The 144,179-nt window shown below is 44.8% G+C and overlaps 1 protein-coding gene and 1 long non-coding RNA gene across 3 annotated transcripts; both read right to left on the bottom strand.

The window, feature by feature from the left end:
* Positions 1 to 37,644: 37,644 nt before the first annotated feature.
* LOC123094855 (uncharacterized) lies at positions 37,645 to 41,490 on the bottom strand. 2 transcript variants are annotated; one of them, XR_006446010.1, is made up of 11 exons: positions 41,300 to 41,490; positions 41,054 to 41,177; positions 40,588 to 40,841; positions 40,297 to 40,497; positions 40,116 to 40,200; positions 39,939 to 40,023; positions 39,471 to 39,830; positions 39,181 to 39,387; positions 38,860 to 39,109; positions 38,735 to 38,780; positions 37,645 to 37,924 (listed from the first exon to the last, which is right to left on the bottom strand). It is a non-coding gene; the product is annotated as an uncharacterized lncRNA (long non-coding RNA). The 2 variants fall into 2 exon arrangements; XR_006446009.1 differs by having other exon boundaries at positions 39,181 to 39,830.
* Positions 41,491 to 41,594: 104 nt separating this feature from the next.
* On the bottom strand, positions 41,595 to 115,591 carry LOC123090113 (uncharacterized). The gene is made up of 4 exons (XM_044511564.1): positions 115,435 to 115,591; positions 42,907 to 42,961; positions 42,516 to 42,821; positions 41,595 to 42,441 (listed from the first exon to the last, which is right to left on the bottom strand). The coding sequence occupies exons 1-4, from the start codon at positions 115,589 to 115,591 to the stop codon at positions 41,595 to 41,597; spliced, it is 1,365 nt and encodes a 454-aa protein (XP_044367499.1).
* Between the last annotated feature and the right edge of the window lie 28,588 nt (positions 115,592 to 144,179).

Genomic DNA, 144,179 nt, shown 5'->3' with positions numbered 1-144,179 from the left:
GCCTTGCGGGAAGACGCCACGCCTGTCCCCGCTCCCGCTCCTGTTCCGGCTCCCATCTCCCCAACTGCGCCAGCGCCCATCCCTGTGCCATTGATGGGCTAGGAGCCGCAGATTGTTGCCGAGCTTGATGCCACGGGGTTCCACGAGGTCCTCGCCAACTTTCACGCGCCCGTGCACCTGCCAGTGCATGCGCCTGCACGTGCACTGACGTGTGCGCCCATGACGGCGCCCGTGCACATGAATGTCTCCGCCGTGCCGTTGCCAGCGTCTATCCCCGCGAGGGTGCCAGTGCCCCCCCTCAACGGCATGGATGGCCGCCGTCGATCTCTTCCTTGCACCAATGCCAGTCGCATCCTCTCTCCAGTTGACTCGCTCCTAGAGACCGAAGTCCAGAACATTGTGGCCTTCCTTAAAGCTAGGGCGAACGTCCAGGAGTACGCCAACAACGGCGCAAAACGCCGCTGTCGCCATCGCCTTCGTCGTCGGTCAATGGCCCGACGACACACAGAGCACGACAGAGGAGCTGCTTCCCACCGCAAGACGCCCCCACCGCCGCCGCGTAATCTAAATTTGGCATGAAAAACGTTCGGATTGCCATGCTTAAAATCCGAACGTTTATCATTTCCATTTATTTTAGATCGATTGTCGTATGAATGTAAAGTCGGAGTCAGACTGAATGAAATCTATGGTTTGATCGATTGAATGTTCTTCTAGAGCCGTATCAAATTAAATATAAAACGTCATCAAGCCACATGTATTCCTTCTCAACCAACGACCTAGACTGCTTCAATGTCGAGTGCTCAGCACATTTAGCATGCAGTTAATTACATGTCAAAAATAGTGCTAATCACATAATAACACGCAAATAATATCCTACTGAATATCCGCATGCACTTAATATGCTTCCAAATTAACGTGCATTGCACGTACACATTGACTCGTGCTACTAGTATGTGAAACTGGTGCCGTAACTTGTGAACGTGTCCAGATATGGTCAACGGCAACATCGCACGCGAGTTCTTCGTGTTTGCCCGTGCGTCTAAACACATAAGGGGAGGAGAGAGAGAGAGCACACATGGAACCCACCAGTAAGTGAAGGCGAATAGTACGTGCTAACGAGCTGGTCCCACTAATGTACTAAAAATAATATTACATGTTATCCATTAAATAGGCTGTGGTAATATGAAAACATTATATGAACAAAGGGGGTACAACAAACATTGTTGTTCTACGTATGTTGCCTATTGACATGCGGCTTGAAGGCCTTGGTCGTATGTTCGATCCTCGTCCTTTATTTTTTAATTTGTATATGGGTCCAAATTTGTTTCATGACAGGTGGGCCTCTTAGTGTGTACTTTGTAGCACTTTAATTTGTGGGTCGAAATTTGTTCCATTGCAAGTGGACTATCGCTGTGTAGTTTTGTAGCTTATTTGTAATAATTAAAGAGAACAACAGAGTTTTTTGCAATAATACCATGGTGCGATGTTGAAGGCGAGAAAGGACGTGCGAGAGAGCGATGACCGAGCCAGAGGGAAATCAACTGGGGGAGGTGCAGGGGTTGCAATGGTGTTTGGAGTAGTTGTGGGCCGAATGCTATGAAAATATAATCTAAACCCACTGGAATAAATGCCTACACAAATTAATCCAAGGTTGGAGTCCCTCCAGCTTTGCGAGGGGTGGAGAGGTAGCTTCAATGTGTGGAATATTCGGCGTGAGAAAGCGAGGTCAATCGAGAGACATATAGATAGAGAGACAAAGTGAGTGTGGTCCTACATTCATTGAAAAGATATATATGCTCTGGAGAGATATTGTCCGATTGAGCTTTTGGGAAGGGTGAGGGTTGTAAGATAGATCTTGAGAGATGATTCAGTGACAGACATGTAGATATATTTTGTGTGTGGGAGAAAGAAAGGTCAATCGATTACATATATAAAGGGTGAGAGATTGAGTGAGTGTGGGTCGTCGTGTGATCGAAAGAGTGAGACGGGTTGGAGAGAGTGACCTAGAGAGACAATGTGCGTGAGTATAGAATATGAATATGTCGAATTGAGCTCAAACATGGAGATATATCGTTTGTGTCCAAGAAAGAGCGAGGTCAATCGATACATACATAGAGAGAGAGAGAGAGATTGAGTGAGTGTGGCCCTCCATGAGGTCGAAAAAGTGGGGGCACCTTGGATGGACTGACCTAGATAGACAATTTGCGTGAGAGAGTATAGAGTGTGTCGATCGAGGCCCGAACAGGGAGATATATCATTTGTGTGTGAAAGAAAACAAGGTTAATTGAGACTCAGATAAAGAGAGCGGGATTGAGCGAGTGTGGCCCGCCATGCGGAAGAAAGAGTGAGACAGTCTCGAGGGAGTGACCTAGATAGACAACGTGCGTGCATGCGCATGAGAGGTTGGGGAGCTAGATAGGCAATGCATGTATCTAGCATGAGAGGGTGGGGGAGAGAGAGAGAGAGAGCTCGGCATGGGGTGCAATGGCGGGTGTGTGAGGTAAATACATTTGGTAACAGAGTGGAAAAAGGGGGTTTTGTAGTTGAGAGAGTTAGAGATCGAAACATGGAGAGAAAATATGAACGTGTGTCAGAAACTGATAGCTTCCTAAGGCGGTTAGGAGAGGAGGATTGACTGATACAGGAAGTATGTTGCGTGTGTGCCGAGGGGGTGGGGCTAAAAACAACATTTGAATGTAGATAGTACGAAACTTGATATCGATGTTTCAATTCGGTGTACATTGTAAGATTTGAACTGAGGACCATGCATATGGGTAACTTTTTCGAATTCGTGCCATACTAGGTTTGGAAAAGTTGACATTGACTCGATTGTTGTGCTCTTTTGTAGGTCATATGTTTGAATCCATCCAAAAGTTTTTTCACTACCATGGTGTTCATCATATACATATGAATTTGCATTAAAAAAGTAGCGTGGATACAGTGAAATGCGAAATCCACGTTAGAATTGGAGATCATTATGTGACACACACTCTAATTCAAATAACTACTTATGTGACACACACTCTAATCCACGTTAGCGTGGATACCATTTCAAATTTTTTTTTGAAATAACTCCTCATTAATTAATTTATAGTTCTCATTTTGAATGACTAATTATTTGCAAGGAAAACACGGGTATGGTAGTACATATAGATTCATTTGCAAATGAAAGAAGATTCGTTTGCATTCTCAAATGTAGGCGCACTAGGCAGACCAGGGTCGTGTCGTGGTGGTCGCGTGCATTGGACGGACGCTTAGCACCCAGCCACCCACCCCCATCCCCCCCCCCAAAAAAAAGGACGGCGACAAAGTAAGTTCGCGCTTCCAAGTTTCGGATTGAAATATCGGGCAGCCCCAATTCTAGCCCTGCAAAATCTCCCTTCTCCATCGTCTCCTTCCGCGCCAGATTGCTCAAATCCCTAATTCGCTGCCAACCCAAGCAAAGTTCTAATCGCCCCTCATCTCATCTCTTTCCCCACCTCTGTGCCGGATGACGAAGACGACGGTCGCGCTTCACCACCGCACCGGAGATACCTTATCAGGTGCGTTTCACCGATGCGGTGGTGGTGGTGTGCCTCACAGACACCAATTGATGTGCCTCATAGACACCAACTTCCACCGCATCAGGTGCGTTTCACCAATGCCGTCTCCCACCTCACCGGGGCTACTTCATCGAGCACATCATTGCACCTCCGCCCCCCGAGGCTGTTGGGGCTTCACCAATGGTCTCGTCCACCGCATCATAGTGCTCTGCTGCCACCCAAGATCTGCATCCGAGCGCGGCCAGCCAACGCCAGCGCATCACCCTCAACGGCTCTGAAGTGACCCACACTCTAGCTAGGCGAGCATGCCCAAACACCAAATCCAGTTGCCAAATCCCTTTTCGAACTAGAGAGAGCCTCAATTGCAGCAAATAGGACCCATGTTCCATTTCTTCCCAGTTTAGAAGACGAAGCTTATATTGTTGTGAGGAACTTTGTGCGCATCTTTCCTTCATGGAAAGATTATACCGCAGACACAGAACAATTTCCAGTCTTCCTCCGCAACTTACGCGTAAGTAATGTACTAATGTTATTCATGGTAATTACTGCATATGTTTCTACTGATAGAAGACACAAGATTTCATTCTTTTAAATAGGCGAGGACCAAACTGGATTGTGAAGACGAGCAAGGGTTGGTTGCGCTTTTCAAGCACTCGTTGATGAAGTATCGTTCCTACCTGAGGCAAGCGCACTTCGATGGCAAGCCTCTAAATGAAATTTCTGTAAAGTCTCCGGTGCTACATTTATCCGATGGTGACTGGAATAATCTTGTTACACATTGGTCTCGTCTGCAGCGTAAGGTATTGTCTATGATATCACATCACAATGTGAACTACATTTCTGCATTGCCTTAATGTCTCACTTGTACGAAAACTGTTAGCAGAAGAACATTCATTCTCAAGGGACCACAAAATCTCGCAACTATACTGCACACTGCATTGCTCTTGTGAGTACCTCTTGCCCTGTATGACCATACTTACTTTCATAGCTATTTGATTATGTAGCATCACTGCACATGTTAGCCTCGTTATCGTCCATTTGGTGGACATTATAAGATCCGTATGGACTCTTACATAAATTTAGAATCGACCCAATGCTTTTGAAGAGGTTTAGCTCTGCAGTCCTCTTGTAAGGACTGAACATCATATAAGAACGTTTTGTACAGTACTTACATTAACATCTACCCCCTCCGTCCCATCATATAAGAACGTTTTGTACAGTACACTAGTGTTCAAAACACTCTTGTATTATGGGAAGAGGTATTGGTTCATTATGTAGCATTCTGCATCTTATCTCCCTCGCCCACTATTTACTAAAAATGACCAAATCTATATTTAATCTTACCAAAAAGTAGAATACACACACAATTCGAGTGCAGAAGTGTAGCCCATTGCTCTTGTCAGTACATTTTGTCCTGTAACACTTGTACTTCCAGGGATTGGTAGTTGATTATGTAGCATCAATCTGCATCTTATCTTCATTATCCTCTATCCCTTCCAGTATTATCATATCTATAATTACTCTCTACAAGATTCTGTGCTAAAATTCCTGAGTTATCCTTCCCTTGACATGGAGAAGGGCATTATAAAGCCGGTGTTAACTGTTAATGTAAGTCAGTCCTTCTAAAGCCTTTATCCTCAACTTCTGTTTAATTTGCTCATATTCCCTATCGTTTACTGTTGTTTAGTTTACTGTTTCTATCAAAATTTATGTTTGCAAGAACCACAAGTTCTAAGTTTTACTTGTAAAACCAAATTCCTTATTCATACCATGCACATTACTCAATACTCCCTATATGTATGCTTGTTTTTGTGGATCTATAATCCAGTGTGTGGTGAAGCAGCCCACGTTTGCACCTTGTCATCTCCTGTTTTATCTTACCGATCTGGCTGATGATATGGACAACATGCCATGAACATTAACCAAAATAGATACAATGATTGTCTTTGCCCTTCATCTATGCTTGTTATGTTGACATGGTAATCTAGTGGTGTGGTGAAGCTCCCCGCATTATGAACAATGCCAAATTGTGCTATTGATATTTTGAACTTACTCTTTATTTTCTAATTTGAAATTGGATGGAATTGACAGCACAGCTATCATCTTTGTTTATACACGTGCAAAACCTGTCATCTCTCCGCTTGTTTTAGGGTGATATGCCTGATGGCATGCACAAGTTTGTTGAAGGCTATGAGACAAACCCAACATATATTGCAGCAAAGAAGGCAAAACATCTTGAAGATAGCGAGACAACCCCAAAGTCTTGTCTTGATGTAGTATTCAAGTTACTTGAGACTAGCAGTCAGACAAGCTCACAGAATTCGATGTCTGAATCAGTTCGACTTCTTCAGTCCCAAGTTATACAGAAAGGCATTCCGCAACTCAACTTCGACTTGAAGTCCTATCTCTAAGAAAGATTGTGGAGAAGACCAATGAGAACCTCATTGCTAAAAAGCTACACCTGGAAGCTATGACCGAGATGCTAGGCTGGCCTCACAGCCTTGCTCAGCAGCTTGCGCAACAGTTCCCGCGCAAGGCTAACCTTTCTTGAACTGTCTTGGGAGTAAGGATGGCAATGGGTATGGTATGGGGCGGGTAGAGCAATACCATACCCATACCCGTGTAGTCAATGGGTACAAAATTCTACCCATACCCGTATCCATGGGTATGATACTTTACCCATACCCATACCTGACGGTTACCCATACCCATTGGGTACCCAATGGTAGATCAAACAGTACACATGTAATTCGCAATTTTACATTCATCTATAGCACATTTAACAAAAAATATTTATCTCAATTCAATAACAGATAGCTGAGTACATGACAATTATCTCAATTCAAATTCACAATTGGTAACAACTTTAACATAGGTTCTTAAGCTCATGAAACAACTTTAACATAGGTACACTTGTGATTGTGAATCACAGGTAAGATTCACATGTCAGTATAAAACGAGTAGGGTATGGGTATATCCATGGGTAAAAGGTTATACCCGTACCCTACCCATGACTTAACGAGTAGGGTATGAGTACTACCCGTGGGTATGAAATTGTTCCCATACCCTGCCCATGCGGATACGGTATCTGCGGGTACCCGTACCCATGGGTAAAATTGTCATCCTTACTTGGAAGTGGTCTCAGTTCAGTATTATTTTGTTACGCTGCAATAGTGCCCAGTTTTTGCAATCTGCTTCTTCGTTGCGCTTTATGATCACCGGTGGCGAACTTCGATGCCCAGTGGATGTAATATACCATAAATCCTTTATTGTATAGTGTAGGTTTATTCTTAGTTACTATGTCGTAATTTCTTTATTGTATAGAGTAGGTTTGTTCTTAATTCCTACTAGTTACTGCCATTATTTGCTATCTTAAAAAATCTGATGTAGTCGATCGGGCCGAAACATTCGCCTCTAACGGGCCTGTTTTTAGCGGGCCACAATTGGGTCGGCCTGCATCTTTCTTGGGCCCAAATGATTGTGGCCTTCACACTTTGCGCCAGGCCCACAACTTACTCCGGCCTATATTCGGCCCAAGTTTTAGTTGGGCCTTTTGTGGACTCAGCGCTTAGTTTGGCCCAGGTAGCATTGGACCATTAACAGGCTGAATATTCTACTGGCCTGTTATGGCCCAGATGAAACCATAGGCCTTTAGCAGGCCGAAATGCATGTTGGGCCTCAATTTTCACTAGTCGTCGACGGGCCTTCAGCAGGCTGAAATGTAGACCGGGCCTTTTTGGGCCTAGTTATATGATGGGCCGTTACCAGGCCGAAACATATCTCGGGAGTTAGTTTGCCCACTGATATCATGGGCCTTTAAGAGTCTGAAAGCTTAGTACATATATCAACATGCTGAATTATATGATGGGCCTTTAACAGGACCAAAGTCACGTTGGGCTGAACTGTTGCCACCTTTATCACGTGTCGTTAGTGGGCCGGATGTCGCGACGGACCATATATGGCCCATGGGCAGCACGGACCATTCCCAGGCCGAAAGACACACCGGGCTGAAATGGGCCCATGTCTACATCGGGCCTCTAATAGGCCGAAAATCACTGGGCTGTAATTGGGCCCAAATATTCGGCGAACAATTAACGGGCCAGATTTGGCTTTGGGCCATAAATGGGCCTTTATTAAACAGGCCGTTATTGGGATGGCCCACTAGTACCTAAGTAAGTACTACGGGCCTTTGACTGGGCCGGCCTTTTTAACCTATATGGGCTTCTGTTCGGCCCTGCCATGTGTCGATGTATCATAGGCATGTCTCCTCCAATGGACGGGCGAAATCTGGCCCACTGACGAGCTGACACGTGTTTCTCTGGCCAATCAGAATTTTACACATGGAAATTTCCCATTGGTCCGGGCTGTTAACAGGTTATCAGATCCAAAACCGGACCCGATAGCTTAACGACGTTCCGTTACGGTGGATGCCATGTGCCGGTCACCCTTGACGAAAGCACTTCTGTGGCGCGTGATTTATCGTCATGGAAGTGGACACTTCCGTGATGATAATTTTGGTATTGTCATGGAACACTTCTACGATAGCACAGGTATGACTATCTTGATTCTATCATAAAATCGTCATGGATGTACATGCATGACAAAAAACATGACCTACTGTGACAAACACGTATCATCATGGAAGTGTATTTTTTTAGTGATAGTTGTGCTAGTTGTGTTCTCAGGGAATAGACTATTGAACAAGCTGAAGAATTATTGAATAATATTTTGAAGAATTATGATGATTGGACTCTTCCCGAACCACTGCCTAAACCCCCTTCGAAGAAGAGGGGTATCTTATTTCTTAGTCCTGAAGATATGCAAGAGGCAAAGAAATCTATGAAGCTGAAGATGTTAAAAATTTACCTCCTATTGAAGAAATACATGGACTTGACACACCACCACCATAGGTGGTAGAGGTAAATTCTTTATTAAAGTTTGATGAAGGTGACATCCCTTACAATAAACATCTTAGTCAATGCCCTTTATGAATTTGATAATTACATTAGAAAACACGAATACTTCAATGCAAATGTTATGAAACAATTGAAATACAATTTTGATATGATTGCTCGCTTAAGTAACTTGTTATTTAGAATCACTAATGATGTTAGAGGTGTAGGGAAACATGCCTCCATGGTTCAAACCCAGTTAGAATAAGTTGCTCAATCTCAAAGAGAATTGCTTAGTGAAATGGATAATAATATAAATGATTTTGCTATTAGAGTAGAAACTAGAGGAGGCAAGATGACTCAGGAACCACTCTATCCTAAGGGACGCCCTAAAAGAATTGAACAAGACTCCCAAAGAATTATACCTAATGTACCTAGTCCTTCTAAAAAGAAAAATGATAGGACTTTGCATACCTCTAGTGAATCTAAAATAGAAAAACCTCCTGAAGATAATAATGATGTCTCTGTCTCAGATGCTAAAACTCAATCTGGTAATAAACATTCACCTAGTGATAATGAAAAACATAATGATGATGTTCATGAAGACACCCAACCAAACAATGATAAAGAACCAGATAATGATGTTGAGATAGAAACTGTTGTTGATGTTGATAACCCACAACCTAAAATAAAAGATATGATAAAAGAGACTTCGTTACTAGAAAACATGGAAAAGAAAGAGGACCATGGGTTAAAAAACCCATGCCTTTTCAACCTAAACCAACTAAGAAAAAGATGATGGAGAATTTGAATGCTTTGCTGAAATGCTTAGGCCAGTCTTTTTGCATACCCGCTTGACTGATCTTTTAAAGATGGCCCCTTATGCAAAATACATGAAAGACATCATCACTAATAAAAGAAAGATACCTGAAGCTGAAATCTCCACCATGCTTGCTTATTATTCTTTAAAGGATGGAGTACCTAAAAAACTTGGAGATCCAGGAATACTAACTTTACCTTGCTCCACCAAAAGAAATTATGTTAAAACAGCTTTATGTGATTTAGGAGGTGGTGTTAGTGTTATGCCTTTCTCTTTATATAAAAGACTTGATTTGACTAAAATCACACCTACTGAAATATCTCTGCAAATGGCTGATAAATCAACTGCCATACCTATCGGTATTCATGAGGATGTGACCGTAGTTGTTGCAAATGTTACTATCTTGACATACTTTGTTATACTTGAGATGCCCGAGGACGACACATGTTGATTATCCTTGGTAGACCCTTCTTGAATACTGTAGGGATTGTTATTGATTGCAATAAAAGAAAGATCACTTTTGATATCAATGGTAATGAGCATACGGTGCACTTCCCGAAGAAACAATTCCAAGTGAATGTCATTAATGTTATTGAAAGATCTCCTACAATCACTATTGGAAGTTTTCAACTACCTTTACCTACTGCCAAAAAGAAATATCAAATACTTAATGTTGGGGACATGCATATCCCCATTGAGGTAACTTAAGGTTTTACAAAAGTTCTTCAGTTTCATGCTAATCGAAGGTGGTTGTTAATAAGACTTGATCAACCTTATTAATGGATAATTTTTTAGAGGTATGAAGTTGATGAATTTAGTAAGCACAACCTTCTGCTCCCACCTTTTGTTTTCTATTTTTCCTAGATAAATAAAATAAAATGCCATGTTTAGTCTGTTTTTTGAATTTTCCGTGCAATAAAAATGGCCAAAAATAAAAGTGTTCAGAATGTCCTAAAATTTTAACATGATTTTTACCGAATATTTCTGAATTTTTGGTATGAATAACATCACAGGGGGGTGCCCCTGGTGACCACAATACACCAAGTCGTGCCAGCAACCCCAGGCGCGCCCTGGTAGGTTGTGGCCCCCACACGGCCCCCCTCACTTATATCTTTTGCCCATGTCATCTCCTAACTCCAGAAAAAATTAACATAGCTCTCTCTCTCTCTCTCTCTCTCTCTCTCTCTCGTGTTCTTGCTCTCAAACCCGCGGATTTCGATCTCTTAGCTCGATGCTCCGATTCCGTAACTGTTTTCGGGGATTGCTACTTGGTATGTGACTCCTCCATTGCTCCAATTAGTTTTTTCTTTAGTGGTTTATATTTTGAATAATTAGCTACTCTTGGTGCTGATGTAGATGGGCTTGCATGTTGAATTCTTAGATTTCTGAGTAGTTTGAATGCTTAATATGGCCTCTATGCTTCCTTATGAGTATTTGCTATCAATCTTGTGAAGTTTTGTTGACAAAAATTTTGTGTCCCAATTTTTTTTCAGAAATTGTTCGCAAATAAAAATGCAGTTCTTTAGGACTTCTTCGAGGAGGAGGTCTACGGAGGCATCGTCGAGTAGTGGCTCGATACATCGGTCCTATGTTGAGCCAAGTGCAAGCTCAATGCAGGATGCTGATGACCCACAAGTGTAGGGGATCTATCGTAGTCCTTTAGATAAGTAAGAGTGTCGAACCCAACAAGGAGCAGAAGGAAATGATAAGCGGTTTTCAGTAAGGTTTTCTCTGCAAGCACTGAAATTGTAGGTAATAGATAGTTTTGTGATAAGATAAATTGTAACGAGTAACAAGTATTGAAAGTAAATAAAGTGCAACAAGGTGGCCCAATCCTTTTTGTAGCAAAGGATAAGCCTGGAAAATTTCTTATAATGAGAAAAGAGCTCTTGAGGACACATGGGAATTATCATCAAGCTAGTTTTCATCATGCTCATATGATTCGTGTTTGGTACTTTGATAATTTGATATGTGGGTGGACCGGTGCTTGGGTACTGCCCTTACTTGGACAAGCATCCCACTTATGATTAACCCCTATTGCAAGCATCCATTAAGGTAAACCTAACCACAACATTAGACATATGGATCCAAATCAGCCCCTAACGAAGCAATGCATAAACTAGGGTTTAAGCTTCTGTCACTCTAGCAACCCATCATCTACTTATGACTTCCCTATGCCTTCCTCTAGGCCCAAATAATGGTGAAGTGTCATGTAGTCGACATTCACATAACACCACTAGAGGAAAAGACAACATACATCTCATCAAAATATCGAACGAATACCAAATTCACATGACTACTAATAGCAAGACTTCACCCATGTCCTCAGGAACAAACGTAACTACTCACAAAGCATATTCATGTTCATAATCAGAGGAGTAATAATATGCATTAAGGATCTGAACATATGATCTTCCACCAAGTAAACCAATTAGCATCAACTACAAGGAGTAATCAACACTACTAGCAAGCCACAGGCACCAATTTGTGGTTTGGATACAAGATTAGATACAAGAGATGAACTAGGGTTTTGAGAGGAGATGGTGCTGGAGAAGATGTTGATGGAGATTGACTCCCTCCCGATGAGAGGATCGTTGGTGATGACGATGGTGATGATTTCCCCCTCCCGGAGGGAAGTGTCCCCGGCAGAACAGCTCCGCCGGAGCCCTAGATTGGTTTCGCCAAGGTTCCGCCTCGTGGCGGCGGAGTTTCATCCCGTAAGCTTGCCCATGATTTTTTCCAGGGTAAAAGCCTTCATATAGCATAAGATGGACACCGGAGGGCCACCAGGGGGCCCAGGAGATAGGGGGCGCGCCCCCCACCCTCCTGGCCAAGGTGTGGGCGTCCTGAGGTGTTTCTTATGCTCAATAATTCTTATTAATTCCAAAAATAAGTTTCATGGAGTTTCAGGATTTTTGGAGCAGTGCAAAATAGGTTTCCAATGTTTGCTCCTTTTCCAGCGAGAATTCCAGCTGCCGGCATTCCCCCTCTTCATGGTAAACCTTGTAAAATAAAAGAGAATAGCCATAAGTATTGAGATATAATGTGTAATAACAGCCCAAAATGCAATAAATATTGATATAAAAGCATGATGCAAAATGGACATATCAACTCCCCCAACCTTAGACCTTGCTTGTCCTCAAGCGGAAGCCGATATCGAAAAATATGTCCACATGTATAGAGATAGAGGTGTAGATAAAAATAAAATACGGACTTGAGGGCATCATGATCATTCTTATAACAGCAACATAAATAGATTTTATCATAAGATTTCTTATGCTCAAGTAACGATCAATTCACAATGTCAAGTATGGTTCAGAAACTTCATTGGGAACTAACAAACTATAATCTCAGTCATTGAAGCAATTGCAACTTATCATAACATCAGAAAGATTCAAGAATAGAGCTTTTCAGCAAGTCCACATACTCAACTGTCATGTAGTCTTCTACAATTGCTAACACTCACGCAATACTTGTGGTTATGGAGTTTCAGCCGGACACTGAGAAAGATAGGGGCTTATTGTGTTGCCTCCCAACGTATTCACCTTTAGGTGATGTTAACAATAATAGCCCATGCTAACTTACATCCAATTGGATATATATATCATGATCTTTCAAACACGAAGAGCTTGCCATAGGATAAAATGAAAAAGGGAAAGGTGAAGATCACCTTGACTCAAGCATAAAGTAAAAACATAAAGTAAAAGATAAGCCCTTCGCAGAGGGAGCAGAGGTTGTCATGCGCGTTTAGGGTTGGATGCACAAAATCTTAATGCAAAAGAACGTCACTTTATATTGCCCCTTGTATGTGGACCTTTATTATGCAGTCCGTCGCTTTTATTGCTTCCACAAGAAGATCGTATAAAGCTTATTTTCTCTGCACTAATAAGTCATACATATTTAGATAGCAATTTTTATTGCCTGCAACATGACAACTTACTTGAAGGATCTTACTCAATCCATAGGTAGGTATGGTGGACTCTCATGGCAAAACTGGGTTTAAGGATATTTGGAAGCACAAGTAGTATCTCTACTTGGTGCAAGGAATTTGGCTAGCATGAGGGGGAAAGGCAAGCTCAACATGTTTGGAAGGTCAATGACAATATACTTTAACTGAGATGTGCGAAAACATAAACCATTACGTTGTCTTCCTTGTCCAACGTCAACTCTTTTAGCATGTCATACTTAATGAGTGCTTCACAATCATAAAAGATGTCCAAGATAATATATTTGTATGTGAACCTCTCTTTCCTTATTACTTCCTATTAATTGCAACGATGAACAAAACTACGTTTATCAACTCTCAACAACTTTTATGCCTCATACTTTATATGTGTGAAGTCATCACTAACCATAAGATCAATATGAACTCTTTTATTCTTTCTACTTTCTCAAGATCATAGCCACATAGCAAAGCCCTTGACTCAACACTAATCTTTATTATAGATAGCTCACAGACTCGATTACATAAAGAGATCATAAAGCAAAACTCAAAACTACTTGATATCAAAACTTCAATCTACTAGATCAAGATACTACTAAAAGGATCAAACTAAATAAAACGGTAAAGATAGGAGTGTGATGGTGATACAATATCGGGGCACCTCCCCCAAGCTTGGCAGTTGCCAAGGGGAGTGCCCATACCCATGTGATTATGTCCTTGGAGGCGATGGAGGTGGTGATGATGATGGTGGATAATCGCACAGCAAGCGTAAAAGCTCCTCCAACTTGCGGATAATGCCCTTGAGTTCGGCAATATGATCCTTCAACAAAATATTCTCCTGCGTGAGATACTTATTCTGAATGCGAGCCAATTCAATCATCCTGAAAGCTTCAATCTCTGTTGGAGTAAAGAGGTTAGGTAAGGGTTGAGGGATGTCTTCTTCTTCCACCGCCGGAGCTTGGACCTCCGTGGCCTTCTTGATCCCTTCCTCCTTGTTGATCTCTTCCGGTTCTTCTCTTTTCAGCTCTATCTTCAATAGCCAAGCATCCTTGTCTTCATTGTTGAAGAAGGGCAACGTCATGGTGCTCTAGATCTGCAACAGAAACAGCTCGAAACAAAAACAGAGGATATTTGTGTGATACGGTGGTCAAAACCTTCGGGAGTTTATATAATGAATTTTTACCGACCAAAATACGTAACGTGCAAGAAAACGGAGTCTGGGAGGCACACAAGGTGTCCACGAGACAGGGGGCGCGCCTAGTAAGGGTGGGCGCGCCCTCCACCCTCGTGGAGGCATCGTGTCCTTCCCAGATGACTTCTGTCTTCCTAAAATTCTTAAATATTCCAAAACTGATAAAAATTGCCATTGGAGTTGTTTTGGAGTCGGTTTACTTACCGTACCACATACCTATTCCTTTTCGGAGTCTGGAACGTTCTGGAAAGTGTCCCTTATGTATTCCTCCGGGGTTACAGTTTCAATAATATTAGTTTCAACATTGATAGGATTACCTGAAATATAATGTTTCATCCTTTGACCGTTCACCACCCTCGGACTTGTGCCTTCAAAGTTGTTGATTTTTATGGCACTAGAACGATAGACCTCCTCGATAACATAAGGACATTCCCATTTAGAGAGAAGTTTTCCTGCAAAAAATCTTAAATGAGAGTTGAATAATAACACATAATCACCTACGTTAAACTCACGCTTTTGTATCCTTTTATCATGCCAGCGTTTGACTTTTTCTTTGAATAGCTTGGCATTCTCATAGGCTTGGGTTCTCCATTCATCAAGTGAGCTAATATCAAATAACCTCTTCTCACCAGCAAGTTTGAAGTCATAGTTGAGCTCTTTAATAGCCTAATATGCTTTATGTTCAAGTTCAAGAGGTAAATGACAAGCTTTTCCATAAACCATCTTATAAGGAGACATACCCATAGGATTTTTGTATGTAGTTCTATAGGCCCACAATGCATCATCAAGTTTTTTGAACCAATTCTTTCTAGATCTATTGACAGTCTTTTGCAAAGTTAATTTGAGCTCTCTATTGCTCAACTCTACTTGAGCACTAGACTGCAGATGATAAGGACATGCGATTCTATGATTAACATCATACTTAGCAAGCATCTTACGGAAAGCACCATGAATAAAATGTGAACCACCATCAGTCATAAGATATCTAGGGACTCCAAACCTCGGAAAAATAACTTCCTTAAGCATTTTAATAGAAGTGTTATGATCAACACTACTAGTTGGAATAGCTTCTACCCACTTAGTAACGTAATCAACATCAACTAGAATATGTGTATTGATGACCCACAAGTATAGGGGATCTATCGTAGTCCTTTCGATAAGTAAGAGTGTCGAACCCAACGAGGAGCAGAAGGAAATGATAAGCGGTTTTCAGAAAGGTATTCTCTGCAAGTACTGAAATAAGTGGTAACAGATAGTTTTGTGATAAGATAAATTGTAACGAGCAACAAGTAACAAAAGTAAATAAAGTGTAGCAAAGTGGACCAATCCTTTTTGTAGCAAAGGACAAGCCTGGACGAACTCTTATAATAGGAAAAGCACTCCCGAGGACACATGGGAATATCGTCAAGCTAGTTTTCATCACGCTCATATGATTCGCGTTCGGTACTTTGATAATTTGATATGTGGGTGGACCGGTGCTTGGGTGCTGTTCTTACTTGAACAAGCATCCCACTTATGATTAACCTCTATTGCAAGCATCCGCAACTATGACAAAAGTATTAAGGTAAACCTAACCATAGCATAAAACATATGGATCCAAATCAGCCCCTTATGAAGCAACGCATAAACTAGGGTTTAAGCTTCTGTCACTCTAGCAACCCATCATCTGCTTATTACTTCCCAATGCCTTCCTCTAGGCCCAAATAATGCTGAAGTGTTATGTAGTCGACGTTCACATAACACCACTAGAGGTTAGACAACATACATCTTATCAAAATATCGAACGAATACCAAATTCACATGACTACTAATAGCAAGACTTCTCCCTTGTCCTCAGGAACAAACGTAATTACTCACAAAGCATATTCATGTTCATAATCAGAGGGGTAATAATATGCATAAAGGATCTGAACATATGATCTTCCACCAAGTAAACCAACTAGCATCAACTACAAGGAGTAATCAACACTACTAGCAACCTACTAGCACCAATCCCGGACTTGGAGACAAGAATTGGATACAAGAGATGAACTAGGGTTTGGAGATGAGATGGTGCTGGTGAAGATGTTGATGGAGATTGCCCTCTCCCGATGAGAGGAGCGTTGGTGATGACGATGGTGATGATTTCCCCCTCCCGGAGGGAAGTGTCCCCGGCAAAACAGCTCTGCCCGAGCCCTAGATTGGTTCCGCCAAGGTTCCACCTCGTGGCGGCGGAGTCTCGTCCCGGAAGGTTCTCTTCTATTTTTTTTCTCATAGAAAGACTTCATATAGGAGAAGATGGGCGTCGGAGAGCCACCAGGGGGCCCACGAGGTAGGGGGCGCGCCCAGGGGGGAGGGCGCGCCCCACCCTCGTGAGCAGGGTGTGGGCCCCCTGGCCTTCATCTTTGGCGACGATTTTTCTTTATTTATTTTATGGTATTCCGTGGAGTTTCAGGACTTTTGGAGTTGTGCAGAATAGTCATCCAATATTTGCTCCTTTTCCAGCCCAGAAATCCAACTGCCGGCATTCTCCCTCTTCATGTAAACCTTGTAAAATAAGAGAGAATAGCCATAAGTATTGTGACATAACGTGAAATAACAGCCCATAATGCAATAAATATTGACATAAAAGCATGATGCAAAATGGACGTATCATGTATAACCATTAGAGGCAGAAAAAGGTCCCATATAATCAAAGCCCCAAACATCAAACGGTTCAATAACAAGAGAATAATTCATAGGCAGTTCTTGACGTCTACTAATATTACCAATCCATTGACATTCATCACAAGATAAGACAAACTTACGAGCATCTTTGAAGAGTGTAGGCAAATAAAAACCAGATTGCAATACCTTGTGTGCAGTTCTATCTCCAGCGTGGTGTCCGTCATAGGATTCAGAGTGACACTTGCGTAGGATATGTTCCTGTTCATGCTCAGGTACATAACGTCTAATAACACCATCTACTCCTTCTTTATAAAGGTGTGGGTCATCCCAGAAGTAATGTCTTAAATCATAGAAGAACTTTTTCTTTTGCTGGTATGTGAAACTAGGTGGTATAAATTTAGCAACAATATAATTAGCATAATCAGCATACCAAGGAGCAGTACGAGAAGCATTAAGGATCGCTAATTGTTCATCAGGAAAGCTATCATCAATTGGCCATGGGTCATCAAGAACATTCTCTAACCTAGACAAGTTGTCTGTAATGGGGTTCTCAGCTCCCTTTCTATCAATAATATGCAAATCAAATTCTTGGAGCAAGAGAACCCACCTAATGAGTCTAGGCTTAGCATCTTTCTTTTCCATAAGATATTTAATAGTAGCATGACCAGTGTGAATAGTAACTTCAGAATCAACAATATACGGTCTAAACTTATCACATGCAAACACAACTGCTAACAATTCTTTTTCAGTTGTAGCATATTTTCTCTGGGCAGTATCAAGAGTCTTACTAGCATACTGGATAACATTCAATTTCTTATCAACTCTTTGCCCTAGAACAACACATACAGCATAATCACTAGCATCACACATAATTTCAAAGGGTAAATTCCAATCAGGTGGCTGAACAATAGGTGCAGTGATCAAAGCTTTCTTAAGTATTTCAAATACTTCTACACAATCATCATCAAACACAAAAGGAATATCTTTTTGCAATAAATTAGTCAAAGGCCTAGAGATTTTAGAAAAGTCCTTAATGAACCTCCTATAAAAACCGGCATGACCAAGGAAACTTCTTATACCTTTTATGTCCTTGGGACATGGCATCTTTTCAATAGCATCTACTTTGGCTTTATCAACTTCAATACCTCTCTCGGAGATCTTGTGCCCCAAAACAATGGCTTCATTAACCAAAAAGTGGCACTTTTCCCAATTCAAGACGAGACTAGTGTCTTTGCATCTCTGCAAAACTTGATCAAGGTTGCTCAAGCAATCATCAAAAGATGATCCATAAACGGAGAAATCATCCATGAATACCTCGCAAATCTTTTCACAAAAGTCAGAGAATATAGCCATCATACTTCTTTGAAAGGTAGCAGGTGCATTACATAAACCAAAAGGCATACGTCTATAAGCAAAAGTACTGAAAGGGCAAGTAAAAGTAGTTTTAGATTGATCCCTCGCTGACACAGGTATTTGAGAGAAACCAGAATAACCATCTAGAAAGCAGAAATGTGTGTGCTTGGATAGTCTTTCTAGCATTTGATCAATAAAAGGTAAAGGGTAATGATCTTTCTTAGTAGCTTTATTTAATTTACGGAAATCAGTTACCATCCTATAACCTGTAATAATTCTTTGCGGGATCAATTCATCTTTATCATTAGGAAGAACGGTAATACCTCCCTTTTTAGGAACACAATGCACAGGGCTTACCCATTCACTATCAGCAACGGGATAAATTATACCTGCCTCAAGGAGCTTTAGTATCTCCTTTCTTACCACTTCTTTCATCTTGGGATTCAGTCATCATTGAGGATCTCTAACTGGTTTAGTATAGGCCTCCAAATTAATTTTGTGTTGGCATAACGTGGGACTAATGCCCTTAAGATCATCCAGAGTATATTCAATAGCAGCGCGGTGCTTCTTCAGAGTTTTCAATAATCTTTCTTCTTCTTGCTCTGAAAGGTTAGCACTAATAATAACAGGATAGATTTTCTTTTCATCAAGATAAGCATACTAAAGATTATTAAGTAATGGTTTGAGTTCAAACACGGGATCACCCTTGGGTGGGGGGGAGCCCCAAGAATTTCAACGGTAAGGTTGTGTTTCAGCATAGGTTCCTGTTTAAGGAACACTTCATCTATTTCCCTTCTTTCCTTCATAAACATATCATTTTCATGGTCAAGCAAATATTGTTCTAACGGATCAGTAGGAGGCACGGAAATAGAAGCAAGACCAATAATCTCATCCTTACTAGGTGATTCTCTATCACGAGGTTGTCTACGAAACTTAGCAAAATTAAACTCATGAGACATACCTTCTAAGCCAATTGTGACAGTATCCTTTTCACAATCAATCTTAGCATTAATAGTGTTTAAGAAGGGTCTACCAAAAATAATGGGAAAAAATCATCTTGTGGGGAACTAAGAACAAGAAAATCAGCAGGATATTTAACCTTCCCACACAAGATTTCAACATCTCTAACTATCCCAACTGGTTTAATGGTATCCCTATTAGCAAGCTTAATAGTAACATCAATACCGTCCAATTCAACGGGTGCAATGTCGTGCATAATTTCTTTATATAGGTCATAGGGTATTGCACTAGCACTAGCACCCATATCACATAAGCCATGATAATAATGATCTCCTATTTTAACAGAAATAACAGGCATGCCTACAATAGGTCTATGTATCTTAGTATCTGGTCTAGCAATATTAGTAGTCTCACCACAGAAATAAATAACATGCCCATCTAAATCATCATCCAAGAGATCTTTAACCATAGCAATACTAGGTTCAACTTTGATTTGCTCAGGAGGGGTATAAGTCCTAGTATTACTCTTACGAACAACAGTCGAAGTTTTAGCATGATCATTTATCCTAACAGGAAAAAGAGGTCTCTCAACATAAGTAGTAGGAATAATAGGATCACCATAGGCGACAGTATTTTCTTCAACTGTGATAGGTGAAACTACTCTTGCTTTAACGGGAGGATTATATTTAAACCACTTCTCTTTAGGGAGATCAACGTGAGTAGCAAAAGATTCACAGAAATAAGCTACTATCTCAGAGTCAAGTCCATATTTAGCGCTAAATCCACGGAAAGCATCGGTATCCATAAAAGATTTAACACAATCAAACTTACGTGTCATACCTGACTCCTTACCATCGTCGGAACCCCAATCTTCAGAGTTGCATTTAATTCTTTCCAATAAGTCCCATTTAAATTCAATAGTCTTCAGCATATAAGAACCAGCACAGGAAGTATCGAGCAGGTTGCGATCATTGAGAGAAAGCCAAGCATAATTTTTTTGAATAATCATTTCTCTAGAGAGCTCATGATTGGCGCATGAATATAACATTGACTTAAGCCTCCCCCAAGCTTGAGTGATGCTTTCTCCTTCGCGAGGCCAGAAATTATATATGTAATTATGATCACGATGAACAAGATGCATAGGATAGAACTTCTGGTGAAATTCCAACTTCAATCGTTTATAATTCCAAGATCTCGTATCATCACATAGCCTATACCATGTCAATGCATCTCCCTTCAAAGATAAAGGGAAGACCTTCCTTTTGACAACATCATCGGGAATACTTGCAGGCTTAAATAATCCACAAACTTCATCCACAAAGTTAAGGTGTAAGTCGGGATGCAATGTTCCATCTCCTTCAAATGGATTAGCTAGAAGTTTCTCTATCATACCCGAAGGAATCTCAAAGTAAATATTTTCAAAAAGTTCAGTAGGTTGAGGAGCAACTCTTTGCTCTTCTGGTCAGGGTGAAGATACCCCAAACAATCCCCTCAAAGGGTTAGTTTCCATAGTGACAAGTAACAGAAAATTTCAGCACACTATATAAATGTTTCCTTACCACGTTCCACTCACCAAAAGCGCTACACTCCCCGGCAACGGCGCCAGAAAAGAATCTTGATGACCCAAAAGTGTAGGGTATCTATTGTAGTCCTTTCGATAAGTAAGAGTGTCGAACCCAACTAGGAGCAGAAGGAAATGATAAGCGGTTTTCAGTAAGGTTTTCTCTGCAAGCACTGAAATTGTAGGTAATAGACAGTTTTGTGATAAGATAAATTGTAACGAGTAACAAGTAGTGAAAGTAAATAAAGTACAGCAAGGTGTCCCAATCCTTTTTGTACCAAAGGATAAGCCTGGACAATTTCTTATAATGAGAAATGAGCTCCCGAGGACATATGGGAATCATCGTCAAGCTAGTTTTCATCACGCTCATATGATTCGCATTCGGTACTTTGATAATTTCATATGTGGGTGGGCCGGTGCTTGGGTACTGCCCTTACTTGGACAATAATCCCACTTATGATTAACCCCTATTGCCAGCATCCGCAACTACAAAAGAAGTATTAAGGTAAACCTAACCACAACATTAAACATATGGATCCAAATCAGCCCCTAACGAAGCAACGCATAAACTAGGGTTTAAGCTTCTGTCACTCTAGCAACCCATCATCTACTTATTACTTCCCTATGCCTTCCTCTAGGCCAAATAATGGTGAAGTGTCATGTAGTCGACGTTCACATAACACCACTAGAGGAAAAGACAACATACATCTCATCAAAATATCGAACGAATACCAAATTCACATGACTACTAATAGCAAGACTTCACCCATGTCCTCAGGAACAAACGTAACTACTCACAAAGCATATTCATGTTCATAATCAGAGGAGTAATAATATGCATTAAGGAACTGAACATATGATCTTCCACCAAGTAAACCAATTAGCATCAACTACAAGGAGTAGTCAACACTACTAGCAACCCACGTGTACCAATTTATGGTTTGGATACAAGATTGGATACAAGAGATGAACTAGGGTTTTGAGAGGAGATGGTGCTGGTGAAGATGTTGATGGAGATTGACCCCCTCCTGATGAGAGGATCGTTGGTGATGATGATGGTGATGATTTCCCCCTCCCGGAGGGAAGTGTCCCTGGCAGAACAGCTCCGCCGAAGCCCTAGATTGGTTCCGCCGAGGTTCCACCTCGTGGCGGCGGAGTTTCGTCCCCTAAGCTTGCCCATGATTTTTCTAGGGTAAAAACCTCCATATAGCAGAAGATGGACACCAGAGGGCCACCAGGGGACCTAGGAGACAGGGGGGCGCGCCCAGTAGGGGTGGGCGCGCCCCCACCCTCTTGGCCACGGTGTGGGCCTCCTGAGGTGTTTCTTCCGCTCAGTAATTCTTATTAATTCCAAAAATAAGTTTCGTGGAGTTTTAGGATTTCTGGAGCAGTGCAGAATAGGTTTCCAATGTTTGCTCCTTTTCCAGCCAGAATTCCAGCTGCCGGCATTCCCCCTCTTAATGGTAAACCTTGTAAAATAAGAGAGAATAGCCATAAGTATTGAGATATAATGTGTAATAACAGCCTATAATGCAATAAATATTGATATAAAAGCATGATGCAAAATGGACGTATCAGATGCCGCTATCAAATCATGCCTATGGTCGTGTCACGACTTCATGGCGAGTGCAAGTATCAAAGAAGAATGTGAGCAATATGTTTACAACACCGAGCTCGCTCCATTCATTAAAGATAAGTGCAAACAACACATAAACCTCACTGAGACCTTCACTAAGAAATTTAAATATCATCCTCGTGAGTCTAGAGTTTCATTTAACCTTTACGATCACCCCTTTTCCATCGCTCTAGTTGTGTTTTGTAATGCCTACAAAATTCCATATTGGGGATCGGTCGATGAACCGCCAAAATTTGATTATGAGTCATTCTTGATTAACCTGATCAAGAGAGAACAATATCCATTTCAAAACATTTCTAATAGATTCCTTAGTTCGAATCTTTGCTTTGGAGAGGATAGGGGAGTGACACAAGGTAGAATAAAAAGTATTCATTTCCCATAAATTCACTACTTTGCACTCTTTTATGGAAAATGTGTCGTAGGCAAGCAAGATTGTAGCACACTATGTGCTTCTGACTTGAGCCTCACAAAGCTCTGACCAGAATTAAACATTATGACCTTGGAGCGATTGTTGCACATAGATTGCAACACAACACTTCAAGTGGTCACTTTTATGGACGGATTTATGCCTCTCGTTTAGCTAAGGAGGTTGGTGTGTCACCTCTACTTGATGATCCCATCCTACCCACTCAGTACCTAGACTTTGAGTCCATGAAGCGTCATAAGTTCCTAAAAGGAACACCCACTAATTATACTGATAACTTGAGGTTTAATAAGGAAACTGTTGTATCGGTTGTACTGCCTGCGCCTGCTCTTTTTGATTATCACAAAAAAATAAGATATTATGTCCAGGAGAACGAGGCTCGCACATACAATGCGGTGGTCGAGGCTGCTCGGTGAGCTAGGCTGGATGCACCAAGGGCCTCCATGTGGTATCACTCAGATTATTATCCAGGCCGCGGGTGGTGATTACCAAGCTAGGCCAAAAGCATAAGCTTGGGGAGTATGTATTTCCACCGACATTACATTCATGTTCACACATTTCATTCCAGTTGTCGGTGTTCACACTTTTTCATTGTATTATCCATGCTAGATTTATTTCTTGATTTCTTCTTGTGTTTGAAAAACTTTGAGAAAATTCAAACACATTTCTTGCTTATTTTTGGGTTTTCTTTCTAGTTCAATTAGTTGTAGTATTAAAAAGAAAATCCAAAAAGATTTCCCAATTCTTCTTTTGCTTGTTGGGAGTTTTCTCGCGTAAATAGTTTTTCTTGTTTTTGTTTTTCCTTCTTTAATTTGCTTTCTTTAAGAAAAACTAAAACTCCAAAAATATATTGAGTCATACCAAGGAGAAGACCACGATGGAAGTGTTGAGTGGTTGTTATATGCATTACTGTTGATCTAAAAAAGAGCCCATATTATGTTGTCTTCTCCTTTTGAATAAAATGTTTGTAGATTCTAGCTTAGTCTGCGGCACTCTTGCACTATTATTATTTTCATATCATTGGGCCGTGCAAGTGAAAGGCAATAATGACGATATTTGATGAGCTGGATGTGGCAGAGGGAAACGGGTATGAACTCAACTAGTTCTATTTTTGTAAATATGTTTAACATAGTATCCATGATTCAACATAATATGGTCAAACATGTTTGCAATGACAATTAGATATTATAGTTTCTCATGCCATGCTTAACTATCTAGGAGTAGATAATGATTTATCTTGGATGTCAACATCATTAAAATGTTTGTGATGTAGTATGATGATATGGTATCCTCCTCTGAATGTTTCAAGTGGCTTGACTTGGCGCATGTTCATGCATGTAAATGAATCAAAACCAACATAGCCTCTATGATATTTATGTCCATGATGTTCATATCCTATTAATGCTAGTATTCAATGTTAATTATGCATAACGCATGTTCATGACTGATTTTGCTCTCTAGCTGGTGGCTTCTCAACCCATTTCCTAGCCTTCGCTTGTACTAAGCGGGAATACTGCTTGTGCATCAAAATCCCAAAACCCAAGTTATTCCAGATGAGTCCACCATATCTACCTATATGTGGTATTACCATGCCGTTCCAAGTAAATTCGCATGTGCCACCTCTCAAAATTTCAAATGAATATCTTTTTTGTGTGACTGGACCACTCATGGAGCGACAGGGGGCGGTCATTATCTTCCATGGTAAGCGGGTTATTCTCATGATGAGTGTTTATTCATTTGTCCTTGCACGAGAGGGGCGGTAGGGATGCCCAGTCCTGAAATAAAAAATTGCAAATAATTAAATAGAACTCCCCTAGGATTGTTGTTGGTATGGGCGGTACCCATGGATTCGGCTAGCCTTGGAGTGTGTTTGTTGGTGGAGGGGAGTAAACCTTTACTTTTATCGCTTGGGAACCTCCGCTAATGTGTTTAGCATGGAAGATATTGATAACTCTTGGTCATAACGTTGACCGGAAGGGTGTACCTCCCAAAATTATATTTGTCTCTGTTTTAAGCTTTAGGCTCTGGCACCTCTGCAAATCCCTGCTTCCCTCCGCATAGGGACTATCTATTTAATTTCATGTTGAGTCATCACCTTCTCAAATAAGTGCCAAATATGATAGCACTATTGTCATCCTCATGCATTGTATATAGTTAATGTTGGATGCATCATGACTGGATCTTTTCTACCATGAATTACAATGTTTGGTCGTTTCTTGAACTTTGGAGGTGCTTTGCATTTATGTTTTGCGGTCTCAGAAAGGGCTAGCGAGATACCATTGTTGTCATATTATATCGTGATTGTTTTAACAAAGTGTTGGCATTTCATATATCTTATTATTGCTCTCTAATTGATTATGCCATTGATATGAGTTAATATAATTTCTAAGAGTTGTTGTTGACATGGTTAGTCATGATCTTTGCTGAAAACCTGGGTGCTACTTAAACTTATTTATGTAAATAAGAACAAAAGAGTTCGTAAAAGTTTTTCTTTTTCACTTTCAGTTTATCAACTGAATTGCTTGAGGACAAGAAAAGGTTTAAGCTTGGGAGAGTTGATATGTCTCCGTCGTATCTAATTTTCCTAACGCTTTTGCTATTGTTTTGGACTCTAATTTGCATGATTAGGATGAAACTAACCCAGACTGGCGTTGTTTTCAACAACACTACCATGGTGTTGTTTTTATGCAGAAAAAAAAATTCTCGAATTGGAACAAAACATCTTGGAGATTTATTTCAGAAAAAATAATTATTATTGGGACCAAGAACCACCGGAGGGGGTGCCCTGGGTGAGCATGATACACCAGGGTGCGCCACCCCCTCCAAGCACGCCCTGGTGGGTTGTGCCCACCAGTTGGCCCCCTAACCTTAATTCCAACTACATAAATACCTATTTTTGGAGAAAAAATAGGAGAGGAAGTTCCATCACATTTCATGATACGGAGCTGCCGCCACATCCTATCTTCATTGGAAGGCCAGATTTGGAGCCCGTTCGGGGTTCCATAGAGGGGAATCTTCAGTCTTCATCATCGCCAACCTTCCTTCATCACCAATTCCATGATGCTCCCCACTGGGAGTAAGTAATTCCTTCGTAGGCTCGCTAGTCGGTGAGTAGTTGGATGAGATTCATCATGTAATCGAGTTATATTTGTTAGGGCTTGATCCCTAGTATCCACTAGACTACAAAAAAGACACATTCGTGACATTTTGGGCCCAACGAATCTTTTTTCTGTCATACTTATGACACTTCTATGACGATAATTGTGACAAAACCCGGTATCATCATAGATGTGGTGGGCTCCTACTTCTATGACAAAAAATCATGACATAAAATGGGCTTTTCGTCCTGGGAGGGCCGGAGATGCAGCTGCATGACATTCTTTGGACCATCCATGACGGAAAAAACCGTGGTAGAAGCGAGGGCGAGGAAAATTTCGGGGAGTTCCCGATTACGGTGGGTGGTCGGGGGCCGAGCGATGCGCGTTTATCTCGTACCGTATGCGCGTGGGTGCGAGGCGTTGGGCTCTAACTGAACCCGAGTGAGGCGTTGGGCTCTAACTGAACCCGAGCGATTGCACTAGCTACGTTACTGAACCCGAGTGATTCCCTCGCTACTGCTGCTAACTGAAGCCGATTGAACCCTGCTGCCTCCTTCCCTTGATGAACAGTGAGCGTTGTTGGGGGGGTGGATGAATAGTTCCCGGTGGGGGTGGATGAACAGGACCCCGTGGTGTTTCCTCTGGATGAACTAGACCCCGATCGGGCCGGTTGGGGCTGGATGAACAGGACCCCATGGAGGGCTGGATGAATAGGACGACCCCATGGAGGGCTGGTTGAACAGTAGCCAGTGGAGGGTTGGATGAACAGTAGCCTGTGGAGGGGTGGTTGAACAGTAGCCCGTGGAGAGGGCTGGTTGAACAGTAGCCGGTGGATGAACAGTCGCAGGTGGAGGCTGGATGAACAGGAGCCCGTGGATGAACAGTCGCAGGTGGAGGCTGGAGGAGGTCGACGGTGGATGAACAATAGCCCGTGGAGACTGCAGGAGGTTGATGGTGGACATGAACAGTATCCCGTGGAGTCCCATTTTGTGGTACGCCACACCACTCCCGATGAACAGGACCCCCGTTTCGACCGTAGCGCTCCAACACAAGTCTATTACCTCCATTTTGCGGTACGCCACACCCCTCCCGATCAACAGGACCCCATTTTGACCGTAGGAGGTCCAACAGAAGGCAGTTTCCTCCATTTTGCGGTACGCCAGACCCCTCCCGATGAACAGGATACCGTTTTGACCATGACCGGTCAAACACAAGGGCGTTTCCTCTGTTCTGCGGTACGCCAGGCCTCGTTTCCATCGGCTATACCGTCCAAGCCCTCCCGATGAACACGAGGACGCATTCCGTTCCAACCCAGCCAGTTGGCTCCCCATGAACACGACGACGATGCAGTTTCTCCGTTCCGACCCAGCCATATACACGAGCCCTGGCTGTACGTATGCTCGAGTAGGCGTTCGAGACCCGCCCATATGTACGTACATGGCCGTATTTTCTTTCTTGCCCCCTGGCCACTGTACGTACATGTACATGCTACGTGCGCGCCTCTACTACGACATGTCCACGCCTCTACATTGACCAGTATGTACGTACATGTTCGTGAGCAGAATGGCAACGCTACGTATGCTTCGACCAGTTGGGTCCCGACTGTCAGGCACTTCCTTGCGTGCGAAGATGTAGCTGGTGGGTCCCAGCAGTCAGGAGGCGAATCAATTTTTTTTCTCGTAATATGGACGCACTTCCTTGCGTGCGAAGATGTAGCTGGTAGGTCCCAGCAGTCAGGGGGGAACTTTTTTTTCACAAAATACGGTTGCCCGTCCGGTGGGTCCCTGCTGTCAGGTGGAGGAATCATTATTTTCCACGTAATAAGGAGGCTCTTCCTTGCTGCGACCGTGGACCAAGCTGTCAGCCTCTCCACGTATAGTACTCTTTTGATGGAATTTGGTCGTTAACCACATTGACCACGTCGCGACGAGAGCACCAAGGCGGTGGACGACGGCGAGGCCTAGGAAGGGCACGATGCGGAGCCGGGGAAGACGCGGCAGTGGATGCCCATGCGGAGAGGAGTACGAGGGTTCACTGGTTCGATTGTAGTGTGAGGCTGCCATCACTGCAGAATAACAGGGGGTGTGGGTGAGTAGTGGGATGGCCTGGCCAGCGGTGGGAGTAGTAGGGGGCGGTGAGGCGTCCGCGGCATCACAGCCGACCATAGGAGGTAGGAGCACGTGGCACGACCGGCGCTAGTTTGGGCGGCCGGAGCAAGAAGACCAGAGGTTGAAGAAGCACTGCGGCCGTTGGATGAACATCGTACGGTAACTGGAGCTAGAATCATTCATATTTACTAAGTTGACAAAGCCCTCCATCCACGTGAACTTGGTAGGCCCACAAGTCAGCCTCCCACGATGCTGGGTTCCAGCTAGTAGGGGGAGTATTCATTTTTTTGTGCGTAATAAGGAGGCACTTCCTTGCATGCGAAGATATAGCTGGTGGGTCCGACCTCTCAACGGGGGGCATATTTTTTTGCGAAATACAGAGGCCCTTCCGGTGGGTCCCAGATGTGAGGTGGAGGAATCATTATTTTGCCCGTAATAAGGAGGCATTTCCTTGTGTGCGTCCGTGGACCCAGCTGTCAGCCTCTCCACGTACAATCCACGTCTGATGGATGTCGTTCGTTGACCATGTTGACCAGGACGCACCAAGAGCACCATGGCAGTGGGCAACGGCGAGGCCTAGGAAGGGAACAACACGGAGCCGGGGAAGATTCAGCATTGGTTGCCCACGCGGTGGGGAGTACGAGGGTTTACTGGTCCGGCCGCCGTCACCGGAAAATAACAGGAGGTGTGGGTGAGTAGAGGAATGGCTGGCCAGCAATGGAGTACGGTGGGGCGGTGCGGCCTGTGCGGCAGAACAGCCGGCCACGGGAGGCGAGAGCAGGTAGTCCCATCGGCGCTGGTTTGGGTGGCTGGAGCAAGAAGGTCAGATATTGAAGAAGCAGCACGGCCGTTGGATTAACATCCAACGGTCACTACTGCTAGAATCGTTTGTGGACTAAGTTGACAAAGCCTTTCGGACATGTCAACCTAGTAGACCCACAAGTCAGCCTCCAAATCTGTCCCAAATAGCATACAACCCGAAATTTCTAGCCAGATTCAAATTAATTTTAAAACTAAATATACCTTAATTTAAATTCAATGAAATTTTACCCGCACAAAAACAATGAAATTTAAAATATCAAAATCCAAAAGAAAAAAGTATTTTGGAACTAATTGCCTGTTTGTTGTATTTGTTTCATTTTACAACCCATTTATTATTACTTATAGCCCATTTCTTATTACTTATAGCCCATTTTCTGGGCAAAATGCATCCCTCCTCGTCTTGAAAGATTTTCGGCCCAGCAGGGCATAGAAAAGCAAGTAGGCCTACGTTGGTTATTCTGCAAAAAACAAAATAGCTGGCTAGCCATTTTCAGAAAGGAGAAAACAAACTGGGCTGGTCATGTGCTAAACATATGAAATAAAAGCTTGGGCTAGACGGGCCACAGCTCCCACACAACCCAGTTGATACCCTTCTCTGGCCCGAAAAAACAAAATTACTGCCCGCGCTGCTGGGTCCCTACTGTCATCCTCACTATGTACGGTCATCTCCTTATTCCTCTCGGTTCTTGACCATGTTGACAACACCGGAGGGCGGCGCCGCAGCGAGCGAACCAAGGCGGAGGACGATGGTGAGGCCTCGGACGGGAATGAACAGGAGAAGGGGAAGATGCGCAGAGTTTTAGGGTGCGATGTGGCCATGATGCATGCGCGGCAGCACAACTAGCCATGGGAGGCGGGAGCAGGCAGTCCCGCCGACGCTAGTTTGGCTTTGGCGGCTCGAGGAAGAAGAGACTGAAGAAACACGACAGACGTTGAATGTCAATCCAACGGTTAAGGTTGGCACAATCATTTGTTGATTAAGCCGACACCAAGTAGCATACTTTTTTATATATAGGAAGAAAAGAAAAACTGGGCTCGTTCGCCTGATAACATTCCCGAAACTGCGACCGTTCAATCTTGTGTCGCAACTAAAACTGCGTGGAAAATGCGTTTCTTTGTCGTCCTCCTCCCAGGGAACGTTCGCCACATAAGTGACCAGCACCCTTGGTTTTCAACCGGGAGGTCTTGGGTTCGAGTCCCAAGAACTCTCAATTTTGTCCTCCAAAAAAAGAAAGAAAATCAAAGACTTGAGAAGGCGTACAGAACAAGCTAGTGTGCCAGTAAAGAGACGTTACTGAGTTTTAGAAAAAAGAGAGACGTGGTCCTGTAGCTGGTTCGAATCCAAACCTAGACTATGACTATATATGGTGCTATGCTACTCTGCAAGTAATGAAACTGACATATCCAACGTTCGCTTCTCCTCTTCTCTACTTACTCTGCCTAGCATCAGAAGCTCTCGCCGCAGCAACCATGTCCGTTGGCTGCTTGTCCACCTACTCTTCAGCAGGCAACAACCAGATATGTGCTAAGTCGCCACCCATACCATTGCCTCTGGGTCTCATCACACCCCCACAGGCACACGCACCGCAGCCGGTTGCTCATCACAACCCACTGTCGTTGGTGTGGTGCCACTGCTGCAAATCACGCAGAGTCATCCGTCGCGTCTCAACCACAATCCTCAATCCTGGCCGAGTCTTCTACAAATGCCAGAATCATGGGGTGACAATATGTTTAAGTGTTGTTCTATTGCTTTTAGTTGCTGATTTTTTTAATAGTTTGGTTGATGATCTTCCAATTTGATTCGTGCAAAAAGGGAAGATTCATGTGATTTGTATTTTTGGGAAGTTGGTGATGTGGGGGAATGCAACTACGTTGATTATTTGGTTAGCCGAGGAATCCCAATACCAGCAGGTTGGGGTGTGGGACAAGTAACTGAAGGAACATCAGAAGAGGAAGATGCCGAGCAGAAGGTTAAAGATTCAGTTCCTCTGATCATGGCCAAGCAACAGCTGCTGAACGACCTTGACAGCAATGAGGAGATGAAAGAGCTTGTGAAGATAATGGGCAAAATCGATGTGCTCTGTAGGATGATTGTATCTTTATTTGCAGTGTATGTAGCACTCGTGATGTATTCAGTGGCTATGACATGAGCACTTTGCTGAAACTAGTAATGAATGAAACCTGTGTAGCAGGCTGGGCGTAGTGTTGTGAACATCTAATGATTTCTATTAACGGAAATCAGGGGGTATCCCCTTTTGCTCATAAATAAATAAATAGCAGATGCCCTTTTGGTGATAAATAAATAAAGTAGCAGAGGCCATGTCGGGTCAGCTTTGTTCTCATTCGAAGACGTCGAGCAAATTGCAGTGCAACAGCAAACTATGTCATCAAATTCAAGTTTCACAGCCAAATATGAGTACAACTAAACAACAATGGCATCATGTTTTAGTCATCATACAATCACCAAACACAAATCAGCATACATAACAAGTGACATTCTCACAGCAAAATACTAAACAACACGTTCATCAGGTTTCAGTTGTCATAGCAAACACAATTTCACATAGTAGATAAAAAACGTCTTCTGGCAGGCAAATACGACAAAAGCAATCTAATCATCATCCGCAGCAGCAGCATCAACATCTTCGCCATGTGTATCAGTCTGAATCGTAATTCCCCCCGGTGTCATCCTCTTCTTCTTACTCAACGTCCTCGGACATTGGCTTCTTCTTGATCAACTCTTGTATGTCCACAACACGACAGGCAATCTTTTCGCTGGCGTCGTTGACGTGATGGTTCTCAAAGATATTAGGAACATTTGTGTTATCTTGTACATCAGGAGCAGTGTAAGCATCATCTTTTTGCGCAACTTCATTAAACGAATTCCTCTGCTCAAACCTTTGCAATACTCTCTAGTCATCGCTACATGCAAATGTGTCTTCCAAGAAAAATATCTGTGTTGCTTGATTTGCCAAATAAAAAGGCTCGTTGGTCTGGTACGCCACCTTGACATTGATGGATTTGAAATAATCATCAGCTCTGGGTTTTGCAATCCTGGAAAACAGGTTATACCCACACCAATGATCCTCCAAACTGGAGATATACTGCAACTAAAGAATGTCTATTATGTTAGCATACATTTTAGTTGTCTCTTTGTCGTACGTATTCGTGCTCATGATGGCACTGTTTTCTGTCTTCCTGCCTTCGTCGCGTGCAAGGGTGTTGTACCGCACATCTCCAACAACGCAAGATTCATAATGTCTTACCCGAGTATCATGACCCATTGCTAGTGAGTAAATGGCATCATCAACTGTCTGCCCATCCCCCCGCATCTTCTTAACCTATGGTTAGAAAATAGACAAGCTGATCATCTTTACTCAATATATTAAAAAAACTGACAGTGCAATTCAAAAGCTTACATGGCTCTTGAACCATTTCGCAAATCCTTCCATAACCAGTTTGTCAATGTTTCTTGGATTTTGCGGCAGTAACTCCTTTTTGTAGATGCTGCAGAACATAGTGATCGCGTCAAACATCTAAATATATAAGAATGTGATGCAAGTTTAGTAGATTACGATGTATAAGCTGTAGTACTTAGCACTTACTTGATATAAGGTAGTATCTCAGGACAGTTATTCAACACATACCAAACCATTTTGTCCAAATCTTTAGGTTTGTCCTCTTGTCGACTCTTCCCTGTAACTCGAACAAAATAATCGAAAACATTGAGCCCGGGATTGTCTTCACCCACATCTTTGCTAAGCTGATCAACTGTTTCAATGTATTTTGAGCAGAATGTCAACGCTTCTATAGCAATGTAGGCCTCTGCAATGGAACCCTCGGGTCTAGCTCTATTCCTAACATAGCCCTTGAAAGTGCCTAGCCGCCTTTTAATAGGGTACATCCAGCCATACTGTACTGGTCCTCTAAGTAGTGCATCATCAGATAGATGAACAGCCAAATGCACCATCACATCAAAGAAGGCTAAAGGATATATCTTCTCAAGGTCGCATAGGATAGTTGGTATCTTGTCTCTAAGACACTCCAAAGCATCTATCCTGATATTTCTATTGCAGAGTTCCCTGAAGAATTGTCCCAACTCTGCAACTACTCTGTATAAGTCAGGGCGTCCCAACCCTCTAAGGATAACAGGTAAAACCCTTTGAAGTAGGACATGGCAGTCATGAATTTTCAACCCTTGTACCTTGTTTCCATCTGCACTGACCCTCCTTCCAGGGTTGGAAGAAAATCCATGTGGGAATCTCACACATGATACGACCTCGCAGAATTCTTTTCTTTTTACCTTGTCCAAGACGTACACAGCTAGTGCCATATCCCGTCGTTTACCTTCATCTTCCACCTGCAAATCCTGTCTGATACCCAAGTGTGTCAAACCAATCCTAGATTTTAAGGTATCTTTCGTCTTGCCTTCAGTATTAAGAAGTGTGCCGATAATGTTGTCACATATATTTTTCTCGATGTGCATCACATCAAGATTATGCCGCAGATCCAAATATTTCCAATACTCCAAGTCCCACAAAGTGGACCTGCGGGTAAACAATAATCTCTCTTCTGCCCGGCCATGCTTCATTTTCCCGCTACCATTACCAGGATGGTTTCCTTGTGTAATATGCCTGACCTTCCCTAATTCCACTTGCAACTCATCAGCGGTGAGCCTCTTTGGCACATCACGGTTTTCATGCTTTGCATTGAACACATGTCTTTGGTTTTTTCTAGGATGCAGCTTGTCCTTGGCAAGGAAACGGCGGTGTCCAATGTAACAGATCTTGCTAAGTATTACGTATGATAGCGGATTCCTGTCATAGCGAACACATGCATTGTAACCATGTGTCGTTCTCCCTGACATAGTGCCCAAAGACAGATAATCATGGATGCACCAAATTATAATAGCACGCAGAAAGAAATCTGCTGGTGGGCTGCTATATAGGTCTCGAGTGAGAACACCCCTCCATAGCTGTTGAAGTTCCTCCACAAGAGGCTCCATGAATAAATCAAAATCCTTTCCAGGACTTTTTGGACCTGGGATGAGCAAGGCCATCATGTAGTTTGATTCTTTGGTGCAGAAATTTGGAGGCATGTTGTAAGGGATAACAAGCACTAGCCACATGCTATATGTGGCGCTCTGGTGGCCAAATGGGTTAAATCCATCTAAAGCTAAGCCAAGTATAATGTTTCTCGAGTCAGAAGCAAACTTTTTGTGTTTATGATTGAAGCTTTTCCACTCACTACCATGAGATGGATGGCTCATTACATTCTGATCTCTGTACTCCTAGTTCCTAGAATGCCACAGTACATCCTCTCTTGTTTCAACATCATGAAACAACCTCTGCAATCTTGGTATAATTGAAAAATGTCTCAGAACATTATGAGGAATCCTCTTCATAGCATCGCCATCTTTCCATCTTGATGATTTGCATTTCAGGCATTCACTTAAGTTGGCATAATCCTTCCAGAACAGAACACAATTATTATTACAAACATGGATCATATCATATCCAATTCCAACTGCACAAAGGAAATTCTTCATTTTACTGTAGGTGTGTGGCAGCTCAAACACATCTGGGAAAGATTTGCAGAAAGTAGCCAACATCACATCAAATGATTTATTGGTCATCCGCTCAGATGTCTTCACCTGAAGAAAGGTGACCATAACTGAGAATACTGACAGCTTATTTCCTGGGGTGACAGCCATATTGCATTGTTCCAACATGCGGGCCCACCATTTTTCTTCTGCAGGTGAAAGTTCATGAAATGCACGAGTATTTCATAGCATTGTTTCAATGTTGGTCAAACTCACTGGCTTCGCCACCACCACCTCCTCCTATTACACCTGAGCATCAGGCAGATCAAGATGGTGATCTGCTGCTTCCACGTAGTCAATAACATTGACGTTCACAGCTTCACCATGATGAACCCACCTAGTATATGTGACCAACATCCCATACAAGTGTAGATGATTTTGCACAGTTGACTGGGGTCTCGTAACTGAACTCATACAACTACTACACAGGGAGAGCACATCTGATTTTGGACCGCCGTGCTCAGCTCTGATAAAGTTCATGAAGTTTTCAACCCCCTTGACATATACAACGGAGAATCTTCGAGCAGAAGTTATCCAAGTCATGTCCATCTGTTAGACATACAAATTAGTTCTTCTACTAGATATTACAGGAAAAACATATATGCTTTTTTATGAAGTTCAGAAAAAATATCTAGATCAATGTCTAAAGCTCTAGCCAGATATTTAGACGAGCAGATCTAAGTAACGAAATATATGTAAAGCTAATTCAGCAAACAGATTTGAGTGCTAAATTATGGCAGGCTATTTCAGCAGTTAATGAGGCTGAGCACACAGCCATCAAACTATCGAAGGCCATCACAGCAACAAAGATCGAGTATAAAACGGTGTAGAGCTATTTCACCTAACAGATTGGCTACTAGACCATGGTAATCTACGTCACAATAAATATATGGCAGGATATTTTAGCAACTAATCGGCCTTGGCATGCTATCTCAGCTAAGCAGATTGAGTGCAGAATAGGGCAAGGAAGCTTCTTAAGCAGAGCATATTGACTGTAAACTACTTTAGTAAACAGTGAGACTAACAGCGTCTATCAGCTAACATTCAGCACTACACCGACATGCACGGGGCCTTAGTCTAGAATGCGCGTACCGTGGGAGAATCTGACCGCTGTGCATCTCCACATGAACGTCGCCAGCGGTGGCAGCGCTGACGCCGTGCGCCTCCACAAGAACGTCGCCAGCGGTGGCGGCGCGGCTAGAGGACATCAGTCTATGAGAGCGTACTGTGGGAGCGAGAGGATCGTCGTGCGCCCCCTCGATGAACTGTGGTGCCGATGTATCAGCGCGGCGGGAAGGGAGGCTTTGGCGGAGCGAATGGAGTGGAGGGGGACGGGGGGAGGGTTTCCGGGAATATTATTGGCTAGTTGGCCGAAGGGCGTTTGAATTTAGGATTTGGGGGGAATTTTTCAGGGGGGAGGGGATTTTCGCACGATGGGCGGGGGAGTTTGGCGCATGGTTGGTTTTTCCAAGTGCAGACCCACGTGTCAGTTAAGAGGCAAGCCGAAGCGTGTTCCGTTTGCGTGAGCCGTGTGCAGGATTGAATGTGTGTGGGGTGCAATGCGCCCGCGACAGGGGTGCTGTGAGTGTACCGCCTTTTTTCCTTTAAACTAGGTGCTTCGCCCCCTAAAAAAAACATGGTGCTTCACGCGATCCATCAATACTACTACTAGTAATCCGGTAATCCAGACTAAAATGGCGCAGCCGGGTCTTTTCCCGCGCGATATGCTGGGAGGTTGGCTTAGTTGGGTTTTTTAGGACGAGTAATGCTACACCTACGTAATCCCAGTTACGTCATTAACGTAATGTTAAACGTGTGAGCTATTGATTGTAGATTGGTGGGAGGGAGGGGCCCACCAGCATGAAAATCATGGGAGGAGAGAGAGAGAGAGAGGCAATTTACGTTAACCCTTTCGTAGGTTCCCGTAGATGTAGAAAGATGTGAAATGCGTGAATGTGTAGTTGATGTACTATTGGAGTGCCTAAGATAAATTGTGTATGTATAGACCCTATGTGTTTATTTACTTCGCATGTTAGCTTTGTCTCGGTTCAATAAAAAGCAGAGTTGGTGATGATGGTGTGCCTGTCATCCTGCAATATAGGCCGTCCGATCTATATCTAACGGATAGGAAGGAAACTATGACAATTTACCCGCACTCCTCTCCACATTTGCAGATAAGGCCTTACCTCGTTTATCCTTTTCTCCCATAAGATCTTGATGTTCCGTGCAACGCACGGGCATCTTGCTAGTACTCCTACAATATACTATATTCTTGTGAAAGTTCATATACATCGGCCGAGATTAATGCAAACACGGCAGATTTTCATTACATTTCAAACTTTTATAGGACAGAAAAATAAAAGAAACCCGACCCTAAACCTATTTTATGGCGGCGACCGACGTCCTCCATCTGCGATCCCTACACTACACCACAACACTCAAATCAACGTCAGACAATCTGTCACCATAGGTCACCTAAGGCGACACATTTGGTGTCGGCACAAAATTTTGGCGACGGAAGAGAGCTGTCGCCTATAGTCCTGCCGGGAAAGGACATTGCCGACAGATAAATTTATGCCGACAGAAAGTATGCCAGTATTGGTGATATTTACGCCGACAGACATTTCTACAGCGACAGACAGCTTTATGCCGACAGTTTCTCTGTCACCACACTATGCCGACGGATTGTTCGATGCCATAGAAATGCCGACAGTCTTTCTGATACTACGTGTGCTGACAGATAGTGCATCACCCATTTCCATTCCGACAGTTTATCTGCCAATGTGTTATACCAACAGATAATCTGACATACAGCAACTCTACCGACACACTTGGTGCGAGGGTTATACATTTCAGCATAAATGCAAATGCACCTATTAACATGAAATTAAAATCATAATATTCAATTAATGTTCACTATGCAATACAATTGGACTCTTCTGTTCATCAGATTCATTCATCATATATAAATGATTCCAAATGCACTCTTCCATTCATCACAAGATAACAGCGGCGCATTCATCCAACATATATAGAAGATTCACTAGTTTTCTTCACTCAAGTTAGCTACAGCCATTAAGAAAATACGCAAGTCGACATTCAGGTCATGGCCTGTTACAAAATAAGATGAGCAAGTTCTCAAGAGATCAATAGTTCGATCACTTGACTACTACAAAATATTATGGAAGATACCCAGTATTTAATCAAGCGGACATCAACTTCCATATGTACAAAATGCGTCGACCATGTTACATGTTACGGACAAAAGCGGTCAGCGGAACATCCTAGATCAACTTCAGTACTTGCTACTTTCTCCCATTTGTCCCTGCAAAAGAACTTGTATCTTTGAGCAATCTTAGAAACGAAATGAAGTCAGGATGGAAGAGACATGATTTTCTGGACCATAATACTATACAAAATGCTATATATTTCAGTCCAAAAGAAATGATAAAAAATAGTATGCTGACTGCTGCTACAAGTTATGTACAACAAAAGAGATGTTCTATATTTTCAGCCTAAAAAAGATGGTATTTTCAGTCCAAAATGTGTTTTCTCTAATTGATTCGCTGTAGCTTTTTTTGAGAAACGAAATGAAGTCAGGATGGAAGAGACATGATTTTCTGGACCATAATACTATACAAAATGCTATATATTTCAGTCCAAAAGAAATGATAAAAAATAGTATGCTGACTGCTGCTACAAGTTATGTACAACAAAAGAGATGTTCTATATTTTCAGCCTAAAAAGATGATATTTTCAGTCCAAAATGTGGTTTCTCTAATTGATTCGCTGTAGCTTTTTTTGAGAATTGGTTCTATTGTACTAGCTGCTAGCCTGCTACATGCTGGACCATGGACAACCTTTCTCTCTTTCTTTTAGGATAAGGAAACACAGCCAGCACCAGTACATGTACTATAAAGAAGACAAAAGCACAAGTCAATTCATGTGCACACTAGCAAGCACAGCCAGCACCACTCCTTGATGAATGAAAATCAAATACTTTGGACAATAGAATTGCAAAAACATGTTGATCCACACTACTAGAGGTACTGGTAGTGGTATATAACTATATATATATTATTTGCTCTCAGTTATAAGTGTTAGATAGAGATGGCGATGTTGACAGGAATAATACCTGAATTGTGCGACGACGACAACTGTGACTTGCTGCAAGGTTTGATCTACAAAAATAAAATTTAGTTAGCATCTTGTGATAGTTTACACTAGCTAGGCAGGAAAATGTATATAATAAATTTTTACCCTATTTGATGGCCATGCAATGGACATGTGGTGAGCATCGCCCATTGTTTGCATCCCATCATATCCACGAGCAAGCTCGACCTCTCTTTTCAATACAACATTCACAAGAACTTCGTAATATTGCAGCCCAAGAACTTCACCTCCCACTATGGTGTCCTGGTTGGTTGAGATAACCATTGCCTTTGCCACAGGATCAGATCTCACCAAATGATATAATATGGCATCCCTACCAACCTAAGTCATGCATCGTCTATAGAAACATGAAGAATGGCAAACACAATACAACAAGATATATGTGTAGTGAAGAGATGAGATGATTACAAGGTCTTCTTGATCATGAGAGGCTTGAGAGGCTTGACGGGCGCTTGGAGTGGCCACATGGCTTCTAGGTGGTAAATGTGTGGCTGCAACATTATGGCTAGATGGTATACGCTTCTGGATGAACAAGCCTTTGTCTTCCTGGACTGTATCATGATGACCCTCATGTTCCTCTTCCTCATCGTCATCATCCTGTAAAATACGTGAGAACTATGGAGGGACACAAAAACAAAACGAATTAGTGTACCTATGATTCACGTATCTTAACAGAAGTTGATAACTAAGCACTCTACCACGGGTCGAGAGACAGAATTAGGAGGCGAAGGCGTGGCCGTTTCAACACTGCGACTTCCTTGTGAAAACATGGTGTGCTGCATCTCATTGAAGCGTCATTCCATTACTTGCATTCTCTCCTTTAGAGTTGAAACTTCTTGTTCAGCACGTCGACGAAGTTGTATTTGCATTGCAAGCTTTGTTGGCAATTTAGCTTTTGTTCCAGGCGCGCCCACACTTAGTGGAGTTGGCCCCGTACCCAACATACGGACACGTCCTCTTGGTTCCTTCTCTCCAAAAGTATGTGCATACAGATCCCCTTCTTCAATAGAATTTCCCTCCAATTCTGGGTGGAGTTTAGCTTCAGTTTGAAGTTTCTTCTACAAGAATAAAACAAAATGAGGCACCTCAAGTTATTTCCATGATGATGAAGCCACATGCACGATATTATTACAGAAAAGAGATGATGAATGGGACATGTGACTTACAATTAGTGGCACTGCTAGTGGGGTGGGAACTCCAGTCTTCAACAAATATTTGGTCTCTTCCTGGATAGTACCCAAGTTTCTGAGCCTGCAACCAATTTGTTTCACTAGTAACTAAAACAACCAAAACTGATCTAATACATCACTTTCAAAAAGAAGTGCTTGAGCAGTTGAGTTTACCATATCATGACCAACACGAGTAAAACTCTTGCTGCCAGCTACATGTAGCAATTTCAAATTGGAACGGTTTTGTTTGTTTCTAGCACTGCTAGCATAAAAGAGATGCAAACAGTGAGTTAAGCTAGGATATAACATGAAATAAGTTCAATTCCTATCCGAAGTAAAACAGTTTGTGCCTTACCTCAGATTCTGGTTTTCTCCACTGATCGATAAGTTGTATCCAATCGTACTTTTGAATTCTTTCATCACTTCTTTCCATAAGTTCCTCATCTGTCAATGTGGCATCAAACTTCTCCTTTAGGTCTAACTTAAATTCTCTCCATTTCTTTGCAACTGTGGTCATAAAGTAATCGAAAGCAACTTCATCCACCTCAAAATATGACTGGACACACATGAAAAAGAAGCCATTTAGTGAAAGCCAGCTAGCAAAAATAGAGACTATAGGAAAAAATATTTTGACAATCTGAACTACCTTTATGTCATCCCATAGCTTCAACTTTAACTCGGGATAAACATATCTCCAGTCCTCAATTAGCACCGACAATTGCTTCCTTACCAATGTTCCAATGAAATTAGCAAATGTTTTACCATTGCTACCAACAGGCTGACCAAACTCATTTAGTTCAACCTTTTGTTTTGGATGGTCTCTATCATATATCTTCCTTAATTCGGTGGGACCCCTTCCTCTCTTCTTTTTTTGGTGTATAGTCACAACTGAAGCATTTTCTTTACAATGCAAAAGGAATGAGTGAGAATCTGAAGTCATAAATCTAAATACATGGTCACACTCAAAAAAGTTGTAATGCAAATATAAAGACATAAATCTGAAGTGCAAATTGGCCCTCATAACTCTGATGTGTGCAGGAAATGAACAAGTTTAGTGCAGGAAATGAACAAGTTTAGTGAGAAATGAGAATGATGGAGAAGCACTAGAATACCTTGAATGTCATCTAAGCCATGTCCTATGGGTTCATTATTTGGATCTTCAGCATCATGGTTTAACCTTGACTGGGAACACAGATTACGCCCTCCATTTGCTACTTCACTTGTGCAGTTATTTGCCTAGGAAAAAAGCATAAATATGTGTGAAAGATATGGTACACAATGCTTCATCCAATGCTTGTGAACAATGAGAAGTACATTGAATGTAAACAATGAGAAGTGGGATTGTTGTTGTGATGTACCTTTTTCCTTTTCATGGGTTGTTGTGATGTACCTTTCTCAGTGGGATTCTTGTTTCCTCCTAATGCTTCATTCCTTTTAAGTTCTATAAGAGCTCTCACCTTTCTCTCATTTTCTGCAATATTTGCAAGCCTCGTAGTTTCATCAAGTAGAGGGACCTCGCTTCCTCCTCTTGTTCCTACCATCTTTTTTCCTGCAAGTGACAAATGTTAGAACAAGATGCTTAACAGACAATATTGGATAAATATGCATAGCAAGGAGATTAAAACACAAGGCAACAAAAAATGCAAATGCCCCTTACTTTCTAAATTTTTTAGCATACACAATTCTCCCATCTATGTCTGTTCTAGCACAATCATTACTTTGAAGATCATCATGGAAACATGAATAGATATGTGGATCAACCATTGGCATAGCGGTCTCTACATCCTCATCTTCAGCTTCATGCATGGCATATGAGCCCCATGGATTGTAGTGGCTAACAGTAACCCATTCATCATCAATTGGGTCTTCAACATAGAAAACTTGAGTTTCTTGTGATGCTAAAACAAAAGGCTCATCTGATATATTTTCACCAGTATTGACCAAATGTTTGAAATTCATAGAAGTTACCCCAAGGCGATCAACTTTTACCCACTTGTCTTTCCTGCGGTTGTCAACCCAATCACATTTGAAGAGAACTATTTTTCCTTTATTTTCATAGTTCAACTCAAGAATTTCCTTTATGATGCCATAAAATGTTTGGTTTCCTATTATCATATTATCAGCGTTTCCTTTTTCATAACGTGTAGTCTGTGCAACTAGAGCTACACCACTATTTTGCACTGGCCTACCATCATCATAGGACTGCGTATGAAAATGTAACCCATTTCTAGTATAGCTACTAAACTGTTGTGCAACTTTGAATGGCCCCTGAGCTAAAATACTTATCTCCTCTAACACTTTGTCACCCATTTCTTCCACCTGTGAATATAGTGTTTTTAAAATTGGATGGAACTCGCTACATATATATACATCACAAGAAAAGAGAGACGTGTGACCACTTACATGCTTCTTAAACCACTCATGGAAGGACTCATGCTGGACACGACTAATTTGTCGATTATTTTGAAGACCAATTGAGGAAAGATATTCCTTATGCTTGCTGCAAAGTATTCATCACTTCAACAACAAGCATAAATAAAATGCAAATTGCAAAACAAAAAATGGACAGCTTACTTCAAATAAGGTTCTATGTGGTCATAGTTGAACAAGACATATCTATGAGCTTGAATCCAAGTCTTATTGTCCAATAACACAGAATGCTTGCCAACTAATCCTCGACCAAGGTTGCTGAAGAAAGGTGTGGTACTACTAGTTTCCATACCCAAACCTTGATCATTTCTAATTTGTCGAGTAAACTGAGTTTCGCCCTTTATATGCCGAGAACAGTACGTAAGAGTCTCATCAAATAAATAGCTCTCGGCAATAGATCCCTCTGGATGACTTCTAGTATGAACAAAGCCCTTACACCGGCACAAATACCTACAACGAGATAAACAAATCAAATGACAATGTCTATTTGCAGAAGCATACTATTGCTGCTACAAAAGTGGTCAGTGACCATTACCTTTCTATAGGAAACATGTTGCAAAAATGCACTGGACCAGCTATTTTTGCTTGGGCTGGAAGATGCACCATCAAGTGTACCATGATATCAAAAAAGGATGGGGGAATATAGTCTCAAGAATGCTCAAGGTCTCAGCTATTTCAGCCTCTAGTTTTTCCATATCACTAACAGAAATAACATGTGAGTAAATCTGCTTGAAAAAATTGCTAGCACGAATCAGTGTTGCACTAACTTTTTTGGGCAATAGCCTTCTCACAGCAAGTGGTAGCAAATGTTGCATCAAGATGTGGTTGTCATGGCTCTTTAGCCCAATTATTTTTCTTTCCTTGACATGCACATTACCACGTATATCAGCTGCTAACCCGTAAGGGAACCTAGCTCCTTTAAATACTCCACAAAATAACCTCAGTTGGCCAACATTCATTTCATAAGGTGCTGGAGGTAAGTAAAATTTATCTTCTACTTCATGTTCAACAGGATGAAGGTCACTTCTAATGTTTAGAGCTTGAAGGTCCAAGCGAGAGTTCAGATTATCCTTAGATTTCCCATCAATGCACAACAATGTGTTGATTATGTTCTCACATACATTTTTTTCTATGTGCATGACGTCTAAGTTGTGACGCAGCAACAAGCTCTCCCAATATGGTAGCCTGAAAAAATAGACTTCCTTTTCCAAACTATTAACGGCTCATCATCATTGCGCTTTCTCTTGGTTTTCTTCTTCTCGGAAGGATCCTTCCCAAAAACTGTATGCATATCTTCCGTCTGAGTAACAATTTCTGATCCAGAGAGAGGAATTGGCACTGGCCTATGCTCAGCAATGCCATCAAAAGAATGGGTATTGGACCTAAAGGGATGGTCTTCATGTAAGAACCTGCGATGCCCCATGTAGCATGTCTTGCTACCATTATTCAGCCTAAGAGAACATGTGTTAGAATGACATTCAGGACAAGCTCCTTCACCAGAGGTGGTACAACCATTCTTTTGAAGCATCGTATGTTCTGACACCATGAAGAAACATATCTACCATATCATCAATTAATGGCTCTAGATAAACATCCATATCACTACCAGGAGCATGTTTACCAGGAATCAACAATGTGAGAAAAAAATTTGATTGCTTCATGCACATCCAAGGAGGGAAGTTATAAGGAATCAAGATAACAAGCTAAACACTATAATTCACATTATTGGATCTAAAAGGATTAAAACCATTTGCTCCATATCCAAGCCTAAAATGGCGGCTGTGCTTAGCAAAGTCCTCATGCAACTCATCAAATTACTTCCATTGAGCAGAATCAGCTGGATGCCTGCTCAAACCATCTTTTGTACGCTCTTCATCATGCCATCTAGCGGGAGCTGCTGTTTTGGAACACATAAACAACCTTTGCAGCCTTTTCTTTATTGGAAAATAACGGAGAACCTTCCTAGGTACCTTGTGGACACGTTTTCCATCTAGACTCTTCTTTTCAGATTTCCATCATGATGTGTTGCATATTGGACAAACATCAGCCTTAGCATGGTTTTTCCAGAAGAGGATGCAATCATGTTCACATGCATGAATACTAACATATCCAAGTCCTAGGCATTTCACCAATTTCTTAGCTTCATTATAGTTCTTGGCTAGTGAGGACCCTTCAGGAAAAGCATCATTAAGTAGATCTTGTAACAGGTTAAAACTTTTATCTGACCATCCACCAAGCAATTTGACATGAAGTAGTCTAATTATGAAACGTAGTTTTGAGAACTTCTTACACCCAGGATATAACTCTTGACTAGAGTCATTTTTCAACTTTTGAAGAGCTTCTACATATGCATCAGTCTGCTCAGAAACTGCATCATCTTCGAAATCCCCCTCCTTATCTAAACCGCCCCATAAGTCTCGAAGCAAATCAGAAATTTCATCCTCTTCAGGTGACTCCTCCTCAACCTCATTCTCATGAGCGTCAGGAACATTCAAGAAAGAAGAACTAGATTCTCCATGAAAAATCCAAGTTTTATACCCTCGGAGAAACCCATCACATACCAGATGCTCACGCCCTCTCTTTCTTCATGCCAAAATGAGTTTGAACAGTTCTTACAAGGACATAATATTTTGTTTCCGGATGAATTACTAAATGCAAAGCTTAAGAATTTTTCCACCCCTTCCAAATACACCTTTGTGTGCCTACATGTTATATAAATATGCATATGCATCAGATCAGATGTAGCTAAATAATTGCTTAGTACCCTATAACCGCTAAATTTTTTGTGTTGTACCTAGGTTCATCCATCCACCTTTTGTCCATGGTGGCTTCACCTTCACAAGTAATTCACAAACTACTAAGTGAAATATACACTCAGAGTATCGATGTTGCTGCAAAAATTGGCATTCCGTATGAACATACATATCAAATAGACATAAACTTAAAATAGGGGCATTGAGCTTCTAAAACAGGTTACATATGCACATAATCATGTTAATGCAAGAGAGATGTATCTGCAACTACTTGATCAAAATAGATCACACTAAGTAGGGTTCACACAACCAAATCTGCATCTACTTGAAATACAAAATGAACAACAAAAAACTGAAACTGAAAGAATATCAAGAAGGTCATCCAATCAGGTCTATCACACAAGCATTCTTCAATCAGGCCATTAGTGACAATGTGAACTACAGAAAGTACCTCTTTAATCTGTAGGCGGGGCGGAGGAAAGTAATCAGCCCGAACAGAGGTGACCCGTTGAGGAAGAACAACGGTGGATCCTCGCGTCTGAACCTTCTGCTTCTCCTTGCCAGTGGTAGGTGCTGCTTCTCCTCGCCGCAGCGGACGGTGCTGTAGCTCCTGGCCGGATGTGGGGGACGGCGCTACTGCTCCTCGGCGCGGCGGACGAAGCTGCAGCTCCTGGGCGGATGTGGGGGACAGCGCAGCTGCTCCTTAGAGCTGCCGCGGCGGACGACGCTGCTTCTCCTCGGCGCGGCAGACGGAGCTGTAGTTCCTGGGCGGATGTGGGGCGGGGGGGTCAGAGGACGGCCTGGGTGGTCAGAGGACGGGCGGATGTGGCGCGAGGGGGCGGGGGGTCAGAGGACGGGCGGATGTGGCGCGAGGGGGCGGGGAGTCAGAGGACGGGCAGGGGGGAAGGGGGCAGTCAGGGGACGGGCGGCGGCGTGTAGGTTGGGGACGGGCGGCGGCGTCCAGGTCGGGGAGGCGGCGGCGGCGCTAGGTTAGGTCGGGGGGAACGAGAGAAAGGGTAGGATTGGGGATCGATCGAGGGGATATTTGGTTATGTCTTTTTTCTTTTTTTTCTTCTCTAGTCTGGCTCGGATGTTTCACATGGCGCGCGCATGGCTCTCTTTCCGCGCCATATTTTTTGGTGCGGGCCGAAGCAAACAACGCCGACACTTACTGTGTCCCCATGAATCGGCGATAGACAAAGTATCACTAAAGTCCATATATTCCGACGGAAAATGCATCGGTGATCAGGTGGTGATTTGGCGACAGAAAATGTGTCATGAGGCTATATAACAGCAACATACTGTGTCTCGGCATAGTTTGTGACAAAAAAAGTGTCGGCCATTCTGACTTCTACCAACAGACGCATGCCGTCTTTGCAGTGTCGTGGTGTAGTGCTATGTACGGGGGCGGGGTTCAAGACCCGTGAAGTGAGGGTGCGGTCTCAGGCGAGGAAGAGTAGAACACGGGATACAGATCAGCCAGTTTGCACACCATGCCCTGCCGCCTCCCATGCCCTACTCATCCTTGGAGGAGTCCCCGACCTCGGCGGTGCTGGACGTTGGACGGTGGCAAGTAGGATGCGTGGCTGACGGTGCTCCCGTCGTCGGCCGCCAGCGCGGCCACCTCCTGTGCGGTTGCGTCCGCGTCTGGCTACGCTGCTATTGCATCGTGAGAGACGACTTGAGCGAGGGTGGTGACCTCGAGCTTCATCCCAGAAGACAAGCTCTCCCACAGAGCGTTCGCGCTTGCGGTCATGGCGGATGTGGTGCCAGGTAGGAGGACGATGCGCTATGGTGTGGAGGTTAGCTGGGCGTTGCCGCTTTAAGTAACGCATTCCGGTGAGGCCAAGCATCCAGGTGCATCATTAAGTCACCAGAGTTGGTTCCTAGGGCACCGAGCCTCTTAACGACGGCATACGGATGGAGGGCATGAATGCGGGAAGCTGGCGCCGGTTGGGAATGCACCGCACGACGGCACGAGGGACGAGGGTTTTCGTTGTGCCAGGGTAGTCAGCTGCGGTCATGGTAATGTTGGAGATGCCCTTTGCTCACATGCGATCCCCGCATGTCATTGAAAAAGAAAAATGACCCAGCATGGTCCCAGTTCCTGGGGATGCAGTTGGCCGCGCTACACCACTCCACGGAGGCGTCACTGCGCCCCGTGCATCCTCGACGAGCCGGGTGTTGGGGTGTGTTTGGATTGTGGCCAAAGTGCACCTTACAAAAATGTTGGTCATGACCCAAAGATTGGTCTTTGTTTGGATGGTTGCCATTTTTTGGCATGCCAATGAACTCTAGCCAACACTAGTTCATTTTTCTTGCCAATGTCAGCCAAATCATGGGCAACCAAATTTTTTCCTAGCCAATGCTTTGATGGGGAAACCTTGGGTGTCGGATTTCGGGTTCCGGCAGACCCTTGAGGTTCAAACTCTGGGGTGCGCACGAAGGTCTTTCCCCTACCAACTCGCGTCCCGAAGCTTCGCAAGGAATCTAGGCTAGAAAGAAGAACACACAAGGGACATGAGAGTTATACTAGTTCAGGCCACCATTGTGGTGTAATACCCTACTCCAGTGTGTGGTGTGGTGGATTGCCTCAGGGGCTGATGATGAACAATACAAGGGGAGAACAGCCTCGCGAGGGGCTGTTCTTGAGCTGGTGCGATGAACTGCTTGGGTGAGTTCAATCGCTTCTCTCTACTCTATGCGCAATCTGGATCCCCCTCCGACCGATCCATCCCTTTGCCCTGTGGTGGCTAGCTCTATTTATAGAGGGAGGCCCTGGGCCTCTTCCCCAATAATGAGCGGGAAGGGCGCCAACAATTGGCCATTTTGAAGGGGAACATCTAGTACACTTATCCTGACTAAAGTTGGTCTACAGCTGCCAAAGGCTCTGACGATGACGTCGTTCTGGGCTCCACGATGACCTCCATCCTGCCGCTCTGCTGGTCTTGGTCTTGTTGCACCGAAATAGCAACCTTTGTCTGATGCCTTGGTCTGTGCTTGCCCCCTTTGCACTAAAGGGGAAACAAGGACACTGCACAGGCCGGCGCCCGCCTGGTCTCGATCGTCATGGCTTGCGTCACGGGCTCCTCGCGAGGTGCCCTGCCTTGATCTCTCCGCCTCCTCGCGAGCCTGCCTGATGAGGCTCCTCCTAAGGAAGCTTCTTGTCATCCGCCCCACGAGGCTTGGCCCCTCGCGAGGGTCTTGAGCTTGAACTGATGAAGCTGGGCTGCACTGGGCCTTCGCTTGAGCCACGCTGCAGGCCGCAGGAAGGCAAGTCTGGGGACCCCCATTCCCAAAATGCCGACAGTAGCCCCCGGGCCCAAGGCACGCCCGGACTTGGCTTAGCAGAGAAGCGAAGGGGCAAGTGCGAAGCGCCGCGGGCCCCAATAGCCTGCGGCCTTGGGCGTCGCATGGTGTTTGATTGGACGTGGGCGTCTCCACTTCCCCACGATGCCTCGGCAACCGCATGACTTGACAAGTCCCTGAATGCAAAAATGGGTCATGATTACCTGCGATCGTGGTGGCCGACGGTTGGCCTTCTTCGGCTATAAGTACGGAACGACACGAGCCCTTTCAGTCCATTCCTTCCTGCTACTCCTTTTCTTCTTCTTCCTCGCCCTTGCTCCACCTTACGCCAATGGTGCCTATCCGCCGGTTTTCTACAGAAGAGAAGGGGAAGGCCCCCCGAGAGGGTCCCGACCCGCTTCCGCCGAAGAAGCGGCTAGTCCTCTGCCGCCGTGATGAGGATACTCGTCAGGAGGCGTCGAGGCCCTGGTACGAGCGGCCGCCGCCTGGGTTTCCGCTGCCCTTGTACGCCTGAATCGAGGGCCCTGGAGAAGAAGGCGTCGAGTGACACCGACGGTGCCGCCGCCGCCGGCGGCGAGTTACGGCGGTGCGTGTCGTTCCCCCTGGAGTCCATGCCGAGGGATCCTCTCGCGAGCTTGTGCTTCATGCCGCCATGCCTCCTTGATCTTGGATTCGCCTTCCTCCCTCCTTCGCCTTCGAGATCCCGCCGAGGGGGCCTTGGGAGCTCTGGCTGCAGCACGCCGACTACAACACCCTTGCGACCGGGGCGGAGGTCGAGGTTGTTGCCATGGGCAAGGTCTTCCTGACCCGCGGCTGGGGCGAGATCGCCCGGGTCTGCCGGACAGGGGGCTCCCTTGTAATCCATCTCGAATACTATGGCGCCTCCTTGTTGTTCTTCAAGGTCTTCGACGCGGAAGGACGTCGGCTGGAATGCTGCCCCAAGGAAGGCGGCCGGGGCACCAGAGTGGCGAGGACCAGGCCTGCCAACCGCTTCCCCAGCAGCTCCTCAGGTAGCAGCGGAGGAGCCGGAGGGTCCAGCGACTCCACCGAGCTTCGCGTGACTCCGGAGACGAGCAACGACAACTACGAGCCCCCGAGCTCGCGTCGCGCCCGGAGCAGGGCAGCTGCATCAGGCCGCCGACGCCAGTGATCTGGATGGGGTTGGCGCTGGCGCCTGACTGCCCACTGTTGATGATGGTGTCTCCTGTGGAGGCGCGCGTAGTTAGCATTCCTTAGGATTAGCTCCTTTTGTTCCCTGCGAGGAATCGAAGTGCCACCCTGCGGGGGTATGTAATGCGCTGGCCATGTCTTTTGTGAATATTATATCCTTATTATGAATCAATGTGAGATGCTTGTCATGTCCCGGCTCGGCTCCCCCTTTCTATCCTCACGAGGGCTTGGTGCTCTACGCTGACAGGTCCCGGTCCCCAGGCAGGCTTCAGCCATTGCTGGTATGCCAGGTCACGATGCCGTGGTCAAGGCCAGGAGGTGAGCGGCCCAAGGTCCAGTAAAAGCCCCTGAGTCGCGATGCTCAGGAGGTCCCCTTTAGCGCTCAAGCAGCCTCCGCTGGGCAAGAAAGGTAGGCAACATTGCCGTGACAGAGCTGCACTAGGCGAGGGTTTAGCGCTGAGTCGGTTCAGTTTTGCGTGACTTATCTTGTAGGTTTGGAGCGGTTTTTGGCGAAGTGTCGGGCCTGCATGGCGGCAGCTGAGGTGTTGCTGCGTTAGGTCCTCGTGAGCTTCTTCCCTCTTCCCCACACTTTCCTTCATGCTCTACGTCCTAAGGTCCCGGCCCTCGAGCGAGCCCAGCCGCCGCTGGTATGACAGGTCGCGATGTCGTGGGTCAAGGCCAGGGGGTGAGGGCTGGAGAGCCAGTAATAGCTCATGAGTCGCAATGCTCAGGCGCCCCCCTTTTAACGTGCAAGCGGATCATGCCGGAGAGAAGAAGAGAAAGCTCGCAACGTCCCCAGCGTTACTTCTGGAGTGGGTCCTGCATACCAATCACGAGGGGAAACAAGACCTGTCGTTACAGTTGCCAGCCAACCATTGTTCGCTCCGAGGGAGTGATTGGGGCACTAAGGGCCTGGTGAGGTGGCGCCTTGCGGGGCTGCCGCGGCCAGAGCTCGGCCACTCAGATTTAGCGGCGTTGCAGGGACGGACCCGTACGCAAGTGTCGTGCCAGAGCGAGCGGCACCAAAGGTAGGCGTCAATCGAGCAGGCGATTAGGTCAAGCATGTTAAGCATGAAGGAGCAAATCCATTTAGATAGATGCAGAAAAAGCAACTACCACTGGGTCAGACCCAAGCAGCTTGGGGATAATGCAGCCCGAGGGGCACCCCCAACAAGGTAAGCAGAGAACGTGAGCAAAACGGATACATGCCACAGGGACGGACCCACGCGACCTGGGAATGATGCAGCCCTGTGGGCGCTCCCAGCTAAAAATGGAACTTTGAAAGATGTCACCTGATACCGTTGAAGATGAAGGGATGCTGAAGTAGCGGCCGACGCGCGGTGAGGAAGCCGATCCTCACGAACTCCTGGGACCATGAGCCTCGGGAGGCTCCGGGGGCACAGGTGGATCTTCGAGGACCATCTCCATCTCTTCCAGGACTGCGCAACGCCTGACCTCCTGAGCCTCCAGAATGCTCCTCAGCAAGCGCTGGTGAGCGGCGGCCACATTCGGGAGGCCGAAAGGCATGCGAACGTAGATGTGAGGTGGACCCTTGCAACGCCCCATGCGTGAAGGCCAGAGGCGCTCCTGAGACGCGGCTCGGTTCAGCCCTGGCACATCGATGTAGATGCGCAGCCCGCCATCCTCGCCTGGATGGGGGGCTGCGGCGGGTAGGCGGCGGCTGCCGCGCATGACTCTTGACTCCTGTAGCTCCTGAGTGTTTCTCGCGATGAACTCCTGGGGGTTTGGCCCTCCTTGCCTCATACCTTCCTAAGGGAAATGCGCCTTGAAGCACGCCTCCAAGTGGTGCCCGAGCGCCTCCCTCGTGACCTTGGCAAAGTCGGTGGCTCTCCAAGAAAGAGCCTCCGAGCCCTGCCCGAGGAGGGCGCTGGGCGCTCCTTCCTATGCGACAGAGGGTGGCACCCCGTGAACGGGCGCGGATCCTGACGCAACACCTCCGGAGGTACCCGCCTCCCGATGGCTTGGGCCAGGTGAGGTTTTCTTCTTCTTAGGGACCAACTCGGGAATCCTTCCGCTCCTGTGATCTGGATCTTCGATTACCGCGGCTTGGAAGCCACGCTCAAGAGAGCACACTGCATCCCTTTCCTCACAAGGTACTGTGATGACTCCTCCGCTTCCTGGCATCTTGAGGACATTGTAGCCATGGTGAGTCACTGTCATGAACTTGGCCAGGGTTGGGTACCCGAGGATGGCATTGTTTGGCAGGTGAATGTGGGCGACGTCAAAGTCAATGAGCTCGGTGCGGTAGTTGTTGCGCTGCCCAAAGGTGACTGGAAGGCGAACCTGCCCTATTGGAACAGTGGAACCATCAGTGACTCCTGAGAAAGGCTTGGTCGGCTGAAGCTAATCACATGGCACTTGGAGATTGTTGAATGTTTTGACAGACAGGACGTTGAGTCCTGCTCCGCCATTGATGAGGGTCCTGGTGACTTGCACATTGCTGATGACTGGGGAACAAAGCATTGGGAGGACTCCGGTCGTTGCTGCACACTTGAGCTGATCCGTTGAGCTGAACGTGATAGCGCATGCAGACCAGCTGAGAGGGCGCGTGGCCTCAAGCTTGGGAAGGATTGCATTCACCTCGCGAGCAAACTGCTTGAAGATGCGCTATGAGGCTGGGGCCTGGGCGCCGCCCAGGATGCAAGCGATTGCACGCAGCTCCTGGAAACCCCCAGCCCCCTCGTCCTGATGATGGTCTTCATTCCTCATCGGTGGTGGTGGCAGAGGAGGGCGGCCTGCATTGCCTTGCGGGCGATACTCACGAGGCTGATCCCTCCAACCTCCCTTGCGAGGCTGGTCCTGCAAGCGGTCCTCGCGAGGTCGGTCACGCCATCCCTGGCGAGGGCCATGGTCTTCCCATCGTCCTCCACATCTTCCTCCTCCTCGTCCATAGCCCCGATCGTTACGCTCGAGGCGTCGGCCGATACGCCCATCTCGTACGGCCCTGAGCTCTTGGCATTCGTTGGTGTTGTGGGTGTGGAGGTCGTGGTAAACGCAGTACCGGCTACCCTTGGATGACTCAGGCTGATCCCTGCCTCGCTTGGTGTCTGGCTCTGCTGCGAGCACAGCAGCTCCCTTACGCTTCACGTCCTTGACCTTGGGCTTCTTCTCTTCTGGATCGGCAGCTGGAAGCTCGAGGAGGGAGAGGCGCCCTTCCTCAGCCCTGGCGCACTTGGTCGCCAAGTTGAACAGCTCCAGGTATGTGCACAGGTCTTCGTGGATTGCTAGCTCCTCTTTCATCTTGATGTCACGCACGCCATCGGAGAAGGCTCAGATGATGGCTTCCTCAGTCACCCTGGGGATCTTGAGGCGGGCGTTGTTGAAGCGCTAGATGTACTTCTGCAGGGTCTCTCCTGGTTGTTGCTTGATGCGGTGCAGGTCACTCATGGCCGGGGGCCGGTTGCGAGTGCCTTGGAAGTTGGCGATGAAGCGAGTGCGCATCTCGTCCCAGGAGCCAGGTTCAGGAGCCAGGTGCGGGCACCGTCCTTGAACACCATGGGAAACTAGTTCGCCATGACCTTTTTGTCCCCGTTGGCGGCTTCGATGCCCAGCTCGTAGAACTGTAGGAACTCCGCGGGGTCTGCAGTGCCGTTGTAGCGAGGGGGCAGGTCAGGCTTGAACTTGCCTGGCCATGCGACACTGCGTAGCTCGGGGTTGAAGGCGCGGCAGCCTGCGGTGGCCACCGGAGCCCTTTGCTGGTGCTGGACTTGCTCCTGGAAATTCCCACGCGCCGCCGCTTGGAGTAGCGCGGGGTCTTGACGTGGTGGCGCAGGGATGCAGTCATGGTGCACCGGTGCTGGGAGCACGCGGGCACCTTCTTGGGGGCGAGGGATTTCTTGGCAGCTCCTTTCTTGTCGCGCAGGCGCCGGACGCGGTGGGTCTCGTCCTGGGGCCGCGCGCCTTGGAGCCAAGGCGCCTTCTTGGGGAGGAGGTGGCGGAGGCACTTCTTGATCCACGCCTCCTGCGTAGGATGGAGGGCTAGGCAGCGAGAGAGATGGCATAGGAGAGCCCCCTGCGGCGCTGACAAGCTCGGTGATGCGGGCGAGCCAGTCCTCATAGAGGTCGTTGACGGGACGGTAGTGCAGGAGCTCACGCGCGAGGAGCAGCGTAGTGTGTGCGTCCGTGGGGGCGCGACGGGCGTGGGATGATGACCCGACTGGAGTCAATGACGGGGTGGCAGTGCGGCATTCCCGCCGCACCGAAGGATGCAGGGACGAGGCCTGCTGCTCGTTCCCCGCCGGGCCGGTGGCGGCGTTGGCGGCAGGCGACGGGGAACGACGGGGGCGTCCGCCGACGGGCGCCGTCTGGGCGATGCGGGTGGCGAGAGCAGCCCGACGCTCGGCGGGAGCCCGACGAGCGTCAGCCATGGATACAATGGAAGATCACACGCGAACAACGGAAGAAAGATTCCGGCGCACCCCTACCTGGCGCGCCAAATGTCGGATTTCGGGTTCCAGTAGACCCTTGAGGTTCGAACTCTGGGGTGCACACGAAGATCTTTCCCCTACCAACTCGCGTCTCAAAGCTTCGCAAGGAATCTTGGCTAGAAAGAAGAACACACAAGGGACACGAGATTTATACTGGTTCAGGCCACCATTGTGGTGTAATACCCTACTCCAGTGTGTGGTTTTGTGGATTGCCTCAGGGGCTGATGATGAACAATACAAGGGGAGAACAGCCTCGCGAGGGGCTGGTCTTGAGCTGGTGCGATGAACTGCTTGGGTGAGTTCAGTCGCTTCTCTCTAGTCTATGCGCAATCTGGATCCTCGTCCGATCGATCCGTCCCTTTGCCCTGTGGTGGCTAGCTCTATTTATAGAGGGAGGCCCTGGGCCTCTTCCCAAATAATGAGCGGGAAGGGCGCCAACAATTGGCCATTTTGAAGGGGAACATCTAGTACACTTATCCTGACTAAAGTTGGTCTACGGCTGCCAAAGGCTCTGACGATGATGTTGTCCTGGGCTCCACGATGATTACTAAAGTTTGAGAACACTTGATGTATGTCTTGGTGATCAACTTGCGTCCGCCCATGAACCTATGCATAGGGGTTGGCACAGGTTTTCGTCATGGCTCTCCGGTAGAAACTTTGGGGCACTCTTTAAAGTACTTTGTATTGGTTGAATAGATGAATCTGAGATTGTGTGATGCATATCGTATAATCATGCCCACGGGTACTTGAGGTGACAATGGAGTATCTAGGTGACATTAGGGTTTTGGTTGATTTGTGTCTTAAGGTGTTATTCCAGTACGAACTCTTGAATAGATTGATCCGAAAGAATAACTTTTAGGTGGTTTCGTACGCTACCATAATCTCTCCGTTTGTTCTCCGCTATTAGTGCCTTTGGAGTGACTCTTTGTTGCATGTTGAGGGACTGTTATATGATCTATCTATGTTATTATTGTTGAGAGAACTTGCACTAGTGAAAGTATGAACCCTAGGCCTTGTTTCCTACCATTTCAATACCGTTTACGCTCACTTTTATCATTAGTTACCTTGCTGTTTTTATATTTCCAGATTACAAAAACCTATATCTACTATCCATATTGCACTTGTATCACCATCTCTTCGCCGAACTAGTGCACCTATACAATTTACCATTGTATTGGGTGTGTTGGGGCCACAAGAGACTCTTTGTTATTTGGTTGCAGGGTTGTTTGAGAGAGACCATCTTCATCCTACGCCTCCTACGGATTGATAAACCTTAGGTCATTCACTTGAGGGAAATTTGCTACTATCCTACAAACCTGTGCACTTGCAGGCCCAACAATGTCTACAAGAAGAAGGTTGTGTAGTAGACATCAAGCTCTTTTCTAGCGCCGTTGCTGGGGAGGTGAGTGCTTGAAGGTATATCTTTAGATCTTGCAATAGAATCTTTTTGTTTCTTGTTTTATCACTAGTTTAGTTTATAAAAGAAAACTACAAAAAAATGGAGTTGAGTTTGTCTCATACGCTTCGTATTTTTAATATCTTTCGTGAGTATGATGAGAAGGAAAATTGTGCTCAAGTGCTAGAAGAAAAATGCATTAGAATGTTTGGTACTAGATCTTTGAATGATGAGCATGATTGCAATGTTGTTAGTATGAACTCCTTGAATATCCATAGTACTAATGATGATTGCACTAGTTATGATGAAAATGTCTCCTATAAGCATGTCAATTTTTGTGGAGAGCATTGGGTTTGCATAGATACACCAAATAGGGAAAATAGATATTGCAAGAGGCATAAGTATTAAGAAACTAAAGGTTTGCAAGAAAGTCTTGATGTTTGTGCTAAAAAAATTCAATATTTTCCGCGCTCCTTGTGAACTTTGCAATGAACGTGGTCATTTAAATCTCCAATGCAAATTGTTTCATGATCAAATCGTGGCCAAAAATTGTGATAGCTTGATTACCCTTGAGCATCATAAAGAGCTTAGTCTTCTTTTGGGGTCTGAAGAAATGAAACGTATAACTGAGGATATTCCAAAAGTTAGTCTTGATAGATTTATTGATTTTGATCTAGAAAAGATTTATTTGTATTGTGCGGTGAATTGCATTTAAAATCCTTATATTGCCAATTACATAAAGAAAAGAAAGCAAATAGAAGATGAAGAGAATACTAATGAAAGGGAAGAGACGTCCCAATATCCTCCTATTATTTCTTATGATGAATCAGGTCGAGGAGGAGCTTTCTATTCAACCAATCTCATTAATAAAGAGCTCAAAGAAGAAGGTTGAACCCACACATATTGTGAAGAATAAAAAGAAAAGAAGGAGCAACAAAGGTAAAAAGGTATCCCTCCCAAAAGATGTTGCTCCTACTACTCGTTGTGATGATGATAATTGCTATACTATTGGTGCTATCCATATTTTTAATGATGAGAGTGATTATGCTTATGATTTGAAAAGGCCCAAGCTTGGGGAAGCTATGTTTGTTTGTCATAAGCTTGGGGATGCTACGCTTAATGAAGATGATATTTTTAGCATCCCAAGTTTTGATATGCAAAGTTGTTATGATGATAGCATGCCTCTTACCTATGATGATTATATTGATGAAAGTGGGTTTGGAAGAGTGTCAACTTTAGGAAGTAGTGATCCCACTATTTTGGAGGATGTTGAATTTTACTGTGATGAATACGAAAGTGGATTTGGAAGAGTGTCAACTTTATTTAGTGATTCCACTATCTTGGGAGAGGTTTCAATTGATTATGATGAGAACGAAGTTGCTACTTATGATGATTATTGTGATGAAACTTATGCTATAAAAAGTAGTTATGATTATATTTATAAAACTTGTCATGATTATGATTACCCTTTTTCTGAACATTACTTTTTCAATGTGGAAACAATTTTTAGTGTTCAAGTCTCTTATGATACTCCCACTATTCCGAATGAGAAGAATTTTGATTATGTGGAGAGTAGTAAAATTTCTATGCAAGTAGATCATGAAAAGAATGCTTTAGGTGTTGGTTATATTGTTGAATTCATTCATGATGCTACTGAAAATTATTATGAGGGAGGAATATATGTTTGTAGGAATTACAATAATGTCAAGTTTCCTCTCTATGTGTTGAAAATCTTGAAGCTATGCTTGTTTTACCTTCCTATGCTAATTGATTATTGTTCCCATAAGTTGTTTGCTCACAAAATCCCTATGCATAGGAAGTGGGTTAGACTTAAATGTTCTAGTCATATGCTTCATGATGCTCCCGTTATGTTTCAATTCTTATCTTTTATGTGAGCATCATTGTCATCATCATGCCTAACTAGAAAGGCATTAAAGAAAAGCGCTTGTTGGGAGACAACCCAATATGTATCCTTAATGTTTTTGTGTGTCCACATGATTATGCTATAGTAGTAATCATGTTTTATAGCTTTTATTTCAATAAAGTGACAAGTAAGAAAATTAGGATAGCTTATGGTGATAGTTGTGTTGATCCTGCTGAGAATCAGAAACTTTTGCACCCAGTAAATTAGTTTTGTTAATTCACATAATCGTGCTTCTGATATGATTCATTTTTCTATGGATTGGTACGCAAATTTCTTAGGACTTCCTAATTTGGTAGAATTTTTGGAGTTCCATAAGTATACGTTTGATACAGATTCTACAGACTGTTCTGTTTTTGACAGATTCTGTTTTCTATGTGTTGTTTGCTTTTTTTGATGAACCTATGAGTAGTATCGGAGGGTATGAACCATAGATAAGTTGGAATACAGTAGATATTACACCAATATGAATTTAGAATGAGTTCATTACAGTACCTAAGTGGTGGTTTTATTTTCTTATACTAACGGAGCTTACGAGTTTTCTGTTGAGTTTTATGTTGTGGAGTTTTCAAGTTTTGGGTAAAGATTCGATGGACTATGGAATAAGGAGTGGCAAGAGCCTAAGCTTGGGGATGCCCAAGGCACCCCCAAGGCAATATTCCAGGACAACCAAGAGCCTAAGCTTGGGGATGCCCCGGATGGCATCCCCTCTTCTGTCTTCGTCCATCGGTAACTTTACTTGGAGCTATATTTTTATTCACCACATGATATGTGTTTTGCTTGGAGTGTCATTTTATTTTGTTAGTATTTGCTTGCTGTTATTTATAATAATGTTTTTCATTTATATTTTCAATAAAAATGTCAAGGATAGCCTTTACCATGCTTATTTTGCTAGTATACATGTTGCTGTTTGAAAACAGAAATTTTACCGCTGTTGCAAAAATTCCCTAGAAAAGTCAGAGAATGGTATAATGTTGAAACTTTTTGCATATTAAGCTCTGACAAATCTTCTGCAGTGGGAATTGTCTATCATAATTTTTGGATTTAGGGAAGTATGATGAATCTTGCATTCTTTGCAGACTATACTGTTTTGGCAGATTACTGTTATGTTTGCATATGTTTGCTTGTTTAATGATTCTATCTGAGGATAGGAGTATTAAATATGTAGAGGCGTTTAGTATGCAATGTTGAATAATGATTTTAGTGATTTGTTACAGTATAAAATGATAAGGTTTTGCATTGGTTTATACTAACCTATCTCACGAGTTCTTGTTGAGTTTGGTGTGGATGAAGCTTTTTGATAAAAAGAGAAACCGTGATAAGAGAGGAATTAAGGAGACATAGAAGTTCAAGCTTGGGGATGCCCAAGGCACCCCAAGATAATATTTCAAGAAGTCTCAAGCATCTAAGCTTGGGGATGCCCCGTTAGGCATCCCACCTTTCTTCTTCTACAACTATCGGTTAGTATCGGTTGAGCCTAAGTTTTTGCTTCTTCACATGAGTTGTGCTATCCTTGCAATGTCATTTTATTTTGTTTTGCTTGTTGTTTGAAAAGAATACCAAGATCTGAAATTCTTAAATGAGAGAGAGTCTTCATATAGTTACATAATTATTTAACTACTCATTGATCTTCACTTATATCTTTTTGGAGTAGTTTGTCATTACTCATGTGCTTCACTTATATCCTTTGAGTAAATGGTTGAATGAGTTGAATCTCGTAAATCTGAATTTTTATATGTTTCATTTTCTTATCCCATGGGGAGTAATGACTTCACATCTAAGAAGTAGAGGTTGTAAATTTATTGAAGGTTAGCAAACATTGTATTTGTCATTTGAACAATTCATGAAAGAATATTGAAGGAAGAGAGATTCGACATATAAATATACTATCTTAGACATCTTTTATAATTGTGAGCACTCATTAAGTATGACATGCTAAAGATTTGATGTTGGACAAGTAAGACAGTGTAATGGGTTATGTTTTCTCACATCTCAGTTAAAGTATATTGTCATGGATCATTCAAACATGTTGATCTTGCCTTTCCCCCTCATGCTAGCCAAATTCCTTGCACCAAGTAGAGATACTACTTGTGCTTCCAAATATCCTTAAATCCAGTTTTTGCCATGAGTGTCCACCATACCTACCTATATGCGGTATTTACCTGCCATTCCAAGTAAATTTGCATGTGCCAAACTCTAAACCTTCAAATTATAATCTGTTTTGTATGCCCGGATCGCTCATGTAGCGACTAGGGGCTGTTAGTATCTTCCATGCTATGTGGGTTAATTATTCTCAAGATGTGTGGACTCCGCTCATCATTCATGAGAAAAATGGCTGGTAACCGGGATGCCCGGTCCCATGATCAAAAGATCAAAATCAAATCAAAAATAATTGCAAAAAAAACTCCCCCAGGTTTGATGTTAGTTGGAGGCACCCGTTGTTTCGAGCAAGCCATGGATTGATGATTGTTGGTGGAGGGGGAGTAAAAAAAATTACCATTCTGTTTGGGAATCGCCTATAATGTATGTAGTATGGAAGATATTGGGAACTCTTGGTTGTTATGTTGACAATGAGATCATACCTCTCAAAATTATTTATCTCTATTTCAAAATTGAGCTCTGTCACCTCTGCAAATCCCTGCTTCCCTCTGCGAAGGGCCTATCTTTTACTTTTATGCAAGAGTCAAGGTGATCTTCACCTTTCCCTTTTTCATTTTATCCTTTGGCAAGCACCTCGTGTTGGAAAGATCCTGATATATATATCCAATTGGATGTAAGTTAGCATGAACTATTATTGTTGACATCACCCAAAGGTGAATACATTGGGAGGCAACACTATAAGCCCCTATCTTTCTCAGTGTTAAAACTCCATAACCATTAGTATTGCGTGAGTGTTAGCAATATTAGAAGACTATATGATAGTTGAGTATGTGGAGTTTGCTAAATCAAAGCTCTGACCTAGACCCTTCCTAAAACTAAGATGAAGTGTAATTGTTTGATGACTAAGAATGAAGTTTGCTAGTTTATGGTCTATGCTTTCAACTTGTAATTGCTTGTTACTTGTTCGTGAGAAGTTGTATGAGATGAACTACTGTTATGACATATAATCATGTTAGAAAAGGTGATTGAAATTATCATTGATCAAACTTGTGCACCTTCTAGCATTCACACTTCATAAATTCTTTCTTTTATTATTTACCTACTCGAGGACGAGCGGGAATTAAGCTTGGGGATGTTGATATGTCTCCAACGTATCTATAATTTATGAAGCATTCATGCTATTTTATTATCTGTTTTGAATGATTACGGGCTTTATTTATACACTTTTATATTACTTTTGGGACTAACCTACTAACCGGAGGCCCAGCACATATTGTTGTTTTATTGCCTGTTTCAGTATTTTAAAGAAAAGGAATATCAAACGGAGTCCAAACGGAATGAAACCTTCAGAAAAGTTATTTTTGGAAGAACCAATCCCAGGAACTTGGAGTGCAAGCCAGTGAAGCGTCGAGGAAGCCACGAGATAGGGGGGTGCGCCCACCCCCCTGGGCGCGCCCTCCACTCTCGTGGGCCCCTTGAGGATCCCCCGACCAACTTCTTTCGCCTATGTAAGCCTACGTACCATAAAAACATCGAAGATCAAGATAGATCGAGAGTTCCGCCGCCACAAGCCTCTGTAGCCACCAAAACCCTCTCGGGTCTCCGTTCCGGCACCCCGCCGGAGGGGGATCCCATCACCGGTGGCCATCTTCATCATCCCGGTGCTATCCATGACAAGGAGGGAGTAGTTCACCCTCGGGGCTGAGGGTATGTACCAGTAGCTATGTGTTTGATCTCTCTCTTGTGTTCTCTCTATGGCACGATCTTGATGTATCGCGAGTTTTGCTATTATAGTTGGATCTTATGATGTTTCTCCCCCTCTACTCTCTTGTAATGGATTGAGTTTTCCCTTTGAAGTTATCTTGTCGGATTGAGTCTTTAAGGATTTGAGAACACTTGATGTATGTCTTGGTGATCAACTTGCGGATTCCGCCCATGAACCTATGCATAGGGGTTGGCACACATTTTTGTCTTGACTCTCCGATAGAAACTTTGGGGCACTCTTTGAAGTACTTTGTGTTGGTTGAATAGATGAATCTGAGATTGTGTGATGCATATCGTATAATCATGCCCACGGATTCTTGAGGCGACAACGGAGTATCTAGGTGACATTAGGGTTTTGGTTGATTTGTGTCTTAAGGTGTTATTCTAGTACGAACTCTTGAATAGCTTGATCCTAAAGAATAACTTTGAGGTGGTTTCGTACCCTACCATAATCTCTTCATTTGTTCTCCGCTATTAGTGGCTTTAGAGTGACTCTTTGTTGCATGTTGAGGGATTGTTATGTGATCTATCTATGTTATTATTGTTGAGAGAACTTGCACTAGTGAAAGTATGAACCCTAGGCCTTGTTTCGTACCATTGCAATACCATTTACGCTCACTTTTATCATTAGTTACCTTGCTGTTTTTATATTTTCAGATTACAAAAACCTATATCTACTATCCATATTGCACTTGTATCACCATCTCTTCGCCGAACTAGTGCACCTATACAATTTACCATTGTATTGGGTGTGTTGGGGACACAAGAGACTCTTTGTTATTTGGTTGCAGGGTTGTTTGAGAGAGACCATCTTCATCCTACGCCTCCTACGGATTGATAAACCTTAGATCATCCACTTGAGGGAAATTTGCTACTGTGCTACAAACATGTGCACTTGCAGGCCCAACAACGTCTACAAGAAGAAGGTTGTGTAGTAGACATCATTAGCCTCAAAAAACGCATTAGGCCCTGTATAGTAAATGGAAGGAGGTAGTAGTAGTGGAAGTGGATCCTCTGACGTATGTATCCCTGCCTTACCCTCCCTTTCGGTCACTTACTGGCGGACCCCATGCTTGCTAGGACCCGCATGTCAGTTACTCAATGGGTTCGGCCACGTCAGGGGATCCTCATTCGTAGTATAGTCCCGCTGTTTTTATTTACTCCGCATAAAACGGAGGGAGTGGTAGTATAAATGATGCGGGCGGGGGAGGGGGATGGACGTTGGTTTTCTCTCAACTGCGGTCCAATAAGCGAGCGAAAATGCAAGACGAAGCGTGTTCCATTCGGTGAGCGACATGGAGGGTCCAGCGTGCCGGGGTGCAACGCGAATACGGCAAGAGTGATGTACAGTCAAAACCGATTGACCGGTCGTCACCAGAACCACTATTCACACTAGAACCTTCGCTGCTCGGCCTACGCCAGCCACTGCCCCAAAACCACACCTAATCTCCAGCCCATTCCCCCACCTTTTGATCCCCTAGCTCGCATCAAGCGTCCCCTAATTTGCCGGAAAGCCATGGTGCGCTGCAAGATCACGTATTACAAAATGATGACGCCGGAGCGCCGTGCAGAAGTCGCGGTGGCGGTCGGTGCCACAGACCTCCGTTCCGAAGCTTGCTTTGCGGCAGGCCAGTCCTCGAGTTCTCTAGGGCCAAGCTACAAGGAGGAGGAAGCCGATCCAATGTTCATGGCGGAGGTCGTGGCGCAGAAGGCCCTCGATGGGTATGAGACGATGGACGTCGACTTCGTGCCGGCGTTCCAGTCCTCCATGGTGCAGGCGGACCAGCGGTTCCACCTGGCGATACTAAAGGAGGACTGGGAGGCAGAGGCTCAACTTGACGCGGAGCGTGCGCATGCCGCTGCCATCGAGGCTCTCCTGCAGGCGGAACCGGATGTTGTGGATGTGAACCGGGCGGCGGAGGCTCAACTTGAGGCAGAGCGTGCGGATGCCGCTGCCATCGAGGCCCTCCTGCAGGCAGAACCGGTCGTCCTGGACTTTAACCGTGCGGCAGAGGCTCAACTCGACGCGGAGCACGCGGATGCCGCTGTCGTCGAGGCCCTCCTGCAGGCAGAATCGGATGTCCTGGACTTGAACCAGGCGGCGGAGGCTCAACTCGACGCAGAGCACGCGGATGCCAGTGCCATCGAGGCCCTCCTGCAGGCGGAACCGGACGTCCTCGACTTGAACCGAGCGACGCTCTCGTCCGTGCAGAGTGCCCGCACGCTCCGCGTGAACGAGTAGCTGGAGGCCGAGGACAACCACGGTGCGGAGACACACATCGGCAGCTACGGCTGGTTCGCGCCGACAGCCAAAGACGACAAGGTCATCTCGTTTTGCGAGCAGTGATAGTTTTTCTTTATGTTGTTGTTTTTATGTATCTTTTGTTGTGTAAAAACATATATTGTTATGCAACTCGCCTGACTTTCATCATTTGGGTCAGTCTACCATTTCAGGCGGTTGGATGAATATCCTACGTCTCCTAGCCCTTCTTCCTCACCTCTTCTTCTTCCCCAATAGACCACCGCACAGGTTGTACGGATCCTCCCCAACATGCGGTTGGATAAACATACTCTATGAATGAAAATTATGTGTCAGCGGTAGGATGGCTGAGCTTGGTTTGTTCACGTGCGACAGCACATGTCAGTGAGGGTGCGTTCCCTTGGTTGGGTTTGCGACGTGCAGGAGCGACTGTGTGAGGGTGCGGTGCGACCGCGGCGTGCAGGAGCGACCGTGTGAGGGTGCGGTGCGACCACGACAGCCGTGCGCAAGTGTACCTCCTTTTAATTTTGAAAACTTTAGGCAAGCTTGGCAAAAATTTGTGGTGAAGTATGGCAATGCAAGGCCTAGACCCAAAGAGGATACATATGTACTTACTAGGAGTACTAGTGTTAAAAAAGAAAGGCGGGGTTTTCCTTCGTGGGATTAATCGATACAAATCCTTGTTTGACTTGTCAATTAATGCGTATTTTATTCTCCACGGCCCAAAGAGCTAACCATCTCACTCCTCATCGCTTGATTAATGTAGCGCCATGCAAACCAACCTTCTCACTTCCGCATACATGCAGGGTATATTAATGTCCTTGGTTGCTAGTACGAGGCAAACCCCATCAATTTTGCCTCGATTAGTGTTAGTGGCCTTTTGCAAATTGTAATTTTGATATACTAGCCTTGTGTACTAGAAATGGAGGTAGTAACTATATTTGACTTCCCTCCCCATTGCGGTGACGTCGACGATATCTCGAACGTTGTGGTTTGGTGTAGTGCGTTCAATGGAGAACACCATTGAGGGAGACCACGGTAAGTCGTTCGCAAGTGCCTGACAACCACCTTATTTGCATCCAGGAAGTCCGTTGAACCAAAGGATGCATAAATGTACTAGTACTACTAGTACACAATAGCGTCGTCCGTCCAGCTTAGTGCGGTAAGGTGGTTTCTTGAAGAAGACGATGGAGAAGCAGAGTCAGCGAAGAGTGAAATGATGGTTGCTTCACCCGTGCTTTGTGGTTTGATGCCTCACTGCTTTGTGATTTGTGATAGAAGGGACAGGGGAGTAGACTGTCTGCTCTATACTGTACATGCGTCCAAGCACAGGAGAGAGATGTTACATTTTTATATTGTTTCAATCAATCAATCAGGGAGCTTCGGTTCCATCTTTTTGGCTTTGGCAGCACCGTCCCAAAATGGTTGCCATGATGCCAAAATCTATTTTCACATTTGGCTACACATTGTGGATGCCCTTAACCGTACCACTTGGTTTTGCTCCTGTGTGCTATATATACAAATCTCAATTATATTAATCTAAAAAGTTATAGAATCAAGATTAGTAAAAAGGAGGTGATTTTGTCGCGCGGATGGCGGGAGAGGTTTCTTATTTTTAGAGGACGTTGTCCTGGCGGTTTGCAAACATGCAGTCCCACATGTCAGTGCTTTACCAAGCCGATCGGCATCCCACATGAGGAAGAACAATGGCAGAAGCAACACGTGGTTAACTTGAAGAAGATGAGGGAGGAGCGGATTCAGCAGCGAGTGAAATGATGGTTGCTTCGTCCCTCCAACTTCTTTTGTTAGCATTATTACTTCGTCCCTCCAACTTAACTGCGAGAAAGGTGCAGCTTTGTGATTTGACGCCTCATTGCTCATTACTACACCAGCGCCATGACTAGGGTGCTTCACCCCGGCTGCTCTACACTGTATTTTGGTATGACACGTGGACCTGATAGCTTGATGTCCCACATGTAGGCGAAAGGGACTAGAAGATTTATGAAAGCGAGCGCTCCACTCTTACGACGGAGGAGTACAAGACACGGCGGCCCAGTGAACTGTCACTTGTACTGTATAGTACTATAGTTTTGTTGTTCCGCATGATCCATCGATACAACCCGATTAAACAGGAAAGGGCGGGATTTTTCCCGCACGGTAGATGATACTAGCCATACATTCGAAAGGCAATTTTAATGTATGCAAACTGAATAATTAAGTAACAATACGATATCTAGTAAAACTAAAAACACATATGATTTATTGTGTTAGAGTGTAGTAGTAGTGTTGTCTTGCATAGTTGTTAGATGTAACATGCGAGAATGTGTAGAGATGTAGTTTTGGAGGGCCTACAGAGAGAAAAGCGTAATATGGTCACCAAACTTCGGAATAAGCTGATTACGGTCAGTATATACATTTTGCGGTGATTATACGGTCACTTGCTAACGGTTCAACATCGGATTGCACGCTGTTGACCGGCCAAATAGTCTCCGTGGCACCATGTTGACTAGTTAAATCGACCACATTCCTTGTGGGTCCCACCCATCAGTTCGCATAGGGAAAAGGTCAGATAAACACAAATTTACGCAGGCGCGACAATACTCCAACCCGTGCGCAGGAATCACTTGGTTGTGTATGCGTCTGTCAGGGCCTGATGTGTGCGCATGCACGTGTAGGTTGAGCACTTGAGTGTGAGAGTGTGTGTTGGTCATGTGGTGTACTGGTGTGTGCATGCATGTGTGCGTGTGTGCGTGGCTACATGTGTACGTGTGAGTGCTACGTGTGTGCGTGGGTGCATGTGTTCGTGTGAGTGTTGCGTGCATGCAATTCGTGTGCATGTGTGTGTGTGTATAATCACCACACCAGCTCATGTGTGTTAAAATAGACGGCTTAGCATACCAATACAAGGCCACCTTGTCCGTTGTGCCCGCGGTCATGACTTCGAACCACCGTCCAATATTTTTTTGTCGTTTGTTTTCATTCTTACTAGCAAGATGCCCGTGCGTTGCACGTAACATCAAGATGCATTTGTATGACTAGTTTATCTTGTGAGAGAAAAGGATGAATGAGGGAAGGCCTTATTTGCAGTGGAGAGGTGTGTGGGTACCTTTTCAAAATTGTCATAGTTTCCTTCCTATCTGTCAGATATAACTCGGACGACCTATATTGCAGGATGGCACACACACCATCATCACTAACTCAGTTTTTTATAAGAGTGTATTTTATAAGAGTGTAGATGTAGAGTAGATACAAGCCGACAGGTGGGCCCAATGGTAGTGAGATAATGTGGTGCAACACTAGAGGTGCCATGTGGAGTGTTTAACTGGTCAACTAGTCATGTCTTGAGCAAATATAGAGCTGTATGGTGAGCCCGTGACTGTATAATAACCACAAAACATAAATGGTGACCATAATGAGTGGATTCTGAAGTCCAATGTACGTACCATGCTTTCGCTTTAAATACAATGATCGTCACTGTATATATCGCGAGAGAAAGATGAAACATGTGTGAATGTGCTGGGGGCTTACTTTAGAGGACCTGGAGATAGTTTGTGTGCATACGTGAAAGGGGCATAGAGGGCGGTATGCGATGGAGACAGAGATGCTCTTCGTTTCTCTTTATTATGACTAACTTTATATATAGTATAAAAATATACAAATTCACAGTGCGGAATAAATATCATTGTGGGCACCATGCAATGCAAATTAGCGTTCATACTCCTCCATATAACTTTGTAATGTTGTATATATGTAGAAATTCTAAAATAATTTTTTGGCCACACTTTATTCAAAAGGAATGTTGTATGTGAAATAAACGTGAAGAGAGGGCTTTTTGGATCAATGGGGTACGTGATGTAACATGTGTGAATGTGTAGTTCATGCATTTGGCAGGGCCTAGAGAGGTATGTGTGTGTATTATGTATTTGAGAGAAGCATGGATAGAGGGGCCGGCAGGGGGGGCGTGGGAGAGATAGACGAGAAATGGGAGTGGTCTAGAGAGAGAGACGAATATGACGTCACAACGAGAGATTCCCTTGAGTGTGTATATGCAAGGGGGGAGGGGGTAGATGCACCAGGAGAATTTTTTTTGTGTGGTGTCTGTGTTGGTATGTGTGGGTGTGAGAACATAACGAGACGTGGGGGTAGAGGGTGTGTCACAGCGTGAGGTCCAGTGAGTCAACGTGAGGCCCTTCGTTCGATTACGTCCTGCGCCACGTCGGTCGGCCCGTGACGCATTTAGGGAGACCCATGGATGACTAGTCGTACAAGACAAAGATAGCAGAATTGTGAAGGACTCTGTGTCCAGTGACAAAGCCGGCTTGGATTTGTAACCCTAGGTTCTCGGACTAAGGTAACCCATTATCTCTGATATTACTATTCATCCAACCTAACTTTAAGGGGCATCCTACAGAATGCTCTGCTAGAATCGTACATGTCGATTAGGAAGAGAGGTGTGAGACAATGCGTGAGAGATAAGCCTAAAGATAATGTGCGTACAGGAGACACGTAGGCAGGTCTATGTATATAGAAAGGGTCGATGGGGATTGTGCGTGTGTATGCTTGTGAGAAGAAGAGTGCTTGTGATAAAGGTTAGTGAAAATAGTCGTAAATGGTTACGAGAGGGAGGGAGGGTTATATCGGGAGCATGTCTGTGAGAATCACCTCAGGAGAGAGTGTGTGAGCATGTGTGAGAGACCACCGATGGAGAGTGAAACTACACCTAAAAGACTGATGTACACATTGATTAAAGATATAAATTGTATCCAAATATTAGGATGGGATCATGATATTTGCAATTCGCGTAAGGAACGGTCATTGATCCATCAGACATCTAGATTCTATCGAATTTGAGCATGTCCATGTTATTATTCGACATAATTGATCCACATAGTTAGTATTTTGAACTCCAGACAATGCATCACTTTAGCAATCGAATATAAACGTGAGTATAATTCATGTTGTGTGTGTAAAGCACATTATACATACGAAAGTTACACAATGAACATTATAAATAGCTACCTATGAACTAGCATACATTTGAATTCAACTTAAGGTGGTTTAAACAAATCGAATTCAACATGAAGTCCATTCAATTATTTGAATTCGATATCATGGCATTTGTAAATCATACCTAAATTATGGGGGCACCAATCCTTGCTCTGATTTTGTACATAATAGAATATGTAGTCGTGTACAAAATATATTCAAATTTAGCTCCTCCATTCCAAAATAATCGTAGTTATAGGATTTTCAAGTGTCAAAATTTCAAAAAGAAGCGGATAATTTAATGAGGTTTTCAAACATACAAGGTCAAATTTAACATTGTCTATTTAGGTCAATCCTCAAAGTTCAAGAGTACTCTAAATGTGAATGCTTGTGTTTCAAAATTTCGAATGAAGCGCCAAAAGAGCCTCTACTCGCCCGAAACCGTGTGAGACCGACGTTTGGTAGTACAAGGAAATTACTTTTCTAATAAATCTAACCCGTGAAACCTACCGGCCCGACGTCCAAAGGTCTAAACCTGGGTACGTTTGTAGCTTCATCTAGACGCCACACAACCACCTCCGAAAAACATTCATACACAATGGCCGCCTAAGCACACATGCGCGCAGCCAAAATCGCTCCCGCCCACTATTTGGGACACCTGGGATTACCATCCTACCCTCGACCTGCAGTAGGTTAGAAATTTAAGAGGGGGGCAAAGTTTGTACTTTCCCCAAATTTCAAACAAGCGCGTCCCATCTTCTGTTCAAAAAAGCCAAAAACAAGCGCGTCCCAGACCGAAACATGGTTTTCCCTTAGCTCCCCCTCCCCCCCCCCCCACCCACCCGTCTGATTCCCCATTCATACTCCATGGGCACAAAAACTACCTCTCCACCAGCCGTGAAACCCCGGCGTCCTCCGTCCGCCACCCCATCCCACCCATCAACCGCCGCCCTCCTCCATCACGCCGGAGCCGATACCCCGATGTCGTCGTCCACCGCAACCTCAACCGCAACACCCTCCACGGCTAGTAGTTGAAGCCGAGGCCGAGCCGTCCGTACCCGAGCCAGGTCAACCACGTTGTCCTGTGCCTCACCGCTGCCGCTCCAAATTCGTCACCGTCCACCGCACCAGAGATGTTCCTGCTACACCGTCCTTCGCCGCCTCGGATCTGCTTCCCCTCCGCCGATATACGGCCACGACAACACAGTCAACAATTTGGCCATGGGTTCCAAAACATTGGTTCCCCCGGGAGAAAAAATAAGATCGCCGCGACATATGGAGGAGACCACACTGGCAACCGGAAATGGTACTCCTCTTCCCTTATTCGTGCAAATCTTACGTGTCTGCTTGCACAGTATTCATTCCACAGAAGACACTAGTTGACCGCTTATTCTTGATACTAGATGCTTCTAGTAACTAGCGATGCATAAGGTTTCTCCTCATATACTATTTCACCTTAGCTAGAGGTCCATCGCCCCCTAGATTTTAATTCCTAGTCAGTTGATTCCCAATTAACGGAAGCATTCCCCGGTGTAACAGGCGCTAGTCCGCCTATTATGCCGGGGAAGCAGCACCTCGGTGTTTATCTTAGGGGTGTGTGGGGCCTAGAGCTGCTGGGGCCCGATCTGGAGGTCGGCCGGGATTAAAGGGATGGCCTGGGGGCGCTGCCAAGCATGATACGTCTCCAACGTATATATAATTTTTGATTGCTCCATGCTACTTTATCTACTGTTTTAGGCAATATTGGGCTTTATTATCCACTTTTATATTATTTTTGGGACTAACCTATTAACCGGAGGCCCAGCCCAGATATGATGTTTTATGCCTATTTCAGTGTTTCGAGGAAAAGGAATATCAGACGGAGTCAAAACGGAACGAAATCAACTGGAGAAGTTATTTTTGGAAGGAAACCCACCTGATGGACTTGGACCCCACGTCAGAAGATACAGGAGGTGCTCACGAGGGTGGGGGGCACGCCCACCCCCCTAGGGCGCGCCCCCTGCCTCGTGGGCCCCCCGTAGCTCCACCGACGTACTCCTTTCACCCATATATACCTACATACCCAAAAACTTCCAGACAAGAAGATAGATCGGGAGTTCCGCCATCGCAAGATTATGTAGCCACCAAAAACCTCTCGGGAGCCCTTCCCGGCACCCTGTTGGAGGGGTGGATCCTTCACCGGTGGCCATCTTCATCATCCCGGCGCTATCCATGACGAGGAGGGAGTAGTTCACCCTCGGGGCTGAGGGTATGTACCAGTAGCTATGTGTTTGATCTCTCTCTCTCTCTCATGTTCTCGACTTCACACGATCTTGATGTATCCCGAGCTTTGCTATTGTAGTTGGATATTATGATGTTTCTCCCCCTCTACTCTCTTGTGATGAATTGAGTTTCCCCTTTGAAGTTATCTTATCAGATTGAGTCTTTTATGAGAACACTTGATGTATGTCTTGCCGTGATTATCTGTGGTGACAATGGGATATCATGTGCCACTTGATGTATGTTTTGGTGATCAACTTGCGGGTTTCGTGACATTGGGAACCTATGCATAGGGGTTGGCACACGTTCTTGACTCTCCGATAGAAACTTTGGGGCACTCTTTGAAGTACTTTGTGTTGGTTGGATGAATCTGAGATTGTGTGATGCATATCGTATAAGCATGCCCACGGATACTTGAGGTGACAATGGAGTATCTAGGTGACATTAGGGTTTTGGTTGATTTGTGTCTTAAGGTGTTATTCTAGTACGAACTCTTTTATAGATTGACCCGAAAGAATAACTTTGAGGTGGTTTAGTACCCTACCATAATCTCTACGTTTGTTCTCCGCTCTTAGTGGCTTCGGAGTGACTCTTTGTTGCATGTTGAGGGCTTGTTATATGATCTATCTATGTTATTATTGTTGAGAGAACTTGCACTAGTGAAAGTATGAACCCTAGGCCTTGTTTCCTATCATTGCAATACCGTTTACGCTCACTTTTATCATTAGTTACCTTGCTGTTTTTATATTTTCAGATTACGAAAACCTATATCTACTATCCATATTGCACTTGTATCACCATCTCTTTGCCGAACTAGTGCACCTATACAATTTGCCATTGTATTGGGTGTGTTGGGGACACAAGAGACTCTTTGTTATTTGGTTGCAGGGTTGCTTGAGAGAGACCATCTTCATCCTACGCCTCCCACGGATTGATAAACCTTAGGTCATCCACTTGAGGGAAATTTGCTACTGTCCTACAAACATGTGCACTTGCAGGCCCAACAACGTCTACAAGAAGAAGGTTGTGTAGTAGACATCAAGCTCTTTTCTGGCGCCGTTGTCGGGGAGGTTAGTGCTTGAAGGTATATCTTTAGATCTTGCAATCGAATCTTTTTGTTTCTTGTTTTATCACTAGTTTAGTTTATAAAAGAAAACTACAAAAAAATGGAGTTGAGAGTGCCTCATATGCTTCATCTATTTAATGTCTTTCGTGAAAATGATGGGAAGGAAAATTGTGCTCGAGTACTAGAAGAAGAATTACATAGAATGCTTGGCATAAAATATGTGAATGATGAGCATGATTGCAATGTTGTTAGTATGAATTCCTTGAATAGCCATAGTACTAATGATGATTGCACTAGTTATGATGAAAATGCCTCCTATGAGCATGTTAAATTTTGTGGAGTTCATGTTTGCATGGACACACCAAATTGAGAAGATATATATTGCAAGAGGCATAAGTACTTCGAAACCAAATTGTTGCAAGAAGAGCTAGATGAATGTGCTGAAAATTTATCTTTTCTTAGCCCTACTTGTGAACTTTTCAATGAACGTGATCATTTTAGTACCCAATGCAAATTGTTTCATGATTGTATCATGTCCAAAAATTGTGATGACTTGATTTCCCTTGCACATCATAATGAACTTAGTTTGCTCTTGGGTTATGAAGAAATGAAACGTATAACTAAGGTTATTCCAAAATTTGCCCTTGATAAAGTTCTTCATTTTGATCTAGAGAAAATTTATATGTATTGTGTGGAGAATTGCATTGAAATCCTTATATTGCCAATTACCTAAAGAAAAGAAAGCAAATGGAAGATGATGAGAATATTAATGAAAGGGAAGAGGCTTCCCAATCTCCTCCTATTATTTCTTATGATGAATTAGGTAACGATGAGGAGCTTTCTATTCAACCAATCTCGTCCATAAGGAGCTCAAAGAGGAAGGTTGAACCCACACATAATGTGAAAAAGAAAAAGAAAAGAAGGGGCAACAAAGGTAAAAAGGTATCCCTTCCAAATGATGTTGCTCCTACTACCCATTGTGATGATGATAATTGTTATACTATTGGTGCGATCAATATTTTTAATGATGAGAGTGATTATGCTTATGATATGAAAGAGCCCAAGCTTGGGGAAGCTATGTTTGATGAGAATGACATATTTGAGAATATATTTGCTGAAATTAATGTTTGTCCCAAGCTTGGGGATGCTACGTTTAATGAAGATGATATTTTTAGCATCCCAAGTTTTGATATGCAAAGTTGTTATGATGATAGCATGCCTCCTACCTATGATGATTATATTGATGAAAGTGGGTTTGGAAGAGTGTCAACTTTAGAAAGTAGTGATCCCACTATTTTGGAGGATGCTGAATCTTATTGTGATGAACATGAAAGTGGATTTGGAAGAGTGTCAACTTTATTTAGTGATGATTCCACTATTTCGGAAGAGGTCCCAATTGATTATGAGAACAAAGTTGCTATCTATGATGATTATGGTGATGACTTGTATAATATTAAGAATAATGATAACAACAAAACTTGTCATCATGATTTTAGTTTTCAATTGGACTATGCCTCAAATGATAATTATTTTGTTGAGTTTGCTCCCACTACTATTCATGAGAAGAATTTTGCTTATGTGGAGAGTAGTAAATTTTCTATGCTTGTAGATCATGAAAAGAATGTTTTAGGTTATGGTTATATTGTTGAATTCGTTCATGATGCTACTGAAAATTATTATGAGTGAGGAACATATGCTTGTAGGAATTGCAATAATGTCAAGTTTCCTCTCTATGTGCTTAAATTCTTGAAGCTATGCTTGTTTTACCCTCCTATGCTAGTTGATTATTGTTCTCATAAGTTGTTTGCTCACAAAATCCCTATGCATAGGAAGTGGGTTAGACTTAAATGTGCTAGTCATATGCTTCATGATGCTCCCGTTGTGTTTCAATTCTTATCTTTTATGTGAGCATCATTGCCATCATCATGCCTAGCTAGAAAAGCATTAAAGAAAAGCACTTGTTGGGAGACAACCCAATATCTATCCTTACTGTTTTTGTGTTTCCACATGATTATGCTACAGTAGTAATCATGTTTTATAGCTTTTGTTTCAATAAAGTGCCAAGTAAGACCTTTAGGATAGCTTACGGTGATAGTTGTGTTGATCCTGCTGAAAATCAGAAACTTTTGCACCCAGTAAATTAGTTTTTTTAATTCACAGAAACGCGCTCTTGATATGATTATTTTTGCGATGGATTGGTACCCAAATTGCTTAGGACTTCCTAATTTGGTAGAATTTTTGGAGTTCCAGAAGTATACGTTTGATACAGATTACTACAGACTGTTCTGTTTTTGACAGATTCTGTTTCATTGTGTTGTTTGCTTATTTTGATTAATCTATGAGTAGTATCGGAGTGTATGAACCATAGATAAGTTGGAATACAGTATATATTATACCAATACGAATTTATAATGAGTTCATTACAGTACCTTGAAGTGGTCTTTTGTTTTCTTTCGCTAACGGAGCTCACGAGTTTTCTGTTAAGTTTTGTGTTGTGAAGATTTCAAGTTTTGGGTAAAGATTTGATGGACTACGGAATAAGGAGTGGCAAGAGCCTAAGCTTGGGGATGCCACCCCAAGGAAATACTCAAGGACAACCCCGGATGGCATCCCCTCTTTCGTCTTCGTTCATCGGTAATTTTACTTGGAGCTATATTTTTATTCACCACATGATATGTGTTTTGCTTGGAGCGTCATTTTCTTTTGTTAGTATTTGCTTGCTGTTAGTTAGATTAATGCTTTGCATCTTTAGTTCCAATAAAAAGTCAAGGATAGCCTTTACCATGCTTATTTTTCTAGTATACATGTTGCTGTTTGAAAACAGAAAGTTTACTGCTGTTGCAAAAATTCCCTAGAAAAGTCAGAGCATGATATAATGTTGAAACTTTTTGCATAATGAGATATGATAAATTTACTACAGTGGGAATTTTATTTCATAATTTTTGCAGTTAGGTAAGTATTGATACTCTTGCATTCTTTATAGACTGTACTGTTTTGGCAGATTGCTGTTATGTTTGCATATGTTTGCTTGATTAATGATTCTATTTGAGGATAGGAGTATTAAGTATGCAGAGGCATTTAGTATTCAATGTTGAATAATAATTTTAGTGATTTGTTACAGTAGAAAATGATAAGGTTTTGCATTGGTTTATACTAACCTATCTCACGAGTTCTTGTTGAGTTTGGTGTGGATGAAGCTTTTGAGAAATAGAGAAACCATGATATGAGAGGAATTAAGGAGACCCAAAAGTTCAAGCTTGGGGATGCCCAAGGCACCCCAAGATAATATTTCAAGAAGTCTCAAGCATCTAAGCTTGGGGATGCCCCGGTAGGCATCCCACCTTTCTTCTTCAACAACTATCGGTTAGTATCGGTTGAGCCTAAGTTTTTGCTTCTTCACATGAGTTGTGCTATCCTTGCATTGTAGTTTTCTTTAGCTTTTCTTGCTGTTTGAATAAAGTATCAAGATCTGAAATTATTAAATGGGAGAGTCTTCACATAGTTGCATAATTATTCGACTACTCATCGATCTTCACTTATATCTTTCTGAGTAGTTTGTCATTTGCTCTAGTGCATCACTTATATCTTTTAGAGCATGGTGGTAGTTTTATTTTTAAGAAATAGATGAACTCTCATGCTTCACTTATATTATTTTGATAGTCTTAAATAGCATGGTACTTTTCTTAAAATCCTAATGTGCTAAGCATAAAAGATTTGTAAGAATTCTTATGAGTGTGTTGAATACTAAGAAAAGTTTGATGCTTGATAATTGTTTTGAGATATGGAGGTAGTGATATTAAAGTCATGCTAGTTGGGTGATTATGAATTTAAAGAATGCTTGTGTTGAAGTTAGCAAGTCCTGTAGCACGCACATATGGTTAAAGTTGTGCAACAAATTTGAAACATGAAGTGTACCTGGCTTGTGCATCCTTATGAGTGGCGGTCGGGGATGAGCGATGGTCTTTTCCTACCAATCTATCCCCCTAGGAGCATGCGTGTAGTACTTGGTTTTTGATGACTTCTAAATTTTTGCAATAAGTATATGAGTTCTTTTGACTAATGTTGAGTCCATGGATTATACACACTTTTACCTTTCCGCCTTTGCTAGCCTCTTCGGTACCGTGCATTGCCCTTTCTCATCTTGAGAGTTGGTGCAAACTTCGCCGGTGCATCCAAACCCCGTGATATGATACGCTCTATCACACATAAACCTCCTTATATCTTCCTCAACACAGCCACCATACCTACCTATTATGGCATTTCCATAGCCATTCTGAGATATATTGCCATGCAACTTCCATCATCATATTCATGACATACATTACTTTTTTCATATTGCCATTGCATGATCATGTAGTTGACATCGTATTTGTGGCAAAGCCACCATGCATTATTTTTCATACATGTCACTCTTGATTCATTGCACCATCCCGGTACACCGCCGGAGGCATTCATATAGAGTCATATCTTGTTCTATGTTTCGAGTTGTAATCCTTATGTTGTAAACAATAGAAGTGTGATGATCATCATTATTAGAGCATTGCCCAATCAAAAAAAGGAGAAAAAAAGAAGAAAGGCCAAAAAAGGAAAAAAAGAAAGGCCCCAAAAAAAGAAAATAAATAAAATGGGCAATGCTACTATCTCTTTTTCCACACTTGTGCTTCAAAGTAGCACCTTGTTCTTCATGTACTGAGTCTCATAAGTTGTCTTTTTCATACTAGTGGGAATTTTTCATTATAGAACTTGGCTTGTATATTCCTACGATGGGCTTCCTCAAATGCCCTAGGTCTTCATGAGCAAGCGAGTTGGATGCACACCCACTAGTTTTGTTTTGTTGAGCATTCATAGCTCTAGTGTATCCGTTGCATGGCAATCCCTACTCCTCATGTTGACATCAATTAATGGGCATCTCCATAGCCCGTTGATTATCCTCGTCAATGTGAGACTTTCTCCTTTTTTGTCTTCTCCACACAATCCCCATCATCATATTCTATTTCACCCATAGTGCTATATCCATGGCTCACGCTCATATATTGCGTGAAGGTTGAAAAAGTTTGAGATTATTTAAGTATGAAACAATTGCTTGGCTTGTCATCGGGGGTATAGAAGTTGGGAACATCTTTGTGTGACGAAAATGAAGCATAGCCTGACTATATGATTTTGTAGGGATGAACTTTCTTTTGCCATGCTATTTTGAGAAGACATGATGCTTTGATTATATGCTTGAAGTATTATTATTTTTATGTCAATATGAACTTTTGTCTTGAATCTTTCGGATCTGAATATTCATACCACAATTAAGAATATTTACATTGAAATTATGCCAAAGTATCACTCCGCATCAAAAACTCTCTTTTTATCATTTACCTACTCGAGGACGAGCAGGAATTAAGCTTGGGGATGCTTGATACATCTCCAACGTATCTATAATTTTTGATTGCTCCATGCTACTTTATCTACTGTTTTAGGCAATATTGGGCTTTATTATCCACTTTTATATTATTTTTGGGACTAACCTATTAACTGGAGGCCCAGCCCAGATTTGCTGTTTTATGCCTATTTCAGTGTTTCGAGGAAAAGGAATATCAGACTGAGTTAAAACGGAACGAAATCAACTGGAGAAGTTATTTTTGGAAGGAAACCCACCTGATGGACTTGGACCCCACATCAGAAGATACGGGAGGTGCTCATGAGGGTGGGGGCGCGAACACCCCCCTAGGGCATGCCCCCCTGCCTCGTGGGGCCCCCGTAGCTCCACCGACGTACTCCTTTCACCCATATATACCTACGTACCCTACAACTTCCAGACAAGAAGATAGATCGGGAGTTCCGCTGCCGCAAGCCTCTGTAGCCACCAAAAACCTCTCGGGAGCCCTTCCCGGCACCCTGCCGGAGGGGGGGATCCTTCACCGGTGGCCATCTTCATCATCTCGGTGCTATCCATGACGAGGAGGGAGTAGTTCACCCTCGGGGCTGAGGGTATGTACCAGTAGCTATGTGTTTGATCTCTCTCTCTCTCTCGTGTTCTCGACTTCACACGATCTTGATGTATCCCGAGCTTTGCTATTGTAGTTGGATCTTATGATGTTTCTCCCCCTCTACTCTCTTGTGATGAATTGAGTTTCCCCTTTGAAGTTATCTTATCAGATTGAGTCTTTTATGAGAACACTTAATGTATGTCTTGCCGTGATTATCTGTGGTGACAATGGGGTATCATGTGCCACTTGATGTATGTTTTGGTGATCAACTTGCGGGTTTCGTGACATTGGGAACCTATGCATAGGGGTTGGCACACGTTCTTGACTCTCTGGTAGAAACTTTGGGGCACTCATTGAAGTACTTTGTGTTGGTTGGATGAATCTGAGATCGTGTGATGCATATCATATATCATGCCCATGGATACTTGAGGTGACAATGGAGTATCTAGGTGGCATTAAGGTTTTGGTTGATTTGTGTCTTAAGGTGTTATTCTAGTATGAACTCTTTTATAGATTGATCCGAAAGAATAACTTTGAGGTGGTTTCGTACCCTACCATAATCTCTACGTTTGTTCTCCGCTATTAGTGTCTTCGGAGTGACTCTTTGTTGCATGTTGAGGGCTTGTTATATAATCTATCTATGTTATTATTGTTGAGAGAACTTTCACTAGTGAAAGTATGAACCCTAGGCCTTGTTTCCTATCATTGCAATACCGTTTACGCTTATTTTTATCATTAGTTACCTTGCTGTTTTTATATTTTCAGATTACAAAACCCTATATCTACTATCCATATTGCAGTTGTATCACCATCTCTTCGCCAAACTAGTGCACCTATACAATTTGCCACTGTATTGGGTGTGTTGGGGACACAAGAGACTCTTTGTTATTTGGTTGCAGGGTTGCTTGAGAGAGACCATCTTCATCCTACGCATCCCACGGATTGATAAACCTTAGGTCATCCACTTGAGGGAAATTTGCTACTGTCCTACAAACTTGTGCACTTGCAGGCCCAACAACGTCTACAAGAAGAAGGTTGTGTAGTAGACATCAAAGCACGGCGGTGGTGTGAGGTCGAGGGGTGGGCGGGGTGCGGAGGCAGGGGTCTGGGCCGGTGGTCGCTGGCGGTTCGAGAAAGATCATCAACAGTGACTGGCGGGAGCTAGACGAAGGCCATCTGCCCGTTCCTTATAGATCGGACGGTTCATAAAAAATCGACTGACCTATTTATTTTCAGTCAACTGTTATCTTGATATGACCATATGTGGTGGTGTGCTGGAGGAGTACCTGCATTTCCTGTGCTCATATATTACAAAATCATACAGAGTAGAATCTAATTTTGTTTGCCATGCAAAATTGTAGAGCTATCATATGTCTCCTGTCATTTATTTTTGAGCCACCTGCTATCTACTACTTTTACAGTGCACTAGTTCTGCACACACTTCACCCATACTCTCACTATTGTGTTTTTATGCAAGGGTATTTCAGACTCTGCTACCTTGGAAGAAGCAGAAAAGAAAAGAAAGAAGTCGCTCCAGCATGGTATGCGGCTAGGCCAGACACGTTTCAGCCATATGAAGGGTGCAATGTCAGCAGATGGAGACGGTAAACGTGGCTCTGGAGTTGATGACCTTGCTCACCATGAACCACCATCCCAGGTGCTTGCTTTAACTTCGCGGTGTCATATGTGGTTGCATGTTGCATATGGTGTTTAGCTTGTATTCGAAAGGCCAAAGTCGGTCTTTATCAAGATAAGCAAAGATATTTTTTACATGAACCACCATCCCGGGAGCACCAAAAGAGAAATAGCTAGTCAGGGCATTGGTCGAGCCAGTGACAAGCCCAGAACAGACAGGCATCACCTGGAAGCCAACTAAAAAGCCACGATGGTGGCGAAGCAGCACGCCTCCCACCAGGCTCTCAAGTCCTAGATGATCATGCTCACCACTCTAGCCGGATGTCTAGCTTGTATTGCTTCCAATTTGGTTAAATTGCATCTGCTTAGCTTACACATTATACCTTTGAACATGACATGGCTTTCTGTTTTTGGTACATACTAGTACATCTGTCTATTAACCATGTTCTTACATCAAACTAATGTTCTTGTGTATCCCTCATCAATCACTTATGATGAGGCAGTCAGGCAAGGGGACTACTGTGAGTAAAGATCCTCCTTTAAAGAATGCAGCATCAGCCTCCCGACATGATTCTCAAGAAATAGCAAGTCTAGATGAAGATAGTGAACGTAGCTCCGTAGTTGATTACCGCATTTCCCCTACACTAGCACCATAGGTGCTTGCTCTAACTTGGCAGCGTGATATGTGGTTGCATGTTGCATATGGTGTCTGGACTGTAATTCTTCCAATTTGGTTAAACTGCATGTGTTATTCTGCTTAGCTTATACATTATACCTATTAATGTGACATGCCTTCCTATATTTAGTACATAGTACATCTGTCTATTAAGCATGTCCTTACATAAAACTATTGTTTTTTGTATCCCGCATCAATCAATATGACGAGACACCTTTAGTATATGCAGTGTAATAGTTGCATCTTTCATATGATTTATAGCATGCTAATTTGTTGAAATGTCATTCATGATGGGACGCTTTTAACTTGATAGAGTCATATTGGTTGCATCTTTCATGTGGTGTCTAGCTTGCATTACTTTTTATTTGTTAGAATGGTTTCTGCTTAGTTTACTTGACAATGAACATGCCATGCCGTCCTGTTTTTCGTACATATTCCATCCTGGTATCATGTGTTTGCCTTACATCAAAGTAGTGATTGTCGGTGTCATGCATGAATGAGTTCTGAAGAGAGAATTTTATTGCTTTTTCTTGTCGGTTTTACTTGACAATTCAAAATCAATAAAGCGGAAGGAAGTTAGCAAGGCAGCGGATAAAGGTGCTCCTTCCAAACGGAGGGCCTCTACAGATTCTACTCCCCCATCCCCCCAAGATGATTTACAAGACAACACATGCATAGACACTGAACGTAGTTATGTTGATGATGAGCACGTCTCCCCTAGTGCACAATCACAGGTGCTCCCTCTAACTTGGCACTGTTATATGTGGTTGCATGTTATGTGTGATGTCTAGCTTGTATTGCTTCTAATTTTGTTGAATTCCATCTTCTTACTTTACACATTATGCTTGTGAATAAGACACGTGTTCCTATTTCTAGAACATATAATATTTGTCTATCACACCATGTTCTTACATCAAATTACTACTGTTGTGTAACCTGCAACAATCACTTACCATGAGACACGTTTGACTTGGGAGTGTGATATAGGTTACATCTCACATTCTTTTCTAGCTTGTACTACTAATTTCTTGAAATGGAACTTATGATGAGACAGTTTTAACTTTGTAGAGTGATATTCGTTGCATCTTTCATATGGTGTCTAGATTTCATTGCTTCTAATTTGTTGAAATGCCTTCTCCTTAGTTTACACATCATAAGCTGTGAATATGCAATGCTATGAATAAGCAATGGCACTAATGACGACGAGAGACCTCTAACTTTCTTGTGTGATGTTGTTTGCATCTTGCATATGATTTATTTCTTGTACTACTTCACATTTGTTTAAACGCCACTTATGATGAGACATTGTTAACTTGGCAGAGCGATATGTGTAGCATCTTTCATGTTGTGTCTACCTTACATTGCATTGCTTCTAATTTAGTGAAATGTCTTCTGCTTAGTTTACACATCATAGTTCTAGTTATCTCTTCCGTCCTGTTTTTCGTACATATTACATCCTCCTATCATGTGGTTGTCTAGCATCAAAGTTCAGTTCGTCTGTATCACGCATCAATTTGTTCTGAAGAACTAAATTGTTATTCATTTTTCTTGGCGGCTTGACTTAACATGGCACAGAGAAAGAGGAAGAAACACAGAATGACATGGAATGGGAAGCGGAAGGATCCTGCAGATTCTGCTGGTACTGATGGTGCAATAGAAGTTCAAAGTCCAGCGGAACATTCTACAAACAGGGTATCCCGTGCTACACGAGCTGCAGAACAAGCCAAATAGAGACAAATAGCTGCCACTAAACAAGCAGAGACAGCCCTAGTTGTTGCAACACCTTCCATAGTAGTACCAGCTGCACGAGTTACTCGTGTGTCAACTGAGCTAGCAGCATGTTCCCAAGCTCCCTTGCCACCTGAAAGTACTTCCCCAGCACTCTTGGCACAAGACGAGTTGGCAAGATCAGATGAATCTTGTGAGCTTCAACGGCAAGAAGGTAGTTGCTGGAGTCAAGGTACAGTTGCATGCTTCTTTATATGTAGTCTCACAGTTTGATGTACACTAACACTTCTTATGTTCGTTGTTGGACTAGCACCTAGGCGCAAGAGAAAACAAACATCAGGGATAATGCTCGATAGGTTAACTAAATATAGAGGAGGAAGAATGGAGATCCATTTTAAGGCAGGTTTTAAAAGGCCACGTGATGCTACAGAGTCAGCCGAGTTAGTATCAGAGGCAGGAGTTGCCGTTAGGTGTCATGTATGTATCCTCCCAACATGGATTCAGTACAGGAATGACAAATATGAAACCTAGTTCAACACCTTCCTCGACCATTTATCTGTAAGTATGGTTATGTATGGAAACTAGTAATATCATCTTGCTCTGTCCCATACTTTCTAGGTTGCTGATAATGAGACTCCTATAATTTTCAACATATGAGGTTCAAGTTGGATAGCCAAGATGATGCAACCAGACAAGATTGCACCCATGTTTTCATGTCTGCTCTGCGACAGTATTGGTATAACTTGAGGAAAACTCACTTTGAAGGCAAGGCTAACAGTGAACTTGCCCAAACATCTCTAGTGGAAAATATATCAGATGAAGACTGGAGAGGCCTCGTTAAACACTGGTCTGATCTGAAGTATCAGGTACATTATATATATGTGATCAGATAACATGTTGAAGTCCTATTTACGCATGTGCCATACAAATCTATCTTCTTATAGGTGAACTGTTCAAAGAACAAGGCCAACCGTACAAAAGTGAAATTCCAATAGACGACAAGATCTTGTAGCTATATTGCACACTACAAGGCTCTTGTAATTAGCTGTTGTTTCACTCTTTTCGCTGTACTATATTATCAGATCTATATTGACTTGTTCCAAATGCATAGGAAAGCCCGCAAGGACCAAAAAGTACCTGAACCAAATGCTCTGGAAATCTTCAAGGACTGTCACACTAGCAAGAAGAAGGGCATGACTACACCAGTCAAAGCCGTTGTTGTAAGTCCTTAATCCTCATGCCTTTTAACTACTACTTACTCTGACTTGTGCCTTGAACTGCATGGTTTGCAGCCAATGTCTATTAATCTTTTCAATTTTATACACAATTGTCTTAGCGTATCATTGCACCTTACTAGGTTTTAAAGAGAGGAGTGATGTTCCTTTGATCTTGACCTGTAATCTAGTTCCGTGCTGGACTTGCCCACACAATGTTACAATTGCATGTTTGTCTGTTCTCAGTTGTTTTGTGATATGAATGATGTCATACTATGCTTACCGTATTATAAACTTCATCTCTTTATCCTTAGCTGTCAATACAATGTGAAGAAATAGACAATACATTAGCGATGGTACATGGTCATATGTTTGGAACCTGGTTTTATTATGTACTTTGCAATAAAATACAACTAATATTTTACATGGGTCACCAGAATAAGTTCTGTATATAGACCAAAGCTATTTTGTTTAGTTTTGCTGCCTCCTTAATATCTTTTGTTCTAGTACTACTAATGTAAAAGCTCAACTTTTCAGCAAGCTATGGAAAAAATGGTGGAACCGCCACCTTCTGAAGGTGGCGACGCAACTATAACCGCAATGTCAGCTCTTGCTGCAGTGGGTCAGTACCTGTCCACTAACAGTGCCAAAAGCATGTTCTTGCGTAATACTTGGTTGGTTGTTAAGGCAATCTCGTCCAAACTGCCTCATGATCAAGATATGCAAGCTCAAAACAATGTTATATCTGCTGTCCAGATACAAGTCCATTCCCTAACAGAAACCCTTTGTGAAACAAGGAGAGACATTGTTCGATGTCGTCAAGATATGCATGGTTTTGAAACTAGACTATCAGACATTTGCTATGTTGTTCAGGAGCCTAGGAGAAATGAAGGCAAAGGTTATGGTGCTCCATCGGACAATACATCATGAAAATGTAACGGTCAGGTCAAATGAACTGAGCTTCTGAACTTCTGGTGGTGCATTTATTTGCTAGACTGTTAACTTTTATGCCAACCTTCCTTTTGTTTTATAGTTGTAATTTGTTTTGGTGCGATACAAAATTTGTTCTTAATGTGCAGCCACCGGCTGAAGAAAATAGCAAGCCATTTTTGTATAGTGTAGGGTGTTCCCTATATTTGCACTGGTGGCGATCTTTGATGTCGAGTGGATGTAATCTGTGCAATCGCCTTAATAGCCTAGCTTTAGTTTCAGGCTTATTTATTTCCTAGTCTTCTTTTTCCCTGGTTTGCTAGTGACCGCAACAACCATGGGCCATATACGGACCGTGGTAACCTTGACCCTGCTACGGGCCGTAGGATCCATGGGTCTCCTACGGGCCGTCGATAAATGGGCCTCCAACAGGGCCGTAGAATCGGTGGGCCTCGGGCTGTCAGATAAATGGGTCTGCATGGGCCATAAACAGGCGTAATTCCTATCGGCCCAGCACGGTAACGGGCCGTTAATAGGCCGGAGGACAGCAAACGCTTAATTCTATCACAGGCATAACGGGTCGTTAATGGTCCAGAATATAGGACGGGCTGGAAACGGCGCAATGGGTTAATAGGCCAGAAACGGGCCGACTCTTGCCACGGTCCGAATTTGACCCATTAAGGGAACATGCCAGTAACGGGCCAGAAGTAATCAAGGGCCGGAAAGGAACCCAAGAACGTATGGGCCGTCAATAGGCCGAAAGCTAACACGGGCTGGAAACGACCCATGTGAATCATGGGCCGTAAACGGGTACAAAGAAATTTATTGTTCATTATGGGCTAGAGTCACCGTGGGCCTCTAAAGGGACTAAAGATACGAAGGCCTCATATGGGCCGAAAGACGTCGTGGGCCATACATGGGCCGAAAGTGAAACGAGTTGGTGTTATATTCGACGGCCCACATGACGTTGTTGGGCTGATTTCCGTTAGGCCCTAACGGGTCGTGAGTTACCGGGCCATAAAATGGGCTATTTGCGAAGAGACCGTTAACAGGCTTTTCATGGGCCAGCCCACTAACTTCTGACCAAGTCAAACGTGCCGGCTTTGTAAGCTAAATGGGCCAGTGGTGGGACATCGCACGTGTCGACATATCATAGGCGCCTATCTGACCCACTGACGAGCTGACACGTGTTTCATCCGGCCAATCAGAGTTTTACACATGGAAATTTCCCATTGGTCTGGGCTGTTAACGGGTTATCGGATCCAAAACCTGACCCGATAGCTTAACAGCATTCCGTTACGGTGGATGCCACGTGTCGGTCACCCTTGATGAAAGCACTTCTGTGACGCGTGATTTATCATCATGGAAGTGGACACTTCCATGATGATAATTTTGGTAATGTCATGGAACACTTCTACGACAGCACAGGTATGACTATCTTGATTCTATCATAAAATCATCATGGATGTACATGCATGACAAAAAACGTGACCTACTATGACAAACACGTATCAACATGGAAGTGTAATTTTTTTGTAGTGCTATGTTCTGAGATGGATGATGTTATGACTTTGCCATGCTTATGCTTGTCACTTAGGGCCCGAGTGCCATGATTTTAGATCTGAACCATTTATGTTTTCACCATTATATCTATGTTCTAGATCCGATCTTACAAGTCATATTCACCTATTACGTGTTATGATCCGTAAATCCCAGGGTGACAGTAATTGGGATACTTTCTGGTGATGACCGTAGTTTGGGGAGTTCATGTATTCACTATGTGTTAATTCTTTGTTTCGGTTCTCTATTAAAACTAGGCCTTAATATCCCTTAGTTTCCTTATGGACCCCGCTGCCATGGGAGGGTAGGACAAGATATGTCATGCAAGTTCTTTTCCATAAGCACGTATGACTATTTATGGAATACATGCCTACATTATATTTATGAACTGGAGCTAGTTCTGTATCACCCTAGTTTATGACTGTTATATGATGAATATCATCCAATGAATGCACTGATCCAATGCCTACGAATTTGCCACATATTGCTCTTGCTAAGTTACTATTGCCATTGCTACTGTTACAAATGCTACTATACTGTTACTGATGTTACCGTTACTATTGCTACTGTTACCACTATTATCAAAACTATCATATTACTGTGCTACTGATCATATTGCTACAGATATTTAATCTCCAGGTGTGGTTGAATTGACAACTCAACTGCTAATACTTACAAATATTCTTTGGCTCCTTTGTGTCGAATCAATAAATTTGGGTTGAATACTCTACCCTCGAAAACTGTTGTGATCCCCTATACTTGTGGGTTATCATTCGATACAATGGCAGCAAAAGAATATTCGCAAGTATTAGCACTTGAGTTTTCAATTCAACCACACTTGAAAGACTTAATATCTGCATCAAGGTATCAATAGCAAAGTAGTATGGTAGTTTGATAGTAATGGTAATAGTAGCAATAGAAATAGTAGCAATTTTGTAGTGATTGTAATAGCAGCAACAGCGAAAGTAACTTAGCAAAAATCAGTATATGGAAAGCATCAGCATTGGATCAACGATGGATAATTGCGTCGGATAATATTCATCATGTAGCAGTTATAACCTAGAGCGACACAGAACTAGCTCCAATTCATCAATGTAATGTAGGCATGAATTCTGTGTATAGCCATAAGCACTTGCATGACATCTTTTGTCCTACCCTCCGGTGGCAACAGGGTCCATAAGGAAACTAAGGGCTATAAAGGCCTCCTTTTAATAGAGAACTGGAACAAAGCATTAGCACTTAGTGAATACATGAACTCCTCAAACTACGGTAATCACCGAAAAGAATCCCAATTATTATCACCTTGGGTATGCGGACCTTAACTCGTAATAGGTGCATATAACTTGCAAGATAGGATCAAGAACAATCATACATTCATGAAAACATAATAGGTTTAGATCTGAAATCATGGCACTCGGGCCCTAGTGACAAGCATTAAGCATAGCAAAAGTCATAGCAACATCAATAAACATAGTGGATACTAGTGATCAAGCCTTAACAAAACTAACTCGATTACATGATAAATTGTATCCAACTCATCCTCATCCAGAAAACCTACGAAGAAATTACTCACTCCCGGCGGTGATCATCATGAAATTGGCGATAAAGGAAGGTTGATGATGACGACAGCGACAGATTCCACCCTCCGGAGCCCCGAACGGACTCCAGATCAACCCTCCCGATGAAGAACAGGAGGTGGCGGTTGCTACGAATCATAAAACGCGATGAATCCTTCTATCTAATTTTTTTCTTGGCTAATAGGTATATATGGAGTTGGAGTTAGGGTTGCCAGAGGTCCAGGGGGGCCACAAGCTTGCAGGGCGCGCCCTATGGGGGTGCGTGCGCCCCCCGAGCTTGTGGCTCCTGGGTGGCCCCCCTCTGGTATATTCTTCTGCCAATATTTTTTATATATTACATAAATATTCTCCGTAAATTTTTAGGTCAATCAGAGAACTTTGATTTCTGCACAAAAACAACACCATGGCAATTCTACTAAAAACAACGTCAGTCCGAGTTAGTTTCATTCAGATCATGCAAAGTAGAGTCCAAAACAAGAGAAAAAGTGTTTGGAGAAGTAGATACGACGGAGACGTATCAACTCCCCCATGATTAACTCATTTCTTGTCCTCAAGCAATTCAGTTGACAAACTGAAGGTGACAAAGAAAAACTTCTACAAACTCTGTTTGATCTTTTTGTTGCAAATATGTCTAACAAATGTTCAGGTTTTCAGCAAGGATTATAAACTAACCATGTTCACAATAACACATATGTATCACATTTACTCTCATCAATGGCATACCTAACTAGTGAGCAATAATAAGATATCTCAAATGACAACACTTTTTTCAAAACAATCATGATATATTCTGACATAATGGTACCTCACTAGCCCTTTCTAAGACCGCAAAACATAAATGCAGAGCACCTCTATAGTTCAAGCACTGACTAGACATTTTCATTCATGGTAAAAGAGATCCAGTCACACTCATACTCAATATCAACTAAACACAAAGCATATAAATGACAATAGTGCTCTCCAGATGGTGCTTTAATAAGAAGATGATGACTCAGCAATAAGAGTAAATAGATAGCCCTTCGCATAGGGAAGCAGGGATTTGTAGAGGTGTCAGATCTTGAAGCTTTTAAAACAGAGATGAATATAATTTTGGGAGGTATGCTTTCATTGTCAATGTAGCACATGAGAGTTTTCACAATCTTCCATGCTAGACACATTATAGGCGGTTCCCAAATAGAAAGGTAAAGTTTTCCTCCCCCTCCACCAACAAACACAAGCCCTGGCTAGCCGAATCCTCGGGTACCCTCCATACCAACAACAATCTGTGGGAGTTTTGCTTCATTATTATATTTTGATTTTGATCATAGGACTGGGCATCCCGATTACCAGCCAGTTTCTCATGAATGACAAGCGAATAAACACTCATCGTGAGAATAACCCACCTAGCATGGAAGATACTGACCGCCCCCCTGTCTCTTCATGAGCGACTCAGGAATACAAAACGAACTATTATTTGAAGATTTAGAGTTTGGCACATGAAAATTTACTTCGAACGGCAGGTAATTACCACATATAGGTAGGTATGGTGGACTCATATGGAATAACTTTGGGTTTAAGGAAGTGGATGCACAAGCAGTATTCCCGCTTAGTACAAGTGAAGGCTAGCAAATAGATTGAGGTGTGGCCAACTAGAGAGCGACAATGGTCATAAACAGGCATTGAGATTAATCAACATTGGGTACAAGCAAGAGTAGGATATAAATCACCATGAATATAAATATGGTCGAGGCTATGTTGAGCATGTGCCAAGTCAAGCCACTTGAATCATTCAGAGGAGGATACCATCATACTACATCATAAGCATTTTAAATGCATCTTGACACGTAGGACAAACCATTATACACTCCTAGCTATTAAGCACGGCATGAGTAACTATGATCTCTAATTGTCATTGCAAACATGTTTATTCACAATACGCTGAATCAAGAACGATGAGCTAATCACATTTACAAAATCAAAACAGGTTGAGTTCATACTAGATTTTCTTCACCTCAATCAATTCATCAAATTTCGTCATTATCGCTTTTCACTTGCACGGCCGAATGATGTGAATAATAATAAGTGTGCACATGCCTTGGACTAAGCTGGAATATGCAAACATTTATACAAAGGAGATGACAAGGTATATGGGCTCTTTGTTTAGATCAACAATAATGCATATGAGAGCCACCCAACATTTTTATTGTGGTCTTCTCCTTACGATAACCCAAAGAAAAGAAAAGAATTTCAAAGAAACATACTGAATATTTTTTTGGAGTTTTTGTTTTTCTAAAGAAAGTAAAGCAAAGGGAAAACGAAAACGAGAATAGCTATATACATGGGAAATCTCCCAACAAGCAAAATAAGAACGAGAAATCTTTTTGGGTTTTCTTTTAGTACTACTACTAACTTAAAATGGAAAGAAAAACCAAAAGGAAGCGAGAAATATTTTTGGATTTTATCAAAGTTTTTCAAACACACGAGAAGAAAACAAACTAAAACTAACATGGATTATACAATGAAAAAGGATGAATACCGACAACTGGAATGACTGTGTGATCCGTGAATGTAATGTTTGTGAGAAATACGTACTCCCCCAAGCTAGGATTTTTGGCCTAAGTTGGTATGTGGCCATGGCTAGCCTGGATGATACCCGTAGTCATAGTTTGGGTTGTATTGGATTGCAGCTGCCACCGCTTGGCGAGCTGCCTTGTTGAGGCGGGTGGTCTCCCTCGCCTCTCATACTCCTCTGCCTCCTCCATAAGTATGAAATATCTCTGTTTTACCTGAAAAATAAAGAAGGCATGAGCGGGAAGCATAACCTGGAAACCGCGGTGCCTGTTAAAGATTAGTCTGTACCAAAATGGAAGATCATCCCTTTCAAGAACTGAAAACGTTACATAGCTGCATAATCAAGGAAGATAGGTGGCAGCTGGGTATCATCTTATCTTATAGGTATCCCAAGATACTTAGCTAAACAAGTGGCATAAATTCCACCGTAGAAATCTCCATCCAAGGCATTATTATGTAGATGACGTGCAACAATAGCCCCTAAGTTAAATAGTTTATCATTCATTACCGCACTCTTAAGAATGCTCAGATCAGGAGCGCAAAGGTGGCTCTGGTCATGTTTATCGTTGATGCATCTACCTATGAAAAGAGCAAGATAATGTAAAGTAGGAAAGTGAATGCTCCCTATATTAGCTTGTGTTATGCTCCTAGTTTCACCCCTAGTGATGCTAGTAAGGAACTGTATGCAATCAGATTAGTGAGGTTCTGTATAAGTGCCCCGTTGCGGAATTTTACATGCTTCATTAAATTATTCAAGGTCCATGCGAAATGATTTTTCATAGAGAATAAATAAAACAGAATGTGTATTGCAATGGACTGGATATTCAAAACTCCGCACAAAAGAATCAGTGAGATTGTGATATTGCAAGCACTTACCTGACAAGAAGTCCGTCAAGTCGGCATTGTGCACGTACATATCAAATTCTTCCTTGAAACCAGCTTGAGTCATGAAATAATCTGACATGCATTAGCAAGGTTGCACTAGAGCTTCCCGCGGTGGTTCAAGGTCCGGCTCACGCACAACGAGCCTTGGGGATTTCCTGCTCGAGGAACCACCTTGGAATATCTTCCTAAACATTTTCTCCCTCTGAAAATTTCTTGAATTTTTAGTGACTTAAAATAAAAGTGAGCAAAACTCAACGTAATTGATAGCAACTACTCCCACAAGTGTCTAGAGGCTATATCATGCACCTAAACTACTTTGAACCTTATAAATTTCACATGCAACTCAAGAACATGGTCAGCAACAGTTGATAAATGTGCAAATAATAAACCACTAGAACAAATACTAATTGGAAAAACGGAGGAGTCACATACCGATGAGCAATCGACCAAAACAGTTTTGGAATTATAGCTACCAGCAAGGAGATCTAAAATTGCAACAAGAAGAGCAAGAACATGGGTTTAAACAAGCAAGTGATTTTTTCTGGAGGAAGAAGAAGAGCATGGGTGGCAGCAATAAGTGAGGGGGCCTACGTGGGCCCCAAGGCTCACAGGTGCACCACCCTGGGGTGTGTTCAGTGCCAATATTTTTTATATATTGCGGAAAAATCATATTATATTTTCAGGGCACTTGGAGAATTTTTATTTTCTGGTCATTTTTCATTACATGAAAAATTCAGAAAATAGTATAATCATGGCATTTCTACTTTATTAATTCTAAATAACAGAAAGTAAAAAGTGGGTACAGAAACTTGTGTTTATTAAATTCATCGACCACATGCCCATCAAAAGGAATCCATTAATAAGGTTGATCAAGTCTTATTAACAAACTTCTTCCGAATGGCATGAAACTGAAGAATCTCCGTATGATACTAGGTTACCTTAATGGGGATACATATGTCCCAACAATAAGGATTTCATATCTCTTTTTGACAGTGGGAATAGGGTATTCAAAACCTCCAATAGTAATTGTTTAAAAAATCCAATAGAGTTGATATTATTCACTTGAGGTTGTTTCTTCGGAAAGTGTACCTTGTGTTCATTACCATTAACATGAAAAGTGAAATTGCCTTTGTTGCAATCAATAATAGCCCCTGCAGTGTTAAAAAGGGTCTACCAAGGATGATCGACATATTGTCATCCTCGGGTATATCAAGAATAACAAAGTTCGTTAAGATAGTAACATTTGCAACTACGACAGGCACATCCTCACAAATACTGATGGGTATAGTAGTTGGTTTATCAGCCATTTGCAAAGAGATTTCAGGTGGTGTCAACTTATTCAAATCAAGTCTTCGATGCAAAGACAAAGGCATAACACTAACATCGGCTCCTAGATCACATAAAGCAATTTTAACATAGTTTCTTTTAATGGAGCATGGTATAGTTGTGTATATCTGGGTCTCCTAGTTTCTTTGGTATTCCACCCTTAAATGAATAATTAGCAAGCACGGTGGAAATTCCAGCTTTCCGTATCTTTCTCTTATTTGTAACAATATCTTTCATGTACTTAGCATAAGGAGACATTTTCAGGATATCAGTCGGACGAAGTCGCAAAAAGGCAGGTCTAAGCATTTCAACCAAGCGCTCAAATTCTTCTTCATCCTTATTCTTTGAAGCTTTAGGAGGAAAAGGCATGGGTTTCTAAACCCATGGTTCCCTTTCTTTACCATGTTTCCTAATGAAGTCTCTCTTATCATATATTTTATTCTTAGGTTGTGGGTTATCAAGATCAACATCAGGTTCTGTTTCCACATCATTACCATTATTGAGTTGAGCATCAACATGAACATCGTCATTATCATTGTTACTAGGTTCATGTTCATCACCAGATTGTGTTTCAGCATCAGAAATAGAAATATCATCATTCTCAGGTGTGTCTACAGTAGGTTCACTAGAGGCATGCAAATTCCATCATCATTCTTTTTCTTTTTAGATGGACTAGGTGCATCAATATTAATTCTTTGAGAATCTTGCTCAATTCTCTTAGGGTGACCTTCAGGATACAAGGGTTCCCGAGTAATTTTACCACCTCTAGTCATAACTCTAACAACATGATCATTCATCTTATTGTTCATCTCATTAAGCAAAACATTTTGTGCCTTGATGACTTGGTCTACTTGATTTTTATCATGGATGCATGTTTACTCACACCCTTGACATCATTAACAGTTCTAAACACAAAGTCACTCAAGTGCTCAATCATATAAGCATTTCATTTCAGTTGTCTACTAACATATGCATTAAAGTTTTCTTGTTTAACAATCAAGTTATCCAATTCATCTAAATATTGACTAGCAGGTTTAGTATAAGGAATATCACCTTCATCAAATCTATAAAGAGAATTTACCTCTACTACCTGTGTCGGGGTATCGAGAGCATGTATTTCTTTAATAGGTGGTAAATTCTTGACATCTTTAGCTTTAATACCTTTTTCTTTCATAGATTTCTTTGCCTCTTACATATCTTCAGGACTAAGAAATAGAATACATCTCTTCTTCGGAGTTGGCTTGTGTGGTGGTTCAGGAAGAGCCCAATCATTATTATTCCTCAATATATTATTCAACAGCTCTTGAGCTTATTCAACAATTTGTTCCCTGAATTCACAACCAGCACAACTATCTAGGTGGTCCCTAGAAGCATTGGTTACTCCATTATAAATATTTTGAGTTTTTCATTTTTCTTGAGAGGATGATCAGGAAAAGCATTAAGTAATTAGATAAGCCTCTCCCAAGCTTGAGGGAGACTCTCTTCTTTAATTTGCACAAAGTTAAATATTTCCTATAAAGCGGCTTGTTTCTTATGGGCAGGAAAATATTTTTCAGAGAAGTAATATATCATATCCTGGGGACTACGCACAAAACCAGGAGCAAGAGAATTAAACCATATCTTAGCATCACCCTTTAATGAGAAAGGAAACAACCTAAGAATATAGTAGTAGCGATTTTTTCCTTATGAGCAAATAGGATGGCTATATCATTCAGTTTAGTAAGGTATGCCACAACAGTTTCATATTCGTAACCATGGAAAGGATCAGATTCAACCAAAGTAATTAACTCGGGATCGACAGAGAATTGATAATCCTTATCAGTAACAAAGATAGGTGAAGTTGCAAACTTAGGATCATATTTCATTCTAGCATTCAAACATTTTTCTTTCAACTTGACTAGTAATTTCTTAAGATCATCTCTGTCCTTACAAGCAAGAAAATCCCTAGCTGCATCTCCATCCATAACATAACCCTCAGCTATATTAGGCAATCATATCTAGGAGAGCTATGTCTAATAGGTGTTTCAAAAGTTCCAGTTTCAATAATCTCATTTTCTTTAGCTCTAGCAAGTTGTTCATCCAGAAATTCACCTAGAGACACAGTTTTATCAAGCAAGGTACTAGCATCATTCATAGCAGAGGTAGCATCATCAATTGCTTGCGACATATCAAAATCAAAAGCAGGTAGTGGTGTTGCAAGTTTACTCAAAACAGAAGGTGAATCAAGTGTAGTGCTAGATAACAGTTCCTTACCTCCCCTCGTCTTAGAGGTAACGATCTTGGTTCTATCTGTTGGGGATCGTAGTAATTTCAAAAAAAAATCCTACAGACACGCAAGATCATGGTGATGCATAGCAGAGAGAGGGGAGAGTGTCGTCCACGTACCCTCGTAGACCGTAAGCGGAAGCGTTATGACAACACGGTTGATGTAGTCGTACGTTTTCACGATCCGACCGGTCCAAGTACCGAACGCATGGCACCTCCGAGTTCTACACACGTTCAGCTCGGCGATGTCCCATGAACTCATGATCCAGTAGAGCTTCGCGGGAGAGTTCCGTCAGCAAGACGGCATGATGACGGTGTTGATGATGCTACCGACGCAGGGCTTCGCCTAAGCACCGCTACGATATTACCGAGGTGGATTATGGTGGAGGGGGGCACCGCACATGGCTAAGAGAGATCAATGATCAACTTGTGTGTCCATGGGGTGCCCCCTTCCCATATATAAAGGAGTGGAGGAGGGGAGGGGCCGGCCCTCTCTATGGCGTGCCCTGGGGAGTCCTACTCCCACCAGGAGTAGGATCCCCCCCCTTCCAAGTAGTAGGAGTAGGAGAGAAGGAAAGGGAAAAGAGAAGAGAAGGAAGGAGGGGGCGCAGCCCCTCGCCCTAGTCCAATTCGGACTAGGCCTTGGGGGGCATGCGGCCTGCCTCTCTCTCTTTCCCTTAAAGCCCAATAAGGCCCATATACTCCCTAGTGAATTCCTGTAACTCTTGGGTACTTCGATAAATACCCGAATCACTCGGAACCTTTCCGATGTTTGAATATAGTCGTCCAATATATCGATCTTTACTTCTCGGCCATTTCGAGACTCCTCGTCATATCTCCAATCTCATCCGGGACTCTGAACTACCTTCGGTACATCACTTAAACTCATAATACAAATCATCACCGAACGTTAAGCGTGCGGACCCTACGGGTTCGAGAACTATGTAGACATGACCGAGACACATCTCCGTTCAATAACCAATAGCGGAACCTGGATGCTCATATTAGCTCCCACATATTCTATGAAGATCTTTATCGGTCAAACCGTATAACAACATATGTTGTTTCCCTTTGTCATCGGTATGTTACTTGCCCGAGATTCGATCGTTGGCATCTCAATACCTAGTTCAATCTCGTTACCGGCAAGTCTCTTTACTCCTTCCATAATACATCATCCTGCAACTAACTCATTAGTTACAATTCTTGGAAGGTGTGACGCCCGGATAGTCAAGCTATAGTAAACCTATGCTAATGATGCCACGTCACCTCGATTACTGTTGCTAATCTCCCGTTAGTTCGAAACCAGTTCGAATTCAAATTCAAAATCAAGCAAACATTAAAAAAAATCAAATGTTAAAACTAAAATGTTCGGAGTGAGCCAAATAATGCATAGGTAATTATGGTGGAGAAACCCTACATCTTTAGAGGTGTTTGAATGTCCTAACATAAATAAACACTAGCCGGAACAATTAATTAAATGCCCCTTTCAATTAATAAAATATTAGGCTAATTTATTTAGATGCCCTGAGTTACGTGGTAGTAGTATATTCGTTTAGGCTGATATAGGAACCAGTTAGGTATTTATTTCAAACTAAATGAAAACTTAAACAAAGAAAAATGAAAACAAAAAAAACATGGCCAACCGGGCCGCGACCCAGCCGGCCGGTCCACCGGCCCACCTGCGCCCCTTGGTCTATATGGCCTGCCGTGCCCAAACCCTAGCCCGACCGACACCCGCAACCCCCACTCGCACCCACTCCTTCCCCCCTCATCCCACTCCTCCCTCTCGTCCTTCCTCGATCTAGATCGGGACAACCCCCGATCCCATCGCCCCATCGGCGCCTCACGCCCGAACATCCCCCTCGCAGCCTTTCCTCCCTCTGTTCCCTCCTGCTTCGCCCATCGTCGCCCCTGCTGACCTCACCGACGACCTGCTCGCCTCCCTGTCCGGCCTCGACCGGTGCCCGCCTCCGCCACCACTGTCGCGCCGGCGTCGTCGCGTCCGCCGTGTCTCCCCGCGGCCTCGGCGAGCATGCCTGCGCCCGGGGGATGACGTCGCCGCCACACAGCTTCTCCGTCGTCCTTGCGCCTCCCCAAGCCTCTACTCTGCCTCACGCCTGCTGGCCCGTCCGGCCGCCGGACCTCACCGGCAGGGTCCATCCGGCCTCCCCGAGCCCTCCTCTGCAACGATGTGAGCATCCGGCTCCCCCCTGGCCTCTCCCCTCTCCTCCCTGTGCCCTCCAGCACTAGTTGCTGCTAGCTCCACCGTAGTCGTCTCCTTCCGTCGCCCCCGACGATGTTTCGGCCGCTCCTAGCTCCAGTCGACGGCACAGCTCGACGCGGCGCATCACGCTTGCCCGTTTGATGCCCGGGTTGGCCCTTTTGGTCACCGGAGCTGCCGGCTCCGCGCGCGCGCCGTCCTCTGAACTCACGCGCATGCACGTTCTAACACTAGGTTGACCCACTGACGTGTGGGCCCGCATGGTTTAACCATTCCCTTAACCACCTAATTAGAACCTAATAAAATTGTTTAGTTGAGTAACTGAAAATGACATGTGGACCCATTTCATTTAAAAGCCTGTTAAAAAATATCTGAGTCAATGACATGTGGCCCCCCACTTAATCTGTTAAATTAATTAAACTGTTGATTTACCCTGTCTCTATGACAGTTGGGTCCCACCAGCCAGTTTGACCAGTCAACTTTGACCTAGTCAACTGCTGACTGGACTATTGACTTTGACCCTGACCCCACCCGTCATACACTGTGGCTGGCACTGCATTATGTGGCAGAAGTTTTTACTGATTAAATTTGGAATATAAATAAATCCATAAATTGAATAAACCTTTGAAAATTAATATAAAATAATCCGTAGCTCAAATAAAAATACTTTGTACATGAAAGTTTCTCAAAACGACGAGACGAATCCGTATACGCAGCCCGTTCGTCAGCCACACATCCCTAGCATAGCAAACTCGCAACTTTCCCCCTCCCGTTCATCTGTCTGAAAATGCGAAACACCGGGGATACTTTCCCGGATGTTTTCCCCCTTCACCGGTATCACCTACTACCGCGTTAGGGCACACCGAACACCGTGTATTGCCTTATTACGCTTTGTGATGCTTTGTGTGCTTTGTTATTTATTGTGTTCCCTCTCCGTTACTTCTTTCCGGTAGACCCCGAGACTGCCGGCGATCCCTAGTTCGACTACGGTGTTGACGACTCGTCCTTCTTGCCAGAGCAACCAGGCAAGCCCCCCCCCTTGATCACCATATATCGCCTATTCTTCTCTATACTGCTTTCATTAGAGTAGTGTAGCATGTTACTGCTTTCCGTTAATCCTATTATGATGCATAGCCTATCATTATTGCTACAGTCATTGATACCTTGTCTGCAATCCTAAATGCTTAGTATAGGATGCTAGTTTATCATCATTGGCCCTACATTCTTGTCAGTCTGCCTTGCTATACTAATGGGCCGTGATCACTCGGGGGTGATCACGGGTATATATTATATATATATACATACTATACAGATGGTGACTAAAGTCGGGTTGGCTCGAGGAGTACCCGCGAGTGATTCACGGATTGGGAGCTGAAAGGACCTTTGTCCTGACGGCCCTCTGTCAGGACCCCGACTCTATGCCACACCGATCTAGCATGTGACACCTCATATCACTTTGCGGCCTCACGCACGGTATTCCCACAGGTGTCGCCTTACCATGCCCGGGACCGTTTGCGCCTTTTGGCACACGTATATGATAGTGTTGCTAGCATCCATATGACAAAGAACCCGGGATGACATGGCTAGTCGTGAACCCAAAGTGGCACTAACTTACAGGGACAGACATCCATGACCCAGCATCGAACGTGTCGGTCATCAGCGAGTGAATCCAGGCTGTAGCACTAGGCTAACAGGACTCCGGTGAACCGGGCTGTAGCGGGCTAACAGGACTCCGATGTTCATCGCGTGACATTTCCCCGAGGGGACAGACACAGGAACGAAGAAGGACACATGCCGGCCAGCCTAAGTGTTCTGGAGCAGTAGCAAGCTACCAGGGCTCAGTGGAAGCACTAGGAGACATTTCCCGGTAAGAGAGACTACTAAGGATAAACAACTAGATAGTCAGATCCCACACATAGCAATACACATTACACGTACGCATAACATGCAAGTATGTGCTGTACAACATGGCATCACAACATAACTCAACAACTCATATAGATAAAGCTCAAAGAGCCACCATAGCATTTATTGCAAACAGGGGTCACAGGACCCATCATACAGAGCATACAAGCAACAAGCAGAAGCATTACATGTCTGAGTACAAACATCTACAAATGAAAAAGGCTAAAGAGCCTGACTATCTACAACATCCGATCAAGATCGTAGCTGAGGTACAAGCTACTCGTCGAAGTCCACGAGAACACTAGTAAGACCGAAGTCTCTGCTGCAAAAACATAAATAAAGCAACATGAGTACAAAGGTACTCAGCAAGACTTACATCAGATCCTATCATACATGCATTTGTATCAAGAGGGTAATCTGGGGTTTAGTTGCAGCAAGCCAGCTTTGACTCTGTGGCTATCCTGTTCTACGACTACCAGAAACTCTTGAGGTGATATGGCGCACACGAGTCCACTAATCACCACACAATACACTACTATGGATTCATCCCCGTCTCCCTACGAGAAGGCCATCCATAGCACTCACACTTTGTCTTGAGCATTTTAGAGTATCCACTTCAAGTTCTCTATGTACCATGTAAGCATCCAAGAAGTCCATAACCGCGGACCCGGCTATTCGAATAGATCATGTTAACCCTGCAGGGGTGTACTTCTTCACACACGCTCTCGCCACTTACCACCATGTACACGTCATGTATCTCGTCAACCCTCAAGCAGAAGCCTGGCGAGGGTGTCGGCCACGACCTGACTAACCACACAAGACTCTAGTCCAGGTTTATCGCCTATTCGGGTTCCATCCGCAAGGAGATCCGGCCGGGGTTTCGCTCACGGCCCCAAACGATGTGTGCAGGGTTCCCGAGCCCACCATCCGGGTGCCACTCGGTACACCAGGCCACGTGTGCCTAGTCTGTCCCAAGCCCACCCTGCCGGGTGCCACTTGGTAGAAAAATAGCACTACCTACAAACACCAGAAACTAGTTGCGACTCCTGGATAGAGACCAAGTTGGTTAATAAGTCGAGAGGGCTTGGAGCGCCCGGAGCCCAATGTGTGGTAGTATCGAGTCATTGGACAACATACATAGAACTCAGTGCTTAAGGACGTTTCCAGTGAGACAACCCACCATGTACTCCTACATGGCCTCTCACCGCTACCTTTACCAAAACGTGTTCACACACTTAACTCTCAGCACAAGAACATATCGTAACACTCCAATTCATTCCCAATGAACCAGACCTGACACAACTCTAAGCAATAGCAGGCATAGCATGGTAGGAACACAACATGGCTCAATCAACTCCTACACATGCTAGTGGGTTTCAACTATTTACTGTGGCAATGACAGGTCATGCAGAGGAATGGGTTCAACTACCGCAGCACAAAGTAGCAGATGAATCATTGTTGTCCTAATGCAATAACTGAGAGCAGGAGCGAGAGAGTAGGATTTATCGGAATGAACAAGGGGGTTTGCTTGCCTGGTAGATCAACAAGGGGGCACTGCTCCTCAGACAGGTACTCTGGAACGGTCTCCGGAGCAGGACCTATCGAGAAGGAACGGTGCCAACAATCAATACACAAGCATATGCAACGATATGATGCATGAACATGGCATGAAGATGTGATGCTATTGAGCTAATGCAACTAGTATTCATTTGGTTTGAAGTCCATTTGAACCAAAGGTTCAAATGCATCTCCAAATAAGCTCTTTATATAAGCCATTTTAGTGTTTCACTTATACAGCAGGTATAACTTGGTTTTTCATGCATGAAACTGGTACAGATGGATAGGTTGCATTTTTCTGATAATTTTTCATATATAATTTATTTCAATCTGAGCTACGGTTGAATTGATATGAATTTTTGAAGTTTTGAACATTTTCTGGAATTTCCTGATTTATTTTAATGCCAGAAAATATATTATTGCGCCAGCATGACGTCATGCCTGCGTCAGTAGGTCAACGGTGCTGACCAGGTCAAACCTGACGGCTGGGACCCACATGTCAGTGTAACATCTAACTAACAGAGTTAGTTAGTGTTAGGTTAGCACTAACCTAGGTTAATTAGGGCCTGGGCCCACCTGTCAGAGAGACAACTAATTAACTGAGTTAATTAGCGCTAACTAAACTAACACCTAAACTAAATAGGGGCATGGCCCACGCGTCAGTGACCTTGGGGGGGTCAAACCCCAGGTCAAACAAGTCAAACCCGCCGGCGGTTAGTCGCCGGCGAGATCCGCGGCGTACTTGTGCCCCAGGGCGTAGCCCGGGCTCTTGCGCAGCCAGCGAAGCAGGTAGGGGGAGCTGGGGTGGCCGGAGCTCGCCGGAGCGGAGCTCGGGGCGGCGGCCGGGGCACGGCTTCGGCGGCGGAGGGGCTAGAGGGCGCCGGAAGAGCAGGGGAGAGGGGGGGTTTGACAGCGGGGCTCACAGCGGACTTGCAGGGCTACTCGTTGTGGCCGAGGACGCGCTGGAGACGACGAAGCGGCGATGGTGATCTGCGGCGGCCGGAGGCAAAGACGACGGCGACGGCGGCTCCACAGGGCGTCCGGCGTCTTGTGGCTTGACGGAGAGGACGAGGGAGTCGTGGCGGAGCTCGTGGACTCTACGGAGGGGTGAGGGGACGGCGGGGAGCGCGTCGGCAGCGACGGCAGCGTTTGGGCACGGTGGGGAAACGACGAGGGAGAGAACAGGGGGAGAGTGAGAGCGGTCGGGGCGGCGCGTGGCGTCGCGCGGGGCATCCAGATGACGAGGGGGAGAAGCAGGAGGTGGCGGGGAGACGTGGCCCCAGCCGGACGCGTGGCCGCGCGCGCCGGCGCGTGCCCCTGTCCTCCTGGCGCGAGGAAGGGGACGACTGGCGTCGGCCAGCTGGCTGGGTCGGCCTGCTGGGCCGCTGGGCTAGGCCACACAGTGCCAGGCCGCGGGTAAGTCCAGGTAGGGTTTTCCTCTTTTTGTTTCTTTTTCTATTTTTCTGACATTTGTTTGGTTTAATAAAAATACTAAACCATTTTATTTTCTTATGCCAATTTTTATAGAAGCTAGTTATATTATTCCAGAGCTCCTTAATAAATGGCATAGTTTTTGGACAATATTATATATATATATATAACAATATATATCCAAAGCAAATAATTACTGCATTAATTCCAAATGCCCAAAATAAATACTTATGAGATCCTAAAAATATTGGTTTGATTTTTATCTCTGTCCAATATTTTCAGAGGGCAACATGAGCATTTTCTTGGACCCTTTTGGAGCAATTTTTATTTGGGTCATTTCCAAAAATGATTCTGAGGGTTTCACAAATCCCCATTTCAAATTTAAATGGAATTTAAACATGATGCACAAAAGACTAGCCAGTCTAGGTCATACCAGAACTAGGGATGTGACAACTCGCCCCCACTTGAAAGAATCTCATCCCGAGATTCAGGGGTCGACGGAAAGAAAGCGGGGTACTCCAGTCGAAGACGATCTCTCGCTCCCTAGTAGCTTCTCTCTCGGAATGATGAGACCATTGAACCTTGAGAAACTTGATGTTCTGACGTCGAGTGACACGCTCTGCTTGATCAAGAATGCGAACCGGGTACTCTCGGTATGTGAGGTTATCTTGGAGATCAAGCGTTTCGTGGTCCACTCCGCGGATAGGATCCGAGAAGCAACGCCTGAGTTGAGAGACGTGGAAGACATCATGAACTCGAGAAAGATGTGGGGGTAGTTCCAACTGGTAGGCAACCTCTCCTCGTTTAGCGAGAATGCGAAAAGGACCAATGTAACGAGGAGCCAACTTGCCCTTGATACCGAATCGATGGGTACCCCTCATGGGAGTAACCCGAAGATAAGCTTTGTCGCCAATTTCATAGGTCATATCCCTATGATGACGATCATACTAACTCTTCTGACGAGACTGGGCTGTTTTCAAATTCTCACGAATGATGCGAACTTGCTCTTCTGCCTCTTGGATCATGTCCGGTCCAAAGAATTGTCTTTCACCGATTTCTGACCAGTTCAAAGGTGTTCAACATCTTCGTCCATAGAGAATCTCAAAAGGAGCTTTTTTGAGGCTGGATTGATAGCTATTGTTATAAGCAAACTCGGTGAAAGGAAGACATTTCTCCCAATCCATACCGAATGAGATAACGCAAGCTCTAAGCATGTCTTCGAGAATTTGGTTGACCCTTTCCACCTGACCACTCGACTGAGGGTGGAAAGCGGTACTGAAGGAAAGATGGGTTCCCATGGCAGTTTGGAAACTTTCCCAGAAATGAGAAGTGAAAAGACTGCCACGGTCTGAATTGATCTCTAGTGGAACGCCATGAAGTGACACTATTCAAGAAATATATAAGTCAGCGAGCTGACTAGCAGTGATACTCTCTCGAACAGGAAGGAAGTGAGCCACTTTGGAAAGACGATCAACGACTACGAAGATAGCGTTATTCCCTTTCTTGGTCCTGGGAAAGCCGGTGATGAAGTCCATACCAACTTTATCCCATTTCCACTCAGGAATGGATAAGGGTTGAAGGGTGCCAGCAGGCCTTTGATGCTCTACCTTAACGCGACGACAAACATCACAGTTAGCAATAAACTGAGCGGTTTCTCTCTTCATCCTAGTCCACCAGAACCTCTAGCGTAGGTCCTGATACATCTTGGTACTACCGGGATGAATCATGAGAGGAGATTCATGCGCCTCCTTAAGAATTAATTGTCGAAGATGTTGCTTCTTGGGGATCACCAGACGGTTCCCAAAGAAAACAACACCTCGATCATCAACAGAGAAACTACCAGCAACTCCCTTCTTAACGTTATCCTTGATTCGAGAAATACCCGTATCATATTGTTGGCTAGTTATGATCTGATCCTTAAGAGTAGGTTTCGCCACCAAGGTAGAAAGGAATCTGTGAGGAGCAATGTGAAGGTTAAGCTTACAGAATTCCTCATGGAGAAGTGGTTGGCCCTGCTGCAACATGAGATTGTTGCAATAGGATTTACGACTTAGCGCATCAGCCATGACATTGGCTTTGCCTGGAGTGTAGGTAATCCCTAGATCATAATCTGAGATCACTTCCAACCAACGTCTTTGCCTAAGGTTCAGATCCGGTTGGGTGAAGATATACTTGAGACTCTGGTGATCGGTGTAGATCTCGCAACGTTTACCAAGAAGGTAATGTCGCCAGGTCTTGAGGGCATAGACTACGGCTGCAAGCTCTAGATCATGTGTGGGATAATTCTCCTCATGTGGATGCAACTGTCGAGATGCATAGGCAATCACATGACAATCCTGCATAAGAATGCAACCTAGTCCTTGTCGTGAGGCATCGCAGTAGATAACAAAGTCTTTAGTGAAATCCGGTGGCACAAGTATGGGAGCAGAAGTCAGGCGTCTTTTCAGTTCCTGAAAACTGTACTCACACTGTGGGGACCACTCAAACTTTTTATCTTTCTTGAGAAGTTCCGTGAGAGGTTTAGCTACTTTGGAGAAGTTTTCCACAAAGCAGCGACAATAGCTGGCTAGACCAAGGAAACTCCTAACTTGTTTAACGGTTTCAGGTGGAGTCCAATCGAGAACGGCCTTAACTCTCTCGGGATTGACAGCAATGCCCTTACCAGAGATTACGTGGCCTAGGTAGGTCACTTCTGGCAACCAAAATTCACACTTGGAGAACTTGGCATAAAGGCGGTGCTCTCTGAGTTTTTCTAACACAAGTCTAAGATGTTCGGCATGCTCTTCCTCGTTCTTCAAGTAAATAAGAATATCATTGAGGTAAACCACGACGAACTTATCTAAGTACTCCATGAAGATCGAGTTCATCAAGCGGGAGAATGTGGCTGGAGCATTGGTTAGACCGAAGGACATGACGGTGTACTCGTACTGACCATAACGAGTGACAAAAGCCGTCTTAGGAATGTCCCCATTTCTGATCTTGATTTGGTGGTAGCCTAACCTCAAATCCATCTTGGAGAAGACTGAGGATCCAGCGAGCTGGTCATACAGGTCGTTGATCCTGGGGAGCGGATACTTGTTCTTTATCGTGACCAAGTTAACGGGACGATAATCTACAACCATCCGGTCCGTCCAATCCTTCTTCTTGACGAAGAGGACGGGGCAAGCCCAAGGAGAAGAACTAGGATGGATGAAACCCTTTTGCAAGGACTCATCAAGTTGTTTCTTAAGCTCGGCTAGTTCTAAGGGTGCCATCTTGTAAGGTCTCCTAGAGATTGGAGCTGTTCCTGGGATAAGATCTATGACGAACTCTACATCTCTGTCAGGTGGAACACCTGGCAGTTCCTCTGGAAAGACATCCGGAAAGTTACGGACTACCGGGATATCTTCAAGGTCTGGAAGAGGGCTGGCATTAAGAGAATAGAGCTGACGCTTTGCAACTCTAGTGGAGACAGTGACTATCTTGCCAGATGGGTGTGTAAGCTGAACAGACCTAGTGTAACAATCAATCTTGGCATAATGAGCTTTCATCCAGTCCATACCCAATATGATGTTAATATCTGAGGACTTGAGGGCTACAAGTGATGCAAGGAATACAAGTCTATCAACAAGGATTTCATTACCATGGCTGATTCTAGTGGTCTGCCATCTAGACCCTGGGGTTTGGATTTCAAGCGGAGTTGGCATATCACAAAATGATGTGTCGTGCAAACGAGCATAGACTTCAGAAATGAAGGAGTGAGATGCTCCAGTATCGAATAGAACCAATGCTGGATGACAATTGACAAGGAGTGTACCAAGAACGACATCTGGATCATCATGAGCATCTTTAGCTGAGACGTGATGCACACGTCCACGTTCAGTGCGAGCTGGCTTGGCACTGATCGTCTTGCGTGATGGCTTACCATGGCCAACAGACTTCTCGGGCTGGGATGGAGCATAACTAGTCTGAGAGCAGTCACGTGCATAGTGTCCTGGCTTCCCGCATGTGAAGCAAGTCCCTGAGGTTGGACGTGGACCCGCACTGACAAGCGGTCTACCAGTAGGCCTGGGTGGAGCATACGACTGAGCTGGGGAAGGCACCACATAAGATGATCTCGGTGAAAATCCGGGAGGAAGAGCGGAGTTTGGAACCCAAATCCGACGCTTCTGAGAACTGGAGCCGGAGGAAGATCCCAAATCACGGGTGTGCTTACGAGACTCCTCGTAAGTGAGTTGAGCTGTCTCTGCATTGATGGCCTTGTTCACAAGAGCTTGGAATGTATCACAATGATGCAGGTGGAGATCATGACGCAACTTGGGGTTGAGACCCTTTCGGAACCTAGCCTGCTTCTTGGCGTCCGTGGACACTTCTTCGGTGGCATAGCGGGCGAGGTTCTCAAACTCTCTACTATAAGCATCAACAGCCATCTTACTCTGGGTGAAACTACAGAACTCTTCTCTCTTGCGATCGATGAGGGCCTCAGGAATGTGATGCTCGCGAAAAGCCTCAGTGAAATCCTTCCAGGTAGGAATCTGGCCAGCTGGAAGCATAGCCTCATAGTTCTGCCACCAAAGACTAGCAGGACCTTCCAGGTGGTATGTGGCATAGGTGACCTTGTCATCTTTAGCTACGTTCGCGGAACACAGCTTATGAGTGATGCTACGGAGCCAGTCATCTGCATCGAGTGGCTCGATGGAATGATGAAAGGTAGGTGGGTGCAAGCGAATGAAGTCATGAATGGTCACAGACCCTTTGAACTGATGTGCAGTGTTCTCCTCGATACGTGCCAACAAGCGGTTAGACTCACGCTTGTTCCTCTCCATCTCTAGCATGAACTCTGTCAACGAAGGCTGGTCGGGAGGATCCTCATCCATACCATCTCTGTGGTTCTGGCTATGAGCAACAGAACTTCGCGTATCTGATGACATCCTGAGAAACGAGACCAAGGACGGAATCAACATCAACTATAGGCTATAGAATGTAAGACAAGGGAATTAGTATCTCTCGAACTCCTAGGGCAATTCCGGCAGCATAACGGCAGTAAAATGCTCAAAATGAGACATCCTGCTAAAAATGGGGTAGTACAACAACTCAACATCACCACTCAAGGTTCTGGAATAGAACTAACAGGCTACACCGGAAGTACTCGAAAACTGGGTATGACTCTGATCAACCAATCCTATGGGACTATGGAGTAGTAACACGTGATCCTGATAGACGGAAGAGAAGCCTAGTTCCTTAACCCCGTAGGAAAGGTAGGATGACTCAGATCAGAAGGCCATGAGGTAAAAGGGGTAAAAAGAGCCTTACGTTCCTTCCTACAATCAATTCCCTTACATAACTAAAGAATTTCTAGACTCAACTTCGACCAGTTTGGCTTGGTAATCCTACAGGCAGTCAGGCTCTAATACCAAAGCTGTCAGGACCCCGACTCTATGCCACACCGATCTAGCATGTAACACCTCATATCACTTTGTGGCCTCACGCACGGTATTCCCACGGGTGTCGCCTTACCATGCCCGGGACCGTTTGCGCCTTTTGGCACACGTATATGATAGTGTTGCTAGCATCCATATGACAAAGAACCCGGGCTGACATGGCTAGTCGTGAACCCAAAGTGGCACTAACTTACAGGGACAGGCATCCATGACCCAGCATCGAACGTGTCGGTCATCAGCGAGTGAATCCAGGCTGTAGCACTAGGCTAACAGGACTCCGGTGAACCGGGCTGTAGCGGGCTAACAGGACTCCGATGTTCATCACGTGACATTTCCCCGAAGGGACAGACACAGGAACGAAGAAGGACACATGCCGGCCAGCCTAAGTGTTCCGGAGCAGTAGCAAGCTACCAGGGCTCAGTGGAAGCACTAGGAGACATTTCCCGGTAAGAGAGACTACTAAGGATAAACAACTAGATAGTCAGATCCCACACATAGCAATACACATTACACGTACGCATAACATGCAAGTATGTGCTGTACAACATGGCATCACAACATAACTCAACAACTCATATAGATAAAGCTCAAAGAGCCACCATAGCATTTATTGCAAACAGGGGTCACAGGACCCATCATACAGAGCATACAAGCAACAAGCGAAAGCATTACATGTCTGAGTACAGACATCTACAAATGAAAAAGGCTAAAGAGCCTAACTATCTACAACATCCGATCAAGATCGTAGCTGAGGTACAAGCTACTCGTCGAAGTCCACGACAACACTAGTAAGACCGAAGTCTCTGCTGCAAAAATATAAATAAAGCAACACGAGTACAAAGGTACTCAGCAAGACTTACATCAGATCCTATCATACATGCATCTGTATCAAGAGGGTAATCTGGGGTTTAGTTGCAGCAACCCAGCTTTGACTCTGTGGCTATCCTGTTCTACGACTACCAGAAACTCTTGAGGTGATATGGCGCACACGAGTCCACTAATCACCACACAATACACTACTATCGATTCATCCCCGTCTCCCTACGAGAAGGCCATCCATAGCACTCACACTTTGTCTTGAGCATTTTAGAGTATCCACATCAAGTTCTCTATGTACCATGTAAGCATCCAAGAAGTCCATAACCGCGGACCCGGCTATTCGAATAGATCATGTTAACCCTGCAGGGGTGTACTTCTTCACACACGCTCTCGCCACTTACCGCCATGTACACGTCATGTATCTCGGCAACCTTCAAGCGGAAGCCTGGCGAGGGTGTCGGCCACGACCTGACTAACCACACAAGACTCTAGTCCAGGTTTATCGCCTATTCGGGTTCCATCCGCAAGGAGATCCGGCCGGGGTTTCGCTCACGGCCCCAAACGATGTGTGCAGGGTTCCCGAGCCCACCATCCGGGTGCCACTCGGTACACCAGGCCACGTGTGCCTAGTCTGTCCCAAGCCCACCCTGCCGGGTGCCACTTGGTAGAAAAATAGCACTACCTACAAACACCAGAAACTAGTTGCGACTCCTGGACAGAGACCAAGTTGGTTAATAAGTCGAGAGGGCTTGGAGCGCCCGGAGCCCAATGTGTGGTAGTATCGAGTCATTGGACAACATACATAGAACTCAGTGCTTAAGGACGGTTCCAGTGAGACAACCCACCATGTACTCCTACATGGCCTCTCACCGCTACCTTTACCAAAACGTGTTCACACACTTAACTCTCAGCACCAGAACATATCGTAACACTCCAATTCATTCCCAATGAACCAGACCTGACACAACTCTAAGCAATAGCAGGCATAGCATGGTAGGAACACAACATGGCTCAATCAACTCCTACACATGCTAGTCGGTTTCAACTAGTTACCGTGGCAATGACAGGTCATGCAGAGGAATGGGTTCAACTACCGCAGCACAAAGTAGCAGACGAATCGTTGTTGTCCTAATGCAATAACTGAGAGCAGGAGCGAGAGAGTAGGATTTATCGGAATGAACAAGGGGGTTTGCTTGCCTGGTAGATCAACAAGGGGGCACTGTTCCTCAGACAGGTACTCTGGAACGGTCTCCGGAGCAGGACCTATCGAGAAGGAACGGTGCCAACAATCAATACACAAGCATATGTAACGATATGATGCATGAACATGGCATGAAGATGTGATGCTATTGAGCTAATGCAACTAGTATTCATTTGGTTTGAAGTCCATTTGAACCAAAGGTTCAAATGCATCTCCAAATAAGCTCTTTATATAAGCCATTTTAGTGTTTCACTTATACAGCAGGTATAACTTGGTTTTTCATGCATGAAACTGGTACAGATGGATAGGTTGCATTTTTCTGATAATTTTTCATATATAATTTATTTCAATCTGAGCTACGGTTGAATTGATATGAATTTTTGAAGTTTTGAACATTTTCTGGAATTTCCTGAGTTATTTTAATTCCAGAAAATATATTATTGCGCCAGCATGACGTCATGCCTGCGTCAGCAGGTCAACGGTGCTGACCAGGTCAAACCTGACGGCTGGGACCCACATGTCAGTGTAACATCTAACTAACAGAGTTAGTTAGTGTTAGGTTAGCACTAACCTAGGTTAATTAGGGCCTGGGCCCACCTGTCAGAGAGACAACTAATTAACTGAGTTAATTAGCGCTAACTAAACTAACACCTAAACTAAACAGGGGCATGGCCCACGCGTCAGGGGTCAAACCCCAGGTCAAACAAGTCAAACCCGCCGGCAGTTAGTCGCCGGCGAGATCCGCGGCGTACTTGTGCCCCGGGGCATAGCTCGGGCTCTAGCGCAGCCAGCGAAGCAGGTAGGGGGAGCTGGGGTGACCGAAGCTCGCCGGAGCAGAGCTCGGGGCGGCGACCGGGGCACGGCTTCGGCGGTGGAGCGGCTAGAGGGAGCCAGAAGAGCAGGGGAGAGAGGGGTTCGACGGCGGGGCTCACAGCGGACTTGCAGGGCTGCTCGTTGTGGCCGGGGATGCGCTGGAGACGACGAAGCGGCGATGGCGATCTGCGGCGGCCGGAGGCGAAGACGATGGCGACGGCGGCTCCACAGGGCGTCCGGCGTCTTATGCCTTGACGGAGAGGACGAGGGAGTCGTGGCGGAGCTCGTGGACTCTACGGAGGGGTGAGGGGACGGCGGGGAGCGCGTCGGCGGTGACGGCAGCGTTCGGGCACGGTGGGGAAACGGCGAGGGAGAGAACAGGGGGAGAGTGAGAGCGGTCGGGGCGGCGCGTGGCGTCGCGCGGGGCATCCAGATGACGAGGGGGAGAAGCAGGAGGTGGCGGGGAGACGTGGCACCAGCCGGACGCGTGGCCGTGCGCGCCGGCGCGTGCCCCTGTCCTCCTGGCGCGAGGAAGGGGACGACTGGCGTCGGCCAGCTGGCTGGACCGGCCTGCTGGGCCGCTGGGCTAGGCCACACAGTGCCAGGCCGCGGGTAAGTCCAGGTAGGGTTTTCCTCTTTTTGTTTCTTTTTCTATTTTTCTGACATTTGTTTGGTTTAATAAAAATACTAAACCATTTTCTTATGCCAATTTTTATAGAAGCTAGTTATATTATTCCAGAGCTCCTTAATAAATGGCATAGTTTTTGGACAATATTTTATATATATAACAATATATATCCAAAGCAAATAATTACTGCATTAATTCCAAATGCCCAAAATAAATACTTATGAGATCCTAAAAATATTGGTTTGATTTTTATCTCTGTCCAATATTTTCAGAGGGCAACATGAGCATTTTCTTGGACCCTTTTGGAGCAATTTTTATTTGGGTCATTTCCAAAAATGATTCTGAGGGTTTCACAAATCCCCATTTCAAGTTTAAATGGAATTTAAACATGATGCACAAAAGACTAGCTAGTCTAGGTCATACCAGAACTAGGGATGTGACACCCTCTGTGTGGATCTTTGTGGCGGAGCGACGGGGCAGGTTGAGACCACCTAGGCGAGAGGTGGGCCTGGCCCTGGTCGGCTTCTGCGGTTATTTCATAATAACACGCTTAACGAGATCTTGGTATTTGATCTGAGTCTGGCCACTGGCCTATACGCACTAACCAACTACGCTGGAACAGTTATGGGCACTCGACGTCGTGGTATCAGCCGAAGCCTTCTTGACGTTAGCGACGGAGCGGCGCGCGCCGGATTGGACTGGAACGCCTACTCTTGTATAAGAGAGGCTAGGTCTGCTTCCGGCCGCCCTCGCAACGTGCAGGTGTGCAATGGGCGATGGGCCCAGACCCCTATGCGCATAGGATTTAGACCGGCGTGCTGACCTCTCTGTTGTGCCTAGGTGGGGCTGCGACGTGTTGATCTTCCGAGGCCGGGCATGACCCAGGAAAGTGTGTCTGGCCAAATGGGATCGAGCGTGTTGGGTTATGTGGTGCACCCCTGCAGGGAAGTTAATCTATTCGAATAGCCGTGATCTTCGGTAACATGACGACTTGGAGTTGTACCTTGACCTTATGACAACTAGAACCGGATACTTAATAAAACACACCCTTCCAAGTTCCACAGACAACCCGGTGATCGCTTTTCCACAGGGCGATGAGGGGAGGATCGCCGCGTAGGATTATGCTATGCGATGCTTCTGGAGATGCTACTTGGAGATGCTACTTGGAGGACTTCAATCTACTCTCTTCTACATGCTGCAAGACGGAGGCTGCCAGAAGCGTAGTCTTCGATAGGACTAGCTATCCCCCTCTTATTCTGGCATTCTGTAGTTCAGTCCACTGATATGGCCTCCTTACACATATACCCATGCATATGTAGTGTAGTTCCTTGCTTGCGAGTACTTTGGATGAGTACTCACGGTTGCTTTCTCCCCCCCCCCCTTTTCCCCCTTCCCTTTCTTTCTGGTTGTCGCAACCAGATGCTGGAGTCCAGGAGCCAGACGCCACCGTCGACGACGACCCCTACTACACCGGAGGTGCCTACTACTACGTGCAGCCCGCTGATGACGACCGGGAGTAGTTTAGGAGGATCCCAGGCAGGAGGCCTGCGCCTCTTTCGATCTGTATCCCAGTTTGTGCTAGCCTTCTTAAGGCAAACTTGTTTAACTTATGTCTGTACTCAGATATTGTTGCTTCCACTGACTCGTCTATGATCGAACACTTGTATTCGAGCCCTCGCGGCCCCTGGCTTGTATTATGATGCTTGTATGACTTATTTATGTTTTAGAGTTGTGTTGTGATATCTTCCCGTGAGTCCCTGCTCTTGATCATACACGTTTGCGTGCATGATTAGTGTACGATTGAATCGGGGGCGTCACAGAAGGCTTATAGTGATGTGCATTACCGAGAGGGCCCAGAGATACCTCTCCGACAATCGGAGTGACAAATCCTAATCTCGATCTATGCCAACTCAACAAGTACCATTGGAGACACCTGTAGAGCACCTTTATAATCACCCAGTTACGTTGTGATGTTTGGTAGCACACAAAGTGTTCCTTCGGTAATCGGGAGTTGCATAGTCTCATAGTCATAGGAACATGTATAAGTCATGAAGAAAGCAATAGCAACATACTAAATGACCAAATGCTAAGCTAACGGAATGGGTCAAGTCAATCACATCATTCTCTAATGATGTGATCCCGTTAATCAAATGAAAACTCATGTGTATGGCTAGGAAACTTAACCATCTTTGATTCAACGAGCTAGTCAAGTAGAGGCATACTAGTGACACTCTGTTTGTCTTTGTATTCACACATGTATCAAGTTTCCAGTTAATACAATTCTAGCATGAATAATAAACATTTATCATGAAATAAGGAAATAAATAATAAATTTATTATTGCATTTAGGGCATATTTCCTTCAGTCTCCCACTTGCATTAGAGTCAATAATCTAGTTCACATCGCCATGTGATTCAACACCAATAGTTCACATCACCATGTGACTAACACCCATAGTTCACATCGTCATGTGACCAACACCCAAAGGGTTTACTAGAGTCAATAATCTAGTTCACATCGCTATGCGATTAACACCCAAAGAGTACAAAGGTGTGATCATGTTTTTCTTGTGACAGAAGTTTAGTTAACGGGTCTGTCACATTCAGAGCCGTATGTATTTTGCAAATATTCTATGTCTTCAATGCTCTGCACAGAGCTTGTGACGCAAGGATAATTAAGCTACAGTAACTCACTACTAATGATGCCATGTCACCATGATCACTTTTGATAAGCTCGCGTTGATTCAAACCCCGTTCAAATTCAAATTTAAAATCAAGTCAAACTATAAAAGTTTTCAAATGTCAAAACTAAATGTTCACGGTGTGGAAAATAATCCCTGGATATTTACCATGTTGAAACCCATATTTTAAAAGGTTTTTAAATGACCTTAAATGTTCTAAACAGTAGCAAAAACAACTATTTAAATGCCTTTGGTATTTTATAAAATACTAAACTATTTTATGTCCGGGTAAAACTTTTTATACTTGTGGATTGTTCTGAAACATTATTTTAGGGGTTATAGTCATATTTTACTAAACTAAAATTAGCGTGTAACTAAAATAATATAGAAAAGAAAAATAACAAAAAGTAAAACTAAAACAAACAAAAAAACAAACCCTCCCCCGGGACCAACCGGCCCAGCTGGCCACTGGGCTAGCCAGGCCGGCCCAGCCGGCTCACCCCACTCCCCCATATTTCCCCCTGTCGCTGGAAAACCTAGATCGAACCCCCCACTCACCCACTCCCTCCCCACGATTTCCTTCCCCTCGCCTCTGCCTCTGCCCCCGATCTAGATCGGGGTGCGTCCCCGCCGCCACCACGCCACCGCCTCGGATTATTGTCGCCTCCTCGCCCTCCTCTCCCTCGTGCGACACGCACCTGAAGCCACAGCCACGCCTCATCGCTGTCCCGACCCCATCGCCTCACCGACGCCGCCCGGAGCCCGCGCCACCGCCCGAGGACCTCGCTGGACCTCCTCACCGACCTGTCTCCTCCTCCTCGCCGGTCTACCTCCTCCACGACGCGTCGTCTCCGTCGACCTCCTCAACCCCCACTGCCCCGAACCCTACGCCCGCGGTGAGGACCCCGGTCCTTCTCTCTCCCCCTGTCCCCACGTCGTCCGGGCCTCCCCTGCTCGCCACGCGCGGTGCGCCCGTCGGCAGCCCCTTTGCTTGTGTACACCCGTACCGCCGCTTTTGTTGCTGGTCGCCACGGAACCCGCCCTCCTCCGCTCATCTCGCGTGCGCCCACCGGCGCTTGTGCGAGCCCCGTCACCCTGATGCATGCTCACCGCCCCGCCACGGCCGTTCGCGGCCACCTCCACCCGCGCCTGGCCTACTTCCCGCGCCGGCCGCGGCCTCGCCTAGTGTCGTCCTTGGCCGGCGGTGCCCTGCTGCTGGCATGGGCAATGCGCCCCGATGGGCTCGCACCCGTCACCCGGATCCGCCCGAACCAGCGCGCCCGATCCAATGGCCTATGGGCCACTGACAGCCGGGGCCCAGCCCCCAGAACGTTTTAAAATAAAAAATAAAAAAAGATGGATTAATAAAATTTATAATTAATTAATTAGTGAATTAGTGAATTAATTAAGTTAATTAATCCTATTTAATTAATCTGATTAACTTGATAGTTTAATTAAATAGTAATTAGTTTAGCTAAACTCTAATTAACCTAATCAGAGTATGACAGGTGGGTCCTACTGGACCCACACGTCAGTTTGACCAGTCAACACTGTCGGCGTTCTAGGAACGGGGGTCCCCAGACTTGCCTGCCTGCGGCCTGCGGCGTGGCTCAAGTGGGGGCCCAGTGCAGCCCAACTTCATCAGCTCAAGCTCAAGACCCTCATGAGGGGCCAAGCCTCGTGGGGCGGACGACAGGAAGCTTCCTCAGGAGCAGTCTCCTCAGGCAGGCTCGCGAGGAGGCGGAGAGTTCAAGGTAGGGTACCTCGCGAGGAACCTATGACGCAAGCCATGACGATCGAGACCAGGCAGGCACCAGGCGAGCGCCGGCCTGCGCAGTGTCCTTGTTTCCCCTTCAGTGCAAGGGGGGCAAGCACAGGCCAAGGCATCAAGAAAAGGTTGTCGTTTTGGTGCAACAAGACCAAGACTAGCAGAGCGGCAGGATGGAGGTCACCATGGAGCCCAGGACGGCGTTATCGTCAGAGCCTTTGGCAGCCAAAGACCAACTTTAGTCAGGATAAGTGTACCAAATGTTCCCCTTCAAAATGGCCAATTGTTGGCGCCCTTCCCGCTCATTATTTGGGAAGAGGCCCAGGGCCTCGCTCTATAAATAGGACTAGCCACCACAGAGTAGAGGCATCGAGCATGTATCTCAAGAAGACGCATAGACTAGAGAGAGGCGACTGAACTCACCCAAGTAGTTCATCGCACCAGCTCAAGAATAGCCCCTCGCGAGGCTGTTGTCCCTTTGTATTATTCATCATTAGCCCCTGAGGCAATTCACCACACCACACACTGGAGTAGGGTATTACACCACAATGGTGGCCTGAACCAGTATGAATCTCGTGTCCCTTGTGTGTTCATCTTTCTTTCTTAGATCCTTGTGAGACTTCGAGACGTGAGCTGGTAGGGGAAAGATCTTCGTGCGCACCCCAGTATTCGAACCTCAAGGGTCTGTATGAACCCGAAATCCGACATTTGGCGCGCCAGGTAGGGGGTGCGCCGGAATCCTTCTTCCGCCGCCTCGCGTTTCGTCGCTCCGCCGTTCAGATGTCAAGCGACCCGACAGCCAACACCGACCACTGGGCGGCGTGGCCCGCCCATGCCGTGCCGCCAGCCCAGGGCGACCTCAACCTTGCGCCTCAGGAAGTTCGCGCTCCGCAGGGCGCTGCAGGGCGCGGGCAACGCGGCCAAACGCTGCCTGCCCGTCAGCAGCAAGAGCTTCGAACCAGGTCGCGGCCACGGCGCCGCACACCCGGCGGGAGCAGGCGAACTCCAGCGTCGCGCTCATGGTGGCCCAAGAGCTGCTACGGTGCCGGCTGCTGGAGAGCGGCCGCGACGTGTTGTTAGAGCGAGTAGCCGAGCTCCTGGACGCCGCCGCCTCGGGAGCACCTCCTTTCTGCGTCTAGCTACCACCCCAGATCCAGGGCGGGTCGTATGGCGGCCCCATACGTGCCCAGGCAACTCCGAGCGGACTCCAGGCCCTACTCAACGCCAACCCGGCCGTCAGCGCTGGGCGTCAAGTCGCGCCGACCCCATCTCCAGCTGACGAAGGAGTGCACGCCGCGACCTTCGGCCTCGGCGGACCACCGCGCCACCACCTCCAAGACAACGCCCCAAGCCGGACTACATGGCATGTGGGGCACTACGGTGAGAACCACGGGGCGGTGGCCCCAGAAGCTTATGTGCCCCACATGGTGGATCGAGAGTGCGCAATGGAAGAAGACCATGGCCCGTTCCTCGGGCCAGGCTGGGGCGAGGAGACACTAGAAGCTGAGCTCTTTCAGGAGCCCCAAGAGGGCCACGACGATCACGCCGGTGGCAGCAACTATCTGGTACCACTAATTCCTCAGGAGCAAACTTATGCTAATCATGGGTCACAGGAGGTACAGGTCGCCGCAGCAGATGGCTGCCCCAATCCAGCAGCCTCTTACCCCTCGGGAGGAGGGCACCAGGGGCTGCAGGAGACGGGCCGAGATCCGGGTTCGTCCCCGTGGCGCTCGGCGCAAGGCGTTCTCAGGAGGTAGGCCCATCTTTCGGGGAGGTGCCTCAGGGCCTGCCCCCGGCAAAGGACCCGTGGTCGTCGGGGGAACTGCTGGCGACCGCTCTATCCCATTGGCGTTGTCCTTGGTCTCCGACCACCGTCAATGGTGGTAGAGTGTGGCACAAGGCGGGGCCCTCGTCTGGCGATATGAAGCAAGGCCGGTACCTGTGAAGAAGGCCCAGTGCCTGTGAAGCTCGCCGCCTCGTGACACTCTCACGTAATAATGAGTGGGGATGTACATGCCCCGGAGTCTCCGGAGAGCCGCGCTCGGGCCTCGGGTGCTCCCGCCCACGCCCAATGGCAGCACTTAGCTCCGCGCTGGTGAGAAGACGTGGAAGACTAGACTAGGTGTCGGGCGCGGCTTTTCCTCTGTTGACAAGTTTCTTCGATTTGAATTTAAGTTGGATTTGCGCTTGAGACTTGCGTGTGCCTAGGGAAGGGGTGTTTAGTCTCGTTCGAGCAATCTCTCGTGTTCTAGTTTTGGCTTTACGCCCCAAGTTAGCGTCAGCTGCCTCCCCTCGTGAGCCCCTTGCGAGCCGGGCCAGGCCGAGCACATCTACAATCTGGACCGCTATCGCCGCACCCTCTTCGGAGGTTCTCATCACAGGATCAATGGGTTCACCCAGAAGACACTCGAAGTGCTGCGGCCCCCGCAGGCCCACTCGGGACTCGTCAGGGTCAAAAGGTAAACAAGTCAGCTGGCCCATCACCGGGCCAGTCGCTAAGCTCATACACAGCGTCATGCTTACCAGGGTACTGATCGCAAATCTTTACATGAGGGGCTTCCCCTCCCAAAACGCTCTTACAATCTTCAGGGCCAAGCTCACGCCTTCTTTGTGCAGGGTAAATAGTGGCGGCATACGATCAGTCGGACATATCACTCAACGCGTCTTCTGGGGTGCCTCCAGAGGCGTCGCTGGCGCCGCTGACATCATCGCCACCACCGCCAGCACCTCCGTCAGCGCCAGGCCCGTCCACAATGCCGCCTTCATCGGCGGCCACGATCACGCCGTCATCATCAGATGCGAAGGCCCTGACGAGGGCATCCACGTTGTCCTCCACCAATTGCGCCAGGTCGCCTCGGATGGCTACGGGCACCGGTGCGATGGCGGCGTCGAAGTCAAAGTGGGGGTCCCTGTCCTGCAGATAGCTGAAGACACGGGAGAAGGCACGCCCGAGCAAGGCTCGGCTCCTCTCCTAGACAAGCCGACGAGACCTCTCGGAGCAGTTCTCCAGAAGCGTCACCACGTTAGTGAAATTTGGAGGTTGCCGGCGTAGTTGGTCTCATGCGGCTCCTTGGCAGCAGCCTCGCAAATGTTGCTCAAGGCTGTGCTAGCCGGTTCCCTGAGCGTTAGGAGCATGGGGGCATGCTCGTGCTCCAGAATCCGCCACCGACGGATCTCGTCCTCATTCCACCGAACGATGGCCTAGGCACCATCAACCCTCTATTGGAGAAGAAGCAGCTCGGCGCGGGAGGAGGCCAGCTCCGCCTGCACTGCGCCAAGGGTGGCTACAGAGGAATCCGCACCCCGCGTCACTTTGGCCAGTTTGGCCCTAAGGGCCGCTGTCCTACCCTCAGCTTCGGCCCTTATCAACTCCAACCTCGCTTCGTATTGGCGCTCGAGGCCCGAGCGAGCTTCCGCCACGCGGCGGTCGATCTCTTCTTAGACTCGGGCTTCACGCGCGACGATGTCATCCTCCGCCTGGGTCACCAGGCGCTCCCTCGTCTCCAACCGCTCGAGTTCAAGGTTGCGCTCAGCGTCCTCGAGCGTCAGCGCCTCCTCGCGCTTCTGAAGCTCCGCTTGGTCGACGGAAGCCTCCTTCAGCAACACAAGGGCCGCCTGGCGCAGTTCCACTTGCTGCTCCAGGGAGTTGCTCCAGGCTTGAAGCCCCCACACGCGCTCCTCTGCATTCTTGCGTCGTCGGTCTGCCTCCTGGGCCTCCTCGATGGCATGGGAGCAGGTCTCTCGCAAGGCCACCAGCGACGCTTCAGCCTTCGTGTTATCAAGGACACGCTGGTGACGCGCGAGGGCGACGGCTACCTTCAGGTTGTGCCTCTCCTCAGTGAGGCGTAGACCCTCGGCCTCAAGGCGCGCATCCTCGCCAGCAAGCTCTGCCCCAATCCGGCTCACCACATCCGCCGCCCCCTGAAGGAACTCTTGACGAAGGGTGTGACGCTCCCGAGCGCGCCTGAGCACGTCTTCCGTGTCACCCTCTGCCTCTGGTGTACGCGGAGGGCCCTGAGGCGGCATGCCCCCTCCCGACGCGGGGCTGGGGGCTGGCGCCCCACAGATCGCCTGACGGACCTCGCCGGGGCCCCGGCCAGGCACCGGTCCGTCCCCAGAAGAGGAGCTCAAGACTGACTTCAGCCAATCACCGTCCACGATCAAGGAGGGAGCACGGGGCAAGCTGGTTGTGCCCCAGGGGAACTCGTGAAGGGAGGACAGCAGGCGCGCAGGCTCGAGGTGCCCAGCGGGAAGGGCCACTTCTCTGACCGGCCGAGTGGTAGGGGGGCCGCTCAAGCTCGGCGCGCCAAGGGTCAGCAGAGAGGACAAAGCTTGGGGGGATGGCTCCTTGGCCGTCTCTGCGAACTCAGCAGGAAGGGCCCTGAAAGGCCACGATCAGCAGCAAGAATAGAGAGGTAAAGGAGCAAAGAGGGAAGAGGACTTGCTCGTCCATGGCGAAGTACTTCCTGCGCTTCAACAGGCGGCAGGGGCGATCGTCACCACCCAAGGCCTCCTTCCTCTTGCGGAGGGCCTCGAAGTCTATGCGGAACCGGCCTAAGCGCTCGGCGCAGGGGTCGGTCTGCGGCATGGAAGAGGCGTCAAGGTGATCAGCGCTAAGGGGACCGGCCTGGGTGACGCCACCAGGCACCGCCTCAGGAACGGTCGGGACCTCGGGAGCCCCAACCTCGGGAGCCATAGGCCACGACTCCTCGCCTACCACTACTCCAGGATGGGCTTTGGAAGATGCAACCTTTGGGGCTCCGCGTGGCGTCGGCATCTCAACATCATCCCCTTCAGCTCCCCGTGGTTCTTGTCTCCCTGCTCCATCACCTGAGACAGAGCCGCTTTGAGCGACCAAAAGAGCAACCACAGCGACTGGATTCTCGCGGGGCCCCGTGAGGCCAGCCGGGCGCAGCCCCCACTCGTCAAAGTTGGGCATCTGCCTCACGAAATCGGCCCTGCCCGAACAAAGATACAAGAGGGCACCATCATGTCGAAGGCTGCCCGGGGAAGGATCGCCATTCAGGACCCTGAGCACCGTCCTCAGCGCTTCAGGCGCCAAGTTCTCCTCCTGAAGCCGCATGCGGTCTTTGTACCCCACAAAGTCCCACATCCGACGGGAGTGGCGCTGAAAAGGAGCAATGTGGCGCTGGAGGAACTCCTTCACCACCTTGGGCGCCGTCACGTCAAGCGCCCTCAAACTCTTGAAGCGGCGCCAGACGAAGGCGAGCCGGGGGCTCGCTAGCGTCTCATGACCCCAGCCTGAATTGGGAACAGCAGGTCGGGTCGGGTGCGAGAGCAGGGGGCTGGGCACCATCCACATACAGCCACCGCTCTCTGAACCTGGCCTCGGAGGGAGGAAGGCTGAAGTCGATCCCTAAAGCAGCTGTCTCTGGCACGGCGAGGAAGCTCACGCACCCCGAGCATTGAGTGGGGTTACTCAGGCGTAGAGAGAAGAAATGGCATAGCAGAGCAACGGAAGGAGGATGCCCACCATAGCCTCGCAAACGAAAGCGAAGACAGCCAGGAGGGTAATGGACTCAGGCCCGAGGTGCATCATGTGTATCTGATAATGGGAGAGCACCGCATTGAAGAAAGCGGAAAAGGGGGGAACCAGACCCACCCACAGGGCATCGGCGAAGAAGCGGACCTCCGTGACAACCCTATCAAAGGAGGCATGGGATGCACGCCAGACCGTAGTCCTACCGCACTCATTGAAGATGGTGGCGAGAGCAAAGCGGACCTTGTTCAAGGCTTCGGGATTGAGTATGATGGACCGGTCAACGGCGGGGGCCACCGCTGGAGGTGAGCGGGATGACGACGCAGGCTTCTTTCCCTTTTCCTTCTTTGTTGGTGCCATGGCAATGGGAAAGGGGGGAGTTCGAATTGGATTGGAGGCGGAGGTTGGAGCCTGAGGAAGAAGGAAGGGCAGAAAACACGCGGGCGGCGAAAGGGGAATGGCTGTGTACAACCGCGGGTCCGCCTAGTCGGGCGTGTTATGAGGCATCATGGGGAAGCGGAGGCGCCCACGTCCAATCAACCACCATGCGGCGCCCAAGGCCGCAGGCTATTGGGCCCGCGGCGCTTCGCACTCGCCCCTTCGCTTCTCCGCTAAGCCAAGTCCGGGCGCACCTTGGGCCCGGGGGCTACTATCGGCGTTCTGGGAACAGGGGTCCCTAGACTTTCCTGCGTGCGGCCTGCGGCGTGGCTCAAGTGGGGGCCCAGTGCAGCCCAACTTCATCAGCTCAAGCTCAAGACCCTCGTGAGGGGCCAAGCCTCGCGGGGCGAACGACAGGAAACTTCCCCAGGAGCAGCCTCCTCAGGCAGGCTCACGAGGAGGCGGAGAGATCAAGGCAGGATACCTCACAAGGAGCCCGTGACGCAAGCCATGATGATCGAGACCAGGCGGGCGCCGGCCTGCGCAGTGTCCTTGTTTCCCCTTCGGTGCAAGGGGGCAACCACAGGCCAAGGTATCAGGCAAAGGTTGCCATTTCGGTGCAACAAGACCAAGACCAGCAGAGCGGCAGGATGGAGGTCACCGTGGAGCCCAGGATGGTGTCATCGTCAGAGCCTTTGGCAGCCAAAGACCAACTTTAGTCAGGATAAGTGTACCAGATGTTCCCCTTCAAAATGGCCAATTGTTGGCGCCCTTCCCGCTCATTATTGGGGAAGAGGCCCAGGGCCTCGCTCTATAAATAGGACTATCCACCATAGAGTAGAGGCATTGAGCATCTATCTCAAGAAGACGCATAGACTAGAGAGAGGCGACTGAACTCACCCAAGTAGTTCATCGCACCAGCTCAAGAACAGCCCCTCGCGAGGCTGTTCTCCCTTTGTATTGTTCATCATTAGCCCCTGAGGCAATCCACCACACCACACACTGGAGTAGGGTATTACACCACAATGGTGGCCTGAACCAGTATAAATCTCGTGTCCCTTGTGTGTTCATCTTTATTGCTTAGATCCTTGTGAGACTTCGAGACGTGAGCTGGTAGGGGAAAGATCTTCGTGCGCACCCCAGTGTTCGAACCTCAAGGGTCTGCCGGAACGTGAAATCCGACAAACACCTCTGTTGACTGCTAACGTCATGCTGACGTCAGCATGCACTATTCTGGATAATTTTGAGTTAAATTAATTAAATAAATTCAAAATATGATTTAAAACTTTAGAAAATCATATAAAATAAACCGTAGCTCAGATGAAAATACTTTCTACATGAAAGTTGCTCAGGATGATGAGACGAATCCGGATACGCAGCCTGTTCGACCGCCACACATCCCTAGCATAGCAAACATACAACTTTCCCCCTTCGGTTCATCTGTCCGAAAACGTGAAACATCGGGGATACTTTCCCGGATGTTTCCCCCACTCGCCGGTATCACCTACTACCGCGTTAGGGCACACCTAACACCGTTGTTTGCTTTGTCATGCATCGTTATGCATCTGTTTGCATTGTATTCATTGTTTCTTCCCCCTCTTCTCTCCGGTAGACTATGAGACCGACGCCGCTGATGGTGCCCCGATCGACTATGTTGTTGATGACCCCTACTTGCTGGAGCAACCAGGCAAGCCCCCCCCCCCTTGGTTACCAGATATCGCCTATTCTTCTCTCTACTGCTTGCATTAGAGTAGTGTAGCATGTTACTGTTCGGTTACCCCTATTCTGTTGCATAGCCTGTCATTGTTTCTATAGTCATTGATACCTTAGCCGCAATCCTAAATGCTTAGTATAGGATGCTAGTTTATCATCATTGGCCCTACATTCTTATCAGTCTGCCTTGCTATACTATCGGGTCGTGATCACTTGGGAGGTGATCACGGGTTTATACTATACATATATACATACTATACATATGGTGACTAAAGTCGGGTTGGCTCGTTGAGTACCCGCAAGTTATTCCGATGTGGGGGCTGGAAGGACAGGTTGCTCCATCCCAGTAGAGGTGGGCCTGGGTTCCCGACGGCCCCCGCTGTTACTTTGAGTCGGAGCGATAGGGCAGATTGAGACCACCTAGGCGAGAGGTGGGCCTGGCCCTGGTCGGTGTCCGCAGTTACTTCAAATTAACACGCTTAACGAGATCTTGGTATTTGATCTTGGCCTATACACACTAACCAACTACGCGGGAACAGTTATGGGCACTCGACGTCATGGTATAAGCTGAAGCCTTCCTGACGTCAGCGACTGAGCGGCATGCGCCAGATTGGAACGTAAGCCTGCTCTTGTATTAAGGGGGCTAGTTCTGCTTCCGGCCGCGTTCGCAACGTGCAGGTGTGCAATGGGCGATGGGCCCAAACCCCTGCGTGCATAGGATTTAGACCGGCGTGCTGACCTCTCTGTTGTGCCTAGGTGGGGCTGCGACGTGTTGATCTTCCGAGGCCGGGCATGACCCAGGAAAGTGTGTCCGGCCAAAGGGGATCGAGCGTGTTGGGTAATGTGGTGCACCCCTCCAGGGAAGTTGATCTATTCGAATAGTCGTGTCCCTCGGTAAAAGGACGACTCGGAGTTGTACCTTGACCTTATGACAACTAGAACCGAATACTTAATAAAACACACCCAGGAAAGTTCCAGAGATAACCCGGTGATCACTTTCCCACAGGGCGACGAGGGGAGGATCGTCGGGTAGGATTATGCTATGCGATACTACTTGGAGGACATCAATCTACTCTCTTCTTTATGCTGCAAGACGGAGGCTGCCAGAAGCGTATTCTTCGATAGGACTAGCTATCCCCCTCTTATTCTGGCATTCTGCAGTTCAGTCCACCGATATTGCCTCTTTACACATATACCCATGCATATGTAGTGTAGATCCCTGCTTGCGAGTACTTTGGATGAGTACTCACGGTTGCTTTGCTCCCTCTTTCCCCCTTTTCCTCTTCTTTCCGGACGTAGCAACCAGATGTTGGAGCCCAGGAGCCAGACGCCACCGTCGACAACGACTCCTACTACACTGGAGGTGCCTACTACTACGTGCAGGCCGCTGATGATGACCAGGAATAGTTTATGAGGATCCCAGGCAGGAGGCCTGTGCCTCTTTCGATCTGTATCCCAGTTTATGCTAGCCATCTTATGGCAACTTGTTTAACTTATGTCTGTACTCAGATATTGTTGCTTCCGCTGACTCGTTTTTGTTCGAGCACTTATATTCGAGCCCTCCAGGCCCCTGGCTTGTAATATGATGCTTGTATGACTTATTTTTACTTTTAGAGTTGTGTTGTGATATCTTCCCATGAGTCCCTGATCTTGATCGTACACATTTGTGTGCATGATTAGTGTACGGTCAAATCGGGGGCATCACAAGTTGGTATCAAAGCCGACTGCCTGTAGGAATCCCCCTTCCACACTCCTTGGCCGTAGTCGAGTCTAGTCAATTGCAAAACTTTTACTAACATGGTTGTGTGGCTTACGAGCCCACGTTGCCATTGGGTGGTATTAGGATGTTTTACTCTTCGTCTATGTTCTGGGACTCTGATCTCTCTTCTATTTGGGTTAAATGATTTTGCTAACTCTAACTCTAGGTTCTCGTAACTATTTCTCCCGAAGAGCCCTCATTCCAGAAGATCACCTGCTTCGTCAAAAGATTCTGAGGATATCCCTTGATATTTTACCGAGACCCTTGTGCTCATCGCCTTTGCAAATTCACTGCCACCGATATATCCCTATGGATATCTGCATGCACTTGTCATTCTACTAATCATTTCTCGTCGCTCTTGTTGTTACAAGATGCCTCGAACTATTCTCCGTTGCCCTGAGAATCCTTTGTGTTTATTGTCTTGCAGTTTTATTTTGCATGAAAACCCTTATGGGTTTTTCCTCACATTTATCGAGGATCTGTTCTTCTCAATTGTTTGTGTGTCTCAAAAAATTCTTCAGAATACTTTTTGATTTTTTGAAAATCCTCTGCAGCCTGTTATTCTTGAAATTCTTGCCTGCTTGCATTATGGTTAATTCCATATGTCTAGTAGTCCTCGATAACATCCCTTGTCTTAGTCATTTTGAGCCTATTGATTCAATATGTGTGTACGCACGCAGTCATCAGGTTATCATTTTTAAAATTATCTTCCCGACTCACACATCATTCCGGACATGAGTTGGTTCTCGGCAATTCAAACCCTTATTGATTGTCCAACTAAGTGTTTTAAACTTATCCATCCTTGAATAGAACGTCTGCTTCTGATCCTTCGTTTTGGAAACCATAATTTTTTTCTATTTAAGCATCAGACTAATCAGGTGATTCTTGAATCTAATGCCTCTGCATTCTTTCTTCCTCTGAGTGAGTACCGATACTCACATCAGCTCCGTTGTGGATCGCCCGATCCATTGTTGGATTGTTGTCCGGCAATGTCGTTCATATTCAATCACCTTGTGAGATCTTCCTCTGATACATAATGCCTTTGGTAAATTGTATCCTTTGCTTGGCCAACCATGCTCTGCTTTCGAGCTTGTGTATTTACTTTTCAAACTTGTGGTATATATTACTAAGATGCCCGATGGGTTGAACCTATGTCTTCCCCTAATCCGTGAGAACCCGAAAGTTTTCACAAGTCATACTCTTCCGGTGTTCTACCAGATAAAATTCCAACACTACAGTTTTATCAAAGCGAGAGGTGAATGAAATGATATGCATTAAAGAAGTGGGAGTCGACCTTGAACTTTGTGTTCATGCCCATGAAAATAATGTAGACCGTCTCGGAAGCTTCTTGCAAAATGATTATCCAGTGGTATGATTCTTTCGGTATTCTTGAAATTGACTCCTTACAGTTATGGTTCCGACCATGCTGTCCTGATCTGATATATCTAATGGGAATTCATTCCAATGCCTCGTCTATTTTTTTCAAGGTTGAAGTACCTACTGTCATAGGTCAATGACCCGGTTCTACCTCTATCATGTTCTACCTTCGAGTATTACCCCCTCGTATCTCGAAGATGTCTTGCCATTGCACCATATCTTACTAACTTTGTTGAAGTAATGTATTTTCTTGTCGTAATCACTCTACGGGTTCTGGGTTGTTGTCAACCGAGGACACCGACTAGTGAAATTATTTCGCACTACAAATAAAATACCCCTAGTATTTTTACTAGGAAATTCTGAACTTAATCTGGTCATTCCTAGACTATTGGCTGCATCCTGGTCTTGCTATCTTTAACTGTGCTACCTCGTCCTTCTTTGGTGCACGAATTCTTCAGTGTGTGAGCACGAATTACGTCGAGCTTTCAACATCATGTTGCTTGTCTTGAAAGGCAACTTTGGTTCCGAGCTTGCATCTTATATATTGATCCTATAACTTGACACTTCATCATTTCCTTGCTTGTTGTTGTTGTTGTTTGATTGCATCCTCTCAAAACCTCCCGATAAATGTGTCGGATCACCTTCAACACTTTGACTTCTTCCGAGATGTCAACTGTGTTCATGATGAGAAATACCCTCCTTGCCCTTGATGATTTTTATTATCATTGACAACACCCTTGACTTCCTTTCATCGTGAACTTGTCCACATTATGAATACAACTTGCTCTCCAGCTAGTGTTGTGTTCTGCCTTGAAGTATTACTGTCTTTTATGTCGAGAATGTTGTGGGAATTGCTCCACCTCTTAGAAATTCTCGGTATGATGATACTTCTCATCATCACCATTCTTCCTTGGTCCCCGTGTTGTTTTTAACCGGGATACCAATATGCTAACGATGCTGCTTGAGTTATGTACTTCTGGCAACCCTATTGCTTTGAAGTTAACGATCGACAATTCTTTCTTAGACTGTTGGTTATTGAATCATCACTCTAACATTGATCTTGCTGCCTAAGGTCATAGTTCGGGCACACCTTTCGACTAGTGATTGATGGTGTATGTTTTCCTTGAGCATACACCATTATATCATTTGGATTGATAAGTGTCATCTTCTTGTTCACATTATTGTGGAAATCCATCTGTTTGGAATTCTTGATGAATTGTCGCTGAGCCCATCAGCCACCTCCTCATCCCCTCCTTGGTTTAATGATGAACTATTGTTTCAGGAACCCACTCCCATAGTTCATTTCCCGAGAATCTTGCAATGTCATTTCGTCAATTTGTGATGCACCTTTTCTTCTCCAACATCCTGAATCTGAGGTATCCTGACACCAATCAGATCTGAATCTCGGTCAGATATGATTGTTGGAACATATATCCAAGAGTTATAACTTTGGTCTTTATATGACCCGGTAATATGATGTCATGCCTAGCACCCCTGGCTGGAGGACCTATCATTATAATTTCTTTTGCAAGGATAACCATTCTTCCTGGAGGAAATTGTAAGACTTATCTTATAAGTTGCTCCTGATGAATCATTTGTGTATCCAAAGTCTGGCCCTTGATTGGAACACCATATCATTGCTACCTCGAAGCATGACTATGATACCCCGCCCATCAACAAGAACATTGGAGGCGCGATGCTAAATGTTTCTTGGTCAGTTATCCAAACACCGTTGTATGGGTAACATGTTGATTAATCTTTGCCTCTTTATCTGAATGGTTGGGTACTTGCTCTCCTATCCTGTATGACATGTTCTACTTGTACATGGGAAGGATATACTCCTAAAAATTGTGTGTAATCATAATTTTCCTTTCCATTGTTCTATTTAATCTGATAATCGCGTTCTCCTTTCCATTCTTTTGTTTAATCTTTCCTGAATATGACTTAACTGAGCAGAGATAATTCCCTGCTTAGGTAGGCACCTTGTTGTACCACTCTGTCTGTAAGACCTTGTTACTATTGTTGATGACATTCCGGTAACCATCGATGGGTGATAACTTTGCCAATTGGTTCGCCTCGTTCAACAAGCAGGAAAATTGCTCTCTTCGTTTCCCGTCCTTGGTACCGACATTGTTGTCGGCATAGCTAACAAGCTATTCACTAACATGCCTCCCTGTCGCGGTTGTGCAAGATGTCACCACTCTTCCTACTTTCAACGCACATGGTGGGCCCATAACCCACAGGTCCACTGGATCGAAACATGACTCTTCTTTACAACCTGGATACTAATGTATCCTTTGCACCTGGCTTAGTATGTGATTCACGAGCTAAATGCTATCCCATTATTCATCCTGGAATCAAACACCATGTTATTCTCGTTGTTCAAACCCCCATTCCAGCTTCTGTCTAGTCATCGAATGATTGCCTACCCGTTTGAAACTTTGGTACCATCGTATATTGCACTCAACAAATTCACTGAAATACAACTCGTGGGGTACCTTGTGTATTTCCCATTGAGTTCACCGTCAGATGCCCAGCTTTGTGGAGATGCGTTCTTCCGGAGTTTTTCCCCTTGGTCGCATTCGTAGGACGATGGAGATCCCGAAGAAAGGATGACGGCTCCATCATGATGACCTGGAGCAGAGGAATGAAGACTTCAACGTAATGGATCCACCTCTTTGAGAAGAGCAACCAAAGACGAGAAGATCCATTAGGATTTCGTAACTAGAACTTTCCCCCTTACACACCTCTTAAATCTCGGGACGAGATTTCTTGTAGTGGTGGAGAATTGTGATGCCCGGATAATTAAGCTACAGTAACTCTCTACTAATGATGCCATCTCACCATGATCACTATTGATAAGCTCGCGTTGATTCAAACCCCGTTCTAATTCAAATTTAAAATCAAGTCAAACTATAAAAGTTTTCAAATGTCAAAACTAAAATGTTCACGGTGTGGAAAATAATCCCTGGATATTTACCATGTTGAAACCCATATTTTAAAAGGTTTCTAAATGACCTTAAATGTTCTAAACAGTAGCAAAAACAACTATTTAAATGCCTTTGGTATTTTATAAAATACTAAACTATTTTATGTCAGGGTAAAACTTCTTATACTTGTGGATTGTTCTAAAAAATTATTTTAGGGGTTATAGTCATATTTTCCTAAACTAAAATTAGCGTGTAACTAAAATAATATAGAAAAGAAAAATAACAAAAAGTAAAACTAAAACAAACAAAAAAACCAAACCCTCCCCCGGGACCAACCGGCCCAGCTGGCCACTGGGCTAGCCAGGCCGGCCCAGCCGGCTCACCCTACTCCCCCATATTCCCCCTTGTCGGTGGAAAACCTAGATCGAACCCCCCCACTCACCCACTCCCTCCCCACGATTTCCTCCCCCTCGCCTTTGCCTCTGCCCCCGATCTAGATCGGGGCGCGTCCCCGGCGCCACCACGCCACCACCCCGGATTGCAGTCGCCTCCTCGCCCTCCTCTCCCTCATGCGACACCCACCTGAAGCCGCGGCCACGCCTCATCGCGGCCCTGACCCCATCGCCTCGCCGACGCCGCCCGGAGCCCGCGCCGTCGCCCGAGGACCTCACCTGACCTCCTCACCGGCCTGCCTCCTCCTCCTCGCCGGTCTGCCTCCTCCACGACGCATCGTCTCCGTCGACCTCCTCAACACCCACTGCCCCGAACCCTACGCCCGCGGTGAGGACCCCGGTCCTCCTCTCTCCCCCTGTCCCCGCGTCGTCCGGGCCTCCCCTGCTCGCCATGCTCGGTGCGCCACCGTGCACCGGCGCCCGCCGGCAGCCCCTTCGCTCGCGAACACCCGCACCGCCGCTTTTGTCGCTGGCCGCCACGGAACCCGCCCTCCTCCGCTCACCTCGCGTGTGCCCACCGGCGCCTGCACGAGCCCCGTCGCCCTAATGCGTGCTCGCCGCCCCGCCGCGGCCGTCCGCGGCCACCTCCACCCGCGCCTGGCCTACTCCCCGCGCCGGCCGCGGCCTCGCCTAGTGTCGTCCTTGGCCGGCGGCGCCCTGCTGCTGGCCATGGCAATGCGTCCCGATGGGCTGGCGCCCGTCACCTGGATCCGCACAAACCAGCGCGCCCGATCCTGTGGCCTATGGGCCACTGACAGCCAGGGCCCAGCCCCCAGAACATTTTAAAATAAAAAATAAATATAAAATGAATTAATAAAATTTATAATTAATTAATTAGTGAATTAATTAAGTTAACTAATCCTATTTAATTAATCTAATTAACTTGTTAGTTTAACTGAAAGTAATTAGTTTAGCTAAACCCTAATTAACCTAATCAAAGTATGACAGGTGGGTCCCACTGGACCCACACGTTAGTTTGACCAGTCAACACCTTTGTTGACTGCTGATGTCATGCTGACATCAGCATGCACTATCTGGATAATGTTGAATTAAATAAATTAAATAAATTCTAAAAATGATTTAAAACTTTAGAAAATCATATAAAATAAACCATAGCTCAGATGAAAATACTTTCTACTTGAAAGTTGCTTAGGACGACGAGACGAATCCGGATACGCAGCCCGTTCGACCGCCACACATCCCTAGCATAGAAAACACGCAACTTTCCCCCTCTGGATCATCTGTCCGAAAACGCAAAACACCGGGGATACTTTCCCAGATGTTTTCCCTACTCGCCGGTATCACCTACTACCGCGTTAGGGTACACCTAACACCGTTGTTTGCTATGTCATGCATCGTTATGCATCTGTTTGCATTGTATTCATTGTTTCTTCCCCCTCTTCTATCCGGTAGACTACGAGACCGACACCGTTGCTGGTGCCCCGTCCGACTACGTTGTTGACGACCCCTACTTGCTGGAGCAACCAGGCAAGCCCCCTCCCCCCTTGATTACCAGATATCGACTATTCTTCTCTCTACTGCTTGCATTAGAGTAGTGTAGCATGTTACTGTTCGGTTACCCCTATTCTGTTGCATAGCCTGTCATTGTTGCTACAATCATTGATACCTTACCCGCAATCCTAAATGCTTAGTATAGGATGCTAGTTTATCATCATTGGCCCTACACTCTTGTCATTCTGCCTTGCTATACTATCGGGCCATGATCACTTGGGAGGCGATCACGAGTTTATACTATACATATATACATACTATACATATGGTGACTAAAGTCGGGTTGGCTCATTGAGTACCCGCAAGTGATTCCGATGTGGGGGCTGGAAGGACAGATGGCTCCATCCTGATAGAGGTGGGCCTAGGTTCCCAACGGCCCCCGACTGTTACTTTGAGGCGGAGCGGCAGGGCAGGTTGAGACCACCTAGGCGAGAGGTGGGTCTGGTCCTGGTCGGTGTCCGCGGTTACTTCAAATTAACACGCTTAACGAGATCTTGGTATTTGATCTGAGTCTGGCCACTAGCCTATACGCACTAACCAACTACGCGGGAACAGTTATAGGCACTCGACGTCGTGGTATCAGCCGAAGCCTTCGTGACTTCAGTGACTGAGCGGCGCGCGCCAGATTGGAACGTAAGCCTGCTCTTGTATTAAGGGGGCTAGTTCTGCTTCTGGCCGCGTTCGCAACATGCAGGTGTGCAATGGGCGATGGGCCCAGACACCTGCGTGCATAGGATTTAGACCGGCGTGCTGACCTCTCTGTTGTGCCTAGGTGGGCTGCGGCGTGTTGATCTTCCGAGGCCGGGCATGGCCCATGAAAGTGTGTCCGGCCAAAGGGAATCGAGCGTGTTGGGTAATGTGGTGCACCCCTGCAGGGAAGTTGATCTATTCGAATAGTCGCGTCCCTCGGTAAAAGGACGACCCGGAGTTGTACCTTGACCTTATGACAACTAGAACCGGATACTTAATAGAACACACCCAGACAAGTTCCAAAGATAACCTGGTGATCGCTTTCCCACAGGGCGACGAGGGGAGGATCGCCGGCTAGGATTATGCTATGCGATGCTACTTGGAGGACATCAATCTACTCTCTTCTATATGCTGCAAGACGGAGGCTGCCAGAAGCGTAGTCTTCGATAGGACTAGCTATCCCCCTCTTATTCTAGCATTCTATAGTTCAGTCCACTGATATCGCCTCTTTACACATATACCCATTCATATGTAGTGTAGATCCTTGCTTGCGAGTACTTTGGATGAGTACTCACGGTTGCTTTGCTCCCTCTTTCCCCCTTTTCTCTTCTTTCCGGACATCGCGACCGGATGTTGGAGCCCAGGAGCCAGACGCCACCGTCGATGACGACTTGTACTACACTGAAGGTGCCTACTACTACGTGCAGGCCGCTGAAGACGACCAGGAGTAGTTTAGGAGGATCCCAGGAAGGAAGCCTGCGCCTCTTTCGATCTGTATCACAGTTTGTGCTAGCCATCTTATGGCAACTTGTTTAACGTATGTTTGTACTCAGATATTGTTGCTTCCACTGACTCATTTTTGTTCGAGCACTTGTATTCAAGCCCTCGAGGCCCCTGGCTTGTAATATGATGCTTGGATGACTTATTTTTACTTTTAGAGTTGTGTTGTGATATCTTCTCGTGGGTCCCTAATCTTGATCGTACACATATGCGTGCATGATTAGTGTACAGTCAAAGCGGGGGCGTCACAGAGCTACTCTAGTTAATTGCTCCCACTTTCAATATGTATCCAGACTGAGACTTAGAGTCATCTGGATCAGTGTCAAAACTTGCGTCGACGTAACCCTTTACGACGAACCTCTTGTCACCTCCATAATCGAGAAACATATCCTTATTCCACTAAGGATAATTTTGACCAATGTCCAGTTATATACTCCTAGATCACTATTGTACTCCCTTGCCAAACAGGTATACAATAGGTCTGGTCCATAGCATGGCATAGTTTATACAACCTATGACTGAGGCATAGGGAATGACTTTCATTCTCTTTCTAGTTTTAGTTGTGATTGGGATTTGAGTCTTACTCAATTTCACACCTTTGCAACATAGGCAAGAACTCTTTCTTTGACTGTTCCATTTTGAACTACTTCAAAATCTTGTCAAGGTATGTACTAATTTGAAAATCTTATCAAGCGTCTTGATCTATCTCAATAGATCTTGATGCTCAATATGTAAGTAGCTTTACTGAGGTCTTTCCTTTAGAAAAACTCCTTTCAAATACTCCTTTATGCTTTCCAGAAAATTCTACATTATTTCTGATCAACAATATGTCATCCACATATATTTATCAGAAATGTTGTAGTGCTCCCACTCACTTTCTTGTAAATACAGGCTTCACCGCAAGTCTGTATAAAACTATATGCTTTGATCAACACATCAAAGCGTATATTCCAACTCCGAGATGCTTTCACCAGTCCATAGATGGATCTCTGGAGCTTGCACATTTTGTTAGCACCTTTAGGATTGACAAAATCTTATGGTTGCATCATATACAACTCTTCTTTAACAAATCCATTAAGGAATGTGGTTTTGACATCCATTTGCCAGATTTCATAAAATGTGGCAATTGCTAACATGATTCGGACAGACTTAAGCATTGCTACGAGTGATAAAATCTCATCATAGTCAACACCTTGAACTTTGTCAAAAACCTTTTTTGACAAGTCTAGCTTTGTAGATAGTAACACTACTATCAGCGTCCATCTTCCTCTTGAAGATCCATTTATTTTCTATGGCTTGCCGATCATCAGGCAAGTCAATCAAAGTCCACACTTTGTTCTCATACATGGATCCCATCTCAGATTTCATGGCCTCAAGCCATTTCGCGGAATTTAGGCTCGTCATCGCTTCCTCATAGTTCGTAGGTTCGTCATGGTCAAGTAACATGACCTCCAGAATAGGATTACCGTACCACTCTGGTGCGGATCTTACTCTGGTTGACCTACGAGGTTCGGTAGTAACTTGATCTTAAGTTACATGATCATCATCATTAGCTTCCTCACTAATTGGTGTAGGAGTCACAGGAACAGATTTCTGTGATGAACTACTTTCCAATAAGGGAGCAAGCACAGTTACCTCATCAAGTTCTACTTTCCTCCCACTCCTTTCGAGAAAACTCCTTCTCTAGAAAGGATCCATTCTTAGCAACAAAGATCTTGCCTTCGGATCTATGATAGAAGGTGTACCCAACTGTCTTCTTTGGGTATCCTATGAAGACACATTTCTTCGATTTGGGTTTGATCTTATCAGGATGAAACTTTTTCAAATAAGCATCGCAATCCCAAACTTTAAGAAATGAATGCTTAGGTTTCTTGCTAAACCACAGTTCATACGGTGTCGTCTCAACAGATTTAGATGGTGCCCTTTTTAACGTGAATGTAGCTGTCTCTAATGCATAACCCCAAAACGATAGTGGTAAATCGGTAAGAGACATCATAGATTGCACCATATCTACTAAAGTACGATTATGACGTTCGGATACACCATTACGTTGTGGTGTTCCAGGTGGCGTGAGTTGCGAAACTATTTCACAATGTTTCAAATGAAGACCAAACTTGTAACTCAAATATTCGTCTCCACGATCAGATCGTAGAAACTTTATTTTCTTGTTATGATGATTTTCCACTTCACTCTGAAATTCTTTGAACTTTTGAAATGTTTCAGACTTATGTTTCATCAGGTAGATATACCCATATCTGCTCAAATCATCTGTGAAGGTCAGAAAATAATGATACCCGCTGCGAGCCTCAACACTCATTGGATCACATACATCAGTATGTATTATTTCCAATAAGTCAGTTGCTCGCTCCATTGTTCCGGAGAACGGAGTCTTAGTAATCTTGTCCATAATGCATGGTTCGCAAGCATCAAGTGATTCATAATCAAGTGATTCCAAAATCCCATCAGCATGGAGTTTCTTCATGCGCTTTACACCAATATGACCTAAACGGCAGTGCCACAAATAAGTTGCACTATCATTATTAACTTTGCACCTTTTGGCTTAAATATTATGAATATGTGTATCACTACGATCGAGATCCAACAAACCATTTTCATTGTGTGTATGACCATAGAAGGTTTTATTCATGTAAACAGAATAATAATTATTCTCTAACTTAAATGAATAACCGTATTGCAATAAACATGATCAAATCATATTCATGCTCAACGCAAACATCAAATAACTCTTATTTAGGTTCAACACTACCCGAAAGTATAGGGAGTGTGCGATGATGATCATATCAATCTTGGAACCACTTCCAACACACATCGTCACTTCACCCTTAACTAGTCTATGTTCATTCTGCAACTCCCTTTCGAGTTACTACTCTTAGCAACTGAACTAGTATCAAATACCGAGGGGTTACTATGAACACTAGTAAAGTACACATCAATAATCTATATATCAAATATATCTTTGTTTGCTTTTCCATCCTTCTTACCCGCCAAATGTTTGGGGTAGTTCCGCTTCCAGTGTCCATTCCCTTTGCAGTAGAAGCACTCAGTTCCAGGCTTGGGTCTAGCTTTGGGCTTCTTCATTGGAGCAGCAACTTGCTTGCTATTCTTCTTGAAGTTCTCCTTCTTCCCTTTGCCTTTTTATTGAAACTAGTGATCTTGTCAACCATCAACACTTGATGCTTTTATTGATTTCTACCTTCGTCGATTTCAGCATCATGAAGAGCTTGGGGATCGTTTCTGTTATCCCTTGCATATTATAGTTCATCACGAAGTTCTAGTAACTTGGTGATAGTGACTAGAGAACTCTGTCAATCACTATCTTATATGGAAGATTAACTCCTACTTGATTCAAGTGATTGTAGTACTCAGACATTCTGAGCACATGCTCACTAGCTGATCTATTTTCCTCCATCTTGTAGGCAATGTACTTGTCAAAGGTCTCATACCTTTCGACACGGGAATGAGTATGAAATACCAATTTCAACTCTTGGAACATCTTATATGCTCCGTGGCGTTCAAAACATTTTGAAGTCCCAGTTCTAAGCTGTAAAGCATGGTGCACTAAACTATCAAGTAGTCATCATACCGAGCTTTGTCAAATGTTCATAACGTCTGCTTTTGCTCCTGCAATAGGTCTGTCACCTAGCGGTGCATCAAGAATATAATTCTTCTATGCAGCAATGAGGATAATCCTCAGATCACGGATCCAACCCACATCATTGCTACTAACATCTTTCAACATAGTTTTTCTCTAGGAACATATCAAAATAAACATAGGGAAGCAACAATGCGAGCTATTGATCTACAACATAATTTGCAAAATACTATCAGGACTAAGTTCATGATAAATTAAAGTTCAATTAACCATATTACTTAAGAACTCCCACTTAGGTAGACATCCCTCTAATCATCTAAGTGATCACGTGATCCAAATCAACTAAACCATGTCCGATCATCACGTGAGATGGAGTAGTTTTCAATGGTGAACATCACTATGTTGATCATATCTACTATATGATTCACGCTCGACCTTTCGGTCTCAGTGTTCTGAGGCCATATCTACATATGCTAGGCTCGTCAAGTTTAACCCGAGTATTCCGCGTGTGCAAAACTGTCTTACACCCGTTGTATTTGAACGTAGAGCTTATCACACACGATCATCACGTGGTGTCTCAGCACGAAGAACTGTCGCAACGGTGCATACTCAGGGAGAACACTTATACCTTGATATTTTTAGTAAGGGATCATCTTATAAAGCTACCGTCGAACTAAGCAAAATAAGATGTATAAAAGATAAACAACACATGCAATCAAAAATATGTGACATGATATGGTCATCATCATCTTGTGCCTTTGATCTCCATCTCCAAAGGATCGTCATGATCTCCATCATCACTGGCATGACACCATGATCTCCATCATCTTGATCTACATCAATGTGTCGTCATATGGTCGTCTCGCCAACTATTGCTCTTGCAACTATTGCTATCGCATAGCGATAAAGTAAAGCAATTATTTGGCGCTTGCATCTTATGCAATAAAGAGACAACCATAAGGCTTCTGGCAGTTGCCGATAACTTCAACAAAACATGATCATCTCATACAACAACTTATATCTCATCACGTCTTGACCATATCACATCACAACATGCCCTACAAAAACAAGTTAGATGCCCTCTACTTTGTTGTTGCAAGTTTTACATGGCTGCTACATGCTGAATAACCGTTCTTACCTACGCATCAAAACCACAATGATATTTCGTCAAGTTAGTGATGTTTTAACCTTCAACAAGGACCGGGCATAGTCACACTCGGTTCAACTAAAATTGGAGAAATTGACACCTGCCAGCCACCTATGTGCAAAGCACGTCGGTAGAACCAGTCTCGTGTAAGCGTACGCGTAATGTCGGTCCGGGTGCTTCATCCAACAATACCGCCGAACCAAAGTATGACATGCTGGTAAGCAGTATGACTTGTATCGCCCACAACTCACTTGTGTTCTACTCGTGCATATAACATCTACGCATAAACCAGGCTCGGATGCCACTGTTGGGGAACGTAATAATTTCAAAAAAAAAACCTATGCACACGCAAGATCATGGTGATGCATAGCAACAAGAGGGGAGAGTGTCGTCCACGTACCCTCGTAGACCGTAAGCGGAAGCGTTATGACAACACGGGTTATGTAGTCGTACGTCTTCACGATCCGACCGATCCAAATACCGAATGCACGACACCTCCGAGTTCTGCACACGTTCAACTCGGAGACGTCCCATGAACTCACGATCCAGCAGAGCTTCACGGGAGATTTTCGTCAGCACGACAGCGTGATGACGGTGTTGATGATGCTACCGACGCAGGGCTTCGCCTAAGCACCACTATGATATTTCCGAGGTGGATTATGGTGGCGGGGGGGGGGGGGGCACCGCACATGGCTCAGAGAGATCAATGATCAACTTGTGTGTCCATGGGGTGCCCCCCTCCCCGTATATAAAGGAGGGGAGGAGGGGAGGGGCCGACCTTCTCTATGGCATGCCCTGGGGAGTCCTACTCCCACCAGGAGTAGGATTCCCCCCTTCCAAGTAGTAGGAGTAGGAGAGAAGGAAAGGGAAAAGAGAAGAGAAGGAAGGAGGGGGCACAGCCCCTCCCCCTAGTCCAATTCGGACTAGGCCTTGGGGGCGCGGCCTGCCTCTCTCTCTCTTTCCCTTAAAGCCCAATAAGGCCCATATACTCCCCGGCGAATTCCCGTAACTCTTCGGTACTCCGATAAATACCTGAAACACTCGGAACCTTTCTGATGTCCGAATATAGTCGTCCAATATATCGATCTTTACGTCTCGACCATTTTGAGACTCCTCGTCATATCCCCGATCTCATCCGAGACTACGAACTACCTTCGGTACATCAAAACACTTAAACTCATAATACAAATTGTCACCGAACGTTAAGTGTGCGGACCCTACGGGTTCGAGAACTATGTAGACATGACCGAGACACATCTCCTGTCAATAACCAATAGCGGAACCTGGATGCTCATATTGGCTCCCACATATTCTACGAAGATCTTTATAGGTCAAACCGCATAACAACATTCGTTGTTCCCTTTGTCATCGGTATGTTACTTGCCCGAGATTCGATCGTCGGCATCTCAATACCTAGTTCAATCTCGTTACCGGCAAGTCTCTTTACTCATTTCGTAATACATCATCCCGCAACTAACTCATTAATTACAATGCTTGCAAGGCTTATAGTAATGTGCATTACCGAGAGGGCCCAGAGATACCTCTCCGACAATTGGAGTGACAAATCATAATCTCGATCTATGCCAACTCAACAAGTACCATTGGAGACACCTGTAGATCACCTTTATAATCGCCCAGTTACGTTGTGACGTTTGATAGCACACGAGTGTTCCTCCGGTAATCGGGAGTTGCATAGTCTCATAGTCATAGGAACATGTATAAGTCATGAAGAAAGCAATAGCAACATACTAAACAATCAAGTGCTAAGCTAACGGAATGGGTCAAGTCAATCACATCATTCTCTAATGATGTGATCCCGTTAATCAAATGACAACTCATATCTATGGCTAGGAAAGTTAATCATCTTTGATTCAATGAGCTAGTCAAGTAGAGGCATACTAGTGACACTCTGTTTGTCTATGTATTCACACATGTATCAAGTTTCCAGCTAATACAATTCCAACATGAATAATAAGCATTTATCATGAAATAAGAAAATAAATAATAACTTTATTATTGCCTCTAGGGTATATTTCCTTCACTATCATCCTTAAGATTCTTCATAGTGATCAACAAATATAAATCCAAAGTGACTCAACAAATATAGCTATGCTCCCTTGCAACGGCGCCAGAAAAAGGTCTTAATAACCCACAAGTATAGTGGATCGCAACAGTTTTTGAGGGTAGAGTATTCAATCCAAATTCATTAATTCGACACGAGGGGAGCCAAAGAATATTCGCAAGTATTAGCGGTTGAGTTGTCAATTCAACCACACCTAAAAGACTTAATATCTGCAACAAGGTGATCAGTAGCAAAGTAGTATGGCAGTTTGATAGTAACGGTAATAGTAGCAATAAAAACAGTAGCATTTTGTAGTGATTTTGACAGCAGGAACTCTAAAAGTAACTCAGCAAAGATCAATATACGGAAAGCATGGGCATTGGATCAGTGATGGATAATTGCGCCAGATAATATTCATCATGTAGTAGTTATAACCTAGAGCGACACAAAACTAGCTCCAATTCATCAATGTAATGTAGGCATGCATTCTGTATATAGTCATACGTGCTTATGGAAAAGAACTTGCATGCCATCTTTTGTCCTACCCTCCCGTGGCAGCGGGGTCCATAAGGAAATTAAGGGATATTAAGGCCTCTTTCAATAGAGAACTGGAACAATGCGTTATCACTTAGTGAATACATGAACTTCTCAAACTACGGTAATCACCGGAAAGAATCCCAATTATTGTGACCTTGGGGTATGCGGATCATAACTCATAATAGGAGCATATTACTTGCAAGATAAGATCAAGAACACTCATATATTCATGAAAACATAATATGTTCAGATAGGAAATCATGGCACTCGGCCTCTAGTGACAAGCATTAAGCCTAGCAAAGTCATAGCAACATCAATATCAGAACATAGTGGATACTAGGGATCAAGCCCTAACAAAACTAACTCGATTACATGATAAATCTCATGCAGCCCATCACCGTCCGACAAGCCTACAAAGAAATTACTCACTCCCGGCGGTGTGCATCATGAAATTGGCGATTATGGAAGGTTGATGATGATGACGGCGATGGATTCCACCCTCCGGAGCCCTGAACAGACTCCAGATCAGCCCTCCCAATGAAGACCATGAGGTGGCGGAGGCTCCGTGTCGTAAAACGCGATGAATCATTCTCTAATTTTTTTTCTTGGCAAATATGTATATATGGAGTTGGAGTTAGGGTTGCCGAAGGTCCAGGGGGCACAAGCTTGCAGGGCGTGCCCTGGGGGGTGGGCGCGCCCTGTGAGCTTGTGGCTCCTCGATGCCCCCCCTCTGGTATATTCTTCCGCCAATATTTTTTATATATTACATAAATATTCTCTGTAAATTTCCAGGTCAATCCCAGAACTTTTATTTCTGCACAAAAACAATACCATGGTAATTCTGCTGAAAACAGTGTCAGTTCGTGTTAGTTTCATTCAAATCATGCAAATTAGAGTCCAAAACAAGAGCAAAAGTGTTTGGAAAAGTAGATACTACAGAGACATATCAAGCACCGTGCCCCTATTGGATATACTCTTGATGATCTTAGGGGCATTAGTCCCACTTTATTTCAGCACGAGATTAATATGGAGCCTAATGCTAAACCAGTTGTCGATCATGAACGACGATCGAATCCTAAGACGAAGGATGTGGTAAGAAATGAAATATTAAAACTTCTCGAAGCAGGTATAATCTCCCCATAGTTGATAGTACATGGGTAAGTCTTGTTCATTATGTCCATAAGAAAGGAGGCATTATCGTTGTTCCTAATGATAAAAATGAGCTTATCCGACAAAGAATTATAACCGGTTATAGGATGGTTGTTTGATTTTAGAAAATGTTAGGTGCAAGCGGGACTCCCAGCTCTGGTTCCACATGCATTACATATCCACCCATGCCTTTTTTAATCTCAAAGGATTGTCTGACCTCGGTGTAACAGCCCGGGGTTTACCCGCATTATAAATTGATTGTTCTTCTTTTCATCATCATAACCATTCAACCAACTTTATATTGCATTACTTAAATAAATTATTTTATATTTTCTTTCCTGATTTTCTTAAATGGTGAATAAGCAAACCCTTCTCCCTTTTGATGTTCTTGCCAAATACCCACCCCAAACCTCGAGGCATGACTTTTTTGTGATGTTCCAGTGCTACCCAAATTATTTCACAGTTTTAGCACAAGCCTAGCTATCACTCGTAGTTCCAACCCCATTTATTCAGTAAATGGATTTATATTGTACATAATACTAAATAAAGTCCAAATGGGTTGATTATTTTTTGTTTGGCCTTGTTACAACCTACATAGGTCTCATATAAAATTTCATCCAATTCAGCATTTGTCTAATTCCCAAAACAATTTCCAATAAGCCTTGGACGAGGGTTGGCCCAACTAAATTTGAGCCCACCTTAACTAAGCTACGACACAAGGCACACCATAGCCAAATCACACCCGAGCCTTTCCAAGGCAGCTCCTATTCGACGCATTCTGTAGTAACTAGTCCAGGTTTTGCACAAGGGCACCTGCCTTCGGCCAGCCCACTGGCAGCGAGGCCACTACTCTAGCTAAGACTAGTGATTTCGTCTTACTGTAGCCAACCAGGGCGGCTATTATTCCGCAAGGCCTACGCGCGTGAGGTCCCCGCGTGCTGCCCTGGGGGAGTCACAACGTGCACTGCTCGCTCCCCCCCCCCCCCGTGTGCCCGTTTGGGCCGACCCATGAGCGGCGACGGGGCGCCCCCTATTTACTTTTTTTCTTTGGTTTTTCTTTATTCTTATTTATATAATTCGAGATTTCGAAGTAGTTCCAAAATTAAAAGAAATGAGAATTTTGAAGAATTTCATGGAGCAAAAAATCTCCCTGAATTCGAATAATGTTCACGAATTTAAAATGTTCATGATTTCAAAAAATGCCATTGAATTTGGATATTGATGAACATTTTTTTGAATTTGATGATCTTTTATTAAATTATGGTGAAATTTTGAGATGATGAACATTTTTTGAGTTAGATGATTTTTTTCAAAAGAAATGGATGATTTTTTTTAGAAAACAATAAAAAAATTGAGGTTGATGGACATTTTCTTAAAAAGATGGACAAATTTCGAATTTTATGAACAAATTTTGAATATGATTAACAAATTTAACTTCGATGAACATTTTCTAAATCCCGATGAACAAAAAATGGGTTCGATGAACATTTTATCAATTGATGAATATTTCAATTACATTGATAAACATTTTTTGAATAGGATGAACCAATAAATGTTCATGAATTGGAAAAGAAAATTCACAAAACACGTTAAAAACTAATAAAAAAAGAGCAAAGAAAGAGGAAAACAGGAAAATAATAAAAACAGAAAAGGAAAGGAAAAACGAGAAGAGGGAAGAAGGAAAAAACAACATCTAGCACGTCGGGGCGGGGGGGGGGGGGGGGGAGGAGGGACGCGCGCCCTTACTCAGCGGCACCCTGCGCGCCGAATAGGAAGCACCTCGCACATACCCCGTAGCTCCCCCGTTGCATACATGGCAACGCCCAACTAGCTAATGTCGGGTTTTAGGAATGTTCTAGAACCTTCCGAAACCATTTTTCCTTTTTTCTTGGTATTTCTTCCCATTTTTACTATTTCCTTTTTCTTTTCTCCTTTATCTTTTAATATTTTTTTCATTTTCTGAATTTCTTTTTTTATTTTCAAATTTTGTGAACATTTTCTCAAATCGGTGTTTTTTCTGAAATTCGAACCTTTTTAAATCAGGGTGAGCAAGTTTTGAATTCAAAAAGTGGTTATCAAATTCAAATTGTGAACATTCTTCTAAATCATGAACATTTCTTGAATTCACAATTATCTTTTAAAAACATGAACAGTTTTTAAATCACGAATATTTTTAATGTTCCTAAACTTTTTTTGAAATAGTGAACATTTTATAAATTCGCTAAAAATAGTGAAATCTTTCTATAATTTCGTAAACAATTTTTACAAATTCACGTACATGTTTGAAAATTTTGAAATTTTTCTGAAAATTCATGACTATTTTTTAGAAAATTAATAAAGCTTTTTTATTTTACAAGTTGCAACCATTTTGACATCCTGATTTAATGAAAAACAGACAGCAGAAAATAAAACAAATGTGCTTTCCGCCCCGCACGTGGGTTGGCCGATGATGGCACGGGCTTCCATTGTTTTGGGCGCGTTGGTCGCCATATAGGAGGTCCCGCCAATCGGGGCATTTCATATTTGGCGCTTCAGGCGCCCATCATTCTACATTTAGCAAACGGGCGCAACCCCCCCTCCTATTGCGAGCTCGCATGTCTCTCTCTCTCTCTCTCTCTCTCTCTAACCTGCAGAAAACTGCGGGTGTAGGTGGTTTTTGAAATTGTGACTTCCTTCTTCATTGTACTCCACAGGAACCAACACGCCACCCTCATGTGATGTGTTTATTTACATCTTTTTCGTTCTTTTATTCTTTCTTCTATTCAAATTTCCATTTTCTTCTTTCTTGTTCCCTTTTTTCTCTTTTTTTGGAACGATTTTTTCGGTTTTTCTACTAGCTTTCCCTTTTTATTTTTCTATTGCTAAATATGCAATCATTTCTTGTTTTGTGATTTTTTTTCAAAACAATGAAATTTTTTCCAAAGCGATGAAATATTTCCAAATTGATGTACTACTTAGAAAGTTGACCAATTTTCTTTCAACTCAATGATATTTTTTCAAAGTCGTTGATTGTTTTTTTAATTTCAGGGATTTTTTTATGTTTCAGAACTTTTATGAAAATTCGATGACCTTTTTTGAAAATTGATGAACTTTCTTAAACTTTTTGAACTTTTTTGAAGTTTGTGAATTTTTTGAATACATGAACTTTTTTGAAATCTATGAAATTTCAATTTTTCTTCATTTTTTTTAAGAAAATGACGTTTTCTTTTCCAAAATATTTTTCAACTAGTTCAAAAATCTAAGCGATACAGTAACAATATTGTTTTAGTTTTGTGTTTAATAACGCGGCTACAATTGTTCTTAAACTTTTCGTGCTGATATAAGTTACTTGTATCCGCTGATTCAAGTGGTTAGGCGAAGACAGAGATGATTGTTATGGCCTAACTTTGATTCTGCCTGAGAGAGAATTTTTTTTTTGTGATTTTTACGCGTTGTAATACGATTTGCTGCGCTGCCCGTTCTTGTCTGTCCACCAGGCACCATGGTAAGCATCTGTAGCTCTTCGGGGCGCTAAAGGCGTGAAATAAGTGCTCGGCCAACCGGGTACCACCATAGTTGGAACTCCTATTTAGCGCGGTGCACACTCGTGAAGAATCCAACGTGCACCTGCCTTCCCCGGCACGCCACTTTAGACCGTCCCATTTGTGGGGTTGGACGCACCTGTTTTTTTCGATTTTTCGTTCTTTTTAAAATAATTGGGGATTAAAAAATCAAAAATATGTGTGAATTTCAAAAATAAAAAATTTCAAGAAATAATAAAATGTTCATGGATTCAAAAGTTGTCCGCATATTTAGAGAATGTTTGTAAACATGAAAAAGATGTTCACAAACTATAAAATGTTCATGATTTTTTAAGAATGTTCCATAAAGTTAAAAATGTTCGCAAATTACTAATACTATTAGCAAATTTGTGAAAAAATGTTCACCATTTCACAAAAATGTTCATTTTTTAAAAACAAACGTTTAAATTTCGTGAAATATACGTGAATACGTGAAAAAAATGTTAGTGG

This window comes from Triticum aestivum, chromosome 4B, assembly GCF_018294505.1.
Source record: "Triticum aestivum cultivar Chinese Spring chromosome 4B, IWGSC CS RefSeq v2.1, whole genome shotgun sequence".
In the NCBI taxonomy this organism is placed as follows: Eukaryota; Viridiplantae; Streptophyta; class Magnoliopsida; order Poales; family Poaceae; genus Triticum; species Triticum aestivum.
Note: the sequence above shows the minus strand (reverse complement) of the source record. Positions and strands in the feature narration are given on the sequence as shown.

What these genes read in the sequence shown, in the direction of transcription:
- LOC123090113 (XM_044511564.1), bottom strand. Translation starts at nt 115,591, where the DNA reads ATGAGCGCGACGCTGGAGTTCGCCTGCTCCCGCCGGGTGTGCGGCGCC. An exon ending in CGAACTTCCTGAGGCGCAAG is followed by an intron (nt 42,962 to 115,434) that starts GTTGAGGTCGCC and finishes TGCATCTTCCAG; the next exon opens with CCCAAGCAAAAATAGCTGGT. An exon ending in CACATAGAACCTTATTTGAA is followed by an intron (nt 42,442 to 42,515) that starts GTAAGCTGTCCA and finishes AATACTTTGCAG; the next exon opens with CAAGCATAAGGAATATCTTT.